Source organism: Myotis myotis, unplaced genomic scaffold (assembly GCF_014108235.1).
Source record: "Myotis myotis isolate mMyoMyo1 unplaced genomic scaffold, mMyoMyo1.p scaffold_m19_p_7, whole genome shotgun sequence".
NCBI classification, from domain to species: domain Eukaryota; kingdom Metazoa; phylum Chordata; class Mammalia; order Chiroptera; family Vespertilionidae; genus Myotis; species Myotis myotis.
Window position 1 is genome coordinate 76,682,864 of NW_023416379.1, and position 107,421 is coordinate 76,790,284.

At 49.0% G+C, this 107,421-nt stretch overlaps 1 protein-coding gene and 2 pseudogenes across 9 annotated transcripts; all 3 read left to right on the forward strand.

Annotated features, from left to right (window-relative positions):
• The first annotated feature begins 14,525 nt into the window (after positions 1 to 14,525).
• LOC118659955 (patr class I histocompatibility antigen, A-126 alpha chain-like) lies at positions 14,526 to 71,981 on the forward strand. Of its 9 annotated transcripts, none has more exons than XM_036316713.1 (8): positions 14,527 to 14,683; positions 14,914 to 15,183; positions 15,397 to 15,672; positions 16,260 to 16,535; positions 16,654 to 16,770; positions 17,208 to 17,240; positions 17,325 to 17,420; positions 71,911 to 71,962. In XM_036316713.1, the coding sequence occupies exons 1-8, from the start codon at positions 14,614 to 14,616 to the stop codon at positions 71,913 to 71,915; spliced, it is 1,143 nt and encodes a 380-aa protein (XP_036172606.1). In that variant the 5' UTR covers positions 14,527 to 14,613; the 3' UTR covers positions 71,916 to 71,962. The 9 variants fall into 9 exon arrangements, with proteins under 9 accessions (XP_036172613.1, XP_036172611.1, XP_036172612.1 ...); XM_036316712.1 differs by lacking the exon at positions 71,911 to 71,962 and adding an exon at positions 17,573 to 18,609; XM_036316716.1 differs by having other exon boundaries at positions 14,528 to 14,683; positions 17,373 to 17,420; positions 71,911 to 71,975.
• LOC118660120 lies at positions 33,329 to 35,259 on the forward strand (annotated as a pseudogene).
• LOC118659961 lies at positions 68,896 to 72,028 on the forward strand (annotated as a pseudogene).
• Positions 72,029 to 107,421: the final 35,393 nt, after the last annotated feature.

A 107,421-nucleotide genomic window follows, 5' to 3' on the forward strand; every position in this document is an offset into this window, starting at 1 on the left:
CAAAACTCAATCAGGAAGAATCTAAAAATCTCAACAGGCCAATAACTATGGAAGAAATTGAAGCAGTCATCAAAAAGCTTCCAGCAAACAAAAGCCCAGGACCAGATGGCTTCACAGGGGAGTTTTACCAAACATTCAAGGAAGAACTAAAACCTATCCTCCTCAGACTACTACAAAAAATTCAAGAGGAAGGAACACTCCCAAGCTCATTCTATGAAGCCAGCATCACCCTAATACCAAAACCAGGTAAAGACAACACAATGAAAGAGAATTACAGGCCAATATCCCTCATGAACATAGATGCCAAAATCCTCAACAAAATCTTAGCAAATCGGATCCAGCAGTACATCAGAAAGATCATACACCATGACCAAGTAGGATTTATCCCAGGGATGCAAGGATGGTACAATATCCGCAAATCAATAAACGTGATACATCACATAAACAAATTGAAAGAAAAAAACCACATGGTCATATCAATTGATGCAGAAAAAGCATTTGACAAAATTCAACACCCATTTTTGATAAAAGCTCTCAGCAAGGTGGGAGTAGAAGGATCATACCTCAACATAATAAAAGCCATATATGACAGGCCCACAGCCAACATCATACTCAATGGACAAAAACTAACACCATTTCCCCTAAGAACAGGAACAAGACAGGGATGCCCCCTCTCACCACTCCTGTTCAACATAGTACTGGAAGTGTTAGCCATTGCAATTTGGCAAGAAGAAGAAATAAAAGGCATCCAAATTGGAAAAGAGGAAGTAAAACTGTCCTTATTTGCAGACGACATGATATTATACATACAAAACCCTAGAGACTCCATCAAAAAGCTACTGGACTTAATACATGAATTTGGCAATGTAGCAGGATACAAAATTAACCCCAAGAAATCCGAGGCATTTCTATACACCAATAGTGAACTTTCAGAAAGAGAGATTATAAAAACAATCCCGTTTACCATCGCACCAAAAAAATTAAGCTACCTAGGAATAAACTTAACTAAAGAGGTAAAAGACCTCTACTCAGAAAACTACAGGACGTTGAAAAAAGATATAGTGGAAGACATAAACAGATGGAAGAACATACCGTGTTCATGGATTGGTAGAATCAACATCATTAAAATGTCCATACTACCCAAAGCAATCTATAAATTCAACGCACTTCCCATTAAAATACCAAGGGCATACTTCAGAGATCTAGAACGAACTCTCCAAAAATTCATCTGGAATAAAAAAAGACCTCGAATAGCTGCAGCAATCCTGAAAAAGACCAAAGTAGGTGGGATCTCAATACCAGATATCAAGATGTATTACAAAGCCACTGTTCTCAAAACTGCCTGGTACTGGCACAAGAATAGGCATATAGATCAATGGAATAGAATAGAGATCCCAGAAATCAGCCCGAACCAATATGCTCAATTAATATTTGACAAAGGAGGCAAGAACATACAATGGAGCCAAGATAGTCTCTTCAATAAATGGTGTTGGGAAAATTGGACAGATATATGCAATAAAATGAAACTAGACCACCAACTTACACCATACACAAAAATAAACTCAAAATGGATAAAGGACTTAAATGTACGACAGGAAACCATAAAAATTCTAGAAGAATCCAAAGGCAACAAAATCTCAGACATATGCCGAAGCAATTTCTTCACTGATACAGCTCCTAGGGCACTTGAAACGAAAGAGAAAATGAACAAATGGGACTACATCAAAATAAAAAGCTTCTGCACAGCAAAAGAAACCACCAACAAAACAATGAGAAAACCCACTGTGTGGGAAAACATATTTGCCAATGTCATATCTGATAAGGGCCTAATCTCCAAAATTTATAGGGAACTCATACAACTTAACAAAAGGAAGATAAACAATCCAATCAAAAAATGGGCAAAGGACCTAAATAGACACCTTTCAAAAGAGGACGTTCAGAAAGCCAAGAGACATATGAAAACATGCTCAAAGTCACTAATCATCCGAGAGATGCAAATCAAAACAACAATGAGGTACCATCTCACACCTGTCAGAATGGCTATCATCAACAAATCAACAAACGACAAGTGCTGGAGAGGATGTGGAGAAAAAGGAACACTTGTGCACTGCTGGTGGGAATGCAGACTGGTGCAGCCACTATGGAAGACAGTATGGAGTTTCCTTAAAAAACTGAAAATGGAACTCCCATTTGACCCTGTGATCCCACTTCTAGGAATATATCCCAAGAAACCAGAAACACCAATCAGAAAGGATATATGCACCCCTATGTTCATAGCAGCACAATTCACCATAGCTAAGATCTGGAAACAGCCTAAGTGCCCATCAGTAGATGAATGGATTAGAAAACTGTGGTACATCTACACGATGGAATACTATGCTGCTCTAAAAAGGAAGGAACTCTTACCATTTGCAACGTCATGGATGGAACTGGAGAGCATTATGCTAAGTGAAATAAGCCAGTCAATGAAGGAAAAATACCACATGATCTCACTCATTCATGGATAATAGAGACCATTATAAACTTTTGAACAATAATAGATATAGAGGCAGAGCTGCCTCAAACAGATTGTCAAACTGCAGCAGGGAGGCCGGGGAGGGTTGCGGGGCAGGAGGTAGGGGGGTAGGAGATCAAATAGAGGACTTGTATGCATGCATATAAGCATGACCAGTGGACATAAGACATTGGGGGATAGGGGAGGCTAGGGGACTGTCTAGGGCGGGGGGACAAAATGGACACATATGTAATACCCTTTGTAATACTTTAAACAATAAAAAAAAAAAAGACATAACTTTGCAACGTAAACTACATAATTAATACATTTGTCCAAACCATAGAGTGAACAGCACTAAGAGAGAACCCTAGTTTAAACTATGGACTTGTAGTGATGTGTCAGTGCAGGTTCATAACTTGTGACAGATGTACCACTCGGGGGTGGGGGGGGAGGTGGGGGGGAGGGTGGTCATAATGGGGGATGGGAGAGGGCCATTAGCATGTAGGGAGTGGGCATGTGTGGGATATCTCCATACCTTCCCCTCAATTGCTCTGTGAACCTAAAATCTAAACTAAGTTTATGTCTCTAAAGCTACATGTGTTCTGCCCAAATAAACTTTGGCACTTACAACTGTTTCAATCTTTCAAAGACATCGTGAATTTCCTTGAACTGTTTTCATTGCCTTTTTAAATTAAAAATCATGAAGTAATTCAAACATTTTAAAAAGGGAAATAACATGGCACCCAGGTACCTAATACCTAGATTTAGCAAATATTTATATTATACAATATCTGTTTCAATGTTTTATAGAAATAAGACATTACAGATTAGATCCAAGTTCCCTAGTCTCCCATTTTTTCTCACTCTCCTAGAGGAAAATCACTAACCTGAAGGTGGTATGCGATTTCCCGTTCCTTAATGTGCATAAGACCTTTATCTAATGTCACTCTGACTATTTTTGAAATTTATATAAATGGCTTATATAAGAAATATTCTTTTGACAATATTTTTTCACTCAATGTTTTGGTTTCAAGACATATCCATGTTAATATGTGTAAATCTAGTTTATTCATTTCCATTGTTGTGTTGTATTTCATTGTCTGACTATAATGCTCATTTTCCCTATGCGAGTGAATTTTTAAAATTTCATATTTAAAATAGTGTTGCAGCGAACATCCTTCCTTTGATGCATCTCCTCCTTGCTGTGGGCTGGCGTGACCTCTGGCCCTGCTCCTCACACTGGGGACAGCGCACTCCTTCCGGCCCAGGACCGGGTGAGTGCAGACTGAGAACAGCATCTGGAAACTGTAAAAGCAACGCAGCTGAGTACTCTTTTGTCTATTGGGTCTAAGAATTAAAAACTACTCAGGCTTTTAATTTATATGTCTGTTTTTTATTTTTCATTTTTATTGTATTTTATGAAAATATTGAGCCTCAACAAGCTGGAATTTTAAAAAAAAAACAACTTTGGTTTTTCTGATAGACAGTTTGAGAATCTCTGCACAGTTCCTACTTAACAGTGGCGTTTCTGTCTTGATGGGCAGGTGCATCTTTGGCTCTACAAGCTGTTACCAAGTCGCACTCCAGAATGGTCAAGTCAGTGTCCAATCTCATCTGCAGCCTAAGAGTTTCCTTTTCGTCATCGTCACACTATTAGACTTTAAACCTTCGCTCCTCGATAGCTGTGAAATATTTGCTTTTAATCAGCATTTCTCTGATTGATATTGGTTTGTTAGGTTGCCATTTGTTAAATCCACTTTAACAAGGTGGGTTTTCTCAATCTGAAGTTGTGGGGAAAGTATGTCTTTAACAATCTATCTACAAGAAGTAAAGTGTTATTACAGGCATAGCTGTTTTGATGAGGAGGATCCTAAGGATAGCTAGTTCTGACTTGATGGAGGACAGGAAAAGCAGGTTGTCCCAGATTCATGCACAGGCAGTCCTTCAGTGTTGTTTTTTTTCCTGATATTTCGGTTTGGGGACAATCGTTTCTGAATTGCCTGATTACATCTTCTCCCCATTTTTCCTGAGTAAAACAGAACCCGAAATGCAATGTGGATTCATGAGAAATCTTTCCAGTTCCGGGTCTGTGTTCTAACTTGTCCTGAGTGTGTTACAGAGTTTGACAGGATGGGCCAGAGGTGGCAGCAGTGAGGCAACACTGGTTCTGAGAAAAGTCACATGACCTATGCCAGCAGTGCAAAGAGCTGCTAGGTTTATGGCCCTGAAACAAAGATTACACCAAGACCGCACCCTGGGAAACATAATTGCCTGGGGGCGCCTCAATAAAAATGTATTTGTTTAAAAATCCAAAAAATTACCACACCACCACCACTGTCAACAACTCAGAAACAAAAATAACTTTGTTATTTATTTATTTTTAATATATTTTTATTGATTTGGGAGAGGGAGAGAGAGATAGAAACATCAATGATGAGAGAGAATCATTGATTGGCTGCCTCCTGCAGGGCCACTAATGGGGATGGAACCTGGAACCTGGGCATGTGCCCTTGAATAGAATCGTACCCCGGACCCTTCAGTCCGCAGGCCAATGCTCTATCCACTGAGCCAAACCATCTGGGGCCAAAAGTAACGTTCTTTAGCTTGATGAGGCTTGATGAAAGACCTCTGGTGCGTACTGGGTCATTAGAGTTGGGTTACCTTGCATTGTTACTGTGGAATTTTATTTGAATATTTACCCTGAGGGACTTTAATACCCAGAGCCTTGCCAAGCTTGCTCTGCACAGGTGTCCCATGCACATGGAGAAACATCTGTGGTACAAGAGGAAGGAAACATCTAGAGTGGCCTATGGGATGCTGCTGGCACCCTAACATTTAGTGGGGCGGGAAATCTGTTCTTAAACACACTGACTCTCTTCCTGGGAAGCCCTCCTGCTGAATATGACTACAGACTCTAGACCAAAGGTTCACAAACCTGTCCTAGAAAGCAGCAAAAGAAGGCTGAGAAGACAACTGGGTATGCAGTGCTCAGGTTATTTACAGGCTGGAATCCAGTACCTTCTGGAGAGCTTTTACATAGTAATTGGTCATTGAAGGTGTTCTGCAACCTGACCACCACCAGAGGGCGGAGCAGACCACTTCAGTTTTCAAGCACTTTCTCCAGGGGTGAGGTTGAAAGAAAGTTGTAAGGAGGACATGCTGGGCAAACCTGTACACTTAGATATCTTCCACCCCGTGACTTCATCCCACGGTGTGCTGGAGTGCTACGTGCTAACACAGGGTTTCTCCATCCTGCTGTACCCTCACTTGGGAGCTTCTGAAAAATACAGATGTCCAGCCCACCACCCTCCTTCATTCTGATTTCATGTTTGAATATTCTCTAGATTATTCTAACGTAAAGGCAGGATGGAGGCCTCTTGAGTTATACACTGGTCATATTTCATAGGAGAAACAAAAAAATCCCAATTAGGACATGGGCATCACCACTTTCTTCTCTTGAGCCCCAGGAATGAATTGGAACTTCTTTTCCTTCCACCTTCAATACCTGGAGTGTTTAGTAGGTAAAATGTTATCACAAATAATATGACATTAAAATAAAAAGGAGTAGGGTTGGGAATGCTGCACAGTATTTATTTTTACTGTTCTCATGAGTCACCTTTTCATTTCTATAGCTCCCCCTCAGCTGGGCATGGTCAGGTCCTCCCTTCAGGATGCTCTGTGTACTGCTCTGCCCTCCCCTGGGGGTCCCAGCCTCGCCTCTGAACAGCAGGGGAGATGCTCAGCCTCCCAAGCTCCCTCTTGCCTCCTCCTGGACTGTGGGTGCAGCGCCGCTGTGCTTTCCTATAGAGAACATGTGGGGACAGCCATGTGGAATTCTTCATCTCAGAGCATCTGCAAGACTTTCTTTTGCTACCAGTTACCTCCTCTAATTATTACGCTAACACATTCCTGGCCTTTGTCATGTGACTTAGTCTTTCAGATAAGTTTCCCCTGTGATGGTTAACTTGGTATGTCAACTTGCCTGGGCCATGGGACGCCCAAATAATCTAGAGAAACGTTATTTCTGGGTGTCTGTGAGTATGTTTCCAGGAGGGATAAGCATTTGACTTGGTGGACTGAACAAAGCAGATTGCCCTGTCCAGGTAGGTGGGCACCATCTAAAGGTTGAATTCTCTCTCTCTCTGATACATTTCCCATCAGGACAGAGTGTGAGAGGAGGATAGAGATACAGGTGGTGGGAAGAAGGGGATGGCCCTGCCACATGTCTCCGGTATCCAGCAATCCCTCCTCCAGTGTGCTGAATGGGAGGCTCATGGCAAGGGGCCGGGTCCCATAACTGTTACTCCAAAGTGGCGTGTTCTGTGCGGCAGGATGTCCTACATTTCGCGGGCACTTTGACTGAAACTAGGGCCCAAGACGGCTGCTGTCCATTAAAGGTGTCCTCTTCTGGCCGGAGAGCTGCATCAAGCACGAACTCCAGCAGAGCTCTACTGAGAAATAGCCTTTCCTCCCTGGAAGCCTCAGGCAGCTGAAAGGCAGAGCAGCCGCGGCACTGGCACGTCTCTGCCACTAGAGGGCGGGGCAGAGCCGCAGCTCAAGCGCTGGAGGCTGGGAGCTCAGTGTTGGAGCAGCTGTAGCTGTCAGGGACTGGAGCTGCTCATCAAACAGGCACAACCTAAGGTGGCAAATCTCCATCGGAGTTCAAACAGGAAAACAGCCATTACAGGTCTTACAGGGATGTGGGGGGCACTATTGACCTCAGAGCCCACAGAATGGGAGGGGAGGTGGGGGGTGAGGAAGGTCTGGATGTAGAGCTGGGGGACCAGAGACACAGTCACACAGGGGCTGCAGCACCAGCTGGGCCCACACCTGGGGGAGCATGTGAGAAACTGCTTGTGTTGGCTGCTGAGAGGGGACTGTGGGAACTGTCACCACCAGAAGCTCCCAGTCCTGTGGGCTTCAGCCAAGGGCCGGCTGCCGTGGGCAGGTCAGACCGGCAGCTGGGAAGGCAGGCTAGACAAGGAGCAGAGGACAGTGGGACGAGATGCCTCTTGTCTGCGGGTCACAGTGTCCGAGCACCACAGCCCCCAAGAGCAAAGGCCTCCTGCCCACCTGATTTCATTGTCGTCATGTTCACGTTTTTCTCTACTTTTTACCCCGATGTGTGCGCCTCCAAGCAATACGGATTATCTTGAGTTTTACATAAATTTTGAATATCTAATACAAATAAAAGCATGCTGCATACACACTTTTGAGGCTGTGTTTTAGCTCAGCAGTATGCCTGACAAGTTGTTATATGTATCTGAAGAGTGTTCGTCTGTGTTGTTGTGTAACAGATACTGAATAAGTGACTCACACTTTATATTATCCGTCCACTTGTCATGGCCATTGGTTTGTTGTCAGGGTGTGGAAATTATAAACAATGTTGCTGTAAGTCTTCTTTTACACATATGCTTGTGCACTAAGCATGTATCTCTCAAAGCTATTCATCTAGGAGTGCTCTGTGCCCTGGGAGGTGGCTCTCGCTGTGTTACTTTACGGTACGAACTCTGTACCCCAGTGCTCCCCGCCTTCTGGAAAGCTGGGAGCATTAGAGCATTTATCTCTTAGCCCATTGTATGCCATAAGCGTCTGCTGATTGGCCCACATTCAGGGTGATATGGAGACTGCCAGCTCTGAGTGGGACGGGGACCTGGAAGGACACGGCAGCGGATCCACATCCCGGTGCAGTCAGCCTCCATCCAGCAGCCCCCCCGGCGCTGGGGTCAGTGGTGGGAAACACGCTGTGGAGCTGAGCCAGGCACCAGTGGAGCAGGGCAGTGCGGGCCCCGGGGGTTCTGGGTGAGGCCCCACCATCCACAGCAGACACATATCCCCCTTCGGAAGCTGCTCTGGGTGTGTGACTGGGACTTGAGAAGACAGAGCATGTGGCCATGGGACACCAGCAGCCATGTGACTACAAGTGCCCACATGCCCGGTTCTGGGTCCCCCACGAGGTCGTAACTCCACAGGCCACCAGCCCATCATAAGGTGGACAAGGAGCATCTGTGACTGAGACTGAATCACGTCAGGAACCACCAGAAAACACCCTCCCCTCATAAGGCTCTGAGCAACCAGGCAGACAGACTGACCTCAGCAAGACTGCATCACCACTCAGCCCAGGACGGGCAGGACGGGCACAGAAATGGAGGGACCTCATGGCAGAGATGAGGGCCAGCAGCACTGACTCCCTCTTACCAAGGCTGTCCCAGGAATGGCGGCCTCTGCATGTCCAGATGTCAGAGTGAGGCCAATACCGGGCCCTTATGTGGCTCAGTTTCCCTAGGTGACCAATTAGCCCCCACGTGACAAGGTGACTACAGTGAGCCCTGCCCTCTTGGAGAGTCAGAGGGTCATCCTCACAGGACAGCCCCCTAGTCCATGGTGGGTTCTCTTTCCTGTGCTCAGAACTTCAGCCAAGACCAAGATCTGGAGGCTCCAAATGCCTGCTCAATGGGCTTGGGCCTGCTCTTAGCACAGTATCAGACCTGGGGCCCCAGGTTCCAGTGAAGGAGTTGCAGCCTGGGCTGTGGCCATGGGATCCCCTGGTCATATCCCATCTGCACTGTCCAGGGGCTGCCGGCCACACAGGACCCTGGACAGGCTTCTGAAGCCGCGATGGAAGCACCAGCTCTGAGGAAACACCCTGAGAGGACGGGTTACATCTCTCGGGACCCAGTGGACATCGGGGCAGGGACCTCTGTGTGGTGCCGACTTCTCAACAGGAAGAGTGTGAGGGCCCAGGACCAAGGGGTGGAAGCAGGGTGACCCCATTGCCCACCATTCAGCATCACCCAATGGGGATGTTGCACTTCCTGTCCCCACATCTCTGGGCTCTCCAGGGTGGGAGGTCCAGGTTCTCAGAAGTGGGGGTGCCCTACAAGGGGCCACCCAAACTATATTATGTTTGTCTCCAGGGAAGTGTGGACTGCAGGTGCCTAGAGACCAGCAGGGGAGGAGTCCCCTCACCGTGAGGCAGGAGGAATGACCCTGAGCCACAGGGTGTGGGGCTGCTGTCACTCAGTGTGGGCAGGAGGAGCATTTGGGGAACCGGGTACAGCACTTCCTTCCTGTTCCCTGTGCCTGTGGATGGACATGTACAGCAACCCAGCATGAGGAGGGCTGGAGTTCCAGGGCCCAGACCCCTCAGGAGGAAGGTTTGGGTCACACCCAGGCAAGTCATAGGGGTCCCCACCCCTGAACTGGGAAACCCATGGCAGCCCCTGTGCAGAGGCCCCTTCCCACGGGCCGTTCCCAGACAGTGACCATGCACTGCAGGGACCCAGGAAGCCATTCCTTGGGTCAGGGCCGCCCTCTGATGCTGACAGTGGCTCAAGCACTGTCCTGTGGCCTCGCTCAGCATCACTGAGATCGCCCAGTAGTGACCTAAGACACGTCTGACAGACCTCCTCTTCCTGACCATCGGGTTGGATCTGACCCTGCTGGCTCGCCCAGCGAGTTCTGGCTCCCTCTCCATAGGCTCTGACAGGTGTCCCCTGGTACACACTGCTGAGGGCAATCCCACCGTAGAATCTGCTGCTTGGGGGACTCGAACTAACAAAATCATTTGCATCTCTGCCAGCGATCTCTTACTCCATCGAGTAAAATCCTTCTCTTTCCCCAACTTCTCCACCAGCATCGGCTCTCTTGTGCTGCCCTTGGTATTATCTTTCTGAGGTAACAGACGCTTATGTTTCAAGCCACTAAAGTTTGGGGAAGTTCCTTGCTCTGCAGTGAATAAGTCACAAGGCTCTCTTTGGTTTCTTTTACTCTGCATCGCTCTTTCCTTGCACCTGGAAAATGTCACCTGCACTCACTGTTTCCAGTTCCTCTCCTCCTGTTCTCTCTTTCATTCTGTCTTTTCTCCATTCCTCCTTCTTTTTCTCCTTCTCTCCTTCCTTTATGCTTATTATCAGATCTCAACCATATAAAATAATACTCTGCGGTTATGCTAAAGGAAGCATTACCTGGGTGTATATGTTAAAAGTATAGACACAAGGGATATGGAATAGAAGGAAAGGAAAGGAAATAATTAATAATCTGAAAAGAAATTGCCCAGGTGATTCTGCAACCAAGGACCTGACTTTCAACTCTTAATGCTTCCATTTAAGCTGAGGTTGGTTTATTTTCAGAACAACTATATCAGCAACATGAAGTCTTCCACATTCCTGGTAAAAGTTTAAATAGACACTCGCACTTTTAAATCACATGAGCATCATTGAGTCTGGCTAAACTACAGGCCCCACAGGGCCCAGCATTCCCATCCCTGACCACCCCCTCAGGGGGATTTCTTGCCTTGTGCCCCAGGAGACATGCTTGCAGCTAAAACTGGAATGACCACAGATACATCAATAGGAAAATAGCAAAATTTCAGTCCAAACATAAAATTTAAGACTTCAGCACTAAAAATAGAAGAAGGACAGTCACAGATGAGAGATGACCCTTATTAACACTGAGCCTCAGAAGACTCCATGCAGTACAGAACATTTAAAGCTGGCAAAACTAAATAACATTTATTATGGAGATATATACACTTATTATAAAATCTTTAGAGACTCTTATTATAAAATCTTTAGAGATTCCATCTGGGGGACCGGACTGTGAGTGTCAATGCCAACAGGAATCCCACAGTGAGGTGGCTGAAGGACACTGTATTCACTGCAAACAGTTGGATGCTGACAATTTCTATATATAAAAGGGTAATATGCTAATTAGACTAGACATCCTTCCTGATGAAACCATGGCCAGAGGGAAGCCAGCCCAGGTCCCGGGTGCCTGACAGAAGCCAGGGCCGGCAGCGGGGGAAGGAAGGCCTACTCTTGCATGAATTTTCGTGCATTGGGCCTCTAGTCTCTATATAAACTTAGACAAAGGTCCTGAGCTCAGATGAGGACAGAGCTTTGTGACCCTGACCAGAGACCCCCATCCACACCACGCCTGCATTTCCCATTAAGATAATGTCAGCAAGCAAATGAGGGTTATTCTGAGCCACTAAGTTGTGGTGATATTTATTTACAGTAATAGAAAACTAATACACAGGCTCAGCTGTGCCACAGATCAGCACAGAGCATTTATTTCCACTGAAATAAATTTATGAGCTGACACATACAGTAGTTACATGTAATAAAATCTTTCCTAACTTTTTGGGTTTTTTATTTAATGATTTTATGTAATGCAATTAAAATTTTAATACAACTGGTATTGCCCTAGCCGGTTTGGCTCAGTGGGTAGAGTGTCAGCCTGTGGACTGAAGAGCCCTGGGTACGATTCCCGTAAAGGGCCAGTACCTCGGTTGTAGGCTCCTACCCCACTCGGGCCCTGGTCAGGGCGCTAGTAGGACACAACTAATTGATATGTTTCTCTCACATTGATATTTCTCTCTTCCACTCTTTCTAAAAATCAATAGGAAAATATCCTCAGATGAGGATAAAAAATATATACAATTGTCATTCATTCATTCAACAACGATTAACTTACTGTCTACTATGTACCAGAAGCAGCTCCATGTGATGGGAGACAACTTTGACCCAAAGCCCCTGTGCTCCCATGTCTTACAGGCTAGAGGCTTCCCAGAGTGAGATGCAGCCACTGGAGCATTTTCAGAGCTGAAACTGCACAACCCGACTCACATTAGCAGGATTGTTGACCCTGTGGGGAGAATAGACCCCGGGTGGCAGGTAAGGGGGTGACACTATTGCCATGGTCAGGAGTGGGAGGGTGATAGAGACAGAGGGGTGAAGAGGCCTGAGGGGTGAGAGACAGAGAAGGGCTGGACGAGCAGGGGTGAGGAAGAGAGTGGAGGTAGAGGTTCTAACGCAGTGGAACTCTCAGATGTAAATGTGGTTTGTAGATCTATAGTAACTATATCCACAGAGCTAGCAGGGTGTTCTTTGAATTTGATACTAAATACATTCTGTGGGGCTGCCTAAAAACTAATTGCCACCTTATGTTAATCGGTTAAAAAGTACTTTGTCCCGACTATCTGGAATGATATTTATCTTCCAAGTACATGGTCACATTTCTAACTGGAGTTTAAGCTATTTGAAGGCACAACCTGTGTGTCATAGACCCTTTTGTCTCCTTGTTTTGAGCACTCTGTCCTGCAGTTAAAGGGCTGGCTCAATAGAAGTGTTTTGCCTGTGGTGGTGATAGTGGTGGTGATGGTGATGGTGATGGTGATGGTGATGGTGATGGTGATGGTGATGGTAAGAGTAATTGTGGTTGGTACTAAGAAGCAAAAAGGTTAGAGACAATTTGTTCCCTCAATATCAACAAAAGGAAGTGTTTGGACAAACATGTAATACTAGGGGCCGAGTGCACGAATTCTTGCACCTTGAAGAAACTGTGGGCCCTGAGGCTGTGGTGGGCAGCAGAGGATGGGCTGAGACAGGGGTAGGTCTCCGCCCATCCTCCGCTGCCCTGATAGCCCTTCAGGAGCAGGGGGAGGTGTAGAAGCCTTCAGGGGTGATCAGGGCCGACACCTGCAGCGGCTAGGAGAGGAGGCTGCCAGCCCTGATCTCCCATCAGGAGCAGGGGGAGGTGGAGAAGTGCTGAGGGGCGATTGGGGCCAGTGACTGCCACTCAAACCTGCTGATGGCACTGAGCAATCGGGGCTAGCGCCAGGCACTGGCAGTGTTTGCCAGTGGTAGCTCTGTCGCCAACAGCAGGTGCAAGTGCCTGGCAGGACCTTGGTGTGCAGGAACAAAGAATTTTCAGTAACCACCAGAGTCTCGCCTTGATGACTGTGACCGGCACCTCGCCTTGATCTGGTGCCCCCGCTCACCTGCTCCACCAACAGGACATGGCCGACCCTGGCATGTTCCACGCACACGCCCTGGTGGTCAGTGCATGTCATCACGACTAGTTGTTTAGTTGTTCGATTGTTCTGGTTATTCCGCCATTCTGTCTATTTAAATATTAGCCTTTCATTACATAGGATGATTAAAACTCCTTTAAGAAAAGCACCACTAACTAGTAATCTATAATTCAGAGTACAGGCTGTGGAGCCAGACTACATTTGAAAGCCATTCCAACATCTATTTATTAGCTGCGTGACCTTAAGCACATTACTCAATCTCTCTATGCCTCAGTTACCTTGTCTCTAAAATGGGAATAATAATAATAAAACCCATGTTTGTGAAAGAAATATGTGTCCCGATGAAATGTGCTCACTGCTTCCATGTGAGTAATTCATAAGGATGGCAGGGCAGGAGGGCTGGGAAGGGCACTGTGACCCACTGAGCACCTGCAACTGTGAGGATGCACAGGCTCCTGGTGAAATGCACAGTCACACATGCTCCCTGGGCTCCTGTAGGGAGGGTGTGGGGGATGCACAGGGACAAGCTCAGGGCTGGGGAATGCAGGTCACTTCACAAGGTAACAGCCCCAGCCACACACTTCCTGTGTGGGAAGGAGAGTTGAGGAGCTTTGTAGCTCTGACTGCAGGGCTGTTTAGACACTTTGCATATGAAGCGTCTGAAATCACTCATTTACAGATTAGCTTCCTGATGTCCAGGCTTCCCAAGACTGTGGTGCCCCTGCCCTTCACTGGTCTTTTCAGGCCCAGCTCCTCCAGGATTACAGAGGAGACCCTGTGCCCCGCCTTCTCTCACAGGGAGCTCGCTCTCTGGCATCAAGGTCCCAGGGTGAGTTTCCCTCTAGAAGAGTCCAGGGCAGAGGTGAGGGTGGGAGGCAGAGTGCATTCCAGGGAGAGGGGTTCCAGGAGGAGAAGGGGAGGAAAGGGCTGGTCCCAGCCTGGGGAGTCTCCCTGGTTCTCACACAGCCCCTGGGCAGGACTGAGGGAGACAGTGTGACAGAGCTCCGTGCAGGGGGAGGGGTCAGGGCAAGGTCCCAGGTCCCAGGCCTGGTCTCAGGGGCCCAGCCTCAGGGAGGAGACTGAAGCGGGAAACTCAGTGTTGGGGAGTCCCCACCTCCCCGCAGTTTCACTTCTCCCTCTCACAACCTGTGCGGGGCCCTCCTTCCTGGATACTCGTGACGCGGCCCCAGTTCTCACTCCCATTGGGTGTCAGGTGCGACAGAAGCCAATCAGGGTCACCTTTGTCCCCAGTTAGAAGTCTCTGCGGACTCACCAGGACTCACAGACTCCCCAGACCCTGAGGATGCTGCTCACGGGGCCCCCAACCCTCCTGCTGCTCTGGGGGGCCCTGGCCCTGACCCAGACCTGGGCGGGTGAGTGCGGGGGTCGGGAGGGAATGGCCTCTGGGGAGGAGGAGCGAGGGCACCCGGCGGGGGCGCAGGACCCCGGGAAAGGGCGTCTCCGCCGACACCCCAGACCCCATCCCGTCCTGACTCCTCTGTTCTACGTCCCGCTGCCCCTGTTTCCTCTCTTGGGCCCCTTCCCCTCTCCTGTCCCTCCGACCCCGGACCCCGGGTGTCAGCCCCTCCGCTCCGGCCCCCAGGCCCCCACTCCCTGAGATGGTTCTTCACCGCCGTGTCCCGGCCCGGCCGCGGGGAGGCCCGGTACCTGGATGTCAGCTACGTGGACGACACGCGGTTCGAGCGGTTCGACAGCGACTCCGAGAGTCAGAGGTCGGAGCCTCGGGCGCCGTGGGTGGGGCAGGTGGAGCCGGGCTATTGGGACCTGAGCACGCGGAACGCCAAGGCCACCGCACAGACTTTCCGACTGAACCTGCAGACCCTGCGCGGCTACTACAACCAGAGCCAGGACGGTGAGCCACGGGGGCCGGCCCCCATCCCCACGGACAGGCCGGGGTCGCCCCGATTGTCCGAGTGCGAGCTTCACCCCAACCCTCCCCCCCATAGACACACCCGGGAGGAGCCCGCGGGGACCTGGACCCGTTTTACTTTCAGTTTCTGTTTAATCCCCGCGGGCGGGTCGGAGGCGGGGCTCAGTGGGCGACGCTGACCTCGGGGCGGGTCAGGGTCTCACACGCTCCAGGAGATGCGGGGCTGTGACATGGGACCGGACGGCCGCCTCCTACGCGGTTATGACCAGTTCGCTTACGATGGCACCGACTACCTCGCCCTGAACGAGGACCTGCGCTCCTGGACCGCGGCCGACACCGCAGCTCAGATCACCCGGCGGAAGTGGGAGGCAGCCGGTGAGGCTGAGCGAGTCAGGAACATCCTGGAGGGCAGGTGCCTGGAGTTTCTCCACAGAGTCCTGGCGATAGGGAAGGAGGTGCTGCAGCGCGCAGGTACCAGGGGCCTGGGGCCTCCCCCGTCTCCCCTGGGGCTGGGGCTCCACAAGGAGACAGGACACAGGGTCAGTGTCAGACCCCCCTCCTGTGGGCCAGGAGACTGAGTCCGCCTGGCTTTTCAGATCCAGTGACGCCCTCCCTTCTCTCAGAGACACCTAGGGGTGCAGTCTCTCAGGGACAATTAGAGGGGAGACCAGCCTGAAGGAACTGAGCAGCGGTTCCCATTGGCACTGCAGTGGCTCTGGGACACATGGGGGACTTGCTCTCTCAGGCCCCGCTCCCTGCCCCTCCCCCAGTGTATCTGAGGTCTGACCCCGACTTTTCTGAGTCCTTTGGCCTCCGCCCAGGACAGGACCAGAAATCCCTTTCTCCCCTGAGACCTGCCTCCTGCCCTGGGCTGTGTCACTCTGACTAGAACTTTCTAAGGAGGAGAGGCCATCCCCAGGTGCTCTGTCCAGGCTGGTGGTGCTGTGTGCTCCCTCGCCCTCCCCAGGTGCCCTGTCCACGCTCAGGTGGTCACATGAGGGCTGCTAGAGGGTCCCCTGACAGTGCCAAGTCCCTGAATTTCCTCCCCTTCTCCTCAGACCCTCCAAAGACACACGTGACCCACCACCCCATCTCTGACCGTGAGGTCACCCTGAGGTGCTGGGCCCGGGGCTTCTACCCTGCGGACATCAGCCTGAGCTGGCAGCGTGATGGGGAGGAGCAGACCCAGGACACGGAGTTTGTGGAGACCAGGCCTGCGGGGGATGGGACCTTCCAGAAGTGGGCGGCCCTGGTGGTGCCCCCTGGAGAGGAGCAGAGATACACGTGCCATGTGCAGCACGAGGGGCTGCCCGAGCCCCTGACCCTGAGATGGGGTGAGGAGGGGCGTGGGCACAGAGCCTGGTCTTAAGGAGCAGGGGCCTGTGGAGGACTTCATTGGGGTCGGGGCTGAGGCCTGGGGGTCAGGGCCCTCACATCCCCTTCCCTTCCCAGAGCCGTCTCCTTGGGCCACCATCCCCCCTGTGGGCCTGGTTGTGGGCCTGGTCATCCTTGGAGCTGTGGTCACTGGAGCTGTGGCTGGAGCTGTGATGTGGAGGAGGAAGCGCTCAGGTAGGGAAGGGGTGGGGCCTGAGTTTCTCGTCTCACTGGGGGTTGCAAGCCCAGGTAGAAGTGTGTTCTGCTTCATTAATGGCAAGTACCATCCCCACACGTGTGGTTGCCCAGTGTGGGGCCCTATTTGCTGACACTCACTCTTGAGTAAGACACGTGTGGAAATGAGGGACAGATTCATCACCTGATGATTCTAGTGATGGGGCCTGGTTCCCAGCACTCCCAGGTCAGGGTGAAAGGTCCCTGCTGAGGACAGACCTCCAGGAGGGTGGTTGGTCCAGTCCCCACACGTGTAGTTTCTTCAAGTTTCCTGATCCTGCCCTGGGTCTGTAGTCACAGTTCTGGAAACTTCTCTGGGCTCCAGGACTAGGAGTTCCTTTAGAACCTCATGGCCCTGCCTCCTCCCTGTCTTCTCACAGGATGTTTTCTTCCCACAGGTGGAAAAGGAGGGAGCTATGCCCAGGCTGCCAGTGAGTATGGAGGGTGACCCTGAGATCCTGTGATAGTACAGACTGGATCCCTTGGGGAACCTCACCCCCATGTTCCTCCCTTAGTCTCCTCTCCTGGGGGCTCTGACCCCGTCCTGTTTTGTTCTACCCCAGGCAGCGATAGTGCCCAGGGCTCTGATGTATCTCTCACGGCTTCTAAAGGTGAGACCCTGACAATAGCAGGGGTGGGACGAAAGGGACAGGACTGGGTGATGGGGACTCTTTGGGACATAGTGAGCCTGCGGTGGGCTGTTGAGAATGTCACTACCTACAGCCACTGAACTGAGTTTGTTCATGATCATTTTCTTCCACAGCCTGAGGCACTTGTCGGGGACTGAGTGATGGGAGATTTGTTCACGCTCCCACTTTGTGATTCAAGAACTTCTGATTTCTTCCTGCAAATGGCATCTGAATGTGTGTGTTCCTATCAGCATAACGTGAGGAGGTGGGAGGCTGGCACACCCCTGCCCACCACATCCCCTCCCCAGCCTTTCCTGTCATATAGAGGTGCGGCTGGCCGTCCCCATTCGTTTTTACTTCCTGGTGCGTTCAGCTACAGCTTCTTACTGCCTGATTGAAATAAGAGTCTGGATATACACTCTTCTTCACTTCTTGCCATGAAGGGGTGATGGGTTCCTTAAAGGAGAACAGCCCGGCTGGTGTGCCTCAGTGGCTGAGTGCCCACCCAGGAACCAGGAAGTCATGGTTGGATTCCCTTTCAGGGCATATGCCCAGATTTCAGCTCAGTTCTCACCAGGGTCATGCAAGTGACAGCCAATGGATGATTCTCTCTCATCATTGATGTTTCAATCTGCCTCTCCCTCCTCTTTTCTCTCTCTCTCTGAAAATCAAGAAAAGATACTTTTTAAAAAAAATTAAAGGAGACGTTCCTAAATTTTGAGAAATAAATGAAAGCACTGTGAACTTTTCAGATCCTGTGTGTTTGCTGTGCTGAGGCTGTTGCAGGGGGCACAGGAGAGGCTGTGAGGACCGAGTATGGTCAGGGCTGTGCCCAGTTTGTTCCCTGGTCTCTCTTCAGCTGGGTCACCTCTCTGCTCCTTTGTCCTTCTCCCTTCAGTAGAACCTTGTTCCCCCAGGACTTTCCATCACAGGGACTCAAACCTCCCCAGGCCTTGTAACTTGTCCTAATGAGGAACATCTCCAAACCCGTGGGCAGCAAGGCCTTCCTGTGTCCGGGTCAGCCTAGGCTCAGGCCTGGGTCCTGTCCTCAGCCCTCATCTTCTGGGACTTTATTTGTTGTTTCCTTGTTTGTGTAGAGCAGTGGTTCTTCTGACCCTTTAAATACAGTTCCTCATGTTGTGACCCCACCATAAAATTACTTTCGTTGCTACTTCATAAGTGTAATGTTGCTACTGTTATGAATCATAATGTAAATATCTGGTATGCAGGATGTTCTTAGGTGACCCTTGTGAAAGGGTCGTTCAACCGCCAAAGGAGTTGCGACCCACAGGTTGAGAACCGCTGGTGTAGAGGATTGTGCCTGTTTGTGTTCTTGTTTTGAGTTTTCGTCTCTTCCTTCTTTTGAGTGTCCCCTATCCAGCATCAGCCAGAGGGGAGTTGTCTGTCATTGTGCCCACAGGCTCAGGGCTCCCTGCACACAAGAGTCCGTGGTATGGAGAGATGACTTTTCAGTCTCATCCTGCTCTTGGCTCCTTCTAGGAATTGATTGTTCTTTCCATCTTTTCCTAAACTCCACAAGGAACCAGGTCCTGGAATTAGCAGGGAGGAAGGGTCCTGTAATTGGTCATCTTAGATAAGTTCCTGTGGGAATTCTGCTCTGCTCGCCCATCCTCTCTCCCTGCCCTTCCCTCTAGCGCTGGCTGCAGTGGGAATCCTGGGATTTCTGAAGCAGAGTCTCCTGTAGATTCAGGGAGAGCCGCTCTGTGGGAAGAGCAGGTGCCCTGATGTCAATGTGAGAGCTCGCTGTGCTGTAGCTGCCACAGGACAGCTGTGGTCTGAGGCCACGTTAATGAAGTCGTGTCTCTAGCATAGGGAGGGCTCTACACTGACCATTCATGAACCAATATTAGTTGTGTGCCAGATGTGTGACAGTGTTTCTGCATGTGGGGACCATTGAAGGAAAATCAGAGAAGCTGCTTTCCTGTGGGACATACGTTGTGTGGGAAGAAACAGAGTGAATGAAAAAGCACAGTAAACAAGGAAGGCGTCTGTGTGACAAGGGGTAACTGTCCTGGGAAAATATGCCATGGGGAAGGCAAGCCCAAGTGTGGCTGTGGGAGACACGGACCATAGGTGGTTTTTTTTGTTTGTTTTTAATATATACACTGAGTGGCCAGATTATTATGACCACCCCTAATTTGCCTACAAAATTTGTGCACTGGGGGAGGAGGGGTGTCCCTCAGCCCGGCCTGCACCTTCTCTAATCTGGGACGCCTCGGGATATGATCCTAAACCGGCAGTTGGACATCCCTCTCACAATCCTGGACTGCTGGCTTCCAACGGCGCACCTACCTGCCTGTCTGATCACCCCCTAAGCACGCCCCTGTCAGCCTGATCGACGCCTACCTGCTCCCCTGCCAGCCCGATTGCCCCCAACTGCTCTCCCCTCTTGGCCCAGTTGCTCCCAACTGCCCTCTCCGCCTGCAAACATCAGGTGATCATAAGTGTATATATGTATTTTTTTATTGATTTCAGAGATAAAGGGAGAGGGAGAGAGAGAGAGAAATATCAATGATGGGAGAGAATCATTGACCAGCTGCCTCCTGCACGTCCCCTGCTGGGGATCGAGCCCACATCTCAGGCATGTGCCCTTGACCAGAATCCAACCCAGGACTCTTCAGTCTGCAGGCCAACACTCTATCCACTGAGCTAAACCAGCTAGGGCATGTCTCTGATTTGGGTGGCCAGTCAGTGGGGGCCTCCTTGGGAAGGTGACCTTGAGGAAAGCATTGAAGGACATGAGGAATTATCCCTGAGGTTGTCGGAAGAAGTCCTTTCCAGCAGTGGCCAGTGTGGAAATGGCCTGGGACAGGAGTGTGTCAGGTTTAAGAGGGAGGAGGCCAGTGTGGGAATGGAGCAGAGAGTAATGGAGATGAGACAGAGGCAAGGCCAGACCTCCTGGGCCTGGAGGATGGAAGAAGGGCAGGGACTGTGCTCTGAGGGAGGAGGGAGCCACAGGAGAGTTTAGAGTAGGAGAGGCCCGGCCTGATACCCCCTTTAAAGGATCACTGTGGCTGCTGAGCTGAGAACACGTGGGAGGTGAGGGGGCAGTGGGGAGGCAGGAGGAGGCTGGGAGGGGCTCCAGGCTGGAATGGTTTCCAGGGGCTGAAAGGTGGAAAGAGTGGGCGTGCTGGGGTTCTGGTTCCTTCTGAAGATGGACTTTAGAGCAAGCCTAATGGTTAATCTGGGGCATTCAAGAGAGGGGTCAAGGTCACCAAAAATCTCTGAGGGTACATGTAGAGAGACAGTGTTCCCATTAGCAGAGATGGGGAAACTGGATCGGCCTATTTGAGGGGCATCACAGGCCTTCACTTTAAGAGATGCTGGAGCTGAGTGTCTGTTAGCAACACAAGGGAGTCATCAGATTTGCAGTTGGACAGACCAGTCTGAAGATCAGGAGAGATGTTGGTTGGAGAAACAGAATTGGGAGGCGACACAGGTAAATGACATTTAAAACCTTGAGAATGGACGAGGTCACCAAGGGACTGATGGCTACAGGAGACCAAGGAAGAAGGACTGAAACCAGGACCCAGTGCTGAGCCATCTGATCAGATCACACACCAGAGCCGACTGCACTGTTCTGTCTCCGAGTCTAGAAGGCGCAGGGACCATGGAGCCCCCAGCGTTCCTGTGCACAGGAACCACCTGGACCTCTTGTTGGCTCAGGACGCCTGGAGCAGAGTGTGAGAGGCTGGCTCTGTCCCAAGGTGCCGATGCTGCTGGTCTTCAGATCCCACATTGAGCAGCGAGAACCCAGACCAGGATCCCCGTGTCTGTGTGTCAGCCTCACCTGCAGGTGTTACACAGGTGGTTCCTGTCTGTGCCTAATTCTCTGGGTCTGTGGGTCTGGGAGAGGCTGGAGGTTTTGTAAGAAGCTCACAAGCAATCCTGGGCTCAGCCAGCCTGGGAACCACTGAGGCCAGTGCCAGAGCTCAGGGCGGGGAGGGGCTTTAGATCACATTTAAAGGTTTTGATTTTTCCTCAGAAAGAGAAGGGAGGGCATGTACCACCTGTTATGAGACATGATGTTGGGAGTTACGTGTCGTTTTCTCTGCCATGGGGTAGAATAACATCTCTGAAGGCTTGCTCTCTGAAACCGGTCCCCAGATAATAATTCTTGGAGCAAACAATGGAATCCCAATCTTTTCTAGTTTAGATATAAAGTAGTATATATATGATATTGGGGTCTAATAGTATTTTGGGAAAAGTACAAGGTTCAGGTCACACAGCCAGAAACTGATCCACATTCAGGCCAGGTGGAGTCTTATACAGAGGCCACTGCCCTGCTGCTGGGGGCCGATGTCACTGCTCACACCACTGACCCCTGACGCTGAGCCCTGGCCCTGTGGTGAGGAGGGCTCCCTCTGCCGCTCCTGACACCGGCACTGTTTCTGCCACTCCCACCACCCTTGTCACATGCAGCCTGTGCAGTCCCAGCCACTCTGTTACCTGGTCCTGAGTCAGAGTCTGGCATGTGGTTACGGGTCCAGATGCATGAATGTTGGGGGACGTGGGTTTCCCTCTCTTATGGAGGGACATGATATCTGCCTCTCACCAAGTCTCTTTGTGTGTGGAATTGTCGTCCTGTCCGTAGAGAGTTCAGTTGCTGGGTGAGGGATGGATAAGGATGACAAATTTCAAATGGAGCAAAGATCTGAGCCTGGAACTTTGGTACTTTGCAGGCACTCAGGTTTGGCTGGAAATCAAGTGACCAATAAAGGACATCCCATCTGGAGGGCTACTCGCTTGCTCTTTATGAGATGGTGAGGAATTTTTTGCACTCACCAAAGTAGTATTACAAGACATGTTAAAGAAACTTCTTTTAAAAAAAAAATAAGGGAAAAAGACGTAAATCTTAATAATAAAATGGTAAAAACTACATCCCTATTGATATTCACTTTAAATTTAAATGCATTAAATGCTCCAATCAAAAGTCATAGGGTAGCTGAATGGATGACAAAACAAGACCCTTATATATGCTGTCTATAAGAGACTGACTTTAGATGGAAAAACATAGACGAAAAGTAAAGAGATCACAGAGATATTTCATGCAAAGGGGAACAAACAAACTAAAAGCTGGGGTAGCAATACTACCACCAGATAAAATAGCTTTTATTTTATTTTTTTTATTTTTTTATTGCTTAAAGCATTACAAAGGGTATTACATATGTGTCTTCCCCCCCCCCCCCCGCCCTTGACTATCCCCTGGCCTCCCCCACCCCCCAGCGTCCCATGTCCATTGGTTATGCATATATGCATGCATACAAGTCCTTCGGTTGATCTCTTATACCCCTCCCTTCTGCCCCCCAACTTTCCCCGGCCTTCCCGTAAAATAGATTTTAAAACAAAGGTTTTAATGAAAGACAAAGAAGAGCATTTCATAATGATAACGGGATCAATCCAACCAGAGGATGTAACCCTTCTAAACATTAATGCACTCAACATAGGAGCACCTAAATGCTATATTTAGCAAATATTAATGGGTATAAAAGGAGAGATTGACAGTAATACAGTCATAGAAGATCTATCTATATAATAAAGAGGTAATATGCAAATTGGTCCTAACAGGATCACAGTAATGACCAATTTGCATATTGACAGACCAGCAGGAGGCTGTGCACACACACAGCAGGGGGACTTTCTGTGCCCGGGCTGACTCCCCGGGAGGGTTGAGACCCCTCGCTTCTGAGCCAGGGGCAGGTGTGGAAACCTGGGGCTTCACCAGGGCCCTGCCTGCCCCTGCACCCCTGCACCCCCCTCAGTGGGAGTCAGGTCCCCTTTGGGGAGGAGAGTGGTCAGTCTGGTGCCCTAGAGGCCCTGCTCTGGGGGTTCTGCCCCACAGCAGGAGAGGGTGCTGGGCTGAGGGTGTGGCCTGCTCCTGGGTAATGGCTTCTTGCTCATTGAAAGGAACCTGGGTGGACAGTAAGCACCAACATGGGATAGAAGCAAACACTCCCCACCCTTCTTGGCCTCAGTTGGCTAGGCACCTTCTGAGCAGCATCTCAGGTGCTTCAGGGAAATGGGGCGCACTGGCTGCCTTGCTTCCCTGCACCCAGCACCGGGCGGGGGAAGTGAGGCTGCATCCCTGCCTGGTGCTGGAGTCCTCTTTTTCTCCCGGGTGCACACGCCTGGTCTGAGAGCACTCTGCCTGGGGGCGCCACTAACCCGGCCCCCCACCATCCCCCCCAACCCCCGTAGGATGAGAGATAAAGACGGTGGGAAGAAAAGTTTTAAAGGGGAGCTGGTACAGCTAAAAAGGAGAATGGGAAGAAGAAAGAAATGGGGGAGGGAGCAAAACAGGTCCGAGGGAGGAAGTGAAGAAAAAAATTAAGGTGGGAAGGAAGGAAAAGGGTAGGGAGGGCAGGGGTAAAGATAAAGGAAAGAAGGAATGAGGGGAGGGAGGGAGGGAAGGAGGGAGGGTAGGAGAAAGATGGGAAGAAGGCTGATGGAACAGAACTAGGAAATAAAGAGGAAAGAAAAGTATATAAATAATGAATCAGTACGAAAAAGTGTTACATAAAGGAAAGAGGAAAAATGTGTCAGAGGGAGAAGCCAATAAGAAAGTCAAATACAATTGTGTGTAAAGGGGATAAGATTTTTAAAAAGTTAATAGGGGCGACAAGGCCATCAGGGGAGGGCAGTTAGCGGTGACCAGGATGGCAGGGGAAGGCAGTTAGGGGTGACCAGGCCGACTGGGGAGGACAGTTAGGGGTGACCAGGTCAGCAGGGGAGGGCAGTTAGGGGTGACCAGGCCAACAGGGGAGGATAGTTTGGGGTGACCAGGTCAGCAGGGGAGAGCAGTTAGGGGGATCAGGCAGGCATGCAGAGTGGTTAGGGCAGGCAGGCAGGTTAGGAGCCAGAGGTCCCAGATTGCGAGAGGGATGTCGAAATGCCAGTGTGGGATCAGGCCTAAATTGGCAGTTGGATATCCCCTGAGGGCTCCCAAATTAGAGAGGTTGCAGGTCGGGCTGAGGGACCCTCCCCCCCACCACCACCACTCCTCCATGCACGAATTTCATGCACCCAGCCTCTAGACATATATAATGGAATATTACTCAGCTATAAAAAGAATGAAATCTTATCACTTGTAACAGCATGGATGGATTTTCAGTCGTGGGCAAACTACTATTTAAAATGAATAAAACTAAAAAAAAATAAAATAAAAAAGACCGTACCCTTTTATGTAATGATGTTTACTTTGAATTTATTTTAGTTCACACAAACACTCCATCCATGCTTTTGTTTCGGCCCTCCAGTCCAGTTTAAGAATCCATTGTGGCCCTCGAGTCAAAAAGTTTGCCCACCCCTGATTTAGATAGTATTGTGCTAAGTAAAAGAAGTCACTTATATGTGGAATTTAAAAATCAAAATAAATGAACAAACAAAATAAAAAACAGACCCAGATACAGATAACAAACTGGGGTTTGTTAGAGGGGAGGGTGTTTGCATTGGAAGAAAAGGGTGAAGAGATAAAGAATTTCAAATTTGCCATCTTGTAGAGGCTAAATACAGACTGACAGAAACATATACGAACAATTCACCAGTCAGGCCCCAGTGACTGCAGCCCAACCCCATGTAACATGCAGCAGAAGAACTGTCGGCTGAGCCCCGTCAACCAGAGAACGGGAGAGAATAAAAAGGTTGTTTTACTGTGGGATTGTTTGTTACCCAGGGGTGATAACAGGAACACAGACCATAGAATTCACTGCTATTCCTCTGTTCTCATTATTATCTGTCTCTCCTGTCAGACTGTCAGCATCAGGAGAGCGGGTGTCTGTTTTCAAGAAATGTTTACCAGGCCTAATGTGAAGCCTGGCACAGAGGCCCTCATGACATCGTAGAGGATGAAGGAGTGAGAAAATGCTGACCGGGCTCCTTACAGCTGATCTGAGACGGGAAGGAGGGTCACTGTGCTTGGTTTGGAGCCTGTCTCAGTCCGATGGGGCTGCCATAACCAAACACCCCTGACTGGGCGGCTGAAACACTACAGGTTTATTTTCTCCCAGTTCTGGAGGCTTCAAGTCCAAGATCAAAGTGCCAGGCAATGTGGTTTCTGGTTGAGGGCCCTCTTCCTGGCTTGTAGATGGCTGTCTCTCCCCATGTCTTACCATGGCCTTTCCTCTGTGTGTGCAGGGAGAGGGGGGTGTAGGTATCTGATATCTTTCTCTTATAACCACCTGTGCTATCCAATTAGAGCCCCAACCCATGACCTCATTTAACCTTAATGATCTCCTTAAACTTTAAGTGGTTCTCAACCTTGGCTGCACATTAGAATCACCTGGGAATCTTGTTAAAATCCTGATTTCTGGGCCTCATTATTAGTAACAAAGAAACAGAATTTCTGGAGGATGAGGCCCAGAAATCAGGATTTTAACAAGATTCCCAGGTGATTCTAATGTGCAGCCAAGGTTGAGAACCACTGCCTTAAAGGCTCTGCCTCTAAATGCAGTCACATTGGAGAGTTGATGCCTCAACATATGAATTTTGGGGGACACAGCTCAGTCCATAAATGCTTTTCCTCTGATGTGTGATTTTGTTACCTACCTGCTGGTCTCCGTTTCTGGAGCCCCTCCTCAAGCCTGATGCTCAGTGCCCCCAGACTCTGGTCTCCTACAGAGCTCGGCGCCTGCCCACCACCTGCCTCTGAGTCCTTTGGGCTGGGTCTGGGGGTCTGGGTAGGTTTCAGGGTCAGGGATGACTGATGCTCAGAGGCAGCCATAGCTCAGCTGCCACACATGGGGCTCTGGGGAGCCCTCCCCTGGCTTGCGGACCCCCTGCCTGTTCAGCAGCTTAAACAGTACCATAGCCTGGCTTATGAATGACAGAGCTTATTTTTCCCAGTTCTAGAGGCTGAGAAGTTCAAATCAAGGTGCCAGTAGATTCAGTGTCTGGTGAGGGCCACTCCTGGTTCTTAGATGCCCGTCCACTCACTGTGTCCCCACATGTGGGCAAGGCCAGGCAGCTCTCTGGAGTCTCTGTTATCAGGGCTCCACCCTCATATGCCAATCGCCTTCCAAAGGCCTCACCTCCAAATACCAGCACATGGGGGTTAGGTTTCTACCTGTGAATCTTGAGGGGACACAAACCTTCAGCCTATAGCACCCCCAGCGTCCTGGCTCAGCTGTCAGGGTAGGAATGAGGCTTAGGGGTGAGGCTGCAGAGTTCCTAAGTTCAGGGATGGGGGGAGCAGAGAGCAGGGTGGGGAGGGTCCTATCTGAGGAGGCAGGTGGGTGGGTCCCCACAGAGGAAAGAGATGGGACCCCGGGGTCCTCTGGCCACAGGCTGTGGAGGGTGACGGTATGGCAGCTGGGCCATGGGCAGCCTGGGTCCTCTCGCTGAGGTCCTTGTCGCCCAGTGTGGTGCGCAGCCCACACCCAGGTTCAGCGCCTGGTCCTCAGGGCCCTCAGCCTGGCCCGAGGCCTGTAGTGTCACAGGGGAGGAAGGGACCACTGAAGGCCAGGACAGCCTGCTGCTCGGGGCTGGGCTCAGACTTGGCAGGGATACTGGCCCAGTCAGTGGGACCTTGGAAACCCCAAAATTTTGGGACCAGGGCTCATCCCTATAGGGCCAGCCCAGCCATTTGCTGTCTGTGACCCGGAGGACCCCTTCCAAACACCAGTAGAGGTCCCGTGGCACACCCTCCCCTCCTGCTCTCCTCCCTGAAGCCTCTACCCCTCTGTGTGCTGACTCCCCCTGACCTCCTCAGGGGCATTCTTGCCTTCCCAGGCCTGACACCCCTGCCCCACCCCCATCCCAGCTCTGAGACAAGCGGCACTAGTTCCCAGGAGGAAGGTGCTCTAGCTTCAGAGGCAGCAGCAGAAACAGGGGACAGGTTCTTGGGTGTCCAAGGTCCCATCCGGGAGACTAAGGACTCCTGGTTTGATTGTGGGGTGCAGCTGGACCTGGGAGCCAGCGGTTATGGCCCAGGAGACCTCGCTCTTTCCTGAGGCAGCGTCCACTCAATGGGGAGGAAGCATCAACATCAGTGTGCATTTGGAGAAACACTTTGCACCCCGAATTTGACAGAGGAAAGGGCCCCCTCCTGCGTTCAAAGCCCTGTTCTGGTGCTGGCAGCAGAGGGACACCCTGGGAGGTCCTGACTGAGCAGCAGAAAGGGGAGCTGGTTCTTCTGTCCTCAGCCCTGTGGCCACACGGGGGCGCCGCCGCGCTGCTCCGGAGGCTGCCTGCGCCCTGGCAGGGGCTGTGCTGTGAGTGGGTCAGAGGGGGCTGACTTGAAGACGGGGCATCGGGGGGGGGGGCTGGGCGGGGAGTCAAGAAGCTTTGGCGAGTCTTGGGCTCCACAGTGTCAAGGTCAGGACAGGACAGGGATTGACTGAGAAGAGTGCTCAGGAGCCAGGAGCCATCTCTGAGGTTTCCATCTACTCACTGCCACCCCTCTCACCAATCCCTTGAGGACAACACCATGGAAACCTGAAAAGTAGAAACATGTTCTTCAACTCCCTATATCTTTCTTTCTTCCTTTCTTCCTTTCTTCCTTCCTTTCTTTCTTTCTTTCTTTCTTTCTTTCTTTCTTTCTTTCTTTCTTTCTTTCTTTCTTTCTTTTTCAAACTCAGTTTTCAAAATAACAACATCTCTTATTTGGGAACCACATCTCAATGTCTACACAATCTTCCACAGTGAGGAGATGCACATTGGGACTATTGGGGCTAAAGCACAGCTCCCCAGGGCCTTCTGTCCCCCAGAAGGACAGCAGAGGGTCCCCTGTGCCAGGGGTCACACCTGGCGCCCCAGAGATCACAGCTCCAACCCCAAGCTGTCCCTGAGGCCTCCTGTGAGCACAGCCCCTCTCTCAGGGTCTAACAGGGGTGGGCAAACTTTTTGACTCGAGGGCTACAATGGGTTCTTAAACTGGACCGGAGGGCCGGAACAAAAGCATGGATGGAGTGTTTGTGTGAACTAAAATAAATTCAAAGTAAACATCATTACATAAAAGGGTACGGTCTTTTTTTTCAATAGTTTTATTCATTTCAAATCGGCCAGATCCGGCCCGCAGGCCGTAGTTTGCCCATGGCTGGTCTAGAATGAGCCAATGCACATCCTCTAAGATCCCTCCTTTCCCTCAGGCATCCAACCCCTGATCCAGAAAGGCCCCACACACTGGAATGAAGACCTGAACACCCTAAACCTCCTCATCTCCATCCTCAGAGCCCAAGTGACAGCCCCAAAACTGTGCTCCTCCCACCTCCTCTCTCACACACTCACCGCCACCATCAGCCCTGAATCCACCAGGACTGACCTCATTCTGTCCTGTCCCTGTTTGTCTTGGTCACTCAGTCTCCCAAACACCCTACATGCTCCTCTCCACAGGCACCCCTCCCCCCAACACACACACACACACACACACACACACACACACACACACACACACATACACTGTCTCCTCGCACAACACCTCCCCAACTCCTGAAACCTCCCCACTGTCCTTCCCAGGGTTCTCAGCCCAGGACCCGCCCAATGTGCACAGCCCTCCCGGCATCCTCCTGTACCTCGCAGCTCTGAGGGAAACCTGGTCTCCCCAGGACACAGCTGCCTCTGAAGTATCTTCCTATGGGGTGTCTCCCCCGCCCCCAGACCTGGTGCCCCATGTTCCTCACTCCCCCCTGAACATTTTCTCCTATGAATCTTCTGCCATCAGATTGGAGCCCCAGCCCCTTCCTTGTAGGTATTTGCTGTGGGCCCCGAGGCCATTCCTGATTTCCTTCAGCTCCTGGCTCACTGTCACCCTCCCCAGAGGGCTCCCCCTTTGATCCTCGGTGATTTCAATAAAATCAGATGCGGAAGGCTGAACAGTGGTCCCCAGAGATGCCCAGCGGAATCCATGGAGCCTGTGAGGAGGTTCCTGACCCGGCAAAGGGACGTGGGCGAGGTGATGCAGGGTAAGGACCTTGGATGGGGCCACTGTCCTGGGTGATCTGGGTGGCCAATCAGGGCACATGGACCCTGAAAGCAGAGAAGTTTCTCTGGCTGGAGGCACAGGTGCTGCAGGAGGGATGGGGTGGAGGGGAGTCAGAGAGCCTCCACGTGGGGGAAGGCCTGGGTGTACTGCAGGGGCCACGGTCCAGGGCCGCAGGCATCCTCTGGGAGCTCAGGGGCTCTAGCTGGCAGCCAGCAGGGAGACGGGGACCTCAGTCCCCCATCTGCAGGAATCTGCCTTCACACAACCGAGTGAGTGAGCCTGGCAGTGGGCTCAGTGAGGAGCAGAGACCTGGCCACACGTGTGCTTACCCGGAGAGGACATGTGGGACGTGGAACCTGCACAACGTGACCTAGTCAATGGGTCTGTTCACAGGAGCTCGGTTTGTGGTCATTGTCCAGCAGGACAGGCACCGCCCAGCAGTGAGGATGCTCTCAGCCCCTGCTTCTCACTCCCCTGAGTCTCCATCTCTGCTCCCCACACTCTGTCCACCACCTCCCCTCCTCATCCCCATGGATTGGCCCCTCCCACCTGCTCTAGCCCCCGGAAACCACCTTTCTACTCTGTTTCTATGAGTTTGAACTTTTTTAAAAGTCCATATATAAGTGATACCATGCAGTATTGGCCTTTCTCTGTTTGACTTAGTTCACGTAGCATAATGCCCTCAGGATCTACCCATGTTGTTGCAAATGGCAGGATTTCTTCTTTTTCCTCATACCTGAATAATATTCTATTGCATGCAGCATTTGGATATGGCTGGAAGACCCTCTTTTCATTTCCTTTGAATATAGACTCAGATGTGGGCTTGCTGGATCATATGCCAGTTGTGTGTTTTGTTTTGTTTTTAATTTCTTGAGGGACTCCACACTGTTTCCCATCGTGCCTGTGCCAGACTACATTCCCACCAGCAGTTTGCAAGGCTTCCCTTTTCTATGCATCCTTGCCAACACTTATTGTTTCTTTTTTATGAGAGCCATCCTAACAGGTGTAATATGGACTGTGGTTTTGATTTGAATTTCTCTGATGATTAGTTATTTTTAGCACCGTTTCATGCATTTATTTAAGATTTGGATGTATTCTTTAGAAAAATGTCTATGTCGTTCCCCTGCCCATTTTTCAATTGGATGGTTTCCTATTTTGCTATTGAGTTGTATGAGTTCTTTTTATATTTTGGATATTAACTCCTTATCATATATATGATTTGAAAATATTTTCTTCCATTCCATAGGTTGCCTTTTCATTTTCTTGGTTTCTTTTGCTTTGCAGAAACTTTTTATTTTGAAACTTTTTAGTAGTCCCACTTGCTTATTTTTGCTTTATTGCCTTTTCTTTTTGGTGTCAAATGAAAAAATCCAATGTCAAGAAGCTCTATGTTTTATTCTAGGAATGTATGTTTTCAGGTCATAAATTTAAGTCTTTAATCCATTTTGAGTTGATTTTTCTGTATTGAAGTATATAGGGGTCCAATTTTCTTTTGCTTGTGGCTGTTCAGCTTTTCCAAGACAATTTATTAAAGAGTCTATCCTTTTCTATGGAATATTTTAGCCTCCTTTGTCATAAATTAATTGACCATATATGCATGTGTTTCTTTTAGGGCTTTTTATTCTGATCCATTGGTCTCTGTGTCTGTTTTTATGCCAATACCATACTGTTTTGATTACTATAGCTTTGTAATATGGTTTGAAATTAGGGAGCTTGATTTCTTCAACCTTGTTCTTCTTTCTCAAGAATGAATAGCACAGCTGCCAGAATGGCTATCATCAATGAATGACAAGTGTTGGTGAAAATGTGGAGAAAAGGGAACCCTCATAAAGTGCTGGTGGAAATGCAGACTGGTGCAGCCTCTGTAAAAAACAGTTTGGAGTTTCTGAAAAAATATTAAAAATGCAACTTCCATTTAACCCAGTAATCCCACTTCTAGGAATATATTCCAAGATCGCAGTAACACCAATCAGACAGAATATATGCACCCCTATGTTCATAGCAGCGCCATTTACAATAGCTAAGATTTGAAAACAGCCTAAGTGCCCATAAGCAGATGAGTGGATTAAAAAAATAGTGGTACATCTACATAATGGAATACTACACAGCTGTAAAAATGAAAGAACTTTTACCATTTGCAATAGAATGGATGAACCTAGAGAGCATTATGGTAACTCAAATAAGCCAATCAGAGAAAGATAAGTATCACATGATCTCAGTCATAGGTGGCATATAATGAACAAAATAAACTGATGAACAAAAATGGATCCAGAGACATAAAAGCATTGATAAACTGTCAAACCTCAGAGGGAAGGCAGGGGAGGGTGGGTGGGTGGGAAGAGAACAATTAGTGAACTTGTATGCATACATGCATAACCTATGGACACAGACAATAGGGGGTGAAGACTTGGGATGGGGAGTGAAGGCCAGCTAGAATAGGTTAGTGGGGGAAAGGGGAGACATATGTAATACTTTCAACGATAAAGTGGTTTTTTTTTTTATAAAGTCTATGGCTTCCATCTTGGATGCTCTCCTGCTCTCTCTTGGATTGTGTGCTCTGGGGAAATAAGCTGCCACAGGCTGTGACAGCCCTGTGGAGAGACCCACATGAGTCAGCTGGGAAGCCAGCCTCCTAAAGCAGGTCAACAGCCACATGAGCGAACCTGGAGCAGATGCTCCCGGCCTTGAGCCTTGAGATGACCACAGCTCCAGCTGACATCTTGGCTGCAGTCTCAGGAGGGTCTGAACCAGAACCAGCAGCGAAGCTTCCTGGATCCTGAACCACAGACACTTTGAGATAATAAATGTCTGTTGTTTTAAGCTGCTGAGTTTAGGGCCATTTGTTGCACAGTAATAGATAACGCATGCAGCCCATAACAGGTAACACTTAGCAGCTGGAATGCTATATAAGGTGGAGCAGAAGAGTCAGAATCAAGGTGGTCGGGGGACTGAACAGGAGAGAGGTGGAGAGAAGAATGCTCACTGAGCACCTGTGCTGTGCTAGGCACTGTGCCAGCCCCTCACGGACACACAGACACAGTTCCCATTCATTCTCATTACAGGGTAACACTGGCATCATTATCCCAGCCCCTCACAGACACACAGACACATTTCCCATTCATTCTCATTACAGGGTAACCCTGGCATCATTATCCCACGTTACGTTTGAGTAACCTAAGGTTCAGAGGGTTAAACAATGTGCCCTAGTTTATACCGCGAAGTAGCCAACACCAGGTTTCTGATCTCTGTATTTATTCTCCTGCTTCTGTTACCCCCTCATGGCAATGAGAAAGGAGAGTATATGCTTCCTAACACTGGTCATGAGTGAAAATGGACCAGCTCACCCTGTCAGACACATACCTGGCATTGATGTGATCAGAGCAGAAGGAGGGGGTGAGCACAGTGCTGTAGGAACATGAAGAGAACCACTGCTTGTGGTGTGGGAAGGGTGGAGGGAACACCCCACGGAGGGGTCACATTAGCCATGAACAGCTGTCTTTCTGTTCCCCCTGGTAGAGCCTGGGCTCTGATCTGACTGATGATGGTTCAGACCAGGTACTGTCTCTGTGACCTGGACAAGTTCCTTCTTGCAGCCATAGTTTCATTATCTGAACTGAGTGAATGAGGAAGTGCATATAAATTGCTTGGCAGAGAGTGAGGTATATAAAAAACACTTGATAAATGTTCACAATCAATAATATTACTGTTTTTCCTTTAAAATTGACTTTCTCTTAATGAATGTTTAGTTACCAGTACTACTGTATATGCTCACCCACCAGTGTGTTTTTATAAGGGGGGAAATAGCTCCCTACATGAACTGGGTAAGTGTTGAAAGAAGAAAAGAGAGGAGAGGGCCAGGGGCAGGGGCGTCGCTGCTCGCTTTATGCTTTGCTGAGCCTGCGGCGGAGGCGGCGGGCTGGGCCCCAGAGAAGATGGGGTTTGCAGGAGCCCCATGGCGGGCAGAGACGCGGACCGCAAGGGGTCGGCGCGGAGGGGCGGCCGGGGGGCCCCAGCGGGCGAGGAGGCGAGGCACCGCCGGCAGCCCCGAGCCGCTGTCCGCTGCTGAAGCGGCGGCCGAGGGCGCCGAGCTGCCGCCTGGAGGCGCCTCTGCTGCTGCGGGAGGCACGGATCCCCTGGACGTGCTGTTGTCGTCCGAGCGGCGCTTGGCTCGCAGCCCAGACCTCCGGATGCTGGGCTTCTCCTCGCCCCCACCCCCGCCCCCCTGCCCCCGCCGCCTCCTGCACCTGCTCACCCCGTTGCCCTGGAGAAGGTCCACCTGCAGCGGCGGCGCTGCCCGGGCGCCTCCGTCTTCAGTGTCCTCCTCTCCCCGTTGGCGCCCCTGGGGCTGCGGACCCTGGCGGCCCGGGCGCCGCTGCTCAGCCAGGGCGCGGGCCGGGGGGCGCGGGGGCGCCGGGGCGCAGGACATGGCGCTGCAGCCCCTGCGGGCGCCCCACCACCTGCAAGTGCTCCTGCGGCGCTTCCTGCGCTTGCGGTGCCGGCGGAGCTGCAGCCGCGACCCGGCGCTGCACCGGCTCCTGCCCCTGCCCTTGCCCCTGCCCCGCCCCTGCCCCGGCCCCTGCCCCGGCCCCGGCCCCTGCCCCGGCCCCTACCCTTGCCCCTGCCCCGCCCCTGCCCTTGCCCCTGCCCCGCCCCTGCCCCTGCCCCTGCCCCGGCCCCTGCCCCAGCCCAGGCCCAAGCCCAGACCCCTGCCCCCCCCCCCCCCCGGCGCCGGAGCCCCCAGCAAGGGGCTGCCGGACCTGCTCCGCTTTCTGTTTCACGGGATGCACGCCTTTGGGGAGGAGATCTTCACCTTCTTCTTTGAGGAGCTGGGACAGGGGGACCGGGCCACCGGTGGCCACACGTCGCTCTGGTCGTTCTTCATGTGCGGCAGCTGCAACTTCGTGGTGGAAAAGCTTTGTTTCTACCTTCGCTACAGTCGCGGCTGGAGCTCCTGGCAGCGGGGGCCCGTTTATGTGACGCTCATCTGCCTGTGGGAGCTGCCCTGGGCCCTGGGCCTGCGCGCCAGCTCCTGGGACTACGTCCGCCACCCGCTCAATGTCACGGGCTTCGGTACCCTGATGTCTTTACCTGTTGGATATTCCTTTGTCCACCCGGACCTGCTTTCCACCGCGTTGTGGCGGGTGCGGTACCTACCAACGGGCTAGAACAAAGTCTCCGGATTCCCATCCGTGGATGCGACTTATTTATAGGCGTTTAAAACGGAGTGGTCTTAGCATTTTAATTTTCATGCGTTTTACTAAACTCTTGCAACATATTTCATTCTATCTTTTCGTTTTCCTGGCTGTTTGGGACCCGTGCGTGATACCAGACTTGGAAATATTACTCAAAGTACTAACTCGCCCATATTGGAAAACCCTCACAAGCCCGAACATCGGGAGGCTGTAGGATTGACCTGTGTGGGCACAGGTGGCTGCTAACTGCTGGATTTTATTTACTTACTTACTTACTTATTTATTTATTTTTTGGTGAGGAAGTTCTTCAAAGCAGAGGCCAGTGATTTTTACAAGATTTAGCAAACTGTTGTGGTTTAATGGTGTGTTTACTTTCTTTTGAATCCAATTTCACTTTAATTCCTTGCAATATTTATCGAAGACTGCTGAAATCTAGTGGCTTATACTCCTGAAACTATAGTTCATAGCTCTTAAGTGCTGCCCTTCTAGCCTACAAAGTGGGAAGAAACTGACAAATGTGAAGCCATCCTATCTGAAAGAGGAGCCGCACAACAAATGAGAGAAAATGACACGAGATAATTCTGCAGTATTGGGGGACCAGGCGGGCAAGTCCCGAAGGACTTCCACCCATGCTCAGGCTGCTCCAATCTTTTATTGATCTGGAATAGCCCTTGGGGTAAGGAGGTTTCAATGACACACAGATCAGCAGACAATTTCCAGGAATAGACAAACTATCTGATTAGCTCATCAATAGATTTCCGGGAGTATCTGATTAACAATAATCAACAAGGATCTACATAAGTATCTAAGGAATTAAGTGAACTAAGGTGGGGATGCTTCAACTATTATTACCTAAATTAACTGGGTGGTTCCTAGATTAACTGGGTGGTGCACAGTTCTGACCTTTGCTAGGACTTCAAAGGTTACTAGCTTTTGGGGGTCTCTGTCTAAACTCAGGTAGTGAAGACAATGAATGGACTCCAGCAGTTGGTGCACAGTGTTTGGCTTAAAAGAAATGAGGGGTAGGAGTTGGGACTGCTTGGAGGCATCCATGCTCAGTGTCCGTCATGGAATATACTGGGGCCATTGGTGTGTAGAGATGGGCACAGCCTTTGCATGCCAGAGCCAGATGGATCTAGAACTTTAATGAAAGGCCACGTCCTCCTGATAGGCCACGACGGGGCCATTTAAGTCAGTGTCTCTGTTTTGATGACAGTGACACTTAAAAGAAGAAAAGTGGGACTCACACTCTGGGCTGCCTTCTGCAGTCACCCATCCTCATGCTGCTGTCTCCCGAGGACTGAGGCTGGGTTTGTATTTGTTTCCTGTTGCCACTGTTAACAAATTACCTCAACCTTAAATGGCTTAGAAACAACACACATGCATTGTTTTACAGTTCTGGAGGTTAGAAGTCTGAAATGGGTTTAAGAGCTAAAATCACACCTATTCTGGAGACTCTGGGACAGATCTGTGTCCTTGCCTTTGCCAGCTTCTTGGGCCCAACTTCATTCCGTTGGTTTGTGGCTCCTTCCTCTGTCTTCAAGGCCAGCAGTGGAGCATCTTCAAAATTTTCTCTGACCCTGAACTTCTGCCTCCTCTTCCACGTTTAAAGGACGCTTGTATCCACACTGGGCTCACCCAGATTACCCAGGCTGACCTTATTTTCAGGACAGGTGGTGAGCCACCCCAATTCCTCTTTGCCATGTATCATAGGCCTTAGTGTCTCCACCACATAGTTCTTGGGTGAGGCCTGTAGGAGGGCAAACTGAGCAATGCCTCCTATTAGTACAATGCTTCCTGACAGGCCAAACACTTTCATGTTTTATGCTCTCACTTTTGAATCAGTAGCCTGGTGAGCAGACAACCATTTTACAAGGGGAGACATTGAAATCCGGATTTGCTAAATGGCCACACAGCGTAGTAGTTACTTGCTGCTTTTTCAATTACATCAGAGTACTCAGAATGTGTCCAGGTTGGTCCCTGTCTCACTCCATTGCAATTATTGGTTCCCTGTCTGCCTCACCACCTCCAGTCAAGCATAGGGTCTTCTATGCCCTGTGCCTGGGTAGTTAAGGAGGGTGAAAAAAAATAACATTTTAAGGCACTCTTTGTGTCCATCTTGTGCTGGGGACTCTGTGTGTAATTGATTCTTCCCCCTACTTGATGGTAAGTAAACTTAGGCCCAGAGTCATGCAGGTCACAGCCAAGGCCGAGGCTGGAATTCACACGGAGACCCTCTGACTCACAGCCAGTGCTCTATCCAGGCTTCCTATGGGCCAGAGATTTTCAAGCTACATTTTCAAGCAGCAGCAGTGTGAGCTACATGGAGTTCAACCCAGACCTGCAAAAGCACCGAGCAGTTTCCATACCCTAATTTCCTTTTGTTTGCTTCACAATGATTCGTGACTCTCCTAATGGAGAGAATGTCTAACGCCAGTCGTTTCAGGAACAATCAGTGTGGCCTTGGTGGATTCACTGCATCTGTGAGCTGGTTCCTTCATGATGAGGGGTGGGAGGAGGTGACCTGCTTCCCTCTGTAACTGGAGACATTGATATTCCCATTAGCACAGGAAGAGCTGGGGCTGAGACACAGATGTTCTATGTTCAGAAGGGAGCAGCTTTTCCCATTAAGTCTTAGATAATTCCAGTTTTAAGACAGAACTTTGTAACGGAAACTACATAATTAATACATTTGTCCAAACCATAGTGAACAACACCAAGAGTGAGCCATAGTTTAAACTATGGACTTGAGTGATGTGTCACTGTAGGTTCATACTGGGGAATGGGAGAGGGCCATTAGCATGTGGGGGGGGGGGGGCGCATATAGGGGATATCTCCATACCTTCCCCTCAATTGTTCTGTGAACCTAAAATCTAAATTAAGTTTATGTTTCTAAAGCTACATGTGTTCTGCCCAAATAAACTTTGACACTTAGAACTGTTTCAATTCTTCAAAGACATAGTGAATTTCCTTGAACTGTTTTCATTGCCTTTTTAAATTAAAAATCATGAAGTAATTGAAACATTTTTAAAAAGGGAAATAACATGGTGTTAGGTTAGGTGGCTCAGGAGGCGGCGAAGGAAATAAAAAGAGTTGATCAGAAAAGGAAGGAAGGAAGGAAAGTTTATTCTGCGTCCCTGGGAGACCCATGTACCCCAAGGACAGGGCACGTGGATTCACACCAACAGGGAGGGGGGCGCTTTTTTTATACTGCGGTTGGGTGAGGGGCGGGAACATGAGCTGAGGTATTCAGCTGAGGAAGTTTCAGCTGCAGGGGGTCAGCAAGGTGTTCAGGGAGAAGCCAGTGTCTGTGTCTGGCACGTTGATCTGTTAGGAATGCCAGGGGGAGTCCATTATCTCGTCACAGGTCTGCATGTATCCGATCCTGGGCTCTCTCCGACCTAACACATGGCACCCAGGTACCTAATACCTAGATTTAGCAAATATTTATATTACACACTATCTGTTTCAATGTTTTATAGAAATAAGACATGACAGATAAAATCCAAGTTCCCAGGTCTCCCTTTCTTTCTCACTCTCCTAGAGGAATATCACTAACCTGAAGGTGGTTGCGATTTCCCATTCCTTAATATCTATAAGACCTTTATCTAATGCCACTTTGACTATTTTTGAAATTTATATAAGTGGCTTATACAAGAAATATTCTTTTGACAATATTTTTTCACTCAACATTTGGTTTCAAGATATATCCATGTTAATATGTGTAAATCTAGTTTATTCATTTCCATTGTGTTGTATTTCATTGTCTGACTATAATGCTCATTTTTCCCCTATGCAAGTGATTATTTAAAATTTTACATTTAAAATAGTGCTGCAGCCCTAACCGGTTTGGCTCAGTGGATAGAGCATCAGCCTGCGGACTCAAGGGTCCTAGGTTCGATTCTAGTCAAGGGCATGTACCTTCGTTGCGGGCACATCCCCAGTGGGTAGTGTGCAGGAGGCAGCTGATCGATGTTTCTCTCTCATCGATGTTTCTAACTCTCTATCCCTCTCCCTTCCTCTCTGTAAAATTTCAATAAAATATATTTAAAAAAAATAATAAAATAAAATAGTGCTGCAGCGAACATCCTTCCTTCGATGCATCTCCTCGTTGCTGTGGGCTGGCGTGACCTCTGGCCCCTGCTCCTCACACTGGGGACAGCGCACTCCTTCCGGCCCAGGACCCGGTGAGTGCAGAAACTGAGAACAGCATCTGGAAACTGTAAAAGCAACGCAGCTGAGTACTTTTATGTCTACTGAGTCTAAGAATTTAAAAACTACGCAGGCTTTTCATTTACATGTTTGTTTTTACATTTTTTTGTGTTTTATTCATTTTTATCAAAATATTGAGCCTCAACAGGTTGGATTCTTTAAAAAAAAGTTGGTTTTTCTTATAGACAGTTTGAGAATCTCTGCACAGTTCCTACTTAACAGTGGCGTTTCTGTCTTGATGGGCAGGTGCATCTTTGGCTCGACAGGCTGTTACCAAGTCGCACTCCAGAATGGTCAAGTCAGTGTCCAATCTCATCTGCAGCCTGAGAGTTTCCTTTTCGTCATTGTCACACTATTAGACTTTAAATCTTCGCCCCTCGATAGCTGTGAAATATTTGCTTTAATTAGCATTTCTCTGATTGATAGTGGTTTCTTAGGTTCCCATTTGTTAAATCCACATTAACAAGGTGGGTTTTCTCAATGTGCAGTTGTGGGGAAAGTATGTCTTTAACAATCTATCTGTAGGAGGTATAGTGTTATTACAGGCATCCCTGGTTTGATGAGGAAGAGCCTAAGGATAGCTAGTTCTGACTTGGAGGAGGACAGGAAAAGCAGGTTGTCGCAGATTCATGCACAGGCAGTCCTTCAGTGTATGCCTGTCTTTCGTGGTATTTAGTTTGGGGACAAGCATTCAGTCCTCACCATTAAAACATTTCAGAGGAGCAGTTTTCACGGAGAATTCCGTGCCTGTCACCTGGGCCCGGTCATCCAGGGCTTCTCTAGACTAATGATCGAGGGCACGTGAGGCTGAGCGGGCCCCTGTGAGCGTCGTTGCAGTCAGCGGCTGCTACTACCTGACCCTCACTCACTCAGCCTTTGGAGTCGGCTGAAGGGAGAACCCAGAAGAGTGTGTCTGGAGGTGGACACGGTTTAGCAGGCAAAGCCTACCGATTCGTCCTGCAGTCAGCCTGATTTTTAAAATGCCAGTCATAACCGATGCTTCCACACTTAAAACCTCGAGATGTCTTCATTGAGCAGCCTGATGAAATCAGAATTACCCATCACGGACCTTTCCTTTGCTTCCACCTCACCTGCCCTGCCTCCTAGCCTGTCATAGGCCATTTCCTGCAGAGCCTGGATTTACAGCAAACGGCCTTACACTTTCATTCCTGGGCCCAAGGAATTCGTATTCCCAGAATACTTTCTCCCCCTCTTGGCCTGGTACACATTCCCTCCTCACTCAGAAGTCAGCTGGGAAGCCTCGCCCAGGGAGAACAGACTGTTGTGCGCTCCACTAAGTTAGCAAAATAAAGTACTTTTCCTTCTTAAAGTAAACTTTTGTTCAGGGTGCATAGCTCAGGTGGATTATTACAAAAAGGACAGCTGTTGTAACCACTACTCTGGTCAAGAAATGGAACGCTACCATTCCTCTGCCTACTAACTGCTCTTGCCTTTTTTTTTGTACTTTATATAAATGAAATCATACAAAAATATGCACTTTTGGGGCCTGACTTCTTTTGCTTACTGTTAAGTTTGTGAGAGTAATCCTTGTTGTTGCTATAGCACTTAATTTTTTTTCCTTGCTGTGTGGCACGGACTCAATGGAGGACAGGAAAAGCAGGTTGTCGCAGATTCATGCATAGGCAGTCCTTCAGTGTTGGTTTTTTTCCTGATATTTCAGTTTGGGGATAATCGTTTCTGAATTGCCTGATTACATCTTCTCCCCATTTTTTCTAAGTAAAACAGAACCCGAAATGCAATGTGGATACACGAGAAAGCTTTCCAGTTCCTGGTCTGTGTTCTAACTTGTCCTGAGTGCGTATTACAGAGTTTGACAGGTCGGGCCAGAGGTGACACCAACCCTGGTTCTGAGTAAAGTCACATGACCGATGCCAGCAGTGCAAAGAGCAGCTTGGTTTGTGGCCCTGATACAAAGATGACACCAAGACCGCGCCCTGGGAAACATAACTGCCAGGGGGCGCCTCAAAAAATTTATATTTTTTAAAAATCCAAAAAATTACCACACCACCACCACTGTCAACAACAAAACTCAGAAACAAAAGTAACTTTCTTTTTTATTTATTTTTTTAAAATATATTTATATTGATTTCAGTGAGGAAGGGAGAGGGAGAGGGAGATAGACACATCAATGATGAGAGAAAATCATTGATTGGCTGCCTCCTGCAGGGCCACTAATGGGGATGGAGCCTGCAACCTGGGCATGTGCCCCTGACTAGAATTGAACCCAGGACTCTTCAGTCTGCAAGCCGACGCTCTATCCACTGAGCCAAATCAGCTAGGGCCAAAAGTAACTTTCTTTAGTTTGATGAGGCTTGATGAAACACCTCTGGGGCATACTTGGTCATTTAAATTGGGATATCTTGCATTCTTACTCTGGAATTTTATTTAAATACTAGGGGCCCAGTGCATGAAATTCTTGCACATTAAAAGGAGATTATTAGAGGAAATATTGTAATATTGCTATTTGCTCTTTCTCTATAATAGAAATGTCAGAGATGAAAGAAAATGAATAAAGTATATATGAAAATCTTCTTCCTATCAGAGTCTGGGGCATGCTGCAGGACCCAGAGTCAAGTCCCCACCCACACTTGGCACCTCAAAATCGCGTGAGACCGAGACCCAGTCGACGCCACCTCCATTGGGTGAGATCCAGACCCAGCCGGCCTCACCTTTGTCAAGCCCCGCTGGGTGGGGGGTGAAGCCTCAAGTCCCCTGGCCCAGCGCCAAGCGGGATGCCCAGCGCCAAGCGGGAGGCACAGCCTCAGGTCCCCCATCAAGCCTCACTGTGTGGGGAGCACAACCTCAGGACCCCCATCAAACCCTGCAGGGTTGGGGGGGGCGCAGCCTCAGGTCACCCCGCCTGGTGCTGGGTGGGGGGTGCAGCCTCAGATCTTCAAGCACACGCTCAGGTCCCCCGGCCCGGTGCCAGGGCAGGGGGCATGGCCTGAGTTCCCCTGTCAAACCCCACTGGGCAGGGGGCATGCCCTGAGGTCCCCTGTCAAGCCCGCCAGGTGGGGGGCATGGCCTGAGGTCCCCCAGCCCTGCTCTTAAACACACTGACTCCCTGGTCAGGCACCATTTGTGCCACGTCAGCACAACCAAGGGTGATCCCAAGTGGGGGGGTGTCTTGAGGTCCCCCATCAAGCCCCGTCAGGTGGGGGGTATGGCCTGAGGTCCCCGGCCCGACGCCAGGAGAGAGGGTGCTGTCTGAGGTACCCCAGCCTGGGCTGGGGCAGGGGGGGCACCTTGAGGTCCCCTGTCAAGCCCCACCAGGTGGGGGGTGCACCTTGAGTTACCCCATCAAGCCCTCCCAGGTGAGGGATGCAGCCTGAAGTCCCCCATCTAGCCCTGCTGGGTGTGGAGCATGGTCTGAATCCCCCATCAAGCTCCACTGGGTGGGGGGGGGGGGCGCAGCCTCAGGTTCCCTGTCAAGCCCTGACGTGTGGCGGGCACAGCCTCAGGTCCCCCATCAAGCCCCAGTGGGCTGGGGACGCAGCCTCAGGTACCCCGGCCTGGCGCCAGGCGGGGAACACAGCTTCAGGTCCCTGGCGCTGGGATGGGGGGTGCAGCCTTAGGTCCCTAGGCCCAGCACAAGGGCAGGGGTACACCTTGAGGTTCTCTGTCAAGCCCTGCCTGGCAGGGGGCACAGCCTGAGGTCCCCTGTCAAGCACCCCGGGCGGGGGCTGCAGCCTCAGGTCCTTGCTGATTGCTCATTAAGGCTCATTGCAGGACATTGGCCTACTCTGTGGGTGCAGCCATCTTGTGTTAGGGAAACTTCGCCTCCGCTATGGGCACAGCCATCTTTGTGACAGTGTGATGGTCAATTTGCATATCCCATCTTTATTAGACAGGATTTACCTTGGGGGACTTTAATACTCAGAGCCTTGCCAAGCTTGCTCTGCACAGGTGTCCCATACATCTGGGGAAACATCCGGGGTACAAGAGGAAGGAAACATCTAGAGTGGCCTATGGGATGCTGCTGGCACCCTAACATTTACTGTGGCGGGAAACCTGTTCTTAAACACACTGACTCCCTTCCTGGGAAGCCCTCCTGCTGAATATGGCTCCTTGTTACTGCCAAAGGGGCCTGCTCGGGCGCCATTTGTTACGGCCAAACTCAGTCCCTGGTCAGGCACCATTTGTGCCACGTCAGCACAACCAAGGGTGATCCCGAGTGGGGGGGGTGAAAGGATTAAGGAAAGACAGACAAGAGAATAATAGCTGGGTCTCGGTGGGACGCTGCCTCCCTGATGAGGAGACAACGACAGCGCCCACAATCCATGTCTTTATTTTATAGCAGATGCCACGAGGCAAAGTAGGGGTGTGATCACGTTGTTTACAGCATTCTCGTGAGTTTCAACCTCACTCAACTACATGCACCCAAACTCTATCACAAGGCACGTGGGGCTACGTGTTTGGACCATAGGTTCAAGCTTACAACCATAGCTGTTGGCTATGATTGTGCTGGGAGGGCCCTGCCCTTCAGCTGGCACTTGCACGTGGCAATGAGAGGACCCTGTCATTTCATTAGTCCGAGGCGGGAACCTGGCCAAAACACAGTAACTGCACCCCACAGCTACTGACTCTTGACCAAAGGTTCACAAACCTGTCCTAGAAAGTGGCAAAAGAAGGCTGAGGAGACAGCTGGGTATGCAGTGCTCAGGTTATTTTATAGGCTGGCCTCCAGTACCTTCTGGAGAGCTTTTACATAGTAATTCCGTCTTTGAAGGTGTTCTGCAACCTGACTGATAGATCCTCCCTCCCCCCAACTGGTGGGCGGGGTATGATGTAACCTGCAGCCCAGAGATACCTGAGTGACTAACCAGGTACCTTATATGGACTATACATTGGACCACCAATCCACACCTGCCAAATACCCCAAGCCCTTGTCCTATATGGACCATGCAGTAAACCACCAATCAGTGTGCGCCGAGTACACTAAGCCCCCCACCCCTTCCCATTCCTCCCCTCAAAAGGCGTGCCCACCCCAGCACGCGTTGCTGTTCTCCCCTTGTGAGACAGCCCGGCAGGTGCTTCTCTTCTAATAAAGCCTGTAGTCCTGATTTTAGGCCTCCGTCTGATCTTTCATTTTGGTGCCGAACGAAACCTGGGAGAGGTGAATGGGAGCGTGGACGATCCTCGAACCTAGGCCCGAGCTTCTGATTCCTGCTCTGGCTCTGCTTGGTGGTACAATTCTGAGTTGATTGGCCCGCTCCGGACACCTCTCGAACCCTGCCGCACCAGGACACGTGGGGATCTCGTTGCTTCCCTTCCACCGGTAGGCTTCAGGGACTTTCCCAACCCCCCCCCCCTTACTTTTTTTTTGCTAGCTCCCTGTGACCTGGAGGGGCATTAGGGCCTACAGAGTTTCCCGTCTACTCGACTACACGTTTCGTGCGTTCTGCGAAAGCCCAGGCGCCTGGCCGGGAATTCTCTTCTACTCCGCGGGAAAGGTCTCGGGGTGATGACCTTGGAACCTTTTCTTGTCTCTCTCTCACTACAGGTTGGCTGAGGGAAAAGGAGGACGCTCCTTGTTCCCTCCCCAACTTCTCTCGCCCTTCCCTCCGGTCATAGGGACCTCTCAGTCCAAACCCCCTCGAAACACACCCTTAGGGTGTCTCCTCGCCGCCAATCTCTCGACCTTGGTCTTTCTGGCTACATCAAACCAAAGAAGCTCTACCTGGCCACAATATAAACTCTCTCAGTGGCCCGAAAATGGCACTTTCTTCCAATATCCTCTGAGATCTAGATAATTTTGCCACCGGACAGGGAAAGCTTTCGAAATCCCTACGAACAGGCTTCTTTTCCCCTCTGCTCTCGCTCCTCGCTTTACTTCTCATGTTCTACTCATCAGATCCTCCTCGCAAAGTCCTCTTTGCCCTCTCAAACTGATTCTCAGCTCCTTTCTGTCTTCTGACTCTTACAACCCTGCCGTAGAAACCTGCATCCCCTACCTTCTGAGATCTCTCACCGCCAGCCTTCCCCTGTGCACTCTCTGCTGAATCTCCGCCCACTGACCGCCAGCAACCGAATTCAGGTGGCTGGCAAGTTCCCTTTGCTCGAAAGTCACAGGGGGGAGGGTATTATCTGAGTAGCCATTCCCCTCTCACTCTCTGATCTTTCTCAAATTGATATTTCTCAAAATATCTTGACTCTTTCTCTTCAGACCCTTTAACCAGCAGCCATCTTCTCTCCAGTCTCTGAGAGCCCAAATCCTGAGAACGTGAGCTCTAAAACAGCTTTTCCCACTAACACTCATTCTCAGGCCACCCAAAGACTGCCTTCCTCGACAGCCTCTTTTATTCCCGCATCCATTCTACCCCTGAGGGAGGCAGCAGGAACTGAGGACATAGTCTGAGTCCATGCCCCATTCTCTGTGCCCAGCCTCACAGATTGAGAGGCATCTCAGGTTTCTTTTTCCACTGACCTGACCACCTTTACTCCCCCCGACATGCGCAGCAAACTTCCAGAAACCCCTCAAGAAGACCTCGTTAATCTGATCTTTAAGGTCTTTAATAATAGAGACGTGGAGACCCATATCCAAAATCAAAGACGAGATCAGGCCAAGGCTGAGGCCCATTAGGAGCCTTCCAGCTCCTAGCCACCACTTTCAAACACCAAACGAAGTGCCAGTCCTCCAACTGCGGGTAAGTCAGGGGCTAAGCCGCCTCCGGGCCCATGCTTCAAATGCAGCAAGCAAAGACAGTGAGCCAAGCCCTGCTCAAACCTGAGACCCCCGCCTGGGCCCTGCCCAAGGTGTGGAAGGGAAGGCCACTGGAAATCAGACTGTAGTCTGGCTCTCCAGGTCAGGCCTCAGCCAGTCCAGCATGGCTGCCCTCTGGATCCGGTTTGGAGCTCCCAGACCTCCTGGGACTGGCCACCAAAGAAGCTGCCCAGGCCCCAACAGGGCCCCACAGACCTTCATCACCAGGACAGAGCCTCGGGTAAGGACTGTGGCGACAGGTAAGCCGATCTCCTTTTTAATTGACACTGGGCCACTTCTTCTGCCCTCTCCGAATTCGCTGGGACCCTTGTCCACTCCTCAGTCTCTATTATGGGGGTTGACGGATTAGTCTCACAGCCATTAGCCACCTCATGTCTACACTGCATCTTACTAAATACCCCCATTCACTGTTTTCTCATTCTACCTCGGTGCCCAGCCAGGGCTACCATGTATCCCCTCATAAAGCCCAGTTGTCCTAAACCACAGTCACCTACCTCAGTTTCACTGTCTCACCCCACAAGGCTGGGACTGTAAATGCCTTATCTTATCTCCTCTGTGACTGTCCCCTCATCTGAAAAAGAAATCTTCTTTCTCAGGCTCACTGGGTACTCTCGCCTCTGGGTTCACAACTGTAGTCTTCTTGCAAAGCTCCTCCATGACGTGACATGGCGAAGGGACCCCCTCACTGAGCCTTTAGATCCCAAGGCCGACATTCTCACCCCTTTAATGCTCTGAAAACTACTCTGACCTCAGCGTCTTCTCACCCTGCTCCCCTCACCCACTCCACCCTTCCCAAAAAACAACTTCCTTGACTGCGCAGGTTTACTCAACAGTCCGGCTACTATCAGAAACTGAGATCGTTATCTCTAGGAAAAATGCGGCAGTTTTAAAATCCAAGCGGCTAGAGGCCTGAGAACAGATTGCAGGGCCTGCTCCCTCCTCCCCCTGCATTTTCTCCAGCCTCATGTACCTATACATAATTTTCCAAACCCTTTGTTAACTTAAAGACTTTGGAGCATTGCTGGGTTAAATGATAACATCTAAATATTTTAAAATAGCATACAATACCGAAACATTAATTGCTAGACATGTTTTAATTCTAAATTCACTATTTACAAGAATTGTAAAAGGGCCATTTTACTCTAAGCAAGAAAGTGAGGTTTCAGTCCCCAAGTCTGGCAGGTCAAGGTTGCTGGATACTTCTTAAGCTAAACCAGAATATTCAGAAAAACAGCAAGGGTTAAGGTTCAGTAAAAATAAGAAGTTAAGCCAGCACAGTGTCTTACTTCTTATCCAACCATCCAGGTCCCTGGCTTCCACTGCTCCTTTCCTTCCGATTTTCTTTTCCCTTGGATACAGCCCGTTCTAACATTCCCTCCCACTTTCACTGCAATACCTACCTCTCTCAGGCTCACCGAGTGCCTCCCACCGTCCCCGAAGAAGACTCAGTGACACCATCCAGGACCCGATGACTCCTCACTCCTCACAGGCTCTTACCTGGCAAGGGACCCTCCGACTTTTTACTCTGGAAGAAGCTCAGGTTTTCGAATTCCTTTTATATGTCTCATCATAATCCTCCTACAGGCAGCTAACAATGAGTTCACCAATGAAGGTTTTTGGTCTTTTCAGGTGAAACGGACTTGGGATGTTGAAGGGGTCATCAATTCTACTATAATTGTCTTTATTAATCCTTACCTATCCCTCCCTCACTAAAGGACATTCTCTCTCACCCTGCAAACCTTGGACCTACTCCTTTGCCCACCCTCCTCAACACAGCTTTCTATCTATTCTCTAACATCAATCCCTCCTTCTCTACAGCCTCCTGGATTTGTCTGTCACTGGCTCGAACCCTCATCATAGCCACTCCAATCCCAACCTATTAGACCACTAACTTAACTCTTACCTATACCAGACTTCAACGCACCCTATACAACATCTCTCTCTTTAATACGGAAAACACTACCCGTTTAACAAATACGTCTCAAACCACTACCTCAACTACTCCAGCACCTCACTACTGTGCACAATCTATAAATTTACCCCCTCCCTTAGCCTGCCCTCCACCGGGTATTTTTCGCGTCTGTGGGACTACAGCCTACACCTGTGTCCCCCGGGACCTGTCACACTCGCTCTGCCTTTATGTCTTCCTAACTCCCAACCTTTCTATCAGAACAGAGGGAGAACTCGAATCCTCTCTTGGTCTTCTCAGGTCTCGCCACAAAAGGGCGGCCCTTGTCCCCCTCTTAGTGGGTACAGGAGTTCTCACTGCAGTAGGGACAGGTATAGGAGGCATTTCCTCCTCTGTTCATTTCTACCACAAATTGTCTGTTGAATTTTCAGAAGATATCTCCATCATTAGCAAGTCCCTTGAATCCCTTCAAAAGCAGGTAGACTCCTTAGCAGCAGTAGCCCTACAGAACCGGCGTGCTTTAGATCTCTTGACACCTGAAAAAGGAGGTACCTGTGTCTTTCTTGGGGAAGAATGCTGCTACTTTGTAAATGAATCAGGAATTGTCAAAGATCACATTAAATCCCTCCGGGACAGGATTGACCAAAGACGCCATAACCAGCTAAAAGGGGGGTATGCCATCTTTGGCTCACTTACCCCATGGCTCCTCCCACTATTAGGCCCACTGGTATTTATTCTTTTAATTTTGCTCTTTGACCCCTGTCTCATGCGCTGTTTCACTAGTTTTTTGCAGAACAGAATGCAGGCGTTCACCAACCAGAAGGTGGGAGAAATCTATCTGGCCTTGAATCCAGAACCTAGAGACACCTATGTCACCGGAATCTTTGAGACCCCGGGTAGACGCCCCTGACGACATCCCCTCTCAGCAGGAAGTAGCTACGGAAGACAGACCTTCGCCCCCTGACCTTGCCCTGACTCTCAATTTTTTTTTACTATTACCAAAAGCCTGGAATGATAGATCCTCCCTCCCCCCAACTGGTGGGCGGGGTATGATGTAACCTGCAGCCCAGAAATACCTGAGTGACTAACCAGGTACCTTATATGGACTATATATTGGACCACCAATCCACACCTGCCAAATACCCTAAGCCCTTGTCCTATATGGACAATGCAGTAAGCCACCAATCAGTGTGCGCTGAGTACACTAACCCCCCACCCCTTCCCATTCCCCCCCTCAAAAGGCGTGCCCACCCCTGCACGTGTTGCTGTCTTCCCCTTGTGAGGCAGCCGGGCAGGTGCTTCTCTAATAAAGCCTGTAGTCCTGGTTTTAGGACTTTGTCTGATCTTTCACTGACCACCAGAGGGCGGAGCAGATCACTTCAGTTTTCAAGCACTTTCTCCAGGGGTGAAGTTGAAAGAAAGTTGTAAGGACTACATGCTGGGCAGACCAGTACACTTAGATATCTCTCCAGCCCGTGACTTCATCCCACGGTTTGCTGGAGTGCTACGTGCTAACACAGGGGTTCTCCATCCTGCTACACCCTCACTTGGGAGCTTCTGAAAAACACAGATGTCCAGCCCACCACCCCTCCTTCATTCTGATTTCACGTTTAAAATGCTCTAGATTATTCTAACGTAAAGGCAGGATGGAGGCCTCTTGAGCTGTACATTGATCATATTTCATAGGGGAAACAAAAATTCCCAATTAGGACATGGGCATCACCACCTTCTTCTCTTGAGCCCCAGGAATGAACTGGAACTTCTATGTGGCTTTTCCTTCCACCTTTAATACCTGGAGTGCTTAGTAGGTAAAATCTGTTATCACAAATAATATGACATTAAAATAAAAATGAGTAGGGTTGGGAATGCTGCACAGTATTTATTTTTACTGTTCTCATGAGTCACCTTTTCATTTCTAGAGCTCCCCCTCAGCTGGGCATGGTCAGGTCCTCCCTTCAGGATGCTCTGTGTACTGCTCTGCCCTCCCCTGGGGGTCCCAGCCTCGCCTCTGAACAGCAGGGGAGATGCTCAGCCTCCCAAGCTCCCTCTTGCCTCCTCCTGGACTGTAGGTGGCAGCGCCGCTGTGCTTTCCTATAGAGAACATGTGGGGACAGCCATTTGGAATTCTTCATCTCAGAGCATCTGCAAGACTTTCTTTTGCTACCAGTTACCTCCTCTCATTATTACGCTAACACATTACTTGCCTTTGTCATGTTACTTAGTCTTTCAAATAACTTTTTCCTGTGATGGTTTGTTTGGTATGTCAACTTGCCTGGGCCATGGGACGCCCAAATAATCTGGTGAAAGGTTATTTCTGGGTGTCTGTGAGGATGTTCCCAGGAGAGATAAGCATTTTACTTGGTGGACTGAGCAAAGCAGATTGCCCTGTCAGGGTGGGTGGGTACGATCTAAAGGTTAAATTCTCTCTCTCTCTCTCTCTCTCTCTCTCTTTCTCTCTCGCATTTCCCATCCGCTGCTCCGTCACGTCTCTGCCACTAGAGTGTGGGGCAGAGCCGCAGCTCAAGCACTGGATGCTGGGACCTCCGCATTGGGGCAGCTGAGGCAGTCAGTGACTGGAGCTGCTCATCAAACAGGCACAGAATAAAGTATCCAGCAAGGAAGGTGTTATGGTTTGGCCAGTGATGTGCGATGGGAAAGAATTCACAACTGAGAGAAGAGAGAGAGGGGCTGGGAGGAAATTTAGTCTACTTTCCAAGGGAGATAAGAGCCTGTGTATTGCTAGTCAACACAGGCAGGAAATAAAGGATTGCCTGCTCTTATAAAGCAGAGGCATTTTGATAAGCGACAATGAAGGGAGGGGAATTCTATTGAGGGTGAGCAGATATCCAGGGTTGTCTTGAGAAGTTACATTTTCTCTGCTTTCCAGGAGACAGTCTGGAGATATCCTAAGGAGGCGTCTCATCAGTATTTTCCCGGAAGCCTCTACAGCTCAGAGCAAAGGTTATGAAGAGCTCAAAAGAGGCTTGTTTGAATGGGGCAGGGGAAGGGAATTACTTGCTAACTAGAGACTCCTTGGTGTTAATTTTCCCTGAGTTGTGACAACAGTAGGTAGGAGGAGGAAGGGGTGAAAGAATGTAGCCTGAAGAGTAGCTTATCTTGGTCCTGCTGAGCTATTTGAATCAGAAGAGCTAAAATTTGGGGTTTAATTACCAGGTGCTTCTCATAAATAGTGGAAAGCCACTGAATGGAGAAAGACAGGCCTTGTTCCTGTCCTTATAGCAGGAACCTTTGCAATCTCACCAGGAGAAGAGTGGAAACTAAAGGGAAAAGGTGACATTTGCTTTCAACAACTTTGAGTAATGAGACTCCCTGCCGTGAACATGACAGTGGGCTCTGTAGAGATGAGAGAAGGGAATGTGAGGTGATCTGTGAAAGTGGTTTCCCTCACTAGGCACAGGGCACACGTCCACTGCAGGGATATAAGTCAGCTGCTCCGGGGCCACGCTGGCCTTCCTGGGTCCCAGGAAGCACTCCCAGTCACTCCTCACATTTGCCCCGATGTCAGGCAGCAAGCCCTAAGGGAACCATAGACATAGGGCTGTTTCACACTGGGACCACCCCATCCTTTACCGAACATTTCTCCCCTGAGCACAGCGCTTTGTAAGAGAATTAAAGCAAGGGGATGTGTGCTCTTGCTCTCTGAGAGTTTCCACAGAGTCCTGGACAAGCTGGAAGGAGTTTTGGGCAGGGTCCCCACAGGAAACAGGTGGCATGCGCAAGTGAGGGTAATTCACAGAGGGTTTATGCACTAATGTGTGGGAAAGGTGCAGGGACCCTGCAGAGAGCGTGCAGGAAGTTACCCAGAGCTTTAGCAGGTGTTAACGTAAAAAACCATTGAAACCTGTAAAGAATTTTTGTGAGTTTATTTGAGCCAAACTGTCAACATATGCCGGGAAGCAGAACCTCAACCAATTGAGATAGTGCTCCAGAGAATGGCGGGGTTACAACTGTATTTATACGTTTCAATCAAAGGAGGAACATAGGTGGGTTACATGAAATTCACTGGTGATAGACTAAGGAGGAGGGATAAAGCAAAGCAGGGAAACCCCTGGGATTGGATAAAAAGTAAATGATAGACACATACTTAGGTGGGTGCAGGAACAACTAACAAGGAATTTGTGGTATTTGTCCTGGGCCCAGCACACCTGGCTGTGCCCCAGGGGCTCCATAAAAAGGGAAGTCACAAGTTACCCAGACATCCCAAGGATATGTTATCTTAGATGCAAAATGTTGTGCCCAGATTTCAAGATCCCCAAGAAAGCCACACCAGGGAGCTAGCCAGTCTGATGCAAAAGCAGAGGGTCCTTTATTGAGCTAGCTCGACTCCCCCTCCCGGCCGATGCAGAGACCGGAAGCAGAGTGAAACCACCGTGGGAGAAACAGGGTTTTAATAGGGGGTGGAGTGAGGGGAGGGGAGCTGACTGTGGGCCCTGCCGATTGGCCAGGCGCCAGTCGGGTCTTCTTACACAGGATGTGGTCATCTCTATGGCATGCACGTCCCTTGATTGTCATTGGTTAGTTTAAAGAAATCCCGGGCGTGGCCAGCAGGGGCCTGGGCTTCCGGGAAGAAGGTACTCTCCTGAGCACATGGCAGCTGCCCCAGCATGGAGGGTATGGGGCAAGATGGAGGGCATAGCCCTCGCCCTTTCACAAAAAGACAGATAGGCTCAGTTATGGTAAAGGTTGACCTTGTCAGTGAAGATATCAGCTTAGGACATAACTGCCCACCATAACTGCTTTAGTTAAAGTTTAATTTCAGACCATCCTTTGTGGGGACTTTAGGTCTCTAAGTCTGCAAAACTGCTATGCAGGCATCCCCTGAGCTTGTCAGGTCAGCATGTGGCCCCTTTCGTCCACACAGGGGAGGAATTACTGCCCCTGGATAGGGGACCAAGGGAGGAAGTAGTAATGGGGAGGCTGCAGGAGAGTCATGGAGAGAAGGTCTCCTTGTGAGGAACTGGCAAGGTTGCAGCCAGCGCTGTGCTAGGGGGAGGGACAGCGGCATGGAGAAGGTTACCGATTGTGTCAGGGTCAGGAACCATGGCAAAGAAAAATTGCTAGATTGTCTTAGAAAAACAATGTGTTATGATTAAATCCAGCCAGGTGTGACTCCGTTTACCTCCCCTTTGTACTTATGAACTTTCTGTGAACTTCTAAGGAACAGCTAATGAAATGCTTTGTATTTTTTTAACACTGTTTTGCTATAAAGGATCATACTGCACCCTTGGTCTCTGCCACATGCTGTGAAGCTTCCCAGAGGGGGAAGGTGCGGGCTGTGGTCAGCTGGCCAGCTTAATAAAGTCTCTTAAATTTAAATTCTGAGTCGGTGGTCTATCTCGCTGAGCCAACCCATAACAGCGCCAGGTGACCCCACAGGGAGCCCAGGGGAACAATGTCCTGAGAAATGTGTCGCTTGTCAGTTTCGTCAACATCACAGAGGGCACTTACACAAACCTAGATGGTAAAGCAACTGCACACCTAGGCCATATGGTGGAGCCTATGGCTCGTAGGCTACATACTGTACATGTTACTGCACAAAACAACACCGGATTAAATCAAGCACAAGAGAAAATGATGCCATCAAGGGGCACAATAGCCATGAGATGTATGAGGCTGCTGCCAGCACAACACTTCTACAGCAAACGTTTTTTCATAAGTAGTAAGAGTAGACTCTAAAATAACAGTGACAGTGGGAAGGTGGGGGTGGGGGGAAGGATGGGCAGTGATTAACGGGGGAACTTATTTGCATATATGCATAGCCCATGGACTCAGACTATAGAGTGGTGAATGCCTGAGAGGGGCAGGTTCCGGGAGGAGGAGGTCAATTGGAAAAGAAAACAAAGGGAACATCTGTAATACTTTCAACAATAAAAATAATTTAAATAAAATAATAGCGAAATATGTAGAACAGTAAATACATAAACCAGTAGTATAGACACCCATTATAAAGTACTATGTACTGTGTGTAATGGCATGTACCATACTTTTATCCCACTGGCAGCCCAGTAGGTTGTTTCCACCAGCATCCCCCACAAACACATGAGTCATGTGTTGCCCTATGATCTTATGGCAGCTACAGTGTCCCTAGGCCAGTGGTCGGCAAACTCATTAGTCAACAGAGCCAAATATCAACAGTACTTCTTCAAAATAGACTCGCCCAGGCTGAAAACTGACTTCTGCGCATGGGCCACGAAGTTTCAATCTCACTGTACGTGCGCCCGCACGTGGTATTTTGTGGAAGAGCCACACTCAAGGGGCCAAAAATCTGCATGTGGCTTGTGAGCCCCAGTTTGCTGACCACGGCCCTAGGCAATAGGAATTCTTCAGCTCCATTGTAAGCTATGGGGCCTCCTTTGTATGTGTGGTCCCTGATTGACAGACACCTCACCAAGTAGCCTGTGACTCTAACAATGTGACCTCACTCTCTTCCCTCCCTCCAGGTCCTTTTGGGTCCTCACTGGCCAAGCCTAATGGAAAGCCAGAGGGCCAGGGATTCGGATGGGAGAATCCTTTAGGTCAGACTTCTGGGGAAGACATCAGGCTGGACATAGTCATGCTCACCTGAGAGAAGCCATTGGCACGTCATCCCGATGGTGCATGCAGAGGCTCACCTGAGCTCACTGAGCCAGTCTGGTCGGTCGCCAGAGAGTAATGAGGGCCGCTGGCTGGTCTGTGGGAACTGTTTCTTCCCGGGAATCACGATGTTGAGCAGTTGTTCTCAGTCTGTGTAGTGCTTTGCAGGTAATCTCTCTTTTCTCTTGCTGTTTTTAAGAGCATCTCTTTATGTTTGATAATGTGAAATTTTATTATGATGTATCTTGGTGAGGATTTCTTTTTATTTATTTTATATGAGGCTCGTGAGGCTTCTGGAATCTCTGGAATATCACATCCTATCAGGTCACTTTTGGAAAATTCTTAGCGAATATCTTCTACCTCATTCCCTTTTCCTCCTTCTGGAACTTCCATGTTGAATCTTGCCGTTTTGTTTTGTTAACCTGTCTGTGATATTTTCTATTTATTTTGTCTCTCCGGAGTGCAGTCTGTGTAGTTCTTCAGCTCCTTCCAGTACACCAGTGCTCTGCCTGAACCCAACCTGCTGCTCAGGACATTCACTGAGTATGATTTTCCTTGTTTCCTGTGTGTTCAGTGAGTGGGTGTACAATGTGCTTCTGTTTAAATCTGCCTTGTCAGTGGATGGTCTTTTCTTTAGTCATAATTCTTATTTCCTCATTTCTTTCTTCAAAAATGTAAAACATGACCCTGACCAGTTTGGCTCAGTGGCTAGAGCGTTGGCCTGTGGACTGAAGAGTCACAGGTTTGATTCCGGTCAAGGGCATGCGGGCACATTCCCAGTAGGGGGTGGGTGTGCAGGAGGCAGCTGGTCCATGTTTCTCTCTCATGGATGTTTCTAACTCTCTATCCCTCTCCCTTCCTCTCTGAAAAAAAATCAATAAAATATATTTTTAAAAAATGTAAAACATATATGTAATAGAAACACTAACTTCAATATCTGAAGCCTCTGTAGACCTGATTCCTCAGCAGGTTTTCTCAGCTAACTCTTATTGTTGGGCCTGGTTTCCCTTTTATTTTTTAAAAAATAATTATTTGGATTTTGAGGTCAGAGTTCTTGGAACGTCATTTGTAGGAATGCTCTGATAGCTGGTGTTGGTGGTTTCTCTAAAAAGGATTTGTATTTGCCTTGGCAGGTACATGGGGGATGGGCTACTACCACCCTGGTGCAACTTCACCTTCTTGGCTTGAGATTTGGGGGGGCCATGCAGATAGGGTGAGTTTGATCTCCAAACTGGTGTAGGAGCTGGCTTCTGTTACACATTCTTAAGGAGTTATTTTGTTGTTTCTCACATTATTTAGAGGAAAGAGAGAGACCAGCAAGATTCCCTACTATTCATCTTGTGGGCCAACCCTTTGGGATTCTGGCCTCAATGGTGACATCCAAATATTCACCTTGACTACTTTTGCACCCTGTCGTCCATGTAGTCCTGCATCCCAGCATGCTATGAAAATCAAATTTCTAGGTCCCAGCGGATGTCTTTGGAGCAGCCTGTGGCTTCGGTGCTCAGTTTCCTCTGCATTTTGCATTCTGTCTGTATGTTTGAATGCAAGGATTTTCCTTTTTCCCTTCTCAGTTGTTGTTTTTTAATCCTCACCCGAGGATATGCTTTTACTGGTTTTAGAGACAGAGGAAGGGAGAGAGAGAGAGAAACATCGATGTGAGAGCCAAACATGGATCAGTTGCCACAAGTATGAGCACCAACCAGGGACAGAACCTGCAACCCAGGAATGTGCTCTGACCAGGAATCAAACCTGCAACCTTTTGCGTCACAGGATGACACTCTAACGAACTGAGCCACCTGGCCGGGCATTCCCTTATCAGTTTTAACTCTTCATTTTGAAAAATCTTCTAATTATTTTTAATCTAGCATTCATAGCTAGGTTAAGCATAGATTTTTAGACTTGTTTTCTGTAATATGCCCAGAAACTTTCACATATGAAAAAAGAAATCTGATAGTTTTTGTTTTTAAACTTTGTGCCAGGTACTGTCTAATTACAGAATGAATTATTTTATTTAATCCTCGAAACAATCATATCAGGAAGGAATGATCAATCTCACACTTTATAGAGGGCAATGAGGCTCCAAGAGAAGAAATAAGCTGCCCAGAATGGAATGGTTATTAATTGCTGAAGCCACAGTGAACACAGGCTGTCTGTCTTAAAGCATTGGAGACTCTAGTAAATGGTAGCAGATCTCTTCATCCCTAAGCACTTAATCAAGTTGTTTGTTTTTCTTAATCAAAGTCAAACCTAAAGTGGCAAATCTCTATTGGAATTCAAACAGGAAAAACAGTCATTATAACCATTACAGGGATGTGGGCGGCACTATTGACCTCAGAGCTCACAGAATGGGAGGGGAGTCGCGGGGAGAGGAAGGCCTGGATGTAGAGCTGTGGGACCAGAGACACAGTCACCCAAAGGCGACAGCACCAGCTGGGCCCACGCCTGGGGGAGCATGTGAGAAACTGCTTGTGTTGGCTGCTGAGATGTGACTGTGGGAACTGTCACCACCAGAGGCCCCAGTCTTGTGGTCTTCAGCCAAGGGCTGGCTGCTGTTGGCAGGTCAGACTGGCATCTCGGAAGACGTGCTAGACAGGGAGCAGAGGACAGCCAGGAAGAACTGGCCTCTTGTCTGCGGGTCACAGTATCCAAGCACCACAGCCTCCAAGAGCAAAGGCCTCCTGCCGACCGGATTTTGTAGTCGTCGTGTTCAATCTTTTCTCTACTTTTACCCTATGTGTGCGTCTCCAAGCAATACGAATTATCTTGAGTTTTACGTAAATTCTTTTTTTTTTTTTTTACGTAAATTCTTAATATCTCATACAAATAAAAGCATGCTACATACACACTTTTGAGGCTGTGTTTTAGCTCAGCAGTATGCCCGACAAGTCCTTATATGTATCTGAAGAGTGTTCATCTGTGTTGTTGTGTAACACAACATTGAATAAGTGACTCATACTTTATATTACCCTTCCACTTGTCGTGGCCTTTGCTTTGTTTTCAGGGTGTGGGAATTATAAACAATGCTGCTGTAAGTCTTCTTTTACACGTATGCTTGTGCACTAAGCATGTATCTCTTGAAGTTATTCATCTAGGAGTGCTCTGTGCCCTGGGAGGGGCTCTGGCTGTGTTACTTTATGGTATGAACTCTGTACCCCAGTGCTCCCCTGCCTTCTGGAAAGCTGGGAGCATTAGAGCATTTATCTCTTAGCCCATTGTATGCCATAAGCGTCTGCTGATTGGCCCACATTCAGGGTGACATGGGAGGCTGCCAGCTCTGAGTGGGACGGGGACCTGGCAGGACACGGCAGCGGATCCACATCCCGGTGCAGTCAGCCTCCATCCAGCAGCCCCCCCGGCGCTGGGGTCAGTGGTGGGAAACACGCTGTGGAGCTGAGCCAGGCACCAGCGGAGCAGCACAGTGCTGGCCCCGGGGGTTCTGGGTGAGGCCCCACCATCCACAGCAGACACATGTACCCCCTTCGGAAGCTGCTCTGGGTGTGTGACTGGGACCTGAGAAGACAGAGCATGTGGCCATGGGACACCATCAGCCATGTGACTACAAGTGCCCACATGCCCAGTTCTGGGTCCCCCACGAGGTCGTAACTCTACAGGCCACCAGCCCATCATAAGGTGGACAAGGCCCATCTGTGGCTGAGACTGAACCACGTCAGAACCCACCAGAAAACACCCTCCCCTCATAAGGCTCTGAGCAACCAGGCAGACAGACCGACCTCAGCCAGCCTGCATCACCGCTCAGCCCAGGATGGGCAGGACGGGCACAGGAATGGAGAGACCTCATGGCAGAGGTGAGGGCCAGCAGCAGTGACTCCCTCTTACCAAGGCTGTCCCAGGAATGGCGGCCTCTGCATGTCCAGATATCAGAATGAGACCAATACCGGGCCCTTATGTGGCTCAGTTTCCTTATGTGACCAACTAGACACTACATGACAAGGTGACTACAGTAAGCCCTGCCCTCTTGGAGGGTCAGAGGGTCATCCTCACCGGACCGCCCCCTAGTCCATGGTGGGTTCTCTTTTCTGTGCTCAGAACTTCAGCCAGAACCACAATCTGGGGGCTCCAAATGCCTGCTCCATGGGCTTGGGCCTGCTCTTAGCATAGTATCAGACATGGGGCCCCAGGTCCCAGTGAAGGAGGTGCAGGCTGGGTTGTGCCATGGGATCCCCTGGTCATATCCCATCTGCACCGACCAGAGGCTGCCGGCCACACAGGACCCTGGACAGGCTTCTGAAGCTGTGATTATAGCACGAGCTCTGAGAAAACATCCTGAGAGGACGGGTTACATCTCTCAGGACCCGTGGATATCGGGGCAGAGACCTCTGTGTGGTGCTGACTTCTCAAAGGGAAAATAGTGAGGGCCCAGGACCAAGGGGTGGAAGCAGGGTGACCCCACTGCCCACCACTCAGCATCACCCACTGGGGATGTTGCGCTCTCTGTCTCCACATCTTTGGGCTCTCCAGGGTAGGAGGTCCAGGTTCTCAGAAGTGGGGGTGCTCTACAAGGGGCCACCCAAACTATATTATGTTTGTCTCCAGGGAAGTGTGGACTCCAGGTGCCTAGAGACCAGTAGGGGAGGCATCCCTGCTCCGTGAGGGAGGAGGAATGACCCTGAGCCACAGGGTGTGGGGCGGCTGTCACTCAGTGGGGGCAGGAGGAGCATGTGGGGAACCAGGTACAGCACTTCCCTCCTGCTCCCTGAGCCTGTGGATGGACATGTACAGCAGCCCAGCATGAGGAGGGCTGGAGTTCCAGGACCCAGACCCCTCAGGAGGAAGGTTTGGGTCACACCCCAGGCAAGTCATAGGGGTCCCTACCCCTGAGCTGGGAAATCCATGGCAGCCCCTGTGCAGAGGCCCCCTTCCCACGGGCCATTCCCAGACAGTGACCGGGCCCTGCAGGGACCCAGGCAGCCATTCCTGGGGTCAGGGCCGCCTCTGATGCTGACAGTGGCTCAAGGACTGTCCTGTGGCCTCGCCCAGCCTCACTGAGATCGCCTAGTAGTGACCTAAGACATGTCTAACAAACTCCTCTTCCTGACAATCGGGTTGGATCTGGGTCTGCTGGCTCGCCCAGCGAGTTCTGGCTCCCTCTCCATAGGCTCTGACAGGTGTCCTCCTGGTACACACTGCTGAGGGCAATCCCACCTTAGAATCTGCTGCTTGGGGGACTCGAATTCACAAAATCATTTGCATCTCTTATTCCATCCGGTAAATGCCAGCGATCTCTTATTCCATCCGGTAAAATCCTTCTCTTTCCCCAACTTCTCCACCAGCATCGGTTCCTTGTGCTGGCCTTTGTATTATCTTTCTGAGGTAACAGATGCTTATGTTTCAAGGCACACAAGTTCGGGGCAGTTCCTTGCTTTGCAGTGAATAAGTAACGAGGCTCTGTTTAGTTTCTTTTAGTCTGCATTGCTGTTTCCTTGCACCTAGAAAATGTTACCTGCATTCGATATTTCCAGTTCCTCTCCTGTTCTCTCTTTCATTCTGTCTTTTCTCTCTTCCTCCTTCTGTCTTTCCTTCCTTTATGCTTATCATCAGATATCTTAACCGTCCTATCTAATAAAAGAGAAACATGATAATTGGCGTATGACCGCTATCCTTCCCATTGGCTAATCAGCAAGATATGCAAATTAACTGCCAGCCAAGATGGCGGCCGACAGCCAGGCAGCTTAAAACTAACATGAGGCTTGCTTGCTTCAGTGACGGAAGACTTCAACGTTCCCCGCCTGCCTTGCCGGCCTCTGAGCCTGCAGTTTAAGAAACATTGTAACAAATGTAGAAGCTAAACAAAACCCCAGAAACCATCTTTCAGCAAGCCGGGATCTCAGAGCTGGAGTTGATACAGAGTTTCGATTATAGAACCGAAACAAACCAGATACCTGCTTTCAGGAGTGGAGGCCTAAGAGCTGGAGCCTCAGAGCTAAAGCTGGCCCAGAATAAAAAAGAAAAAGAAAAAAAGGAGCGGTTGGGAGCTTCCGTCACCCGCCAGCCTGAAAATAGCCCTCAGCCCCTCACCCAGACTGGCCAGGAACCCCAGTGGGGACCCCCACCCTGAAGGGTGTGTGACCAGCTGCAAACAGCCCTCACCCACTGGGATGCCTGGACAGCCTGGGTGAGGGGCTGAGCGCTGTCCAGGCATCCCAGTGGGGACCCCCACCCTGATCCAGGACACCCTTCAGGCCAAACGAGCCGGCCCCCACACGTGCACCAGGCCTCTATCCTATATAGTAAAAGGGTAATATGCCTCCCAGCACCTGGATCAGCATGATAGGGGGCAGCGCGCAAACCCCCTGATCGCCCTGCGGCTCTGTGTGTGATAGGGGGTGGGGCCACAACCTCCCTATCGGCCCTGCTCTGTTTGTGACAGGGGAAGGAGCCCCAACCTCCTGATCAGCCCTGCTCTGTGCCTGATATGGGGGAGCTCCCTAACCCCCTGATTGCCCTGCAGCTCTGTGTGTGACAGGGTGCGGCGCCCCAACCCCCCCACCCCACGGGCCCTGCTCTCTGTGTGACAGGGTAGAGCCATAACCTCCCCATCGGCCCTGCCTTGAGTGTGACAGTGGCGGCGCCCCAACCCCCTGATCGGCACTGCTCTGTGGGTGATAGAGGGCAGCGCCCCAACCCCCTGATCCGCCCTGCTCTGTGTGTTACAGGGGGCGGTGCCCCAACTCCCCTATCACCCCTACTCTGCGAGTGACAGGGGGGAGTTCCTCAACCCCCTGATGGGCCCTGCTCTGTGCATGACAGTGGGGAGCTCCCCAACCCCCTGATCGACCCTGCTCTGTGTGTGACAGGGGGGGCTCCCCAACCCCCTGATCGACCCTGCTCTGTGCGTGACAGGGGGCAGCGCCCCAACCCCCTGATCGGCTCTGCTCTGTGCGTGACAGGGGGTGGCACCACAACCTCCCTATCGACCCTGCCTTGAGTGTGACAGGGGGCGGTGCCCCAACCCCCCAAAACGCCCTACCCTGAGCATGACTGAGGGTGGCATCGCAACCTCCCAATCCGCCCTGCTCTGTGCATGACAGGGGCCGACGCCCCAATTCCCCAATCGGCCCTGCTCTGAGCCCGACCAGGAGCTGCACCTAGGGATTGGGCCTGCCCTCTGCCACCCGGGAGCAGGCCTAAGCCAGCAGGTCATTATCTCCCGAGGGATCCCAGACTGCGAGAGGGCACAGGCCGGACTAAGGGACTCCCCTTTTCCCCCCGAGTGCACAAATTTTTGTGCACCGGGCCTCTAGTCCTATCTTATAAAAGAGAAATATGGTAATTGGCATACGACCACTACCCTTTCCATTGGCTAATCAGAGCAATATGCAAATTAACTGTCAGCCAAGATGGCGGCTGGCAGCCAGGCAGCTTGAAACTAACATGAGGCTTGCTTGCTTCAGTGACGGAGGACTCCAACGTTCCCGCCTGCCGCTGCAGGCCTCTGACCTGCAACTCTAAGCAACTATGTAACAAATATAGAAGCTAAACCAAACCCCAGAAACAGGCTTTAGTCCCGGGCTTCAGCCAGCAGGATCGCAACATTGTAAACAAAGGCCAGAAACCTACTTTCAGCAGCGGAGGACTAAGAGCTGGAGCCAAGCCTCAAAGCTAAAGCTGGCCCAGAATCAAAAAAAAAAAAAGAAAAAAAGGAGTGGTTGGGAGCTTCAGTCACCCCCAGCCTGAAAACAACCCTCAGCCCCTCACCCAGACTGGCCAGGTACCCCAGTGGGGACCCCCACCCTGATCCAGGACACCCTTCAGGGCAAACCAGTCGGCACCCACCTGTGCACCAGGCCTCTACCCTATATAGTAAAAGGGTAATATGCCTCCCAGCACCGGGATCAGCGGGGCCGCTAGGCCTCCCAGCACCGGGATCAGCGTGACAGGGGGCAGCGCCCAAACCCCCTGACCGCCCTGCGGCTCTGTGTGCCAGGGGGCTGGGCCACAACCTCCCTATCCGCCCTTCTCTGTTCGTGACAGGGGAAGGCACCCTAACCCCCTGATCAGCCCTGCTCTGTGCCTGATAGGGGGGAGCTCCCCAACCCGCTGATCGCCCTGTGGCTCTGTGTGTGACAGGCTGTGGCACCCCAACCCCCTGATCAGCCCTGCTCTGTGTGTGACGGGGTAGAGCCATAACCTCCCCATCGGCCCTGCCCTGAGTGTGAGAGTGGTGGTGCCCCAACCCCCTGATGGGCCCTGCTCTGTGCATGACAGGGGGCAGTGCCCCAACCCCCTGATTGGCCCTGCTCTGTGCATGACAGGGTACTGAGCCCCAACCCCCCTGATTAGCCCTGCTCTGTGCGTGACAGGGGGTGGCGCCACAACCTCCCCATCAACCCTGCCTTGAGTGTGACAGGGGGCGGTGCCCCAACCCTCCAATCAGCCCTACCCTGAGCGTGACTGAGGGTGGCATCACAACCTCCCGATTGCCCTGCTCTGTGCATGACGGGGGCGGCGCCCCAACTCCCCAATCGGCCCTGCTCTGAGCCCGACCAGGGGCTGCACCTAGGGATTGGGCCTGCCCTCTGCCACCTGGGAGCAGGCCTAAGTCAGCAGGTCATTATCTCCCGAGGGGTCCCAGACTGCGAGAGAGCACAGGCCGGGCTGAGGGACCCCGAGTGCACAAATTTTTGTGCACCGGGCCTCTAGTATAAAATAATGCTCTGCGGTTATGCTAAAGAAAGCATTGCCTGGGTTTCTATTTTAAAAGTATAGACACAAGGGATATGGAATAAAAGGAAAGAAAAGGAAGTAATTAACAGTCTGAAAAGAAAATGCCCAGGTGATTCTGCAACCAAGGACCTGACTTTCAACTCCTAATACTTCTATTTAAGCTGAGGTGGGTTTATTTTCAGAACAACTATATCAGCAACATGAAGTCTTCCACATTCATGGTTAAAGTTTAAATTGACACTCGCACTTTTAAGTCACATGAGCATCATGGTGTCTGGCTAAAGTACAGGCCCCACAGGACCCAGCATTCCCACCCCTGACCACCCCCTCAGGGGAATTTCTTGCCCTGTACCCCAGGAGACATGTTTGCAGCTAAAACTGGAATGACCACACATACCTCAATAGGAAAATAGCAAAATTTCAGTCCAAACATAAAATTTAAGACTTCAACACTAAAAATAGAAGAAAGACAGTCACAGATGAGAGATGACCCTTATTAAATCTGAGCCTCAGAAGACTCCATGCCGTACAGAACATTTAAAGCTGGCAAAAGTAAATAACATTTATTATGGAGATATATATATACACTTATTAGAAAATCTTTAGAGAGTCTCAAGGGTGTAAGAAATGTAAGACTCAGAACAGAGATTCCATCTGGGGGACAGGACTGTGAGTGTCAATGCCAACAGGAGTCCCACAGTGAGGTGGCTGAAGGACACTGTATTCACTCCAATTGCTGTCACGACGCCAAGGTGGGTGTGTAGACTGAGTGTAAGATACACATTTTTCTGGCTGAAAATCAGTTTCCTGACACACAAAGAATTATTTCAAAGGCATTATTGTTATGGAGCCCAGTCTTGAAACTATTTGACCTAGCTACCATGTGTTCTCAATGTTGTTGCCACTTACTGTAGGGAACATTATTAGTAAAGGCAACGCTATGAAAAACTTACAAATATTGTTGTATCTCCTTGCTCTGTCTCAAACTTTTAATCTTTACTTTCCAAAAGTGACATTTAGAGCATTGAATGAAATAATTAGATAAAGGAAACATTGACTAACAGAATCCTGAAACAGCATTTAGTGTGAACTTTGGTTTTCACATGTGTTTGAATTCTGTGACACTCTCCTTTCCAGAGGTGGAGCGATTCCCTCCTCTTGAGGGTGGGGGCTGGACTTGGTCACTCACTTCTAACTGAGGAGTAAGCCTAGGACAGGGGTGGGCAACCCTTTTGTGAGTTTGTGCCAAAACCAGCAAAATCTCTGACTCAAAATTCTTCTGCATGCCAACCCTAATTTTTTGAGAACATGTTACGCTTACTTGATATCTCTTAAGGTGTACGTATGTGAAGAAACTTGAAGAAATAATAAAATTCATTCAAGCGACAAAAACACAGTATATGATGATGAAAATTACATTTATTTTTACTGTATACATGTACACTGGTAGTCCGACAGAAAACTTTATGACTCCATTTGATATTATCAGTGGGACTTTTGCTGCTGCATCAGTGATGACAGAGATTTTACATCAGGTTTATATTTCGTGACCTTCAGAGATATACACGAGCTACTACTTTCATCCGTCAGGCTACTCCTATTATGAAGCTTAACAAAATTCATCACTGAGAACAAAGATTCACAAGCATATGTGGATGAAAACATGGAGAATAATGCTGTTGCAAAGTTTTTTAAAACAGAAAAAATTTTCTGGAATGGCATTCCATGTCCTCAATAGTTAGTTTTCAACACTTCTCTCTGGTACTCCTGTCTCTAATCACTTTTTTTTCAATGTTTTCCAAGTCAACTCTAAGGTCAATAAATTTCTGCTTCCAAATTGAGCTACTCTGAAATTCAATCAACTGCATTTCAATGTCAGCCATGTCTATCCATGAAAACATTTGTAAGTTTAGTTCCTCCAGTTTCATGCTGTCTGGAAACCTCATGAATTTTGCTGTCTCTTCCAGTTCTCTGAGTTTCGCAAATCTTGAAAAGAACTGCTCAATAGTTGACTCGATGATGTTTAAAAACAGCTTTTGAAGGCTTTGACAGTCTGTTCTGTCATCTTTTGGGAGGTCTTTGATGTGCCTCTTGAGGTTTGGGAAATATCTAAAACTCTCACCATCCACATCCCTCTTAAAGACTTCCAGTTTCTTTTCAAAAGCCTTTATGTAACCAAACATAACATCAAGTGTCTTGCCAGTTCCTTTAATTTAACATTTAAGTCATTCAAATGCTCACAAAAATTGTAAATGGAAGATTATAAGAGAGGGTTTCGCGTACCAGCAAAAGTTACTGGCGTGCCATGTTTGGCACGCGTTCCAGGGGTTGCCCACCCCTGGCCTAGGACATTCACCTCACTCACCTTCCATCCTGGTTGCTCTCTCTCTCATCACTTGCTCTGGAACAAGAAGCTCTCGTCATTCACTGCCTTATGGCTGAGTCCCCATGGCTAGGAACTGAGGGCTCCTGGGACCATCCAGGCAGGAAATCAGGCCTCTGCCAGCAGCCCTAGGAGTGAGCCATGTGTCAGTGAGTCCTCCAGCCCAGCCAGCCCTCAGACCATGCAGCCCTGGCTGACAAGTGATGGCAACCTTGAGAGACACCTGAGCCAGAAGCACTCAGGGCAACCTCTCCTGGGTTCCTGACCCTGGGAAACTGGGAGATAACACACATCTGTTGTTTTTAGCTGCTGAGTTTAGAGTAATTTGTTAACCTGAAAAACATGATTAATATACAGTGTCCAAAGAGAAAATGAATAATTGCACTTAATTTTCATTTGTTCTAAATCAATTATAAGATATACAAACATGTCATTTCCTTTTAAGATGTAAGACTTTCCATGGCTAGGAAAGACGAAGAAGGAGGAAGAGGAAGCAGAGAAGAAGAAGAAAGAGGAAAAAGAGAGGGAGAGGAGGAGGAGGAAGATTAAAAAGAAGGAGGAGGAGGAGGAGAATTTCCATGGCTAACAGGCAGGATGCATTATATTTCCATTGACAACAATCTATTTATTTGCACTTCCATTTCCAACCGTGACCAAATGAATAGTAAAGGAAGGACAGGTCATGCTATGCTGACTCTGTGATGGTCCCCAATAACCACCCTGGTTATACACCTTCCCTAGTCATCCAATAAAATACTCTGTAGGGCTGCTGGGAAGGGATTCTGCAGATGGAATTAGGTCTCAAATCAGTTGAGCTTTGCACTACCTGGTGGGACTGTCCTAATCAGATGAGGGCTGACTGGGGTTCCTCCTGAAAAAAGAGATCCCAAGTGTGAGAGGAGTTCAATGTGAGTCATCTTCCCCACTGGGGGTTTGAAAACAAAGGGCCACATGGTAAAGACTGCTGGTGCCACCAGGTGTTGGGAGCAGCCCTCCCCAGGCTCCTCCTCCCTGACAGTTGTCATGGAAACAGGGACCTCAGACCCACAACTGGAAAAACTGAATTCTGCTGACAATCTCTATATTAGCATAGACAAGGGTCCCGAGCTCAGGATGAGGACACAGCTTGTGACCCCGACCAGAGACCCCATCCACACCGCGCTCACTGAAGAATTGTGAGCATATAAATGCGGGTTGTTTGGAGCCACTAAGTTGTGGTGATTTTTTACAGTAATAGAAACTAATGCACAGGCTCAGCTGTGCCACAGATAAGCACACAGCATTCATTTCCACTGAAATAAATTCATGAGCTGACATGTACAGTACTTACATGTAATAAAACCTTTTCTAACATTTTGTTGTTTTTTATTTAATGATGTTATGTAATGCAATTAAAATTTTAACACAATTGGTATTGCCCTAGCCTAGCCAGTTTGGCTCAGTGGGTAGAATGTCAGCCTGCGGACTGAAGGGCCCCGGGTTCGATTCGCATAAAGATCCAGTACTTCGGTTGCAGGCTTCTCCCCCACCCGGGCCCTGGTCAGGGCGCTTGTAGGAGACAACTAATTGGTGTATTTCTCTCACATTGATATTTCTCTCTGTCTTTCCTTCTCTCTTCCACTCTCTCTAAAAATCAATGGGAAAAGATCCTCAGGTGAGGATAAAAAGATATACGATTGATATTTATCCATCCATCCATTCATTCAGCAACACAATTAATTTACTGTCTACTATGTACCAGAAGCAGCTTCATGTGATGCTAGACAACTTTGACCCAAAGCCCATGTGCTCCCATGTCTTACAGGCTAGAGGCTTCCCAGAGTGAGATGCAGCCACTGGAGCATTTTTAGAGATGAAACTACACAACCCGACTCACATTAGCAGGATTGCTGACCCTGTGGGGAGAATAGACCCCATGTGGCAGGTAAGGGGGTAACACTATTGCCACAGTCAGGAGTGGGAGGGTGATAGAGACAAAGGGGTGAAGAGGCCTGAGGGGTGAGAGACAGAGAAGGGCTGGACAAGCAGGAGTGAGGAAAAGAAGTGGAGGTAGAGGTTCTAAAGCAGTGGAACTCTCAGATTTAAATGTTGTTTATAGATCTATAGTAACTATATCTACAGAGCTAGCAGGGTGTTCTTTGCATTTGGTACGTAATACATTCCGTGGTGCTGCCTAAAAACTAATTGCCACCTTATGTTAATCGGTTAAAAAATAATATGTCCCCACTATCTGGAATGATATTTATATTCCAAGTACATTGCCACATTTCTAACTGGAGTTTAAGCTATTTGAAGGCAAAGGCTATATGTCATAGGCCCTTTTGTCTCCCTGTTTTGAGCACTCTATTCTGCAGTTAAAGGGCTGCCTCAATAGAAGTGTTTTGGTTATGGTGGTGGTGGTGATGGTGAGAGTAATTGTGGTTGATACTAAGTAAAGAAGCAAAAGGGTTAGAGACAATTTGTTCCCTCCATACCAACATAAAGAAGTGTTTGTAGAAACATATATGATTAAAACTCCTTTAAGAAAAGCACTACAAACTAGTAACCTATAATTGAGAGTACAGGCTCTGGAGCCAGGCTATCTACATTTAAAAGCCATTCCAAACATCTATTTACTAGAGGCCCGGTGCATGACATTCATGCATTGGGGGTGGGGCGCTCCCTCAGCCCAGTGTGCGCCCTCTTGCAGTCTGGGACCCCTCGGGGATGTCTGCCAGCCGGCTTAGGCCCACTCCTGCCACTGCCACTGTGCTCACCAGCCATGAGCCTGGCTTCAGGCTGAGCGGCACTCCTGTGGGAGCGCACAGACCACCAGGGGGCAGCTCCTGCATTGAGTGTCTGCCCTCTGATGGTCAGTGTGCAACATAGCGACTGATCATTCCTCTGGTCAATTTCCATATTAGCCTTTTATTATATAGGATTAGCTGTGAGACCTTAAGCACATTACTCAATGTGTGCCTCAGTTTCTTTGTCTGTAAAATGGGAATAATAATAGTAAAACCCATGTTTGTGAAAATAATAATGTGGCCCGGTAAAATGTGCTCACTGCTTCCATGTGAGTAATTCATAAGGATGGGCAGGGCAGGAGCACTGGGAAGGGCACTGTGACCCACTGAGCACCTGCGACTGTGAGGATGCACAGGCTCCTGCTGAAATGCACAGTCATACATGCTCCCTGGGCTCCTGTAGGGAGGGTGTGGGGGACTCACAGGGACAAGCTCAGGGCTGGGAATGCGGGTCACTTCACGGTGTAACAGCCCCAGCCACACACTTCCTGTGTGGGAAGGAGAATTGAGGAGCTTTGTAGCTCTGGCTGCAGGGCTGTTTAGACACTTTGCATATGAAGCCTCTGAAATCACTCATTTTACAGATTAGCTTCCTGATGTCAAGGCTTCCCAAGATGTGGTCCCCCTGCCCTTCACTGGTCTTTTCAGGCCCAGCTCCTCCAGGATTACAGAGGAGACCCTGTCCTCCGCCTCCTCTCACAGGGAGCTCGCTCTCTGGCATCAAGGTCCCAGGGTGAGTTTTCCTCTAGAAGAGTCCAGGGCAGTGGTGAGGGTGGGAGGCAGAGTGCATCCCAGGGAGAGGGGTTCCAGGAGGAGAAGGGAGGAAAGGGCTGGTCCCAGCCTGGGGAGTCTCCCTGGTTCTCACACAGCCCCTGGGCAGGACTGAGGGAGAGGGTGTGACAGAGAGCTCTCCGTGCAGGGGAGGGGTCAGGGCAAGGTCCCAGGTCCCAGGCGATACAGAAGCCAATCAGGGTCACCTTTGTCCCCAGTTAGAAGTCTCTGCGGACTCCCCAGACCTGGAGGATGCTGCTCACGGGGCCCCCAACCCTCCTCCTGCTGCTCTGGGGGGCCCTGGCCCTGACCCAGACCTGGGCGGGTGAGTGCAGGGTCGGGAGGGAATGGCCTCTGGGAGCAGGAGCGAGGGCACCCGGCGGGGGCGCAGGACCCTGGGAAAGGGCATCTCCACCCCCCAACCCCCCGCCCGCACCCCAGACCCCACCCCGTCCTGACCCCTTTCTTCTCCATCCCGCTGCCCCTGTTCTGTCTCCCGGGCCCCTTCCCCTCTCCTGTCCCCCCTTCCCCGGGCCCCTTCCCCTTTCCTGGAGGAGGGTGGCGGGTGTCAGCCCCTCCGCTCCCGCCCCCAGGCCCCCACTCCCTGAGATGGTTCTCCACCGCCGTGTCCCGGCCCGGCCGCGGGGAGGCCCGGTACCTGGAGGTCGGCTACGTGGACGACCTGCCTTTCGAGGGGTTCGACAGCGACTCCGAGAGTCAGAGGGCGGAGCCGCGGGCGCCGTGGATGCAGCGGGTGGAGCCGGGCTATTGGGACCTGAGCAGCCGGAACGCCAAGAGAGACTCACAGATTTTCCGACTGAACCTGCAGACCCTGCGCGGCTACTACAACCAGAGCCAGGACGGTGAGTCCCGGGGCCCGACCCCCATCCCCACGGACGCCCGGGGTCGCCACGAGTGTCCGAGTGCGAGGTTCACCACAACCCTCCCCCCACCCCCCCATACGCACCCGGGAGGAGCCCGCGGGGACTTGGACCCGGTTTTACTTTCAGCTTCTGTTTAATCCCCGCGGGCGGGGCGGGGGTGCAGCTCAGTGGGCGACGCTGACCTCGGGGCGGGTCAGGGTCTCACACCTACCAGTGGATGTATGGCTGTGACATGGGACGGGATGGCCACCTCCTCCGCGGGTATCAACAGTTCGCCTACGACGGCACCGACTGCATCGCCCTGAACGAGGACCTGCGCTCCTGGACCGCGGCCGACACCGCAGCTCAGATCACCCGGCGCAAGTGGGAGGAGGCCGGTGAGGCTGAGCGATTCAGGAACATCCTGGAGGGCAGGTGCCTGGAGTTGCTCCACAGATTCCTGATGATGGGGAAGGAGGCGCGGCTGCTCGCAGGTACCAGGGGCCTGGGGCCTCCCCCCTCTCCCCTGGGGCTGGGGCTCAACAAGGAGACAGGACACAGGGTCAGTGTCAACCCCCCTCCTGTGGGCCAGGAGACTGAGTCCGCCTGGCTTCTCAGATCCAGTGACGCCCACCCTTCTCTCAGGGACACCTAGGGGTGCAGTCTCTCAGGGACAATTAGAGGGGAGACCAGCCTGAAGGAACTGAGCAGCGGTTCCCATTGACCCTGCAGTGGCTCTGGGACCCATGGGGCACCTGCTCTCTCAGGCCCTGCTCCCTGCCCCTCTCCCAGTGTATCTGAGGTCTGACCCCGACTTTTCTGAGTCCTTTGGCCTCCACCCAGGACAGGACCAGAAATCCCTTTCTCCCCCTGAGACCTGCCTCCTGCCCTGGGCTGTGTCACTCTGACTAGAACTTTCTAAAGAGAAGAGGTCATCCCCAGGTGCTCTGTCCAGGCTGGTGGTGCTTGTGTGCTCCCTTGCCCACCCCAGGTGCCCTGTCCACGCTCAGGTGGTCACCTGAGGGCTGCTGGAGGGTCCCCTGACAGTGCCAAGTCCCTGAATTTCCTCCCCCTTCTCCTCAGACCCTCCAAAGACACACGTGACCCACCACCCCATCTCTGACCGTGAGGTCACCCTGAGGTGCTGGGCCCTGGGCTTCTACCCTGCGGACATCAGCCTGAGCTGGCAGCGTGATGGGGAGGAGCAGACCCAGGACATGGAGCTGGTGGAGACCAGGCCTGCGGGGGATGGGACCTTCCAGAAGTGGGCGGCCCTGGTGGTGCCCCCTGGAGAGGAGCAGAGATACACGTGCCATGTGCAGCACGAGGGGCTGCCCGAGCCCCTGACCCTGAGATGGGGTGAGGATGGGCGTGGGCACAGAGCGTGGTCTCAAGGAAGCAGGGGCCTGTGGGGGACTTCAGTGGGGTCGGGGCTGAGGCCTGGGGGTCAGGGCCCTCACTTCCCCTTCCCTTCCCAGAGCCGCCTCCTTGGGCCACCATCCCCCCTGTGGGCCTGGTTGTGGGCCTTGTCATCCTTGGAGCTGTGGTCACTGGAGCTGTGGTCACTGGAGCTGTGATGTGGAGGAGGAAGCGCTCAGGTAGGGAAGGGGTGGGGCCCGAGTTTCTTGTCTCACTGGGGGTTGCAAGCCCAGGTAGAAGTGTGTTCTGCTTCATTAATGGCAAGTACCATCCCCACATCTGTGTTTGCCCAGTGTGGGGCCCTATTTGCTGACACTCACTCTTGAGTAAGACACGTGTGGAAATGAGGGACAGATTCATCACCTGGTGATTCTAGTGCTGGGGCCTGGTTCCCAGCACTCCCAGGTCAGGGTGAAAGGTCCCTGCTGAGGACAGACCTCCAGATGGTGGTTGGTCCAGTCCCCACACGTGTAGTTTCCTCTGGTTTCCTGATCCTGCCCTGGGTCTGTAGTCACAGTTCTGGAAACTTCTCTGGGCTCCAGGACTACGAGATCCTTTACGACCTCATGGCCCTGGGTCCTCACAGGATGTTTTCTTCCCACAGGTGGAAAATGAGGGAGCTATGCTCATGCTTCCAGTGAGTATGGCGGGTCACCGTGACATCCTGTGATAGTACAGACTGGATCCCATGAGGGAACCTCACCCCCATAGTTCCTCCCTTAGTCTCCTCTCCTGGGGGCTCTGACCCCATCCTGTTTTATTCTACCCCAGGCAGCGATGGTGACCAGGGCTCTGATTTATTTCTCATGGCTTCTAAAGGTGAGACCCTGACGATAGCAGGGGATGGGGCGAAAGGGACAGGACTGGGTGATGGGGACTCTTTGGGACATAGTGAGCCTGTGGTGGGCTGTTGAGAATGTCACTGCTTACAGCCACTGAACTGAGTTTGTTCATGGTCATTTTCTTCCACAGCCTGAGGCACTTGTCGGGGACTGAATGATGGGAGATTTGTTCACGCTCCCACTTTGTGATTCAAGAACCTCTGATTTCCTTCTGCAAACGGCATCTGAATGTGTGTGTTCCTATCAGCATAACGTGAGGAGGTGGGAGGCTAGCTCACCCCTACCCTCCACACCCTCTCCCCAGCCTTTCCTGTCCAGTAGAGGTGGGGGCTGGCCGTCCCCATTTCTGCCTTTACTTCCTGGTGCGCTCAACTGCAGCTTCTTACTGCCTGATTGAAATAAGAGTCCGGATATGCATTCTTCTTCACTTCTTGCCATGAAGGGGTGATGGGTTCCTTAAAGGAGAAGAGCCTGGCTGGTGTGCTCAGTGGCTGAGTGCCCACCCAGGAACCAGGAGGTCATGGCTGGATTCCCTTTCAGGGCATATGCCCAGATTTCAGCTCAGTTCTCACCGGAGTCATGCAAGTGAAGCCAATGGATGATTTTCTCTCATCATTGATGTTTCAATCTGTCTCTTCCTCCTCTTTTCTCTCTCTCTGAAAATCAATAAAAAGATACTTTTTAAAAAAAATTAAAGGAGAAGATCCTAAAATTTGAGAAATAAATGAAAGCACTGAGAACTTTTCAGGTCCTGTGTGTTTGCTGTGCTGAGGCTGCTGCAGGGGGACAGGAGAGGCTGTGAGGACCAAGTGTGGTCAGGGCTGTGCCCAGTTGGCTCCCTGATCTCTTCAGCTGGGTCACCTCTCTGCTCCTTTGTTCTTCCTTCAGTAGAACCTTGTCCCCCCCAGGACTTTCCATCACAGGGTCTGAAACCTCCCCAGGCCTTGTACATTGTCCTAATGAGGGACATCTCCAAACCCATGGGCAGCAAGGCCTTCCTGTGTCCGGGTCAGCCTAGTCTCAGGCCTGGGTCCTGTCCTCAGCCCTTATCTTCTGGGACTGTATTTTTTGTTTCTTTGTTTGTGTAGAGCAGTGGTTCTCAACCTTCTGGCCCTTTAAATACAATTCCTCATGTTGTGACCCAACCATAAAATTATTTTCATTGCTACTTCATAACTGTAATGTTGCTACTGTTATGAATCGTAATGTGCAGGATGGTCTTAGGCGAACCCTGTGAAAGGGTTGTTTGAGAACCGCTGGTGTAGAGGATTGTGCCTGTTTGTGTTCTTGTTATAAGTTTTGGTCTCATCCTTCTTTTGAGTGTCCCCTATCCAGCATCAGCCAGAGGGGAGTTGTATGTCATTGTGCCCACAAGGCTCAGGGCTCCCTGCACACAAGAGTCCGTGGTATGGAGAGATGAATTTTCAGTCTCATCCTGCTCTTGGCTTCTTCTAGGAATTGATTGTTCTTTCCATCTTTTCCTAAACTCTCCAAGGATCCAGGTCCTGGAATTAGCAGGGAGGAGGGGTCCTGTAATTGGTGATCTTAGGTAAGTTCCTGTTGGAATTCTGCTCTGCTTGCCCACCCTCTCCCCCTGCCCTTCCCTCTAGCGCTGGCTGCAGTGGGAACCCTGGGATTTCTGAAGCAGAGTCTCCTGTAGATTCAGGGAGAGCCGCTCTGTGGGAAGAGCAGGTGCCCTGATGTCAATGTGAGAGCTCGCTGTGCTGTAGCTGCCACAGGACAGCTGTGGTCTGAGGCCACATTAATGAAGACGTGTCTCTAGCATAGGGAAGGCTCTACACTGACCATTCATGAACCAATATTAGTTGTGTGCCAGATGTGTGACAGTGTTTCCACATGTGGGGACCATTGAAGGAAAATCAGAAAAGCTGTTGTCCTGTGGGACATACAGTGGGGCCTTGACTTACGAGTTTAATTCGTTTCGAAACAGAGCTCGTTAAGGAGCTCGTTAACTCAAATTACTCTATCAACTCAATGCAAAAAATCGGCCGAGAGACAGCTGGTATCTCAAAAAAACTCGTTAATCGGGACACTCGTAAGTCAAGGCCGCACTGTACATAGTGTGGGAAGAAACAGAGTGAATGAAAAAGCACAGTAAACAGCCGAAACCGGTTTGGCTCAGTGGATAGAGCGTCGGCTTGCGGACTGAAAAGTCCCAGGTTCGATTCAGGTCAAGGGCATGTACCTGGGTTGCGGGCACATCCCCAGTAGGAGATGTGCAGGAGGCAGCTGATCGATGTTTCTCTCTCATCGATGTTTCTAACTCTCTATCTCTCTCTCCCTTCCTCTCTGTAAAAAATCAATAAAATATATTTAAAAAAAAAAAAAAGCACAGTAAACAAACAAGGCATCTGTCTGACAAGTGGTAACTGTTCTGGGTAAAAATGCCATGGGGAGGGCAATCCCAAGTGTGGCTTTGGGGGACACAGACCAGGGGTGTTTTGTTTTTTGTTTTTAATATATACGCTGAGTGGCCAGATTATTACGACCACCCCTAATTTGCCTACAAAATTTGTGCACTGGGGGAGGAGGGTGTCCCTCAGCCCAGCCTGCACCCTCTCTACTCTGGGACCCCTCAGGGGATGTCTGACTGCCGGTTTAGGCCTGATCCTAAACCAGCAGTTGGACATCCCTCTCACAATCTGGGAAGGCTGGCTCCCAACCGCTCACCTCCCTGCCTGCCTGATCACCCAGTAAGCACTCCCCTGCCAGACTGGTCGATGCCCAACTGCTCCCCTGCCAGCCCAATTGCCCCCAATTGCCCTCTCCTGCTGGCCCGGTTGCTCCCAACTGTCCTCTCTGCCTACAAACATCAGGTGATCATAATAATCTGGCCACTCAGTGTGTGTGTGTGTGTGTGTGTGTGTGTGTGTGTGTGTGTGTGTGTATTGATTTCAGAGAGAAAGGGAGAGAGAGAAAGAGAAATATCAATGATGGGAGAGAATAATTGACTAGCTGCCTCCTGCACGTCCTCTGCTGGTGATTGAGCCCACATCCCAGGCATGTGTCCTAGACCCGAATTCAACTCAGGACTCTTCAACCTGCAGGCCAACACTCTATCCACTGAGCTAAACCAGCTAGAGCATGTCTGTTTTATTTGGATGGCCAGTCAGTGGGGGCCTCACTGGGAAGGTGGCTTGAGGAAAGCACTGAAGGAAATGAGGCATTATCCCTGAAGATATCGGAAGGAAGTCCTTTCCAGCAGTGGCACCTCCAGTGGGGATGGCCTGGGGCAGGAATGTGTCTGGTTTAAGAGCAAGGAGGCCAGTGTGGGAATGGAGCAGAGAGTAATGGAGATGAGATAAAGACAAGGCCAGACCTCCTGGGCCTGGAGGATGGAAGAAGGGCAGGGACTGTGCTCTGAGGGTGGAAAGAGCCACAGGAGAGTTTAGAGCAGGAGAGGCCTGGCCTGATACCCCCTTTAAAGGATCACTGTGGCTGCTGAGCTGAGAACACCTGGGAGGTGAGAGGGCAGTCGGGAAGCAGGAGGACGCTGGAGGGGCTCCAGGCTGGAGAGGCTTCCAGGGGTGGAGGGTGGAAAGAGTGGGCATGCTGGGGTCTTGGTTCCTTCTGAAGATGGACTTTAGAGCGAGCCTAATGGTTAATCTGGGGCATTCGAGAGAGGGGTCAAGGTCACCAAAAATCTCAGAGGATACACGTAGAGGGACAGAGTTACTATTAGAGATGGGGAGACTCTGGAGCAGCCTATTTGAGGGGCATCACAGGCCTTCATTTTAAGAGATGCTGGAGCTGAGTGTCTGATAGGAACAGAAGGGAGCTGTCGGATTGGCAGTTGGTCAGACGAGTCTGGAGATCAGGAGAGATGTTGGTTGGAGAAACAGACTTGGGAAGCGACACAGGTAAATGACATTTAAAGCCTTGAGAATGGACAAGGTCACTAAGGGACTCATGGCTACAGTGTTACAGAAAAACCGGACAAGAACCAAGCAACGCTCTGAGAGTTTGGAGTTACAGTTTATTCACCGCGGTGGGCTTAGGGAAATGAATCCAAATTCTACGAAAAGCAACATGCAGAATGAAAGGGCGAGGACTACGCCCTCCATCTTGCCCCAGGGTAAGGGCTACGCCCTACATCTTACCCTGGATCCTCCATTTTTGGGCAGCCATGTGCTCGGCAAGGCTTCTTCCCGGAAGCCCAAGCCTCTGCTAGCCACACCCAGGACTTCTTTAAACTAACCAATGACAATCAAGGGAAGTGCGCGCCATAGATATGACCACATCCTGTGTAACAAGACACCGACTTGCGCCTGGCCAATCGGCAGGGCCCAGAGTCCCCTCTCCTCCCCTTACTGCACCCCCCTAAAAATCTCCTCTTCCCACCAGGCTAGCTCTCTCTCTGCCACTTGCTGCTGTGCCAGTAAGGAGGGTAGGGGAGCCAAGCCCAGGTTTGAATAAAAGACTCTTTGCTTTTGCATCGGACATGGCTGGCTCCCTGGTGGTCTTTTGGGGATCCTGAAATCTTGGCATAACACAGAACTTCCCTTTTTATGGAAGAGCCAGCCCTTAGTGTGCTTGTTGGCAGCCTTGAAAACTACAGAGTTCTATCCAATTAAAAAATGCACCTGGCATGGCATTGGGTATATCTAGTCTCTGGCCTACAAGGTCAGACAGCTAAGTTTATCTCCATCATTATTCAAGCAGGCTAGAAGGCAAAGTTATTTTTTCAGAATAAGAGGCCATCTAAAGAATAGCAGAAAATTCTGCTGGAAACCATTTACTGTCTTCATTAGCTGAGTATAGACAGAGACCCCAAAAGTTAGTAGCCTTGAAGCCCTAGCAAAGGTCAGGGCTGTGTACCACCCAGTTAATCTAGATACCACCCAGTTAATTTAGATAATGGTAGCTGAAGCAACCTCCCTACCTTTAATCATGTAAATAGCTGAAGCAACCTCCCCACCTTTAATCATGTAAATTGCCTAAGGGTCATGCTATGACCTAATCTGTGTGTCATTGAAACCTCCTTACGCTAGGGCTACCCCAGACAAACCTCCTTACCCTAGGGCTACCCCAGACCAAATAAAAGGTTGGAGTGGCCAGAGCATCGGAGGAAGTCTCTCTCCTTGAGTTGGACTTACCCGCCTGGCTCCCCGACATTTCCAAATTATCTCGTGTCCTTTTCTCTCATTTGCTGTGCAGCTCCTCTTTCAGATACCGAACCCTACTCCACACAGAACGTGGAGGGAGTGTTACTTGACATCTGGCGCCCCACGGGTAATCTGGAAGTGCAGGCTTTGCTGGAGCGAAAAAAGGAAGTTTTCACTGAAAAGGTGTGGAAAAGTCACCGAAAAAAGGTGAGGGGAATTCTACCACACGCAATGCCCAGGATTAACTACAGAAGCCTGGGTCTGTAAGTAAACTGGGAACGTTTTCTTAACCAGGCTAACCAATGGGCAGGATTTGGCTTCAAAAAAGTAGATTCTGCTTTAAAAAGGTATATTTGGCTTTTAAAAACTAAGAAACTGTATTATAGGCTTTTGATTTGCATGTTAAAAATTTTAGAAGGTAATCTCTTATATTTTTTGCATGTTATTATAGAACATAACCCTTGGTTTCTTGAAAAAGGTACTTTTTTAAATCAGGTTGAAAAAAAATAGTGCCATGGTCATCTTAATGTGTTTTCTTGTCCAAATTAAAATCTTAATTTGTATTTGGAATCTAAAATCTAAGGAAACCCCGCTGCCGAATCTCTCTGGTTCGGAGAAATTCAAAGGTGGCAGGAGAGGACAAAACTTTCGGCTCGCCCGCAAAAAGACTAGCTTTGTTTAAAAATTACCTGAGAACATGTCGGGAAGTGCAAAGTCTAGCCAAGGTCACCTTGGGTGCTAGCTATTACTTTGGAAAGCGAAAAAGAAAAAAGAAAAATTAAAATCTGTTTTTCTATTAAGCATGACTTTGGGAACAAATATGCCATCTGAGTCATTTGCTGAAACTTTCCCCAAAGCAGGATGTGGGGGAAAGGAAAAGGGAGCACATGGTGATCCAATATGGATGCCTCCTCCCCAAATATTCTAATTTAAAGTCTCCTTCTCATAAATGAAAAATTTTACAAAATTTAAAAAATGCATCTGGGATTTCTGTTCATGTGTAAAGAGAAAACCTGGCTTGAAACTAATGCGTGCATCATCTGATTTTTGGACATCTAGGTAGAGTTTTGAGCTGGAGTCTCTTTACAACTGTACAAAATAAAACCCAAGACTGATTATTTCCTAAGGAAAATGGCGAATTTGACCCAGGGTAGAAATGCTAGCTAGATTCTAGCAACAAGATTGGTATTTTTCCATAATAAAGTGATTTTTGAAATGTTAATGAAGCCTGTTCCAAAGCTAACTTTAAGACCTCCAAAAGAAAATTCAGTAAAATTGTCTCTGTTATAAAAATTTGCTAAAGCAAATGCCTTAAAATAATAATTGGATTTGAATCAAAGTAGCCCAGTAAAAAACTGGCCCTTTGTTAATTAAAAAGGCTAGCCAAGACTTTCTAGAGGAGAAAGGGGCTAGTCGCTTCCCGCCTGTAGCAAATTCTTAAAGAATATGGTCAATTTACATCTGATTGGTCCAGGGTAGGCCAAACCTATTTTGCCAGGGGAAAACAGCCCCCCCACCCCCCAGGCTGCGATCTCATGGCCAATTTTGAAACTTCCCGCCAACAAGCAACCGGAAGGAAACAATGTAGCTATAAGCTTGCTTCTTGACCTTCCCCCAGAGAAAAAATTATGGTCATTTTAAAATCAAGGGCTGGGCCAGGCCTGCCATGCCAGCCTCAAGTGTGGTTTTCCAGAGCTGCTGGAAATTTGAGACCTTGGAGTTTACTGAATCAAATGATAAAAACTTATGTCTCGATATTTTGAAGTGACATAATACTGAATTAAATGAGATCTGAGTATGCCTCGTACAAAATCTAAAAGAACAGAATTGAATCTGTTGGTTGATTATGTCTTGCATTTTTAAAGTTTATTCTTAAAAATGTTACTGATTGGGAAATGCTAAATATTTGACTTGCCAGCTAAAAGTTTAAGATTTGGATTGAATTGGGAAAAATTGTATAATTATGATAGCTAAATGCCTAAAAAGTAAAAATTTATTTTTGAGAAAATAATTTTTGTTTTCTCTGAAATAATTAGAATTCAAAATATGTTGCTTATTGGTCTGATTAAAAAAGGATTAATTTTATGATCTCTGAAAATTTTTAATATAAAAACCATTTCAAATTTAATTGAAAAGAAGAATGTAGACAGCCACCATTTTGGGCTGTGTAACTTGGCAGCCACCATGTCAGCCACATGGCTTGCCGCACCCCTGGGGGTCGCCATCTTGAAACAGCAAAGGCCCCTCCCTCTGATTTAGCCAAAAATGAATGTCTTCTCACTGAGGCAGAATGGGATTTCAGGGGTGGAGCTTTAAGGCAGAATTTTACTACCGAAATGCAGATGGGGCAGAAAGTGTGCTTGCCTCGGGGATTTATTTAATACTATTTTTAAGAAGATATTTTTAATGCTTAATAAATTAGCAATCACGGTCTTAATATAATTTCAGTGGTATGATAGATCAATGTTTTGAGCAATTGGCCTTATAAGGGCCGACAATAGAGCTCGTATTCCTTTAAAAGGCTAAGTCATTTTTCTAATCTCTTAAATCTAGAAAACCCTACTTTCCTTAAACTAAGGACAATTAAAGGTTATATGTTCCCTCCCTAAACAAAAGTTAAGTAGCTTATGTCAAAGAATTTAAAAGGGACTGATAGCAGTAATCCAATTTCTGTGATCCCAGCTGAAATTTTAAAACCAGTTTAAATTTAATTGATATCTCTTAATAATTATAAGAAGTATATAACTTTAAATTATATATATATATTTGATGGTCTTTCAAGTTGGATTTCAAAACTATAACCAAGGGAATGACTTTGAGAAATTTCACAGGCCCTGAAATGTTTTCAAAAGTTTATTCTCTCTTTAAGTTTTTGCCTCTGAGAAAGGGCAAAACAATTTATTTTGTTTAATATTTCTTAAAATACAGCAGTGGAATTTTAAGATGTAATTTGAAATAACAAAAGCTCCTTGCTGCTGCATTTTAAACTGGGCTGGAGGTGGGGCAGCATTTGCCCCTTGTGAATCAGAAGTTTACTAAATACTAAATTTACTTTCTTTGCTTTGCTTTTTCAAAAATACTTACTTAAATAACTATCTTTGTAAGCAGTTGAATCCTAGTAAAGTAAATTCTTCAAAAAAGATTACTGAAGGCTTCCCATGATTCCTCTGTATATGCAAATAAGCCAAAGGGGATACGCTTTAAAAATATAATTGCTAACATTTACAGATTGTTGTTAAAATACTAAATCTGACAATAATTACAGTCACTATAAATGAAAAATCACTTGAAATATATGGCTTTGCGGCAGTATTTGTTAAAATCTCAAAAGGCAACCATGTTTCTTACATTTGTTGCTTGTGTGAGAAAGAAGTGTCTGGAAGGAAATAAAAAGAGGTTTCCTTCATATGTCTAACTAACATTAAAAATCAATATATTGGTTCTCATAAGCTAGAGTAAATAATTTGTGTTTTGTCTCCTTAAACAAAGTTTATGTAAATTTACCCAAGATTAATACCAGAAATTTAATTAATGTCATTTACTGTCCATAACTTAGAAGTAAAGTTAAAAGAATAAATGTTATTTCAAACTGACTTAAAATTGGCAAATTGGGCTAAGTGGATATTCAGGGGAACTTAGCTTTCACCTATTAAAATATAAACTACTACAATTTTTATATAAGACCTCCATCATTATACCAAAAAATACTAGATAGGAACCAATTCCTGGAGCCTTAACTGTTTTTACTGATGGGTCATCTAATGGGAAAGCTGCCTATCATACTATAAAGTCTGACTGAGTCATACTGACCAGTCATACTTCTGTGCAAAGAATTGAATTAAAAGCTATTAAGGCTGGGTTTCAAGATTTCCAACAGCCTATTAATATAATTTCTGATTCCTCTTATGCTTTGGGCCTAGTAAGTAGAATTGAAACTGCTCGGTTGAAATGGCTTAGTGACCAAAATTTATTCTTACTGTTTAAAAAGGTTCAGCAGATTGTGCAGCAAAGAAAATACCCTTTTTATATCACTCATATCAGGGCTCACAGTGTATTACCTGGCCCATTAACTAAGGGAAATGCACATGCTGATCAATTGGTTGCTTTATTAAAAGAGGCCTCAAAATCTCATCAGCTTTTACATCAGCCTGCTAAAATGTTGTCCAAACAATTCTCAATCTCAGAAAGCAAAACAGATTATCAAGGAATGTCCCACTTGTATGTTACATCTACCTCAAGGTTCTAATACAGGAGTCAACCCTAGAGGTTTGTTAAGGGACCATATCTGGCAAATAGATGTAACACATTATACTCCTTTTGGATGTCTTGAGGCATTACATGTCTCTGTAGACACCTTTTCAAAAGTCCTATGGACCATATAATTCCCAAGGACAGGCCATTATTGAACGACAACATCAACGACTGAAATCTCAACTAGAAAAACAAAAAGGGGGGATGATGGAGAAATCACCTACGGATAGGCTGCACCAAGCCTTAATTACTAAAATGGTCTAGTTAAATGGAAGGATCCCAAATCTGGTTTATGGAAGGGACCTGACCCATTATAAACCTTTGGCAGAGGGTACGCTTGTATATTCCCAGAGAATTTTTCCAAACCCATATGGATTCCTAATAGAAATATTAAAACACATTGTATGTGGGAAACGTATTTATACGTTTTACGTATTTATACATTCTACCAGTGTAGTAGAGCGCGGGACACGTATTAATACGTTTTTTTATAGACTAGCTGTAGAATGCGGGTAACATATAAATATGTAAACTAAAGTTATCGTAATTTTACTGAACGTTGCCATTTGTGCAAAAAAATTAGCAAAAATGGCCTGCACCACCTGTTAGCACGCGATAAAAACTACCCGCAAACAATGTGTTAAACTGCATCAGGAATTTAGCCAGACTGAAGATCTTGCGCCTGGAGCCATACCAGGTAGCTGTAAACAATCAACAACCAACAGCCCAGAGACCACCTGGGGCACGGTAAAGTGAAGTATGGTAACAATCATTTCAGGTAAAAACTATAGTTTCATACTGGTCTTAGAAGGCACATTTTTCCTTTACCTGGGAAGGACAGCACAGCTTTCCCAAGGTCAGAGGGCTCCAGTTAATGTGTCAACTCAGTGTTCTGGAGACCCAAAACTGTAATTTAGATAAAGTGCCTAAGTTTAACCCAGGTCACTCAAGGGTCCGAGACCCAAAACTGTAATTTAGATAAAGTGCCTAAGTTTGACCCAGGTCACCCAAGGGTTCTAGACCCGAGACTGTAATTTGGATAACATGCCTAAGTTTAACCTAAGTTACCCAGGGACTCTGGATGATGTGTTTGCCCAAAGCTGTGATTTGGATGGCATGCTGTCTCTGCTTCTGTAAATTGCTTTTTTTAAAAAAAAAAAAACTAGGTTCCTCATTCCAAACCTTGAGTTTAAAATTAAGTTGTCATGACCTAGAGCAAAGAATATTCTTGCATGGTATTATTCTACAAGTTTCATTAATAATTTTTGATGCTTTACAACAGTATATTGTGCATTTATCCCAAACAAACTTATAAATTAATTCTTTGAATGTTTGGAAGCAACTTAAGGACATGAAAGGATTTATTCCCTTCCACTGTGTGGAAGGCCCCCTGGGGAAGGCACTTAAGCATTCTGTATTGACCTCTCTTGACCTTTTTTGCCAAAAGGATTCCAATTGTCTACAGCTGTTATCTGAGCTCTCCATTCTAGCTGAGATCATGAAAAGCTGGTACCATGGAAGAAACCTGGATTCCCTATGATCAATGCCAGGGCCCCGCCAGCAGGCGACGGGATCCAAAGGCAGTTGCTGGGCATGGAGGCCAGAGGGACATAGGTTAACAAGGAGACAGAACTGAACCTCACATCACCCTACTTGGCCCAGAGGATGGCTGGTAGTCATTGACGGGTAAGATCCCTCAGGGAGGGATGACCTAAGACAGGCACAGTCGGCGGGGGGGGGGGGGGGGGCAGTAGAAGAGAACTTGGGGTTCAACAGAGGTGGGATGCAGATCCTCACCCCCCGAATTGTGCAGGGGCTTGAACACTCGCCCCTTCTGAGGAAGGTCTCCTGCCCCCATGGCTGCTTCTCTGCTTCCCATGCCCAGCCCAGATTGGTACCCACATAACAGAAAGAGCCTTGGTCCAGCTGAAATCAGAATCCAGATAAACGGAGGCTTGGCTAACAGACCCTATGTCTAAATCTAGCCTAACAACAGGAATGCTCAGAGCCTTCACAAGGATGTAAAGTGATCCTTTCCATTAATATTTACAGTGTAAATTAAGATTATTGTTAAAATATTAAATTTGACAGAAAATAGTTGTCAAGTTTTCAAATTAATTAAATTTGGCTAATTTGAAATAAGTAATTATTCAAAAAGTATTAATGAAAATTTTCATTTCGTGGTAAAATTGCTTAACATTCTATGAACCTAAAGCAGTCATATTTTTGTGCAAAAAAATCAACATTTAAAGTTATCCAGGCTGCATTATAAATTTTCCAAAAAGCCTTCTAATTAAATCAAAAAAGGGGGGATAGTGGAAAAATATAGTGGAAAAATACCATGAAAGGAAATAGATCCTGTAACTAAATTACATTTAAATAAAATTTTTTCGTTTATAATGCTAATAGTGAGACACCCAGGAAAAACACACATGATGCCAGGGTAAGTCAGGGAAAGATCATTTTAAAGAAAAAACCCCAAGTAAGGTTTCCTTTATTAACATTTGGTCGAGATTACATTTGTATACTTTTAGAGAACAGCTCCAAGACTATGTGGATTCCTGCGACAACAAATCCCAGAGGGAATTGCTCCAGCCACAAAGACAGGAGAGACAGTTCAGAGATGGAGATGGTGAAGACGCCTTGCCATGCTAGCAGTCAGCAGCTGTGCGTCGCTGCAGGGTGTCCAGGACCAGACCAGAAAGGACTGGACCTGCATTACCACCGTTTGTCCACCATCCAGAACCAGCATCTCATTGCTGGCATGTGCACATGAACTGTCAGACATTGAAACTTGGACTCAGAACTGTTGGACATTGAAATTGGGACTTGTTCTTATATTTCTAGATTTTTCAAAGAAAAAATAAAGGGGAGATGCTGGAAACCATTTACTGTCTTCATTAGCTGAGTATAGACAGAGACCCCAAAAGTTAGTAACCTTGAAGCCCTAGCAAAGTTCAGGGCTGTAGTACCACCCAGTTAATGTAGATACCACCCAGTTAATCTAGATAATGGTAGCTGAAGCAACCTCCCTACCTTTAATCATGTAAATAGCTGAAGCAACCTCCCAACCTTTAATCATATAAATTGCCTAAGGGTCATGCTATGACCTAATCTGTGTGTCATTGAAACCTCCTTACCCTAGGGCTACCCCAGACCAAATAAAAGGTTGGAGCAGCCAGAGCATCGGAGGAAGTCTCTCTCCTTCAGTTGGACTTACCCGCCTGGCTCCCCAGCATTTCCAAATTATCTCGTGTCTTTTTCTCTCATTTGCTGTGCGGCTCCTCTTTCAGATACCAAACCCTACTCCACACAGAACGTGGAGGGATTGTTACTTGACAAATTTCAAACAGTATTTTTACAGAATAGGGGTTTAACTTCACATCCCCCAACCCCCACCCCTTGTCCCACAAGCTTTTCAGCCTTGTGGTACAACAACCACAGGATGTTACAGTGAACAGGGGTTTCGATTGATCTTTTACTACTTCCTGCTGGAAAGGGACGACATCCAAGGGGTTAACATCCCGTTTCTTCCTCTTGGAGAGGTTGGTAGGGAATTCTTCTGGCTTGTAGGACCATTTGAAGTTTAAAGGCATCTAGACGGGATGAGATAAAGCGAATTAACAGATTTAGAAGACATGGTCCTGTCAATGGAAGGAGCCATTTCCAGATATCCCCCACCCCATGCAGCCCAGGTCTCAGATAACTCCTGTCTTATTTTTGAAGCTCGATCAGCTAGTTTCTTCTGTCAGCAAGGTCCTTGGATAGGCTCTGATAGTAGGAGAGGGAAATTGCTAGTCCCCCTGTTGAAATGCCAAGTGTTATAAGGAGAGGGTGAGGTTCTCAAGAGGCAGAGTGTAAACCTGAGAGTGGTCGAGATTAAGAAAGTTCAGTAACAGCAAAAGAGTTAGCCTTAGCTTCATCTTGTTAAGCAGTAATTTATGGTGCTTCTATATTCCAACAAGGGCAGAAGAGTTCTCCTCCTGGGACCATCCTTGGGTTCCGGCGGCACCCATAAAAAGACAAAATGAGAATTGCTAGAAAGATAAAAACAATGATTATCCAGAAATACCAGAGCATTTTGCCTTTACACTCTGATCCAGGACACCCTTAAGGACAAATCAGCCGGCCCCCACCTATGCACCAGGCCTCTATCCTATATAATAAAAGGGTAATATGCAAATTGACGCTGACAGCAGAACTACTGGGAATGACTGGTCACTATGACACACACTGACCACAAGGGGGCAGACGCTCAATGCAGGAGCAGCCCCCTGGTGGTCAGTGCGCTCCCACAAGGGGAGCTCAGCTCAGCCACAAGCCAGGCTGACGGCTGCCAGCACAGCGGTGGTGGTGGGAGCCTCTCCTGCCTCCTCAGCAGCGCTAAGGATATCCAACTGCAGCTTCAGCCTGCTCCCCGCTGGCAAGTGGACATCCCCCGAGGGCTCCCGGGCTGCCAGAGGGATGTCTGACTGCCAGCTTAGGCCCAATCCCCCCAGGGAGCAGGCCTAAGCCAGCAGGTGGACATCCCTCCAGGCGTCCCAGACTGCAAGAGGGCACAGGCCAAGCTGAGACCAGTCTATATCCTATCTAATAAAAGAGAAACATGGTAATTAGCTGTACATCCGCTACCCTTCCCATTGGCTAATCAGGGCAATATGCAAATTAACTGCCAGCCAAGATGGCGGCTGGCAGCCAGGCAGCTTGAAGCGAACATGAGGCTTTCTTGCTTCAGTGACGGAGGACTCCAACGTCCCCCACCTGCCGCTGCCGGCCTCTGAGCTTGCAGTTTGAAACATTGTTACAAATATAGAAGCTAAACAAAACCCCAGAAACCTGCTTTCAGCCAGCCAGGATCTCAGAGCTGGAGTTGAAACAGTTTTTTGATTATAGAACCCAAACAAACCAGATACCTGCTTTCAGAAGCCGAGGCCTAAGAGCTGGAGCCAAGCCTCAAAGCTAAAGCTGGCCCACAATTAAAAAAAAGAAAATAAAAAAAGGAGCGGTTGGGAGCTTCTGTCACTCGCCAGCCTGAAAACAGCCCTCAGCCTCTCATCCAGGCTGGCTGGGCACCCCAGTGGGGACCCCCACCCTGATCCAGGACACCCTTCAGGGCAAACCAGCTGGCCCAACCTGTGCACCAGGCCGCTATTCTATATAATAAAAGGGTAATATGCCTCCCGGCACCAAGATCAGTGTGACAGGGGGCAGCGCCCAAACCCCCTGACCGCCCTGCGGCTCTGTGTGTGACAGGGGGTGGGGCCACAGCCTCCCTATCCATCCTGCTCTGTTCGTGACAGGGGAAGGCGCCCCAACCCCCTGATCAGCCGTGCTCTGTGCCTGATAGGGGGAAATCCCCAACCCCCTGATCGGCCCTACTCTGTGTGTGATGGGGTAGAGCCATAACTTCCCCATTGGCCCTGCCCTGAGTGTGACAGTGCAGCGCCCCAACCCCCTGATTGGCCCTGCTCTGTGGGTGATAGAAGGCAGCGCCCCAACCCCCACCCCACCGGCACTGCTCTGTGTGTGATGGGGTAGAGCCATAACCTCCCCATCGGCCCTGCCCTGAGTGTGACAGTGGTGGCGCCCCCCCCTGATCGGCACTGCTCTGTGCTGGGGTCCAACCCCAGCAGGTCCAGGGGTCCCCAAAGGTGTGGACGGAGTCGGCGAAGAAGGAATGACACGGAGACAGCATTCAGTTGATCAGCAGCCTCGCCAGGATCTCCAGCCAAGTTCTGTTCAGGATCTCCAGCGAAGTTCTGGTTAGGATCACCAGCCAGGTTCTGTGTCCATGTTCTCTTGCTAGGTTCTCCAGCCAGGTTCTCCAGGTTCTCCAGCCAGGTTCAGTCACCAGGTTCTAGTCAGGTTCTCTTGCCATGTTCTATAGCCAGGTTCTGTCTCTAGGTTCTTCAGCCAGGTTCTCTCGCTAGGTTCTGTCTCTAGGTTCTGTGGCCAGTTTCTGTCCAGGATCTTTTGCCATGTTCTCTCGCTAGGTTCTGTCTCTAGGTTCTGTCTCCAGTTTCTGTCCAGGATCTTTTGCCATGTTCTCTCCAGCGAAGTTCTTCTGTCTCTAGGTTCTGTGTAGGTTCTGTGTCTAGGTTCTGAGTCCTGTTGTCTTGTTACATCTGTATTTATACCAGTTGATTCCAATCCTATCAATCTCTATTCCAAAGGTTAGGGCGTTTCTTATCTCCATTCCAGGGAGTAAAGATTATGTAGCTTAAGCATGATTGTTCGTTGTTAAAGTGATTAACTGCCCGCCTGGTACTTAGTTAAGGGGTTTTATTCCCTCCCTAACTTGAGGGGAAAATCCCTACCTGGGGAAACAACCTTTCTCAGAGAGGTGACCTTGGTTAAAACACATAGTGCCAAGAAGGTGAGCAAACATATTAAGAACAGTATGCCATATATGCCAGGTCCCTTGAAACAGCAAGGATGGACCGGCTCCCGGCAGCTCTGTGGGTGATAGATGGCGGCGCCCAGACCCCCTTATCTGCCATGCTCTGTGTGTGACAGAGGGGAGCTCCTCAACCCCCTGTTCGGCCCTGCTCTGTGCATGACAGGGGGGAGCTCCCCAACCCCCTGATTGGCCCTGCTCTGTGCATGACAGGGGGTGGTGCCACAACCTCTCCATCGACCCTGCCTTGAGTGTGACAGGGGGCGGTGCCCCAACCCCCCAATCGGCCCTACCCTGAGCGTGACTGAGGGTGGCATCACAACCTCCCAATCCGCCCTGCTTTGTGCATGCCAGGGGGCGGTGCCCCAACTCCCCAATCAGCCCTACTCTGAGCCCAACCAGGGGCTGCACCTAGGGATTGGGCCTGCCCTCTGCCACCTGGGAGCAGGCCTAAGCCAGCAGGTCGTTATCTCCAGAGGGGTCCCAGACTGTGAGAGGGCACAGGCCAGTCTGAGGGACCCCTCCTCCCCCCCGAGTGCACAAATTTTTGTGCACTGGGCCTCTAGTCTATATAATAAAGAGGTAATATGCAAATTGGTCCTAACAGGATCACAGTAATGACCAATTTGCATATTGACAGACCAGCAGGAGGCTGCGCATGTAGCAGGGTGACTTTCGGTGCTTGACCGGACTCCCCGGGAGGGTTGAGACCCCTCGCTTCCGAGCCAGGGGCAGGTGTGGAAACCTGGGGTTTCATTAGCGCCCTGCCTACCCCTGCACCCCTCTCAGTGGGAGTCAGGCCCCCACTGGGGAGGGGCATGGTCAGTCTGGTGCCCTGGAGGCCCTGCTCTGGGGGTTCTGCCCCACAGCAGGAGAGGGTGCTGGGCTGAGGGTGTGGCCTGCTCCTGGGTAATGGCTTCTCGTTCATTGAGAGGAACCTGGGTGGACAGTAAGCACCAACGTGGGATGGAAGCAAACACCCGCCACCCCGCTTGGCCTCAGTTGGCTCAGCACCTTCTGAGCAGCATCTCAGGTGCTTCAGGGAAATGGGGCGCACTGGCCACCTTGCTTCCCTGCACCCGGCACTGGGGGGGGGGGGGGGGGAGTAAGGCTGCATCCCTGCCTGGTGCTGGAGTCCTCTTTTTCTCCCGGGTGCACACACCAGACAAACAACCCCTGTGCACCACACCCCATCTGAGAGCACTCTGCCTGGGGGCGCCACTAAGCCTGTCCCCCACCATCCCCCCCAAACCCCTGTAGGAGGAGAGATAAAGAGGGTGGGAAGAAAAGTTTTAAAGGGGAGCTGGTACAGCTTAAAAGGAGAATGGGAAGAAGAAAGAAATGGGAGAGGGAGCAAAACAGGTCCGAGGAAGGAAGTAAAGAAAAAAATTAAGGTGGGAAGAAAGGAAAAGGACAGGGAGGGCTGGGGTAAAGATAAAGGAAAGAAGGATTGTGGGGAGGGAGGGAGGGAGGGTAGGAGAAAGATGGGAAGAAGGAAGATGGAACAGAACTAGGAAATAAGGAGGAAAGAAAAGTTTATAAATAATGAGTCAGTACGAAAAAGTGTTACATGAAGGAAAGAGAAAAAATGTGTCAGAAGCCAATAAGAAAGTCAAATACAATTGTGTGTGAACAAGATAAGATTTTTTTAAAAAGTTAATAGGGGAGACCAGGCCAGCAGGGGAGGGCAGTTAGGGGTGACCAGGCCAGTAGGGAGGGCAATTAGGGTGATCAGGCTGGCAGGGAAGGGTAGTTAGGGGTGACCAGGCCAACAGAGGAGGGCAGTTAGGGGTGACCAGGCCGAGAGAGGAGGGCAATTAGGGGTGACCAGGCCGACAGGGGAGGGCAGTTAGGGGTGACCAGGTCAGCAGGAGAGGGCAGTTAGGGGAATCAGACAGGAAGGCAGAGTGGTTAGGGCAGGCAGGCAGGTGAGCAGTTAGGAGCCAGAGGTCTCGGATTTTGAGAGGGATGTCCAAATGCCAGTGCGGGATCGGGCCTAAATCGGCAGTTAGACATCCCCTGAGGGCTCCTGGATTAGTGAGGGTGCAGGTCGGGCTGAGGGACCCCTCCCCCTGCCCCCCATGCATGAATTTCGTGCACTGGGCCTCTAGTCTACACTAATCTACACTAATAAAAGAGAAAAATGGTAATTGGCGTACGGCGATACCGTTTTCATTGGCTAATCAGGGCTATATGCAAATTAACTGCCAACTAAGATTGGCAGTTAACTGCCAACAAGATGGCGGCTAATTTGCATATGTAGGCACAATGCAGGGAGGCGAAAGGGAAAGCAGGAAGAAGCCCCCTGCCACTGACAGTGATCGGAAACCCAGGGGGGAGCTAAGAGCTGGGGCCGCCTTTGCCCTGCCCCCCAGCCATGATCGGACAATCAGGCGCCTTTGCCGCCCTGGCCAGAGATAGCAGGAAGTAGGGGTGGAGCCAGCGATGGGAGCTGGGCACAGTCGAAGCTGGCAGTCCCGGGAGCTAGGGGTCCCTTGCCTGGGCCTAAAGCGAAGCCCACAATCGCGGGGCCGCTGCCACTGCAGGTCCCCACTGCCCGGGCCGGACGCCTAGGCCAGAGGCGTTAGGCCTGTGCAGGGGCGGAGCCTGCAACCGCGGGGAGCTGGGGGTCCCCTGCCCAGGCCTGACACCTCTGCCGGAGGCCTCAGTCCTGGTCAAGGGGCCAATCCAGTGATTGGTGATGGGAAGGTGATGAGGGTCAACTCCTCTGGCCGAGGCATCAGGCCTGGGTGGGGGGCGGAGCCGCGGATTGGGGGGATATGATGGTCCCCCTGCCCAGGCATGATTCCTGGGTCAGAGGCCTCAGGCCTGGGTGGGGGCCAGAGCCAGTGATTGGGGGGAGATGGGGGTCCCCTGTCCAAGCCTGACACCTCTGGTGGAGGCGTCAGGCCTGGGCAAGGGGCCGATCAGGCGATCGGAGGGTGATGGGGGTCAACGCCTGAGGGCTCCCAGTATGTGAGAGGGGGCAGGCTGGGCTGAGGGACACTCTCCCCTCCCCCCCACACCCAGTGCACGAATTTTGTGCACCGGGCCCCTAGTACATATATAATGGAATATTACTCAGCCATAAAAAGAATGAAATCTTATCACTTGTAACAGCATGGATGGATTTAGAGAGTATTGTGCTAAGTAAAAGAAGTCATTTATATGTGGAATTTAAAAATCAAAATGAATGAACAAACAAAATAGAAACAGACCCAGATACAGAGAACAAACTGGTGTTTGCTAGAGGGGAGGGGGTTTGCATTGGAAGAAAGGGGTGAAAAGATAAAAAATTTCAAACTTGCCATCTTGTAAAGGCTAAATACAGACTGACAGAACATATATGAACAATTCACCAGTCAGGCCCCAGTGACTGCAGCCCAACCCCATGTGACATGGAGCAGAAGAACTGTCGGCTGAGCCCCGTCAACCAGAGAACAGGAGAGAATCAAAAGGTTGTTTTACTGTGGGATTGCTACCAAGGGGTGATAACAGGAACGCAGACCATAGAATTCACTGCTATTCCTCTGTTCTCATTATTGTCTGTGTCTCCTGTCAGACTGTCAGCATCAGGAGAGCGGGCGACTGTCTGTTTTCATGAAAAGTTCACCAGGCCTAACATGAAGCCTGGCACAGAGGCCCTCACGACATCCTAGTGGATGAAGGAGTGAGTAAATGCTGACCAGGCTCCTTACAGCTGAGCTGAGACGGGAAGGAGGGTCACTGTGCTTGGTTTGGAGCCTGTCTCAGTCCGATGGGGCTGCCATAACCAAACACCCCTGACTGGGCGGCTGAAACACTACAGGTTTATTTTCTCCCAGTTCTGGAGGCTTCAAGTCCAAGATCAAAGTGCCAGGCAATGTGGTTTCTGGTTGAGGCCCCCTTCCTGCCTGGCAGATGGCTGTCTCTCCCCATGTGTTACCATGGCCTCTCCTCTGTGTGTGCAGGGAGAGGGGGGTGTAGGTATCTGATATCTTTCTCTTATAACCACCTGTCCTATCCAATTAGAGCCCCAACCCATGACCTCATTCAACCTTAATGATCTCCTTTAAGGCAATGGTTCTCAACCTTGTCTGCACATTAGAATCACCTGGGAATGTTTTTAAAATTCTGATTTCTGGGCCTCATCCTCTGGAAATTTTGTTTCTTTGTTATGGGGTGGGGCCACAACATTAGTAACAAAGAAACAGAATTTCTGGAGGATGAGGCCCAGAAATCAGGATTTTAACAAGGTTCCCAGGTGATGCTAATGTGCAGCCAAGGCTGAGAACCACTGCCTTAAAGGCTCTGTCTCTAAATGCAGTCACATTGGAGGGTTGGTGCCTCAACATATGAATTTTGGGGAACACAAGTCAGTCCATAAATGCTTTTCCTCTGATGTGTGATTTTGTTACCTACCAACTGGTCTCCATTTCTGGAGCCCCTCCTCAAGCCTGATGCTCAGTGCCCCCAGACTCTGGTCTCCCACAGAGCTTGGCCCCTGCCCACCACCTGCCTCTGAGTTCTTAGGGCTGGGGTTGGGGGTCCGGGTAGTTTTCAGGGTCAGGGATGACTGATGCTCAGAGGCAGCCATAGCTCAGCTGCCACATATGGGGCTCTGGGGAGCACTCCCCTGGCTTGCGGCCCCCCTGCCTATTCAGCAGCTTAAGCAGTAGCATAGCCTGGCTTATGAATGACAGAGTTTATTTCACATGGTTCTAAAGGCTGAGAAGTTCAAATCCAGGTGCCAGCAGATTCAGTATCTGGTGAGGGCCACTCCTGGTTCACAGACGCCCGTCCACTCACTGTGTCCCCACATGGCGGGCAAGGCCAGGCAGCTCTCTGGAGTCTCTGTTATCAGGGCTCCACCCTCATATGCCAATCGCCTTCCAAAGGCCTCGCCTCCAAATACCAGCACATGGGGGTTAGGTTTCTACCTATGAATCTCGAGGGGATACACACATTCAGCCTATAGCACCCCCAGCATCCTGGCTCAGCTGTCAGGGTAGGAATGAGGCTTAGGGGTGAGGCTGCAGAGTTCCTATGTTCAGGGATGGGGGGAGCAGAGAGCAGGGTGGGGAGGGTCCTATCTGAGGAGGCGGGTGGGTGGGTCCCCACATAGGAAAGAGATGGGACCCCGGGGTCCTCTAGCCACAGGTTGTGGAGGGTGACGGGACCGCTGCTGGGCCATGGGCAGCCTGGGTCCCCTCGCTGAGGTCCTTGTAGCCCAGTGAGGTGGGCAGCCCACACCGAGGTTCAGCGCCTGGTCCTGAGGGCACTCAGCCTGGCCCAAGGCCTGTTCTGTCCCAGGGGAGGAAGGGACAACTAAAGGCCAGGACAGCCTGCTGCTCAGGGCTGGGCTCAGACTTGGCAGGGGTACTGGCCCAGTCAGTGGGACCCTGGAAACCCCAGGACTTTGGGACCAGGGCTCATCCCTACAGGGGCAGCCCAGCCCTTTGCTGTCTGTGACCCAGAGGACCCCTTCCGAACACCAGCAGGGGTCCTCATGGCACACCCTCCCCTGCTGCTCTCCTCCCTGAAACCTCTACCCCTCTGTGTGCTGACTCCCCCCATCCTGACCTCCTAAGGGGCATTCTTGCCTTCCCAGGCCTGACACCCCAGCCCCACCCCCATCCCAAGCTCTGAGACAAGGGGCACTAGTTCCCAGGAGGAAGGTGCTCTAGCTCCAGAGGCAGCAGCGGGAACAGGGGACAGGTTCTTGGGGGTCCAAGGTCCCATCTGGGGGACTAAGGTCTCCTGGTTTGATTGTGGGGTGCACCTGGACCTGGGAGCCAGCGGTTATGGCCCAGGAGCCTCGCTCTTTCCTGAGGCAGCGTCCACGGTGACAAAATGGGGAGGAAGCATCGACATCAGTGTGCATTTGGAAAAACACTTTGCACCCCGAATTTGACATAGGACAGGGCCCCCTCCTGCGTTCAAAGCCCTGTTCTGGAGGTGCTGGAGCAGAGGGACACCCTGAGAGGTCCTGGCTGAGCAGCAGAAAGGGGAGCTGGCTCTTCTGTCCTAAGCCTTGTGGCCACACGGGGGCGCGGCCGCTTCGTTCCCGAGGCTGCCTGTTCCCTGGCAGGGGCTGTGCTGTAAGTGGGTCAGAGGGGGCTGACTTGAAGGCAGGGCATCCGCTGGGGATGAAAAAGCTTTGGGGAGTCCTGGGATCCACAGTGTCAATGTCAGGACAGGACAGGGATTGACCAAGAAGAGTGCTCAGGAGCCAGGAGCCATCTCTGAGGTTTCCATCTCTCCACTGTCACCCCTTTCACCAATCCCTTGAGGACACCACCATGGGAACCTGAAAAGTAGAAACATTTTCTTCCACTCCCTATTCCTTCCTTCCTTCCTTCCTTCCTTCCTTCCTTCCTTCCTTCCTTCCTTCCTTCCTTCCTTCCTTCCTTCCTTCCTTTCTTTTTTCAAACTCAGTTTTCAAAATAAAATCATCTCTTATTTGGGAACCACATCTCAATGTCTACACAATCTTCCACAGCGCGGGGATGCGCACTGGGACTCTTGGGGATAAAGCACAGCCTCCCAGGTCCATCTGTCCCCCAGAAGGACAGCAGAGGGTCCCCTGTGCCAGGGGTCACACCTGGTGCCCCAGAGGTCACAGCTCCAACCCCAAGCTGTCCCTGAGACCTCCTGTGAGCACAGCCCCTCTCTCAGGGTCCAGAATGAGCCCATACACATCCTCTAAGATCCCTCCTTTCCCTCAGGCATCCACCCCCTGATCCAGAAAGGCTCCACACCCTGGAATGAAGACCCGACCACCCTAACCCTCCTCATCTCCATCCTCAGAGCCCAATTGACAGCCCCCAAACTGTGCTCCTCCCACTCCTCTCTCACACACTCACCACCACCATCAGTCCTGAATCCACCAGGACTGACCTCATTCTGTCCTGTCCCTGTTTGTCTCGGTCACTCAATCTCCCAAACATCCTACAGGCTCCTCTCCACAGGCACCTCCCCCCCAACACACACACACACACACACACACTGTCTCCTCACACAACACCTCCCCAACTCCTGAAACCTCCTCACTGCCCTTCCCAGGGTTCTCAGCCCAGGACCTGCCCAATGTGCACAGCCCTCCCAGGATGCTCCTGCACCTCCCAGCTCTGAGGGAAACCTGGTCTCCCTGGGACACGGCTCCCTCTGAAGTATCTTCCTATGGGGTGTCTCCCCCGCCCCCAGACCTGGTGCCCCGTGTTCCTCACTCCCCCCTGAACATTTTCTCCTATGAATCTTCTGCCATCAGATTGAGCCCCTGTCCCCTCCTTGTAGGTATTTGCTGTGGGCCCCGAGGCCATTCCTGATTTCCTTCAGCTCCTGGCTCACTGTCACCCTCCCCTGAGGGCTCCCCCTTTGATCCTCGATGATTTCAATAAAATCAGATGCGGAAGGCTGAACAGTGGTCCCCAGAGATATCCAGCGGAATCCATGGGGCCTGTGAGCAGGTTTCCTGATCCGGCAAAGGGATGAGGGCGAGGTAATGAAGGTGAAGGACCTTGGATGGGGACACTGTCCTGGGAGATCTGGGTGGCCAATCAGGGCACATGGACCCTGAAAGCAGAGAAGTTTCTCTGGCTGGAGGCACAGGAGCTGCAGGAGGGATGAGGTGGAGGGGAGTCAGAGAGCCTCCACGTGGGGGAAGGCCTGGGTGTACTGCAGGGGCCACGGTCCAGGACCACAGGCATCCTCTGGGAGCTCAGGGGCTCCAGCTGGCAGCCAGCAGGGAGACGGGGACCTCAGTCCCCCATCTGCAGGAATCTGCCTTCACACAACCAAGTGAGTGAGCCTGGCACTGGGCTCAGTGAGGAGCAGAGACCTGGCCACACGTGTGCTTAGCCCGGAGAGGACATGTGGAACGTGGAACCTGTACAACCACGACCTAGTAAATGGGTCTGTTCACAGGAACTCGGTTTGTGGTCATTGTCCAGCAGGACAGGCACCACCCAGCAGTGAGGATGCTCTCAGTCCCTCTCCTGACTCCCCTGAGCTCCTCTCCTCCCTGACCTTCTGCTCTCCCTGGGCCCCACTCCCTCCTCCCCTAGACCTTGACATTGCCAATTACCCAGCCCTTCCCCAGTCTCCATCTCTGCTTCCCATACTCTGTCCACCACCCCTCCTCATCCCCATGGATTGGCCCCCTCCCACCTGCTCTAGCCCCCGGAAACCACCTTTCTACTCTCTGTTTCTATGAATTTTTAACTTTTTTAAAAGTCCATATATAAGTGATACCATGCAGTATTGGGCTTTCTCTGTCTGACTTCGTTCACGTAGCATAATGCCCTCAAGATCTACCCATGTTGTTGCAAACGGCAGAATTTCTCTTGTTCTCATAACTGAATAGTATTCTATTGTATGCATTCACCACATCTTCTTTATCCACTATTCACTGTCACATTGTTTCCATCGTTTGGCTATTGTAAAGAATAATACAAGGAACATGGGAATACGGATATGGCTTCAGGACCCTCTTTTCATTTCCTTTGAATATACACTCAGAAGTGGGCTTGCTGGATCACATGGCAGGGTTTTTGAAATTTCTTGAGGAACCCCACACTGTTCCCCATCGTGCCTGTGCCAGACTACATTCCCACCAGCAGTTTACAAGGCTTCCCTTTTCTATGCATCCTTGCCAACACCTGTTATTTATTTTTAATGAGAGCCATCCTAACAGGTGTAATTTGGACTGTGGTTTTTTATTTAAATTTCTCTGCTGATTAGTTATTTTAAAACCTTTTCATGTGTTTATTTGAGATTTGGATGTATTCTTTAGAAAAATGTCTATGCCATCCCCCTGCCCATTTTTAAATTGGGTGGTTTCCTATGTTCCTGTTGAGTTGTATGAGTTCTTCACATATTTTGGATATTAACCCCTTATCATATATATGATTTGCAAATATTTTCTTCTATTCCATAGGTTGCCTTTTCATTTTATTGATGGTTTCTTTTGCTTTGCAGAAACTTTTTAGTTTAAAGTATTCCCACTTGCTTATTTTTGCTTTGTTGCCTTTTCTTTTTGGTGTCAAATTAAAAAATCCAATGTCAAGAAGCTCTATGTTTTGTTATAGGAGTGTTTTGGTTCCAGGTCATAAATTAAAGTCTTTATGCATTTTGAGTTGATTTTTATGTATGGAGTTAGATAGTGATCAAATTTTCTTTTGCAAGTGGCTGTTCAGCTTTTCCAAAAACAATTTATTAAAAAGTCCATCATTTCCTATGGAATATTTTAGCCTCCTTTATGCAAATTAATTGACCATATAAGCATGTGTTTATTTTAGGGCTTTTTATTCTGATCCATTGATCTCTGTGTCTGTTTTTATGCCAATACCATACTGTTTTGATTACTATACTTTGTAATATGGTTTGAAATTAGGAAGCTTGATGCCTCCAGCCTTGTTCTTCTTTCTCAAGATTGCTATTCAGCACATCTTCCAGAATGGCTATTATCAACGAACAACAAGTGTTGGTGAGAATGTGGAGAAAAGGGAACCCTCATACAGTGCTGGTGGGAATGCAGACTTGTGCAGCCTCTGTGGAAAACAGTATGGAGTTTCCACAAATAATTTAATAATGGAACTCCCATTTGACCCAGTAATCCCACTTCTAGGAATATATCCCAAGAAACCAGAAACACCAATCAGAAAGGATATATGCACCCCTATGTTCATAGCAGTGCAATTTACAATACCTAAGTTTTGGAAACAGCCTAAGTGCCCATCAGCAGATGAGTGGATTAAAAAAATAATGGTACATCTACACAATGGAATACTACACAGCTGTAAAAAAGAAGGAACTCTTAAAATTTGCAACAGCCTGGACCAACCTAAAGAGGATTATGCTACATCAAATAAGCCAATCAGAGAAAGATAAGTATCACATGATCTCACTCATAGATGGAATATAATGACCAATAAAAACTGATGAACAAAAATGGATCCAGAGACACAGAAGCATTGACAAACTGTCAAATCTCAGAAGGAAGGCAGGGGAGGGCAGGTGGGTGGGAAGAGATCAACCAGTGAACTTGTATGCATATATGCATAACCCATGGACACAGACAACAGGGGGTGAACACCTGGGGTGGGGAGTGAAGGCCAGCTAGGAGAGGTCAGTGGGGGGAAAGGGGAGACATATGTAATACTTTCAACAATAAAGATTTTTTCTTAAAAAGTCTGTGGCTTCCATCTTGGATGCTCTCCTGCTCTCTCTTGGATTGTGTGCTCTGGGGAAATAAGCTGCCATAGGCTGTGACAGCCCTGTGGAGAGACCCACATGAGTCAGCTGGGAAGCCAGCCTCCTAAAGCAGGTCAACAGCCAATGAGTGAACCTGGAGCAGATGGTCCCGGCGTTGAGCCTTGAGATGACCACAGCTCCAGCTGACATCTTGGCTGCAGTCTCAGGAGAGACTGAACCAGAACCAGCAGCGAAGCTTCCTGGATTCTGAACCACAGACACTTTGAGATAATAAATGTTTGTTGTTTTAAGCTGCTGAGTTTAGGGCCATTTGTTGCACAGTAATAGATAACGAATGCAGCCCATAACAGGTAACACTTAACAGCTGGAATGCTATATAAGGTGGAGCAGAAGAGTCACAATCAAGGTCATCAGGGGACTGAACAGGAGAGAGGAGAGGAGAAGAATGCTCACATGTACCTGTGCTGTGCTAGGCACTGTGCCAGCCCCTCACAGACACACAGACGCATTTCTCATTCATTCTCATTACAGGGTAACCCTGGCATCATTATCCCCACGTTTCATTTGAGTAACCTAAGATTCAGAGGGTTAAACAATGTGCCCTACTTTATACCGCGAAGTAGCCAACACCAGATTTCTGATCTCGGTATTTATTCTCCTGCTTCTGTTACCCCCTCATGGCAATGAGAAAGGAGAGTATGTGCTTCCTAACACTGGTCATGAGTGAAAATGGACCCAGCTCACCCTGTCAGACACACACCTGGCATTTATGTGATCAGAGCAGAAGGAGGGGGTGAGCACAGTGCTGTAGGAACATGAAGAGAACCACTGCTTGTGGTGTGGCAAGGGGTGGAGGGAACACCCCACGGAGGGGTCACATTAGCCATGAACAGCTGTCCTTCTGTCCCCCCTGGTAGAGCCTGGGCTCTGATCAGACTGATGATGGTTCAGACCAGGTACTGTCTCTGTGACCTGGACAAGTTACTTCTTGCTGCCATAGTTCCATTATCTGAACTGATTGAATGAGGAAGTGCATATAAATTGCTTGGCAGATTGAGGTATATGATAAACACTTGATAAATGTTCACAATCAATAATATTATTGTTTTTCCTTTAAAATTGACTTTCTCTTAATGAATTTATAGTTACCAGTACTACTGTGTATGCTCACCCACCAGTGTGTTTTTATAAGGGGGGAAATAGCTTCCTACATGAACTGGGTAAGTGTTGAAAGAAGAAAAGAGAGGAGAGGGCCAGGGGCAGGGGCGTCGCTTCTGCTTTATGCTTTGCTGAGCCTGCGGCGGAGGCGGCGGGCTGGGCCCCAGAGAAGATGGCTTTGCACCCGCCCCGACATTGCTCCTCGCAGCCCCGGCGCCGCCGCCGCAGTCCCTCCCCAGGAAGCGGCGCCTGTTGGGCCGCGAAGGGTGAGCGCGGCGGCACCTCGCCCCGAGCTGGAGGGGAGGGCGCAGCGGGGCGCGGCGGGGACTCCGTGAACCAGGAGACCTGCACCTCCCCCGAGGGCAACGGCTCCCGCTGCCGCCAGATCGCGGCCAGGACCGAGCTCCGCCGCGCCCCTCGCGGACCCGCAGCATCTGGGAGGCAGCCCGGGGCTGGGCTCCTCCGCTCCGCAGCTCCCGGCTCCCGGCGGCGGCGCCTGTTCCAGGGACTATGCCCGCCACCCGCTCAATCTCATGGGCCCCGTCACCCTGATGCATTTACCTGTTGGATATTCCTTTGTGCGCCGGGACCTGCTTCCCACCGCGTTGTGGCGAGTGCAGTTCTTACCAACGGACTAAAACAGAGTCTCTGGATTCCCATCCGTGAATGCGACTTATTGTTACACGTTTAAAACGGAGTGGTCTTCTTAGCATTTTAATTTTCATGCGTTTTACTAAACTCTTGCAACATATTTCATTCTATCTTTTCGTTTTCCTGGCTGTTGGGGACCCGTGCGTGATACCAGACTTGGAAATATTACTCAAAGTACTAACTCGCCCCTATTGGAAAACCCTCACAAGCCCGAACATCGGGAGGCTGTAGGATTGACCTGTGTGGGCACAGGTGGCTGCTAACTGCTGGATTTTATTTACTTACTTACTTACTTACTTACTTATTTATTTTTTGGTGAGGAAGTTCTTCAAAGCAGAGGCCAGTGATTTTTACAAGATTTAGCAAAATGTTGTGGTTTAATGGTGTGTTTACTTTCTTTTGAATCCAATTTCACTTTAATTCCTTGCCATATTTATCGAAGACTGCTGAAATCTAGTGTCTTGTATTCCTGAAACTACAGTTCATAGCTCTTAAGTGCCTCCCTTCTAGCACAAAGTGGAAAGAAACTGACAAATGTGAAGCCATCCTATGAACTGATGTTTAAATAAGTCTTTCCCAGCGACCCCGACAGGTGACACTGTGTTAAGTGTGTGATCTCCATCCGGGAAATGGTGGTTTTCCAAAATGGGTTAGCCTTAAACTCCGAGGTTGATCAGATCCTATGTTATCTGTGGCCATCCATGCTTGTTACTGTGTAATAATGTAAAATGTTTACCTTCCATGTCCTAGGGCCAAGCCCAATTACACCGCCCTCAGGAGTGTTCAACCCTTAGGGCCCTTCCTCCGTGGAGCTTCAAGAGTAGAAACAATTCCTTGAAAGTACATGAACTTGAACGTTCGCCCTAGTTGCATTAGGCCTACCTGTTTTCTGCATATTTCTGCCATGGCTCACTTGTAAACATTTTTCTTTTTCCTTCTGGGACCACTCAGAGTTCTTGGGCAAAGCCCGGTGTGTAAGTCAAACTATACATTGATAGTGTTTTGGTGACTCATTATTAATGTCTGCAAGTTCCAAAGATAAATGAGATGATGTAAGACATTTAAAGAAATCATGTCTAAACTATTAAAAGTGTATTTAAGGTTAAAATAAAAGAGGAAAGGAGAGAGAGAGAGAGAGAGAGAGAGAAGGGGATAAAGACAAGAGGAGTGTGCTTGTGAGATAATGATTGTGTGAGGCAAATGAGCACCTCTGGGAGCAGAGGCAGGGAGGAGGGAGGGAGGCTGGCATGTGGACTCTCTCTCTGTAGGGAGCAAAGGCTGCATTTTATTCGCCTTCATATTGTCATCACAGCATCAGGTCCACAGTCATTCAGTAAATGAGTGAAGCCACTCACTCTTCCATTCAGCAAACACTAACTGAAACCTATTGTGTGCCTTCCTTTTTCTGCGAGGGAATCGAGGTGCGTGCCCTTGACTGGAACCAACCCTTGATCCTTCAGTCCTTGGGCCAATGCTCTATCCACTGAGCCATCCAGCAGGGGCAGTCTTGGGGGACTTAAAGGCTGGGAGTTAGGGGAGATCTTAGATCAGGATCTCAATAGACTATTCATGAGTTTTTCCAGGTGTGCTCTTTCAGGGTCATGTTCTCTACTGATTGGTCAGCAGCAAAGCAAGGGGTCATTAGTCGCTGCCCCTGGTCCTGGCATCTCATAATAGCAAGCAACTGCACATATGTTACTTAGAAATACACTTTTTATTCCATTACCCACAATAACTTTTAGGGATACCTGAAAAATGTGATGTATTCAGTCAACCAAAAAAGCTTGGCCCTTATGTTATATTTAATGATGTTTGCAGCTGCCCATTAATTGTGATTTCCTCAGGCCCCTCACTACCCCTACTTTGAGGTCATGAACCTGGAATAGTGTGTTCCTTTTATTCATTCATTTGTTTATTTAATTATTTCTTTCCCCTAAAAACAAAAAAGTATTAGGAGCCTGCTATATTCTCAGCACCATGCTAGAGGTCATAGATATAAAGTCAACAAACACCTGGTGTCTGCCCGCAAGGACTTTCAGTCCAAGTAGGGAGATAGATATCAAAGGAGGATGTGGTCAGCTCTGCTGGGGGAGGGGTGTATCAGTCAGCTATTCCCACAATGATGCTATGCAATAAATTGCTCAAAGACATATTGGCTTAAAACAGTAATCTGCAGGCTCATGGTCTGCAAGATGATGGCCAATTCCCTGGCTGTGCTCAACTCCAAGCTTTGAGCTCCAGGCTCTATGTTGCTTCTCAGGGCTCTCATCCTTCTTAGATCAGATTATGTTCCCATAGATCAAGGTTGGGGAATGTCTGGCCTGAGGGCCAAAATCATTTGGTCTGGCCCTGCCAAGGCATTAGGGGTGAGTAAATTAAATCAGCGGTCACCAAGCTTTCGGACCTCACGGACCACCAAGTTGGTGACCGCTGAAAAATATGTTTGACCAAACATAGCAGGCTAATTTTGTATGGCCCAAGAATGATGTTATAAATACCCAAATGGCCCTTAGCATAAAGAAAAGGTTCCCCACCCCTGTCATAGATAGAGGTCAGTCAAGAGCCAGAGCCTCCAGTTGTGCAAAAGTTGTTCAAGTCTTTGTTCTTGCTGCCGTCACTAAATGCCATTGACCAAAGCAAGTAGCACGCCAAGTCCAGTGTCAATGGACAGGGGGGTATATGCTGCCTTTCCATGAGGCAGCTGTGGATGCTACTACAGAAAAGTGAAGACCTGGAACCCAAACTTTAATTTGCTACAGGAGAAAACCTTCGATCTATATCCTGAGAGATGATTACAAGCTTATCAGGTGGATCTAAATATCTGAAATACGGAGCAGGAGGAATTAAGGACGGTTGGTGCACAGTATTTGGCCTAAAAGAAATGAGGGGTAGGAGTTGGGACTATTTGGAGGCATCCATGCTCAGTGTCCGTCATGGAATATACTGGGGACATTAGTGTGTAGAGATGGGCACAGCCTTTGCATGCCAGAGCCAGATGGATCTAGAGCGTTAATGAAGGCCTCGTCCTCCTGATAGGCCACGATGGGGCCATTTAAGTCTGTGTCTCTGTTATGATGACAGTGACACTTAAAGGAAGAAAAATAGGACTCACACTCTGGGCTGCCTTCTGCAGTCACCCACCCTTCATGCTGCTGTCTTCCGAGGACTGAGGCTGGGTTTGTGTTAGTTTCCTGTTGCCACTGTTAACAAATTACCTCAGACTGAAATGGCTTAAAAACAGCACACATGCATTGTTTTACATGTGGAGGTTAGAAGACTAAAATGGGTCAAAGAGCTAAGATCAAACCTGTGGAGAGTGGCTACAGGGTTGAAACAGTTTCAAGCCTCGGACTAATGAGAGGGCAGGGTCCTCTCATGGCAAAGCCACACGCAAGTCCCAGCTTGGAGGGCAAAGCCCTCCCAGCACAATTATAGACAAAGGCAAGAGTTGTCAGCTTGACCTTATGGTCTGAACCTGTGGTCTCAGGTGACTAAGTGATATAGGCTGCGGGAGGTGCAGCTAGTGCTGCCAAAACAAAGCTTGATAGAGTTCAGGTGCATATAATTGAGGAGATTCAAAACCGGGAGAACATTGTAAATACCCTGACCACGCCCTTACTCTGCCTCATAAAATCTGACTATAAAAGAAAGACTCTGCTTGCAGGCTGTGGCACTCTCTCTCCATCTGAGAGCAGTGTCCTACTCAGCCCCAGCTTTATTCTCTTGTCTGTCTTCTTTAATCCTTCACCCCTGGCTGTGCTGAGTGGGGCTCACCAACTTATTCTGGAGACTCTAGGACAGATCCATTTTCTTGCCTTTCCCAGCTTCTTGGGCCCAACTGCATTCCGTTGGTTTGTGGTTCCTTCCTCCGTCTTCAAGGCCAGCAGTGGAGCATCTTCAAAATTTTCTCTGATCCTAAATTTTGGCCTCCCTCTTCCACATTTTTTTTTTTTTAAATTGATTTCAGAGAGGAAGGGAGAGGGAGAGAGAGAGAGAGAGAGACATCAGGATGAGAGAGAATCATTGACCTTCTGCACACCCTTCACTAAATGAAGTAAATTAGTTGTTAAGGCCACTCATGAGTATGGTGAGGTTCAACTATCCTATATAACAGTGATGGCGAACCTTTTGAGCTCGGTGTGTCAAACTTTTGAAAAACCCTAACTTAACTCTGGTGCCGTGTCACATATAGAAATATTCTTTTTTTTTTTTAATATTTGCAACCATAGTAAAAAAAATGATTTATATTTTTGATATTTATTTTATATATTTAAATGCCATTTAACAAAGAAAAATCAACCAAAAATATGTATAAAGTGGACAAAAACAGAAAAACCATGTACATTTAGGAAAAAATAATAATAAAAACAATGATAATCAAATGGTACAAAAACTAGAAATTAGTGACTTTTTTGGTGCTGAAGTTTGTCTGCTAATTCTTCAATTGCAGGTTCATACTTGGTGCACTTCAAGGCCAAGCAAGCGCCACTAACTTTATCTGTTAGCCCATTTCTTTTGTTCGTTTTAATATTATTTAATGCTGAGAACAAAGTCTCAAAAAAATATGTTGATGAAAAAATTGTTAGCAAAGCCATCGCTAGATTTTTTTATGTCGCTAAAAGTGTCAGGTACTCTGTTCCAAGCACTCAAAATTTCTTGTTCATAGTTGCACTCTTCTTCATTATTCAAACGATTTCGTTCCAGATTTTCAAGTTTCAACCTTAAGTCGACAAACACATGAGTCCAAATGCTACCTTGAAAATCTGCAAGTTGCATCTCTAAATCATCAATTTGCATCCATTGGAAATCCTTTAATTCCAAAGTACTGTAAACAACTACATCCAGATAGTTAATTATTTTAATGGTTTGTTCTAGGCTTCTAAATTGGTCGAATCTTTCGCTGAACTACTCAAATAACGAGTTTACTATATTCTGGTACATAAGTATGGACTCCATTACACTCGTTGTAGTGGCCTTCTCGAAATACTTTTTTATCCAAGGAAAATACTTACAAGTTTTAGTTTCAATATCTCGCTTGAAAATTTTAAGTTTACTTTTAAAAGATTTGATGTATCCAGACTAACGTCAATACTTTTGCCAAAACCTTGTAATTTTAAGTTCAGTTCATTCATATGAACAGAGAGATCTGTAAAAAACATCAAATTGCTGACCCACTTGTGATCATTGATCTGAGGAAAGTTTGCCAGATCCTTATTCTCAATAAATACCATAACTTCTTCAAAGCACTCCACAAATCACTCAAGTACTTTATCTCGACTCAGCCATCTCACATTATTGAACATCAGTAGTCCACTGTAGGTTGAATCGACTTCCTATGAAAGTGCAGAAAATTCTCGCTTGTGAAGGGGTTGAGAAGCTATAAAATTCACAATTTTTGTTACAACTGACATTAAATCATTCAATTATGAGAATCCCGATTTGGCACACAACACCTCCTGATGGATAATGCAATGAAAAGTTACAAGTGGATGTCTAATAACTTCCATAAACAATTTCAGGAATCCCACATTTTTTCCCACCATATTTGGTGGCCCATTGGTCGCAACTGACACAATTTTAGAGATATCAATGTTTAGGTCACTGAATGTTTTTATAGCAACCTTACATATTTCGTTTCCTGATGTACTTATTGGCACTGATTCTAACTTTATCAACTCTTCTCTCATTGTGAGACCATCAGAATATCTAGCAATAATGGCCAACTGAGCATTTGATGTGACATCAGTAGTTTCATCAAGAGAAATTGAAAAATATTTACAACTATTTAAGTCTTTTTTTAAATGATGTTGTATGTTTTTGTTAAGATCTATTATTCTGTCTTTGATAGTATTTCTACTGAGTGGTAACTCAAAAATTCTTTTAATAATATCATCTTTATTTTTCATATTGTGAAATAGAGCTGGTGCACATCTTAGAAATGTTTCCTTAACAAATTCTCTGTCAATGAGGGCTTTTCCATGCTGAACTATGGAGTGAGCAATACAGTAACTTGCTGATGTTAAATTTGTAGAGCATCTTACAAATTTAATGATGGAATTTGATTGACTTTTATAGAGGTGTAGCTGCCTAGAAATGTATTCCTTCCTTTCATAGATACTTTTTTTCAAGAGCTGACAATTTTTAGCTTCAAAATGTCTCTTTACATTCCACATTCTGCTTACTACCATTTCATTACACAGTATGCACAATGATCTGTTGTTTCTGTCGACAATCCCGTACATCTCGGTCCATATGTTTTGAAAGGGTCGGCTACTGCTACTTCCACTTCCTTTATCATTCAATCTTGCTTTTTTATTTTTTTGATTCTCCAACACTAGGCTGCAAAAATAAATAAATAGAAATCACGGTGTTTTTTATAAAAGGTTGATAGGTTTCTTACCTATTAACTTTTTGCAGTGTTATTGCACTGACTCCTGGTGCAAAACAGGAGTATGTATAACCAACAAATATATGGTGCTGCAATCAATTATCCAACACGCAGAATGTCTCGTCGAGCACTGCTGCACTCTATATCTTTTCCTTCTAACCCTCCCACTCCTGTCTCCTAATGAACATGGCGATCAAGTGCGTCCATTTGCCGAATGCACCCGAACACACGGGAAGCTTACACAAGGCACATGTTGACAATTACAAGGCCGTTTCCAGAATTGGGCATTTTGTCACTCGAGTAAAAATAAAATGTCATAAGTAAAGATTAATCTCTTTATAGTGCAATTCTTAGCCTTTTTATATTAATGTCAATATTGGAACAATGTATCTTGGATGTTTTCACTATGTATCTTTGCTACGCAACACCGATGTACATGTTTACATCCGGTTTTAGAATTGCATTATTGATCATGAGTAGCGTGAGTAATAACATTACTTGAGTGATGCCCAACTCTGGCCGTTGCCTGAGACAAATATTTGAATTATGCAATTTTTTGTCTCTGTCTCTGTCGATGCATGTCACCCAAAATGAGTTCGCTTGTCACCTCTGACAAACTCGTTGTCACTCGGCAAACTCATTAGTCACCAGAGCCAAATATCAACAGCACTTCTTCAAAATAGACTCGCCAGGCCGAAAACCGACTTCTGCGCTTGGACCACGAAGTTTCAATTACACTGTACGTGTGCCCGCACGTGGTATTTTGTGGAAGAGCCACACTCAAGGGGCCAAAAAGCCACATGTGGCTCGCGAGCCGCAGTTTGCCGACCACGGAAGACCCAGCTTATTCTCTTTGTCTTTTCTACATCCTTCGCTGCCCCTACGCCCTCAGGCTCATCAAACCTTTGACTGTGCTGGCACAGCACAGGGTTTAATTACCAGGCGCTTCTCATAAATTGTGGAAGGCCACCGCACAGAGAAAGACAGGCCTTTTTCCTGTCCTTACAGCAGGAGAAGAGTGGAAACTAGAGGGAAAAGGTGACATTTGCTTTCAACAACTTTGAGTAATGAGACTTCCTGCCGTGAACATGACAGGGGGTTCCCGTAGAGATGAGGAGAGACGGGAATGTGAGGTCATCTGTGAAAGTGGTTTCCCTCACCAGGCACAGGGCACACGTCCACTGCAGGGATATAAGTCAGCTGCTCCGGGGCCGCGCTGGCCTTCCTGGGTCCCAGGAAGCACTCCCAGTCACTCCGCACACTTGCCCTGATGTCAGGCAGCAAGCCCTAAGGGAAGCGTAGACATAGGGCTGTTTCACACTGGGACCACCCTTTCCTTTACTGAACATTTCTCCCCTGAGCACAGCACTTTGTAAGAGAATTAAAGCAAGGGGATGTGTGCTCTCGCTCTCTGAGAGTTTCCACAGAGTCCTGGACAAGCTGGAAAGAGTTTCGGGCAGGGTCCCCACAGGAAGC

Excerpts from the sequence above, each read along its gene's own strand:
- LOC118659955 (XM_036316713.1), top strand. The coding sequence starts at position 14,614 with ATGCTGCTCACGGGGCCCCCAACCCTCCTGCTGCTCTGGGGGGCCCTG. Across the intron at positions 15,184-15,396 it reads CTACAACCAGAGCCAGGACG|GGTCTCACACGCTCCAGGAG; the intron begins GTGAGCCACGGG and ends GGGGCGGGTCAG. Across the intron at positions 16,771-17,207 it reads GTGGAGGAGGAAGCGCTCAG|GTGGAAAAGGAGGGAGCTAT; the intron begins GTAGGGAAGGGG and ends TTCTTCCCACAG.